Source organism: Salvelinus alpinus, chromosome 24 (assembly GCF_045679555.1).
Source record: "Salvelinus alpinus chromosome 24, SLU_Salpinus.1, whole genome shotgun sequence".
Classification (NCBI taxonomy): Eukaryota; Metazoa; Chordata; class Actinopteri; order Salmoniformes; family Salmonidae; genus Salvelinus; species Salvelinus alpinus.
The window spans coordinates 39,710,103-39,820,732 of record NC_092109.1 but is presented as its reverse complement, the minus strand read 5'-3'; the positions used below and the strand labels follow the sequence as shown (position 1 = coordinate 39,820,732).

Below are 110,630 nucleotides of genomic sequence, written 5' to 3'. Positions count from 1 at the left end.
ATCAAATCAAATCAAATCAAATTTTATTAGTCACATACACATGGTTAGCAGATGTTAATGCGAGTGTAGCGAAATGCTTGTGCTTCTAGTTCCGACAATGCAGTAATAACCAACAAGTAATCTAACCTAACAATTCCACAACTACTACCTTATACACACACAAGTGTAAAGGGATAAAGAATATGTACATAAAGATATATGAATGAGTGGTGGTACAGAACGGCATAGGCAAGATGCAGTAGATGGTATAGAGTACGGTATATACATATGAGATGGGTAATGTAGGGTATGTAAACATAAAGTGGCATAGTTTAAAGTGGCTAGTGGTACATGTATTACATAAAGATGGCAAGATGCAGTAGATGATATAGAGTACAGTATATACATATGAGATGGGTAATGTAGGGTATGTAAACATTATATTAAGTGGCATTGTTTAAAGTGGCTAGTGGTACATTTTTACATCATTTCCATCAATTCCCATTTTTAAAGTGGCTGGAGTTGAGTCAGTATGTTGGCAGCGGCCGCTAAATGTTAGTGGTGGCTGTTTAACAGTCTGATGGCCTTGAGATAGAAGCTGTTTTTCAGTCTCTCGGTCCCTGCTTTGATGCACCTGTACTGACCTCGCCTTCTGGATGATAGCGGGGTGAACAGGCAGTGGCTTGGGTGGTTGTTGTCCTTGATGATCTTTATGGCCTTCCTGTGACATCGGGTGGTGTAGGTGTCCTGGAGGGCAGGTAGTTTGCCCCCGGTGATGCGTTCTGCAGACCTCACTACCCTCTGGAGAGCCTTACGGTTGTGGGCGGAGCAGTTGCCGTACCAGGCGGTGATACAGCCCGACAGGATGCTCTCGATTGTGCATCTATAGAAGTTTGTGAGTGCTTTTGGTGACAAGCCGAATTTCTTCAGCCTCCTGAGGTTGAAGAGGCGCTGCTGCGCCTTCTTCACGACGCTGTCTGTGTGGGTGGACCAATTCAGTTTGTCCGTGATGTGTACGCCGAGGAACTTAAAACTTTCCACCTTCTCCACTACTGACCCGTCGATGTGGATAGGGGGGTGCTCCCTCTGCTGTTTCCTGAAGTCCACAATCATCTCCTTTGTTTTGTTGACGTTGAGTGTGAGGTTATTTTCCTGACACCACACTCCGAGGGCCCTCACCTCCTCCCTGTAGGCCGTCTCGTCGTTGTTGGTAATCAAGCCTACCACTGTAGTGTCATCCGCAAACTTGATGATTGAGTTGGAGGCGTGCATGGCCACGCAGTCGTGGGTGAACAGGGAGTACAGGAGAGGGCTCAGAACGCACCCTTGTGGGGCCCCAGTGTTGAGGATCAGCGGGGTGGAGATGTTGTTACCTACCCTCACCACCTGGGGGCGGCCCGTCAGGAAGTCCAGGACCCAGTTGCACAGGGCGGGGTCGAGACCCAGGGTCTCGAGCTTGATGACGAGTTTGGAGGGTACTATGGTGTTAAATGCTGAGCTGTAATCGATGAACAGCATTCTCACATGGGTATTCCTCTTGTCCAGATGGGTTAGGGCAGTGTGCAGTGTGGTTGCGATTGCGTCGTCTGTGGACCTATTGGGTCGGTAAGCAAATTGGAGTGGGTCTAGGGTGTCCGGTAGGGTGGAGGTGATATGGTCCTTGACTAGTCTCTCAAAGCACTTCATGATGACGGAAGTGAGTGCTACGGGGCGGTAGTCGTTTAGCTCAGTTACCTTAGCTTTCTTGGGAACAGGAACAATGGTGGCCCTCTTGAAGCATGTGGGAACAGCAGACTGGGATAAGGATTGATTGAATATGTCCGTAAACACACCAGCCAGCTGGTCTGCGCATGCTCTGAGGACGCGGCTGGGAATGCCGTCTGGGCCTGCAGCCTTGCGAGGGTTAACACGTTTAAATGTTTTACTCACCTCGGCTGCAGTGAAGGAGAGCCCGCAGGTTTTGGTAGGGGGCCGTGTCAGTGGCACTGTATTGTCCTCAAAGCGGGCAAAAAAGTTGTTTAGCCTGTCTGGGAGCAAGACATCCTGGTCCGCGACGGGGCTGGTTTTCTTTTTGTAATCCGTGATTGACTGTAGACCCTGCCACATACCTCTTGTGTCTGAGCTGTTGAATTGCGACTCGATTTTGTCTCTGTACTGGGACTTAGCCTGTTTGATTGCCTTGCGGAGAGAATAGCTACACTGTTTGTATTCGGTCATGCTTCCGGTCACCTTGCCCTGGTTAAAAGCAGTGGTTCGCGCTTTCAGTTTCACGCGAATGCTGCCGTCAATCCACGGTTTCTGGTTTGGGAATGTTTTAATCGTTGCTGTGGGTACGACATCGTCAATGCACTTCCTAATGAACTCGCTCACCGAATCAGCATATTCGTCAATATTGTTGTTGGACGCAATGCGGAACATATTCCAATCCGCGTGATCGAAGCAGTCTTGAAGCGTGGAATCAGATTGGTCGGACCAGCGTTGAACAGACCTGAGCGCGGGAGCTTGTTGTTTTAGTTTCTGTTTGTAGGCTGGAATCAACAAAATGGAGTCGTGGTCAGCTTTTCCGAAAGGGGGGCGGGGGAGGGCCTTATATGCGTCGCGGAAATTAGTATAACAATGATCTAGGGTTTTTCCAGCCCTGGTAGCACAATCGATATGCTGATAGAATTTAGGGAGTTTTGTTTTCAGATTAGCCTTGTTAAAATCCCCAGCTACGATGAATGCAGCCTCAGGGTGTGTGGTTTCCAGTTTACAAAGAGTCAGATAAAGTTCGTTCAGGGCCATCGATGTGTCTGCTTGGGGGGAATATATACGGCTGTGATTATGATTGAAGAGAATTCCCTTGGTAGATAATGCGGTCGACATTTTATTGTGAGGAGTTCTAGATCAGGTGAACAGAATGACTTGAGTTCCTGTGTGTTGTTATGATGATCACACCACGTCTCGTTAATCATAAGGCATACCCCCCCGCCCCTCTTCTTACCAGAAAGATGTTTGTTTCTGTCGGCGCGATGCATGAAGAAACCAGCTGGCTGCACCGACTCCGTTAGCGTCTCTTGAGTTAGCCATGTTTCCGTGAAGCAGAGCACGTTGCAATCCCTGATGTCTCTCTGGAATGCTACCCGTGCTCGGATTTCATCAACCTTATTGTCAAGAGACTGGACATTGGCGAGTAGTATGCTAGGGAGTGGAGCGCGATGTGCCCGTCTCCGAAGCCTGGCCAGGAGACCGCCTTGTTTGCCCCTTTTACGGCGTCGCACAGGGTCGCCGGCTGGGATCAGATCCATTGTATTGGGTGGAAGGCAAAACACTGGATCCGTTTCGGGAAAGTCATATTCCTGGTAGGAACGATGATGAGTTGACGTTAATCGTATATTCAGTAGTTCCTCCCGACTGTATGTAATGAAACCTAAGATTACCTGGGGTACCGATGTAAGAAATAACACATAAAAAAACAAAATACTGCATATTTTCCAAGGAACGTGAAGCGAGGCGGCCATCTCGTTTCGGCGCCGGATGTTCACATACCCTACATTACTCACCTCATGTATATACTGTACTCTATACCATCTACTGCATCTTGCCTATGGCGTTCGGCCATCGCTCATCCATATATTTATATGTACATATTCTTAATCGTTCCCTTACACTTGTGTGCATAAGGTAGCTGGTGTGAAAATGTAAGATTACTTGTTAGATATTACTGCACGGTCGGAACTAGAAGCAAGCATTTCGCTACACTCGCATTAACATCTGCTAAACATGTGTATGTGACCAATAAAATTTGATATGATTTGAAAAACAGCCCCAGACTCCTCCTCCACCAAACTTTACAGTTGGCACTATGCATTGGGGCAGGTAGCGTTCTTCTGGCATCCACCAAACCCAGATTCGTCCATCGGACTACCAGATGGTGAAGCTTGATTCATAACTCCAGAAAACGTGTTTCACTGCTCTAGAGTCGATTGGCAGCAAGCTTTACACCACTCCAGCCGATGCTTGGGAATGCGGATGGTGATCTTAGGCTTGTGTGCGGCTGCCCAGGCATTACAACCTATTTCATGAAGCTCCCGACAAACAGTTCTTGTGCTGATGTTGCTTCCAGAGGCAGTTTGGAACTCGGTAGTGAGTGTTGCAACCAAGGACAGACTATTTTTACGCACTTCAGCACCCGGCAGTCCCCTTCTGTGAGCTTGTGTGGCCACTTTGTGGCTGAGCCGTTGTTGCTCCTAGATGTTTCCACTACACAATAACAGCACTTACAGTTCAGCAGCTCGAGTAGGGCAGACAGTTGACGAACTGACTTGTTGGAAAGGTTGCATCCTATGACGGTGCCATGTTGAAAGTCACTGAGCTCTTCAGTAAGACCATTCTACTGTTTGTCTGTGGAGATTGCTTGGCTGTGCTCGATTTTATACTCCTGTCAGCAACGGGTGTGGCTGAAATAGCCGAATCCACTAACTTGAAAGGGTGTCCACACACTTTTGCACACAAAAAAGATAGAGAGAACTTGCATAGCACTAGAGAGGGGTGGCCAGTGATGAAAACATTCTGTAATCGACATCATGAGTAATGTGACAATGATGACATCACCAGGGTGGAGGTCTCTGATTGGCTGTTGGCTGTCTTGTCAGAGGGCATGTTGGGTATAAAGTTGGGAGGTACAGAGCGGCTAACGCCACACACCTCTGGGGCCACTGGTTGGGAAGGAGGTAAGGATGGACAGAGAGCGAGAGAGAGAGAGAGAGGGATAGAGAGAGAGAGAGAAAGCAAGAGGGAGGGAGAGAGAGAGATATTCCAGGATCTTCAACATCTCTCTCTTTTATGTAACTCTCGCTAACTTTCTCTCTATTACTCTCTCCATCTTAGGAGTCAAGGAAGGAGAGAGAGAGTTCATCCAGGGTCTTCAACATCTCTCTCTTTTATGTAACTCTCGCTAACTATCTCTCTATTACTCTCTCCATCTTAGGTGGAGGTAATGATGGAGAGATGGAGGGTCACCAGATTCTCTCTCTTTTATGTATATTTATCTCTCTCTCTCTCTTACTCCATCTTAGGTGGAGGTAAGGACCGAGAATGTAGGGTCTCCAGGATTTCTCTCTTTATATGTCACTCACTTTCTCTCTCTAACCTGGGAGGTAAGGATGAAGAGGGATCCTCCAGGGTCTTCAGCATCTCTCTCTCTCTCTCTTTGTGTAGCTCTCTCTCTTTCACTCATTATCTCTCTCTTTCACTCATTATCTCTCTCTTTCACTCATTATCTCTCTCTCTAACTTGGGTGGTAAGGATTGTAAAAGGCTTTATCTCTCCTCCTCCATCCCCCCCACCTTCCCATGCCAGTATGTTTGAGGTGAATGAGAACTACACGCGTGTGTCAGAGTTTGTGATCGTGGGCTTCCCGGGGCTCCATCCATCCTTCAACCAGCTGGTGGCCTGGTTCTTCTTCTTCATCTATGTGATCACGGTGGTGGGGAACATCCTGCTGGTGGTGCTGTTTGCCCTGGAGCGCAGCCTGCAGAAACCCATGTACATCATCATGCTCAGCCTGGCTCTGTCAGATATAGGTAAGATACTCAGCCTGGCACTGTCAGATATAGGTAAGATACTCAGCCTGGCTCTGTCAGATATAGGTAAGATACTCAGCCTGGCACTGTCAGATATAGGTAAGATACTCAGCCTGGCTCTGTCAGATATAGGTAAGATACTCAGCCTGGCTCTGTCAGATATAGGTAAGATACTCAGCCTGGCTCTGTCAGATATAGGTAAGATACTCAGCCTGGCTCTGTCAGATATAGGTACGATACTCAGCCTGGCTCTGTCAGATATAGGTACGATACTCAGCCTGGCTCTGTCAGATATAGGTAAGATACTCAGCCTGGCACTGTCAGATATAGGTAAGATACTCAGCCTGGCTCTGTCAGATATAGGTAAGATACTCAGCCTGGCTCTGTCAGATATAGGTAAGATACTCAGCCTGGCTCTGTCAGATATAGGTAAGATACTCAGCCTGGCTCTGTCAGATATAGGTAAGATACTCAGCCTGGCTCTGTCAGATATAGGTAAGATACTCAGCCTGGCTCTGTCAGATATAGGTAAGATACTCAGCCTGGCACTGTCAGATATAGGGAAGATACTCAGCCTGGATCTGTCAGATATAGGGAAGAGACAGAAGTCATCATGACAGAAAGGTTATCCTGTTAAAATGTGTGTCTGTAAGGACATGTTACCAAAACGTCCTGTTCATTTGTGTGCCTGTTCTCCAATCTGCATAGCACCAAAAAAATCACTAATCAATTGATTTATGTTTCTTTAAAAATGTTGATATGTTGTGGTACTTGTTCATATCCCAGGCTTCTGCACGGTGGCCCTTCCCAAAGTGATAGCTCGGTACTGGTGGGACGACGCTGGCATCTCTTTCTATCTGTGTCTGATACAGAAACAATTCATCCACTACTTTGGAACACTCACCTCTCTCATCATGATGACCATGGCTATGGACAAATACCTGGCTATCTGCTTCCCTCTCAGGTAACATAGATCTACTTAACCCTAACCCCAACCTTTACCCTAACTCTCTCATCATGTTGACCATGGCTATGGACCGATACCTGGCTATCTGCTTCCCTCTCAGGTAACATAGATCTACCTAAACCTAAACCTAACCCCAACCTTTACCCTAACTCTCTCATCATGTTGACCATGGCTATGGACCGATACCTGGCTATCTGCTACCCTCTCAGGTAACATAGATCTACTTAACCCTAACCCCAACCTTTACCCTAACTCTCTCATCATGATGACCATGGCTATGGACCGATACCTGGCTATCTGCTACCCTCTCAGGTAACATAGATCTACTTAACCCTAACCTTAACTCATAAGAATATACGCACTGTCTAAGATATATCGAATTGTTTTCAGAAGGTCATACCAAGGATCATTATACTCTTTGATTTTTAATTTTAAGACCCCTTGACACATCGTAATATTTTTTTTTTATGTGATGAAAAAATAGTTTTGGCCTTACTGTTATTAGCCCATACAAACACATTGAATAACAGATTCACTGATTGGAACAACAGAAAGTCCTTACAGTTATTAGCCCATACAAACACTTTGAATAACAGATTCACTAGATGGAACAACAAAGAGTCCCCCCCACAAAAAGTGTCATAGAGATTTAAGAAAGATCCGGCAACATTTTTATATATATTTCTTTACATGTATTTAACCCCTTATTTTTGTCACTAAAACGTTTCCATATATAATTCCATACATTTAATTTGACTGGTACCAGGGGGCCTTCAGACAAGTCTTGTGAGGCCTGTGGGTGTCCTCGAGATAACAACTGACATGTACATGTTCCTGAGAGTCTCACCTTTACACAGAGTAGTGTGTAGCCCAAACTGTTCACCCCCTAAAGACAGAAGTTGGCAGATCGGCTGTACCGACTTCAAGACTAGTCCCAAGACGGAGAACACCATCTTGTTCATGAGAGTCTCATCATTCAAATCAAATCAAATTTTATTTGTCACATGCGCCGAATACAACAGGTTTCACCTTACAGTGAAATTATTACTTACAAGCACTTAATCAACAATGCAGTTAGAAAAATAATAATTGAACCTCAAAAATATAAGAACAAGAAATAAAAGTAACAAATAATTAAAGAGCAGCAGTAAATAACAATAGCAAAGGTATATACAGGGGGTACCAGTTCAGAGTCAATGTGCGGTGGTACCGGTTAGTCGAGATAATTGAGGTAATATGTACATGTACGTTGAGTTATTAAAGTGACTATGCATAGATAATAACAGAGAGTAGCAGCAGTGTAAAAGGTGGGGGAGGCAGTCCAAATAGTCTGGGTAGCCATTTGATTTGATGTTCAGGAGTCTTATGGCTTGGGGGTTGAAGCTGTTTTGAAGCCTCTTGGACCTAGAGTGTCTGGAGTCTTTGACAATATTTAGGGCCTTGCTCTGACACCGCCTGGTATAGAGGTCCTGGATGGCAGGAAGCTTGGCTCCAGTGATGTACTGGGCCGTACACACTACCCTCTCTAGCACCTTACCGCGGATGCCGAGCAGTTGCCATACCAGGAGGTGAAGCAACCAGTCAGGATGCTGTCGATGGTGCAGCTGTAGAACTTTTTGAGGATCTGGGGACCCATGCCAAATCTTTTCAGTCTCCTGAAGGGGCGTTCCCTCTTCACGACTGTCTTGGTGTGTTTGGACCATAATAATTTGTTGGTTATGTGGACACCTAGGAACTTGAAACTCTCGACCCGCTCTACTACAGCCCCGTCGATGTTAATGGGGGCCTGTTCGGCCCTCCTTTTCCTGTAGCCCACGATCAGCTCCTTTGTCTTGCTCACATTGAGGGAGAGGTTGTTGTCTTGGCACGACACGACCAGGGCTCTGACCTCTTCCAAATAGGCTGTCTCATCGTTGTCGGTGATCCGACCTACCACTGTTAGACCTACCAATGTGGATCTGTTGGGGCAGTACGCGAATTGGAGTGGGTCTAGGGTTTCTTTGATGATGGTGTTTATGTGAGTCATAACCAGCCTTTCAAAGCACTTCATTGCTATCGACGTGAGTGCTACGGGGTGGTAGTCATTTAGGCTTGTTACATTTGCTTTCTTGATCACAGGGACTACAGTGGTCTGCTTGAAACATGTAGGTATTGCAGACTCGGTCAGGGAGAGGTTGAAAATGTCAGTGAAGACACTCGCCAGTTGGTCCACGCATGCTCTGAGTACACGTCCTGGTAATCCGTCTGGCCTTATAAATGTTGACCTATTTAAAGGTCTTGCTCACTGTCACGACTTCCGCCGAAGTCGGCCCCTCTCCTTGTTCGAGCGGTGTTCGGCGGTCGACGTCACCGATCTTCTAGCCATCACTGATCCATTTTTCATTATCCATTGGTTTTGTCTTCCATCACACCTGGTTCCAATCCCATCAATTACATGTTGTGTATTTAAACCTCTGTTTCCCCTCATGTCCTTGTCGGTGATTGTTTGATTGTATGTTTGTGCAAGTTATGTGTTGGTGCGCGATGGATTTTGTACCCACTTTGATTATTTTATATATTTTGGTTTTTGGAGTTTTGTTAACTTTTATTAAACGACTCCGTTTATACCAAGTTCGTTCTCCTGCGCCTGACTTCCCTGCCACCAACACGCACCCATTACACTCACATCGGCTATGTAGAGCGTGCACAAAAAGCTTATTTCTCTCAGATTGTGTGCACAAATTTGTTTATATCCCGATTGGTGAGCATTTCTTCTTTGCCAAGATAATCCATCCACCTGACAGGTGTGGCATATCAGGAAGCAGATTGATTGATTAACACATTTTTAAACAGCATGATCATTACACAGGTGCACATTGTGCTGGGGACAATATAAGGCCACTCTATGATGTGCAGCTTTGTCACACAGCACAATGCCACAGATGTCTCAAGTTTTGAAGGAGTGTGCAATTGGCATGCTTACTGCAGGAATTTCCACCAGAGCTGTTGCCAGAGAATTGATTGTTCATTTCTCTACCACAAGGCACCTCCAAAGTTGTTTTTAGAGAATTTGGCCACGCCAACCCAGGACCTCCACATCCAGCTTCTTCACTTGCGGGATTGTCTGAGACCAGACACTCAGACAACTGATGAAATTGAGTATTTCTGTCTGTAATAAACATATTCTGATTGATTGGGCCTGCCTCCCCTGTGGGTTGACCTGGCTCCCATGTGGGTGGGCCTATGCCCTCCTATGCCCACCCGTGGCTGCGCCCCTGCCCAGTCGCGTGAAAAGCATTGATTAGGGCCAAATTAATTTATTTCAATTGACTCATTTCCTTCTATGAACTGTAACATTTTTTAACTTCTTATGGCTGCAGGGCGGTGCCGGTACACTTATGACAACAGCCCGTCCAAGTGCAGGGCGCGAAATTCAAAATATATATTTTTGAAATATTTAACTTTCACACATTAACAAGTCCAATACAGCAAATGAAAGATACACATCTTGTGAATCCAGCCAACATGTCCGATTTTTTAAATGTTTTACAGCGAAAACACCACGTATATTTATGTTAGCTCACCACCAAATACAAAAAAGCACAGACATTTTTCACAGCACAGGTAGCTTGCACAAAACCAACCTAACTAACCAAGAACCAACCAAACTAACCAAGAAACAACTTCATCAGATGACAGTCTTATAACAAGTTATACAATAAATCTATGTTTTGTTCGAAAAATTTGCATATTTGAGGTATAAATCATAGTTTTACATTGCAGCTACAATCGGAAATAGCACCGAAGCAGCTAGAACAATTACAGAGACCAAATTGAAATACCTAAATACTCATCATAAAACATTTATGAAAAATACATGGTGTACAGCAAATTAAAGACAAACATCTTGTGAATCCAGCCAATATTTCCGATTCTTTAAGTGTTTTACAGCGAAAACACAATTTAGCATTATATTAGCTTACTACAATAGCCAACCACACAACCGCATTGATTCAAGCCAACAGTAGCGATAACGAATAAACCAGCAAAAGATATTCATTTTTTCACTAACCTTCTCAAACTTCATCAGATGACAGTCCTATAACATCATATTACACAATACATATATGGTTTGTTCGAAAATGTGCATATTTAGCGGCACAAATCGTGGTTATACATTGGGAAAACTTAGCATCTTTTTCCCAGAATGTCCGGATATATTTCTGACACTCACCTATTCTAATCAAATAACTATTCATAGACTTTACTAAAAAATACATGTTGGACAGCAAATTAAAGATAGCTTAGTTCTTAATGCAATCGCCGTGTTAGAATTCTAAAAATAACTTAATTACGACATGCAGCTTACGTTATGGCGAGAGAGCGCCCAAAATCTGGGCGCAAACTAATAGTACACATGTTCGACAGATATATGAAATAACATCATAAATGGGTCCTACTTTTGATGATCTTCCATCAGAATGTTGTACAAGGGGTCCTTTGTCGGGAACAATCGTTGTTTGGTTTTAGAATGGCATTTTTCCCTCTTGAATTAGCAAGCACACTAGCCAAGTGGCGCGAAGCTCTCCTTCCTGAACAAACGCAGAGAACGCAACACGCCTAACCTCCCGAAAAAATTTCAATAATATGATAAAACTATATTGAAAAAACATACTTTACGATGATATTGTCACATTTATCAAATAAAATCAAAGCCGGAGATAGTAGCCGTCTATAACGACAGCTTTTCAGAAGGCAATCCCCGGTTCCTTCTCGCGCCTTCCAGAAAACAGGAAATTGGTGTCACGTCATGCCAAGAGCTCTTATTCGACCTCAGATCAAGCTATACACTCCATTTCTTCTCTCACTGCCTGTTGACATCTAGTGGAAGGCGTATGAAGTGCATGTATACTAATACATATCAAGCAAATTAATAGGGATGCCCTGGAACAGAGCATCGATTTCAGATTTTCCACTTCCTGTCAGGAAGTTTGCTGCAAAATGAGTTCTGTTTTACTCACAGATATAATTCAAACGGTTTTAGAAACTAAAGAGTGTTTTCTATCCAATAGTAATAATAATATGCATATTGTACGAGCAAGAATTGAGTACGAGGCCGTTTGAAATGGGCACCTTTCATCCAAGCTACTCAATACTGCCCCTGCAGCCCAAAGAAGTTAAATTGTTGCATTTTGCATTTAAATTCTTGATCAGTATACTGTAGATATATCTACCTGTAACTACCGGTATTTCCCTCTCACGTGTTCAAAGAGAACAACCAACCTTTTACAGAAGGCAACTCAAACATAACTCTCTGTCTCTTTCTCTCTTTCTCACCCCCTATCCCACCCATCTCTCCCCCTTCTCCCCCCTCTTCCACCCCTCTCTCCCCCCTCACACCTTTCCCCTTCCCCTCCCTCCATCCCTCTCTCCCTCCCTCTCTACCAGGTACACTGAGCTGATGACCAACAGGACCATGTCTCTCCTAACAGCACTGTCCTGGGTGTCAGCCATGATATCCCCAGCCATCACCACCATCCAGTCATCCCAGATGCCTTTCTGTGGGCCCAACCGCATCATCCACTGCTACTGCGACACCTCATCTCTCAACCAGTCAATGCTCACATCCCAATTTGCTCCCTATTCACTTTAAAATGCACTAGTTTTGACTCCTAGTGACTTTACTGTTATACTTGATGTATATACACTATATGTATTTTTTTAAATGATCAAATCAATTCAGTCAATCAACCAAACAACCTCTCACTCACTCAACAGGCTGTCGTGTGCTGACATCTCGTCCCAGAGCAGAGTATCCTTCTCACTAGCCATGTTCGTCCTCCTCCTCCCCTTCAGCTTCATCATCTTCTCCTATGTCAACATCATCGTCACCGTGATGCGCATGGCTAACACACAGGTCAGAACTCCGGGGGTGTGAGAGGAGGGGTGGGTGATGCAGGGGGGCTGGGTGGGAGGAGGGGTGGGGGTGCAGGGTGCAGTGTGGGAGTAGGGGTGGGGAGTGCAGGAGGTGCTGGGTGGGAGGAGGTGTGCAGGGGGTCTGGGTGGGTGGGAGGAGGGGGGCTGGGTGGGTGCAGAGGGGCTGGGTGGGAGGACGGGTGGGGAGTGCAGAGGGGCTGGGTGGGAGGAGGGGTGGGGGGTGCAGGGGGGCTGGGTGGGAGGAGGGGTAAGGGGTGGTGGGTGTGTGACCCCACCACTAAATGTTTATGAGCATGGCCTTATTTCTATTACGACCTCAACGTAACATCAATAGGTTTAGGCTACTACACATGATACTCTAATTTTTCCTATACCCAACATGAGGTTGCTACAACATGGCCTATGAATGAAAGTTTACACAGGTCGAGAGAAAAATTGGAGTAATCAAGCTGACAGTGACATTCAATACTACCTTGAACACTCTTGCCTGCGTCTAGTTGATCTAGGGTGTAATCATTAGTCCAACAGTTGTAAACGAGAGTTTCTAATGGACAAATTCAGGTATGTTTATCCCCATTTCATTCCGTTTGCTTCCGTTTAATAAATGTTTTTCAACAGAATCGATGTAATGAGTCATCCCTGATCACACGCAAACACAGTTCACTTTCATAGCAGCCACATACAAACAGCATGATCACTTTGCTCGTCTGCTACACACCTACACATCATTGTCACCATATTAGCTAATGTCATAGTCAACATAGCTACTAGATTTCACACATTGGTAACCCACTACAATCATGCACTACAGTGTACAGTCAGCAAGCAGTTTAGCAGTTACATCGATGGGCCCCGGTGGCAATAAATGAATAAAACAAAAAGGTTACAATGACTTGGAATAGTTCCAGTGTTTGATTGCCATAGCCGGCTAGCTAACATAGCATCTCTCTTTGTTTGAGCCGGGTGTTTGAGTAGGTTAAACTAGCTAGCTGCATTCGCTAGCAAAGTAAGTGAACCCAATGAGAACATTTTTCCGTCTCTCCCCTCTCTAACCCAGGGCAGGCTGAAGACCTTCTCTACCTGTGTTACTCAGGGCTGTATCATCAGTATTTACTACATCCCCCGCTTCGTAGTGTACGCTACACCCTACATCCCCAACATGACCATGACCCCTGACCTCCGCATCGGCCTCACCATTCTTTACAGGTAGGTAGACCACAGGTTAGAGAGGTGGGCTGGGAACCCAAAGGTTGCTAGTTCAAGTCATGGGCCGGGCGATAAAAAAGTGTGGAATGATCTGGCTAATTTTGTCATTACCACCACTGCTGTTGTGCCCTTGAGAAATGCACTTATCCCAAAAACAGCTATCCATCTAGGGGCTCCCCGGTCTGAACTAAACCACTCCTGTCGATCTCTCCCCCTCCCCTCCTGTCTGTTTCTCCCCCTTCCCTTCATTCCTGTCCCCCTCTCCCTCCCCTCCCCGTCTCCCCTCCCATCCTGTCCCTTTCTCGCCCTCTCCCTTCTCCCCCCTGCCATCCAGAGTCGGTGGAAGACCTTCTCCACCTGTAGTTCCCAGCTGTGTATCATCTCTCTGTACTACGTCCCCCGGTGCTGTGTCTATACCAGCAGCATCCTCAACTTCTCCATCAGCCAGGATTTTTTTTTTTGCCTAACCCTTCTCTAAATTGCAGGTAGCTTACAGATTAGAGAAGCGAGCCAGCAACCAGAAGGTTGTCAGTTTGAATCCCATGTTTGACAGGGAAAAATGTGGTTGGGAGTGGTGGGTTGCTGGCATCTGTGTCCTAGATGCCATCACCTGCTGTTGTGCCCTTGAGCAAGGAGATTAAACCCCTCACTGGGCACTACACTAGTAGCTGCCCATTGCTCCAGCCTCTCCGTGTGTGTGTCTGTGTGTGTGTTAATAATGTATTCTTCTTATTCTACAGTCTGCTGCCGCCCCTCCTCAACCCCTTCATCTACTGCCTCCGTACCAAGGAGATCAAGGCTTCCCTGGCCAAGTGGGCCTACAGAGGGCAGTCCAACGCACATCACAAACCCTCCATCCACCCCATAGCCTGCTGACAGGCACTCAGGCAGCCTGCCGCTAATAAAATCACACAGGAGGCGTTATGACTGCACTCTCACCTGTTCTCTCACCTATGAAGGAAGCCATTGGCTGAAACGTCCTCTGGTGATGCAGGTGTTGAGCCCCAGACCTGATATGTTTTTTACATTTCCTTATTCAATATGGTAAACAATAAACTTTCACACTTGTTTTTGCTGTCTGGTAGTTTGTTTTTGTTCCAGGAGTGACAAGTATAATTTTAGTTTTTATCTGTTGTCTAGTACTGTTGTAACGCTCGTTGTTGGAAGGATTGGACCAAGGTGCAGCGTGGAAGGCGTTCATCATGTTTATTAATGTGAACCAGCAACAAAACAGTAAAGAGTAACAAACGAAACGTACAGCTTTGTAGTGCAAAAAGGCTACAATACAAAAACAAGATCCCACACACAACAGGTGGAAAAAAGGCTGCCTAAATATGATCCCCAATCAGAGACAATGATAGACTGCTGCCTCTGATTGGGAACCATACCAGGCCAACATAGAAATACAAAGAGTACCCACCCTAGTCACACCCTGACCTAACCAAAATAGAGAATAAAAAGGCTCTCTAAGGTCAATCATGATTAAGGGGCAGGTTAAATGTGTGACTTGTTTTGCTAAGACTGTTCCGCCGAGTTGTTCTGGAGAGTATCTTATCTAGTTATTTTCTGATTATCAAATTTTTGCTCCTATTTGTAGCTCTGGCAACTATGTGCGTGTTTTCTATACCTGTTGGCTCCTCTCCCTGTTGGCTTTACAGACGTGCCCCACCCCCTGGCTGCAACCCTTCTAATTTAGTGTACCCTGCACACACAACCCATGTGAAATTCTGGGTCTCTGGTAACGTTTGGAACTGCCGATCTGCAGTCAAGAACGCTGAGTTCAACTCAGCCTATGCTGCCCTTCAGTCCCTTGACTTTTTGGCCCTGAGGGAGACATGGATCACCCCAGACAACACTGCTACTCCAGCTGCTCTCATCATCTGACTAGGTTTTCTCTCATAATCAGAGAGCATCTGGTCGACACAGTGGTGGCACAGGGCTACTCATTATTCAAATCTGGAGATTTTCTGTATCCTCCGTCCCTCACCTGTCCATTTCCTCATTTCAATTCCATGCTGTCACTGTCACTTGTCCGCTCAAGCTTATTATTGTTGTCATCTATCGCCCACTAGGTGCCCTTGGAGAGTTCCTCAATGAGCTGAAGGGTTATATTAGGAAAATTTTGTACTTTGTAATCTGAAGATTTTCCTTGGTGCCCCGACTTCCTAGTTAATTAAATGTACATGATTAGTTTAATCACGTAATAATAACAAGCTACGGGAAGCGCCTCCGGTCATGTGTCGATAGCGTCAGAGCAATGAGTTATAAAATCCAGATTTAGTCCGTTAGGCCAAACGGTACTATTTCTGTCGGTCAATCTTAATTTCTAGAGCAAGGGCATAGAGCCAGTCTTAAATAATATCCAAATTGATTGATTTTCCACAATGAGACAATTTAAACCTTCCACATTAACCTAGATGAGGCAACGCTCTCAGGTTAATTTAAAGTTTAATTCCCAAATGGCTATACAGGTTTGATTTATCATTACAATGGATCAAACAGTAAAATCTGCTTTTTCAAAGCACATTCAGTAAAACCCTCTCCAAAATCAACCATCGGGCTCAGGCTTCTGAAAGGTTCTCTCCCGTCCAGCCCTGATGTCTTGCCATCCGAGATTGGCATTGGTCCAATACTGCAGTACACAGCTGAAGCATGAGCAGGTAACGGTAGACATAAACTGACAGAAGGCGAGAACCGGGAAACAAATGACAAATGCAGAAAAGGGAAAAATTCTGCTAGCTATGGAGCTGCGTTTGAAAACAGAACAATTAAATGTAATTGCAAAAACTTATGTCGATGAACGAGCACAAACTCTTCAACAAAATCGTCTTCTCAGGAACAAAATCACTTCTACAGGAACAACAACATTTAGCCAAACATAATTTGATGACGTCCACGCCAAACTAGATAAATCTGACGAGTTATCTACAAACAGGAGCGCTCAACTTGATAACATGCATGCAGCTTTGTTGAACGTTACTCAAAGTAACAAGGTTCTACTGAAAATGCTGCAGACCAAAGACGATCAGTTAATGAACACAATGACTAAGTTGGATGACAGATCAGCAGAACTCATTGAAGTCACTGATCAAATGAATGATGCGAGAACTCAGGTGATGAAGATGGAAATATTGATTTCTAAGCAAGTGGAGGAAATCTCATCACAGAATCTCTCTCTCCGTACTCAAGACCTCTATCTGCAAGCCATGACAGATAAGTTTGAGACCGAAAGGAGCAAGTGCGACACTCACGTGTCCCAAATCAGTACTCTAAGGGCTCAAGTGGACTCTGCAATGCGGCAGAATACCACCCTTAGGTACCATCTGGAAGAAGTCCAGAATGGTCATGCTCTACAATGTGACTATCCATCCAAGCAACCGGAGCCCGGTACTCAAAAGAGTAAAGACGATAGGTTTCAGACTTTGCCTCCCTCATGTGTCCCTCAGTCTTCTCCTCTTGGCCATTCGGCACTGTGTGATATGGTGCCTCTTCGGCCCCAATTTCCCGACAGGATAAAGCCAACCCTCTCCGTCCGTTTGGCGCGGAATACCTTGAAAAACTCGTCAAGAATTTCCCCACCGTTGACCCTGTTCCAGGACAGCCAAACGATACTGAGACGTTCCTAGCTGACATAGAGGACGCATTGGATGGCTACCGGAATGCTATGGGATCTGACAGGGTTTACCTGTTGAAGCGAATGTCTTATAGACACGTGACGAGGTTCATTCATCTACAACAACAACACGTGCTAGATGACTACGCTAAACTTGCCACAGCTTTGAAATTAGAATTCAGTGGTTCTGCGACTCGCAAACACGATAGCTCACTGGCTAACACTGTCAAACAAGCTCGGAACAAACACCCACAAGCTTACTATCATAGGCTTAGTTCAGCTTACTTTGGCTTACTCACTGAAACAGGAATGGAAGAGCTGTTACCATACAAACATATGTTTCTGTCGAACATGTATCCCACCTTCATTACCTACTTGGGCCCTACAGCCCACGTTGGCTTGAGCAATCTTACAACTCAGAGAGCTTGCAAGCACAGCTTTTGAGGCATCAGAAGTTCACAACGCTAAGAGCCCTGACCACTCGGTTTTGAAGTTTGATCAGGAGCACTCACTCCAGTTAGAGGGTGCATTATCAGGTATTGGAGCGTTGAGCGATGACGCACAACAACGGTTTCTACCACAAAACCACGATTCCAATAACCTCCGCAGTCAAAATAACTGTAAAGTACGTTGCCATCGAAACGACTACCACTACAATCAACCTGTTCTCTACGTTCCTGCATCCAACCCATACAAAGTGTCAGATCACAAGGTTAACAAAGGGTTAAAGGCGATCAAAACGTGGACAAATGTTCTCCAGAAGTTCCACTAGGTGAAGAACTAAAGGACTAGATGGGGAAGGACTAGACGAGGAATTACCGGACACCAGGTCCGCAGGAATTAATACCCATAGCAAGGACGTTAAAATTCAAATTTCTCCCGCTCTCACTCGAGACTCTATCCAGGGCCCACTTGATCAAGAAACAAGCCCACAGGCTTTGTCTATAGACTCAGACACAAAGGTTGCGAAGAAAAAGGTCAAAAGCTTCAGTAAAGCCAAGCCCACTCAAAATACGATTATTCTATCAACTTCCCCCTTGAACAGAAATGGCATATCATGTGGTTGCGAACAAACACTCCACTTTGTGGGGAACATGTCCACTAAACACGAATCTAAACGCCCATACCTGGAAACAGTCCTGCTTAACTTGTCATGCGCTAATTGATTCGGGCGCTAATTGATTGTTCATCTCTCAAACATTGTTCGATGATCTCAAAAGGGCTTTGAAGCCAACTAAACGTTGGTTAAAACCTTTACTTAATATCCATCCCGGGTCCGGGATCCTCCTCATCAAAAAAGCTGACTAGCATAGCCTAGCCTAACGGGACAGGGATATCATATAATATAATTTTCATGAAATCACAAGTCCAATACAGCAAATGAAAGACAAACATCTTGTGAATCCAGCCATCATTTCTGATTTTTAAAATGTTTTACAGCGAAAACACAATATGTATTTATATTAGCTAACCACAATAGCCAAACACACAACCGCATATTTTCACCATGTTTCCACCGCATAGGTAGCTTTCACAAAACCGACAAAATAGAGATATAATTAGTCACTAACCAAGAAACAACTTCATCAGATGACAGTCTTATAACATGTTATACAATACATTTATGTTTTGTTCGAAAAATGTGCATATTTGAGGTATAAATCATAGTTTTACATTGCAGCTACCATCACAAATAGCACCGAAGCAGCCAGAATAATTACAGAGAGCAACGTGAAATACATAAATACTCATCATAAAACATTTATGAAAAATACATGGTGTACAGCAGATGAAAGATAAACATCTTGTGAATCCAGCCAATATTTCCGATTCTTTAAGTGTTTTACAGCGAAAACACAATGTAGAATTATATCAGCTTACCACAATAGCCAAACACACAAACGCATTTATTCACCGCAAAGGTAGCTTTCGCAAAAACCAGCAAAAGATATAAAATTAATCACTAACCTTTGGACAACTTCATCAGATGACAGTCTTATAACATCATGTTATACAATACACTTATGTTTTGTTCGAAAATGTGCATATTTAGCGCTGCAATCGTGGTTATACATTGTGAATATGTAGCAACATTTTCCCAGAATGTCCGGAGATATTTTGGACACTCACCTAATCTGACCAAAGAACTCATCATAAACTTTACATAAAAATACTTGTGGTATGGCAAATGAAAGATACACTGGTTCTTAATGCAACCGCTGTGTTAGATTTTTAAAAATAACTTTACCATAACATACAGCTTGCGTTATTGCGAGACAGTGCTCACCAAAACGGCGGAGAATAGGACTCAACATTTTACACAGAAATACGAAATAACATCATACATTTTTTCTTACTTTTGCTCAGCTTCCATCAGAATGTTGTACAAGGAGTCCTTGGTCCAGAATAAATCGTTGTTTGGTTTTAGAATGTCCATTTCTTCTGTCGAATTCGCGCCACAATCCTAGCCAAGGTTGATAACATTCCCATCCTCTCTTGGCGCAAAGAACGGAAAACTCCAAAAGTCCCAATAAACGTTGAATAAACTGATAAAACTCGGTTGAAAAAACCTACTTTATGATCTTTTTCTAATATGTATCAAATAAAATCAGAGCCGGAGATATTCGCAGTGTATACGATCGCTTATCAGACGACAATGTCGAGGTCCTTCGCGCGCCTTGGAAAACTGACAAAATGGCTGACCTGCCACTCCAAAGCTCTTGTTCGACCTCAGATCAAGCTAGACACCCCATTCCACCTTCCACTGCCTGTTGACATCTAGTGGAAGACGTATGAAGTGCATGTATATGGATAAATATAAACCAGTGGAATAGGCAGGCCCTGACACAGAGCCCCATTTTCAGAATTTTCACTTCCTGTCTGGAAGTTTGCTGCCAAATGAGTTCTGTTTTACTCACAGATATAATTCAAACAGTTTTAGATACTTGAGAGTGTTTTCTATCCAATAATAATAATAATATGCATATTGTATGATCTAGAATAGAGTACGAGGCCATTTAAATTGGGCACGATTTTTTCCAAAGTGAAAACAGCGCCCCCCTATTGACAAGAAGTTTTAAAAGTGGAACGATACGATACTACGCTTCGAGGGGTCACTCAGACTACCTCAGCTCTCATATTGAGAGTCATGCTGAAACTACACTTCCAGGACGTATCGCTCGTTCACCCTGGGTATGTTACCAGCCTCGAATCTGTACCCCTTCTACTCGGAGCAGACTTGATGGATCGGCTACATCCACTGATGGATTGGAAAACCAACCATGTATGATGACAGGCCACAGTGCCTTCTCCACTGACCACACTGTCTTCCCCTAACGTTACCGGCAATGCAGTCATTCACAAGGGGTATCTGTCGAAGCACACCTTCGAAAAAGACGTTTCGAAACCTCTTGGTGCAGAATCCGATCCAAGGAGATATTACGATATCTCGACACATTCCTTCAGCATATCTGATTGACCATTCTTTTCATGATTTCGAGCCAGCCGTATGTGAATGAGCAACTTCCCTCCTCCTTGCAGTCGTGCAATACGGTAGTTGAGATGAACTTCTCTTGCCCTGTGGACACTTCCGCAAGAACTGTGGCCATCTCAGCAAGAAAACCATTGACGTACAGAGTGTACGCTGCTTCCGATGATACACCTTCCGCTTTGTGGGGGACTGTCACCCCTTACAATGACACTAATGGCGTCAGTCCTGCAACTGACCGGATGACTCCCACTGGTGAAACACTGCAATATCACAGACAGATATCCTCATCTTAGTTTGCAGGTACTGAAGAGATTGCCACACGCAGATGCAGTGGTGACTGACAGGCCTCGACAGCCACTGAGCTTTTTGAAGCACAAACACCAGGAGATTTGGTTGAAAGGTTACAGCCATTCTCATAACAACGCGGCCGCTGACAACTCTTACATAGGGTTTGACCTTTTCGTTTGTGCCTCGGATACCAACACCACCCGCTGATGGGGGGTTCCCGTAACACAAAGGGGGGGAATAGTAGCCCAGACCCATTATGAGCCTCATCGAGGCCGGTGGGGGGGTCGAGACTACGTGCAACACCGTACGAGGCTGCCAGAGCATAAAACAAATCTAGTTGTAAACTCCCCTATGAGAACAGTGAGGAGCAGACAGGCCCCTAGACGGGGATAATCTTAGAACACATCTAAGTTATTACTGAGGTGTACAACACTGGTTGTAGAAGAAGTCCAGTGGACTTCCATCTCAAACAAATGGCAAAAATAGGCATGCCTTGCCATGTGTAGGTTCAACTATAATACAACTATCGTAATTTCTGGACTATTAAGCGCACCTGAATATAAGCCGCACCCACTGAATTAAAAAAAAATATGTATTTTGTACATAAATAGGCCGCAGGTGCCTACCGGTACATTGAAACAAATGAACTTTACACAGCCTTTAAATGAAACACGACTTGTAACAAAAATAAATAGGCTTCAACGAAACACGGCTTGTAACAACAATAAATAGGCTTTAACGAAACACGGCTTGTAACAAAAATAAAAAGGCTTTTAAACGAAACACGGCTTGTAACAAAAATAAATAGGCTTTTAAACTAAACACGGCTTGTAACAAAAATAAATAGGCTTTAACGAAACACGGCTTGTAACAAAAATAAAAAAAATAGCAGTAAACAGTAGCCTACCAAGAAAGTCATTGGTCACTATCTTCCTCCTCCTGTGCACTGAAACCACTGAAGTCATCTCCTTCGGTGTCGGAGTTGAATAGCCTCAGAATTGCTTCATCCGATGTTGGATCGTCTCATAAATCTTAGGCACCACGATGGTCCACCTCTAAAATCCTCAAACTTCATTGCGGTGGCGATTGTTTTGGCTTTCAGTCGGATCTGCACAGTTGAAACAACTCGGGCGTCTGCTCTCTGTGTGTTGACCCAGTCTTCAAGCTCATTTTCTAGTTCGGGCCATCTGCTTTTCTTCCCTCTGAAAGCATTTGTTGTCTTTTTGCACTGAGTCAGTTCCTCACGCTGCTGTTTCCAACGTCTTATCATCGACTCATTAAGGCCAAGCTCCCGTGCAGCAGCTCTATTTCCTTTTCCAACAGCCAGATCGATCGCCTTCAACTTGAAAGCTGTGTCGTGTCTTTGCTATCGTTAAATTGAAGACTTATAGTTTTTATCAAAGATTCCTGTAATTAGGGATTACGCGATCAATTGAGTAATAACGTAACTAATTAACTATGAATTCGAGGGCACCAGGGAAAGTTATTAGATTACAAAGTTATAATTTCCCAATATAACCTTTCAGATATTTTCATATCTGATCAATAGTCTTCTGATTAATGATTTATTTATCAAAGGATCCATTTTCCATTTTCAGTTTGACTTATATCTTAACCCAAACAATTCAACAAGGCTGACCTGACTCCGTTCCAGTTAGTCTCATTCCAAACGTCGTAGATTGTTGATTATCTGCACGAACCCAGTCTTCACTATGAGTCATCCATACATCAATTGTCTTAAATCATTTATTTATTACTAACTAATTAATTCACAGAAATGCATAAACAAACAAACAAACTTAAAAATAGTTACATGAAATGATGGGAGAAATATGCCCTAGTGGGCTGAACCGGCATTGCGGCTTGTTAGACAAAGAGAAAGTTGCGTTCGACTAAGAATTCACTACAGTGTCCATAATTATAACAACTGACATGCTAATCCTTACACATGAACGCTCACTCATTCGGGAACAATTGCAATCAATATATATATAGTTACGCTCGGTGTGTGTCGTCTTGATCGTTGGAGAGAAGTTCGTTTTGGTTGGAGTTCCTTCTGTCTCGGTTATTGTGGATAGTTCAGAGTGACATTCGTTATAGAATGGATGTTTCGGCGGTTGTCTTTCTTCGCGTTCAATGATACCGAATTCCTAGCTGCAGACTAGTAGTCAATATCAAAACTTGTTCTTATTCGTATAAGAGTTTAACCACTTGGTATGGTTAAAGATTCAGCAATGTTACCTTAACCTTCGTTCTCCCCATGGAGAGAAAACATGGTCTAATGGTAATTTCTTAGAGTTGCTTTTATTCAGATAGCAGGAAGGGGCTGTCCTTGGATGTCTGACCCAACTGGCTCAGGGGCGGGTCCTCGGGTTTAGTTCAAATCAAAAAGGGATTTGTATTTTTCTTAATTAAACAGTCCAAAATCATATTACACAATTATACAAACAGTATCATACTCACTCATTCATTTTATACAACAAACAGATGTAAACCTCATATCTGAGGTTATTATATAAACAGCGGTATGGTAATGTAGTCCCACAGTCTCTCATGAGTTTCTCCCGTGGTGACCAATGGTCATGTTAATAGCTGGACTCTCCACCGATCTTTTATACTTTTGCAGGAACATGACATATGTTCGTACCTCAAGTTCTGTGAGGTGGGAGAAAATTCCTTTGTCCTGAAAGTTTACCCTCTGTCTAATACTGTTGGGCCATGAGGAGATTCTCAGGAATTTACGACCTCTCTGTGACCACAGCATGGGTTGAAGGGGCAGGGAAAGGCAGGGAGGGGGGGATGGGGTTTGCAATACCCAAGCAGGCGACGTCATGACAGCTGCATCATATGCATTTCTCCGTGTCTTTGCCATGATGAGGGTGACAAAATGACTACCGTAATCAGAATGATGGGAAGTTTGAGTGCGCTCGATTTACGTCACATTATGTGACGGTGCTCAGTTTTTTGGCGGCATGAATCTTGTGAAAGCGGGAAAAATCCATAAATTAGCCGCGTCATTGTATAAGCCGCGAGGTTCAAAGCGTGGGAAAAAGTAGCGGCTTATAGTCCGGAAATTACGGTAGTAAAATGTTCTAATCATGTGTTCCGGCAGGATAATAGTTCAGAATAAATTGGTAGGATAGCTGGTCCCGTTGAGTACCAGTACCAATGCCATTAACAGTCAGTCCAGCTACAATCAGTAAGAAGGTTAGAGACCTAACTAATCAAATTAACCTTGACAACAGCGACAGAGTATTCAGGAGTCACTCAGAGTGCAACACGGGGAAGGGAATCTCAAGAGCACTCTTCCAATGGTCAACACACATGCCACCAATAAATAGAACCCTCAATTCAGGAGGAAAGTTATTAGAAGTCATGAACCATGATGACACCGCATAAGACTGATATAGTGCTTATAAATCAAATCAAATCAAAGTGTATTTGTCACGTGCGCCGAATACAACAGGTGTAGACCTTACAGTGAAATGCTTACTTACAGGCTCTAACCAATAATGCAAAAAAGGTATTAGATGGACAATAGGTAGGTAAAGAAAAAAACACCAGTAAAAAGACAGGCTATATGCACAGGTTGGTCGGCCCAATTGAGGTAGTATGTACATGAATGTATAGCTAAAGTGACTATGCATATTTGATAATCAGAGAGTAGCAGCAGTGTAAAAAGAGGGGTTGGGGGGGTTGCAGATAGAGTACTTCCATTGTGAGGTTAGCTCCTCTGTGGATAACATAGTTTTGAAATAGACTTCTTCAAAATTATCGCCACATACCTATCGCCACTAAAATAGTGGAAGACGCAGTGACTTGTAGTAAAACCACTACAGACTCCCTCGACACCAATTCTGACTGACCTCAAGGCATTGACCTGAAAATTACCTGATTACATCAGACTCATTCTGAACAAGTTGTAGTCTGCCAGGAAGGATACTTGGTTTTCTTCCCTTGACATGCGCTCTTGTGTAAGCATAAACGCACATGTACAATGGAACATCCAATTAGGATTTATATTAGGATCACTTAAGGGTCAGAGCAAAATACCAGCCTTAGTAAAGTTGAACATTTACTTTGAGGCCATTGACGCTACAGCTACACCAGTTTTCTTCCCAGAAGTCCATAGGTCATCCCTGTAGACTACCCAAAACTAGTGCCTTACAGCTGTGGACTTATCATATAGTTATCAACTTAGTGCCTAAGCAACAAACACCAAGTAGGAAAACCCGAGACATGACATCTAAGACAATGCCATGATAGTCATTTTGCCAGGACCTTGGTTGTATATAGAATTCAGTCCAATTAGATGATTTTGGTGTGAGAACTATATTTTGTATATCTTTTGTTTATGCTTTCATTCCTTTTCAGTTCAGTTCCTTTGACACTTAGGAAGTGATAGAGCCATAAACAAAGTCCACATACAACCATCACTTAGTGCCACAACGCCACTTCATTGGGGAATGAATGTAATTATATATATTTCGTGAGTGTGCGTGCGTTGTTAACATCTGCCTAAGTTAATGCCCAGATCTTCCAGTCTGGACATCCAGGCGACGGGTCCGGAAAACCGATCCCAAACCTGGACACTGCCCATCCTTGTGGCGGCCTGCCCCGCTGTCAGAGAACGTACCAAGGTAAACATCAGAGGGGGAGACCGCAACGGCGATCACCAACCAGGACATCCCCTGGCCATTCCTGTGGTACTTTGCAGCTTCCAGGAAACCTACCAAGGTAAACCATAGAGGGGGACCGCAACGGCGATCACCAACTGGACATCCTCTGCCCATCCTTGTGGTGGACCGCTCCGCTTTCAGAGAGCCTACCAAGTTCAACCACCAGTGGGGGACTTCAACGATGATCTAGAAACAGAACATCACGTAGTCATTATTGTTATGTTGATTTGTAACTTGCAGGATAACCACAAGATCCAAACCACCAGGGGGGGACTGTCCCTTCCTGGGTATAGATCATGGCGTCCTTTCTCACTCGCTCCTTGTCAACACAACCAAATATCAACAATTGAAGGAAATGCATATTTTGTGCCACTGATTTAGTCTGGTTTTAATTCCTGTATGTCGACAAATTAATCATTTATATGTTGGATTCACATGTCCATCTCAACTAAGAATCAAAGTTAAAGAATAGGACAAAATAAAATCTAACTTAATCAAATCAAATTAATAATTCAAATTCAAATTTCTACTAACAGATCACTATAGAGCTCATGAGTTATTGGAAAAAAAGAACAACATGTGATCTGTTTCTTAAATTATAAGTTGATCTGGGCTTTGGCGTTCAGGTGGCCATGGAAAAGGTGTCACTGATCAATAAAACAAGCTTCAAAAGGATGATGCAAGACCTGATGGAGGTGCTCTTCACCAGGGAGGAGATGGCGGTGTCCTCCGTGTCGGGCAGGAAGTCAAAACATCGTTCAAGATGTAGAGCTCCCTAATAACATTGCTTTCATAGATTAGGAATGTAAGAGTGTGACTGTGAATTATTCAAATGATATGTCATGATTAATGTTTCTTTTATTTTACTTTCAGATAATGTTCAGAGATGTTTTGAGGGGGTAGACAAGGCCTCATTAAGGGCTACCATGGCCTACAAGCTAAAGGACGTCGTCACCCAAATGGACGTCGTCACCCAAATGTATTAATAAAGATGTTTTGTTGGTCAAAATTAAGTCATTATTATGCTAGATTATCTTTTCTAATCTAATGTCAATGTTAAATAAATCCCATGAAGTATCCACAGAAAATTAAATGAACAACCCATTAACATCCAATGGGAATATGAGATAATCCTATGAAACCCAATGGTATTCTTGTCAATTTCCAATGGGGAACCATAGGATTGTTGCCACAAAGTTGGAAGCACAGAATCATCTAGAATGTCATTGTATGCTGTAGCATTAAGATTTCCCTTCACTGGAACTAAAGGGCCTAGTCCAAACCACGAAAAACAGCCCCAGACCATTATTCGTCCTCCACCAAACTTTACAGTTGGCACTATGCATTGGGGCAGGTAGCGTTCTTCTGGCATCCACCAAACCCAGATTCGTCCATCGGACTACCAGATGGTGAAGCTTGATTCATAACTCCAGAAAACGTGTTTCACTGCTCTAGAGTCGATTGGCAGCAAGCTTTACACCACTCCAGCCGATGCTTGGGAATGCGGATGGTGATCTTAGGCTTGTGTGCGGCTGCCCAGGCATTACAACCTATTTCATGAAGCTCCCGACAAACAGTTCTTGTGCTGACGTTGCTTCCAGAGGCAGTTTGGAACTCGGTAGTGAGTATTGCAACCAAGGTCTATTTTAACGCACTTCAGCACCCGGCGGTCCCCTTCTGTGAGTTTGTATGGCCTACCACTTCGTGCCTGAGCTGTTGTTGCTCCTAGATTTTTCCACTTCACAATAACAGCACTTACAGGTCACGGGGGCAGCTCGAGTAGGGCAGACAGTTGACGAACTGACTTGTTGGAAAGGTAGCATCCTATGACGGTGTCAGGTTGAAAGTCACTGAGCTCTTCAGTAAGGCCATTATACTGTTTGTCTGTGGAGATTGCTTGGCTGTGCTCGATTTTATACTCCTGTCAGCAACGGGTGTGGCTGAAATAGCCGAATCCACTAACTTGAAAGGGTGTCCACACACTTTTGCACACAAAAAAGATAGAGAGAACTTGCATAGCACTAGAGAGGGGTGGCCAGTGATGAAAACATTCTGTAATCGACATCATGAGTAATGTGACAATGATGACATCACCAGGGTGGAGGTCTCTGATTGGCTGTTGGCTGTCTTGTCAGAGGGCATGTTGGGTATAAAGTTGGGAGGTACAGAGCGGCTAACGCCACACACATCTGGGGCCACTGGTTGGGAAGGAGGTAAGGATGGACAGAGAGCGAGAGAGAGAGAGGGAGAGAGCGAGAAAGCAAGAGGGAGGGAGAGAGCGAGATATTCCAGGATCTTCAACATCTCTCTCTTTTATGTAACTCTCGCTAACTTTCTCTCTATTACTCTCTCCATTTTAGGAGTTAAGGAAGGAGAGAGCGAGTTCATCCAGGGTCTTCAACATCTCTTTCTTTTATGTAACTCTCTCTAACTTTCTCTCTATTACTCTCTCCATCTTAGGTGGAGGTAATGATGGAGAGATGGAGGGTCACCAGATTCTCTCTCTTATCTGTACATTTCTCTCTCTCTCTCTTACTCCATCTTAAGTGGAGGTAAGGACCGAGGATGTAGGGTCTCCAGGATTTCTCTCTTTATATGTCACTCACTTTCTCTCTCTAACCTGGGAGGTAAGGATGAAGAGGGATCCTCCAGGGTCTTCAGCATCTCTCTCCCTCTCTCTTTGTGTAGCTCTCTCTCTCTCTCTCATTATCTCTCTCTCTAACTTGGGAGGTAAGGACGGTAAAAGGCTTTATCTCTCCTCCTCCATCCCCCCACCTTCCCAGGACAGTATGTTTGAGGTGAATGAGAACTACACACGTGTGTCAGAGTTTGTGATCGTGGGCTTCCCGGGGCTCCATCCATCCTTAAACCAGCTGGTGGCCTGGTTCTTCTTCTTCATCTATGTGACCACGGTGGTGGGGAACATCCTGCTGGTGGTGCTGTTTGCCCTGGAGCGCAGCCTGCAGAAACCCATGTACATCATCATGCTCAGCCTGGCACTGTCAGATATAGGTAAGATACTCAGCCTGGCACTGTCAGATATAGGTAAGATACTCAGCCGGGCTCTGTCAGATATAGGTAAGATACTCAGCCTGGCTCTGTCAGATATAGGTAAGACACTCAGCCTGGCTCTGTCAGATATAGGTAAGATACTCAGCCTGGCTCTGTCAGATATAGGTAAGATACTCAGCCTGGCTCTGTCAGATATAGGTAAGATACTCAGCCTGGCTCTGTCAGATATAGGTAAGATACTCAGCCTGGCACTGTCAGATATAGGTAAGATACTCAGCCTGGCACTGTCAGATATAGGTAAGATACTCAGCCTGGCTCTGTCAGATATAGGTAAGATACTCAGCCTGGCACTGTCAGATATAGGTAAGATACTCAGCCTGGCTCTGTCAGATATAGGTAAAATACTCAGCCTGGCTCTGTCAGATATAGGTAAGATACTCAGCCTGGCACTGTCAGATATAGGTAAGATACTCAGGCTGGCTCTGTCAGATATAGGTAAGATACTCAGCCTGTCACTGTCAGATATAGGTAAGATACTCAGCCTGGCACTGTCAGATATAGGTAAGACACAGCCTGGCTCTGTCAGATATAGGTAAGATACTCAGCCTGGCTCTGTCAGATATAGGTAAGATACTCAGCCTGGCACTGTCAGATATAGGTAAGACACAGCCTGGTTCTGTCAGATATAGGTAAGATACTCAGCCTGGCTCTGTCAGATATAGGTAAGATACTCAGCCTGGCTCTGTCAGATATAGGTAAAATACTCAGCCTGGCTCTGTCAGATATAGGTAAGATACTCAGCCTGGCACTGTCAGATATAGGTAAGATACTCAGCTTGGCTCTGTCAGATATAGGTAAGACACAGCCTGGCTCTGTCAGATATAGGTAAGAGACAGAAGTCATCATGACAGAAAGGTTATCCAGTTAAAATGTGTGTCTGTAATGACATGTTACCATGAACTTCCTGTTCAAATGTGTGGCCTGTTCTCCAATCTGCATAGCACCAAAAAATTCACTAATCAATTGATTTATGTTTCTTTAAAAATGTTAATATGTTGTGGTACTTGTTCATGTCCCAGGCGTATGCACGGTGTCCCTTCCCAAAGTGATAGCTCGGTACTGGTGGGACGACGCTGGCATCTCTTTCTATACGTGTCTGATACAGAAACAATTCATCCACTACTTTGGAACACTCACCTCTCTCATCATGATGACCATGGCTATGGACCGATACCTGGCTATCTGCTTCCCTCTCAGGTAACATAGATCTACTTAACCCTAACCTTAACTCATAAGAGTCTAAGCCCTGTCTAAGATATATCTAATTGTTTTCTGAAGGTCATACCAAGGATCAATTTACTATTTGATTTTGAATTTTGAAACATTGTACTACTATATATAATTTTTATGTGATGAAAAAATAGTTTGGGCCTTACTGTTATTAGCCCATACAAACGCATTGAATAACAGATTCACTGCATGGAACAACAGATAGTCCTTACTGTTATTAGCCCATACAAACACATTGAATAACAGATTCACTGCATGGGACAACAGATAGTCCTTACTGTTATTAGCCCATACAAACGCATTGAATAACAGATTCACTGCATGGGACAACAGCTAGTCCTTACTGTTAATTGTCTATACTTTGACCATTTTCAGGACCTTCCTCTGACACCGCCTGGTATAGAGGTCCTGGATGGCAGGAAGCTTGGCCCCAGTGATGTACTGGGCTGTACGCACTACCTTCTCTAGCACCTTATTGTCGGATCCCGAGCAGTTAACATACCAGGCAGTGATGCAACCGGTCAGGATGCTCTCGATCGTGCAGCTGTAGAACTTCTTGAGGATCTGGAGACCCATGCCAAATCTTTTCAGTCTCCTGAGGGGGAAAAGGTGTTGTCATGCCCTCTTCAAGACTGTCTTGGTGTGTTTGGACCATGATCGTTTGTTGGTGATATTAATGGGGGCCTGTTCGGCCCTCCTTTTACTACAGTCTATGATTAGCTCATTTGTCTTGCTCACATTGAGGGAGAGGTTGTTGTCTTGGCACGACACTGCCAGGTCTCTGACCTTCTCCCTGTAGGCTGTCTCATTGTTGTCGGGGTTCAGACCTACCACTGTTGTGTTGTCAGCAAACTTAATGATGGTGTTGGAGTCGTGCTTGGCCACGCAGTCATGGGTGAACAGGGAGTACAGGAGGGGACTGAGCATGCACCCCTGAGGGGCTCCTGAGGGACCCCAGTTTTGAGGATCAGCATAGCAGATCTGTTGTTGCTTACAATGACCACCTGGGTGCGGCCCATCAGGAAGTCCAGGATCCAGTTTCAGAGTGTTGTATTTAGTCCCAGGGTCCTTAGCTTAGTAATGAGCTTTGTGGGCACTATGATGTTGAACGCTTAGCTGTAGTCAATCAACAACATGCTCACAAAATGTCAGTGTTCCTTTTGTCCAGGTGGGAAAGGGCAGTGTGGAGTGCGAATGAGCTTGCGTAATCTGTGGATCTGTTGGGTGGTATGCGAATTGGAGTGGGTCTATGGTTTCTTTGATGATGGTGTTGATGTGAGTCATGACCAGCCTTTCAAAGCACTTCATGTCTACCAACGTGTGTTCTATGAGGCGGTAGTCATTTAGGCTTGTTACCTTCGCTATCTTGGGCACAGGGTTTATGGTGGTCTGCTTGAAACATGTAGGTATTACAGACTCGGTCAGAGAGAGGTTGAAAATGTCAGTGAAGACACTTGCCAGTTGGTCCGTGCATTGTCTGAGTACACGTCCTGGTAATCCATCTGGCCCCGCAGCCTTATGAATGTTGACCTGTTTAAAGGTCTTGCTCACATCGGCTATGTAGAGCGTGCACAAAAAGCTTATTTCTCTCATATTTTGGGCACAAATGTGTTTATATCCCTTTTGGTGAGCATTTCTTCTTTGCCAAGATAATCCATTCCTCTGACAGGTGTGGCATATCAGGAAGCTGATTAAACAGCATGATCATTACACAGGTGCACATTGTGCTGGGGACAATATAAGGCCACTCTATGATGTGCAGCTTTGTCACATAGCACAATGCCACAGATGTCTCAAGTTTTGAAGGAGTGTGCCACTGGCATGCTTACTGCAGGAATTTCCACCAGAGCTGTTGCCAGAGAATTGATTGTTAATTTCTCTACCATAAGGCATCTCCAAAGTTGTTTTAGAGAATTTGGCAATACGTCTAACCGTCCTCACAACCCCAGACCACGTGTATCCACGCCAGCCCAGGACCTCCACATTCGGCTTCTTCACTTGCGGGATCGTCTGAGACCAGACACCCAGACAACTGATGAAACTGAGGACTATTTCTGTCTGTAATAAAGCCCTTTCGTGGGGAAAAACATATTCTGATTGGCTGGGCCTGTCTCCCCTGTGGGTTGACCTGGCTCCCAAGTGGGTGGGCCTATGCCCTCCTATGCCCACCCGTGGCTGCACCCCTGCCCAGTCGCGTGAAAAGCATAGATTAGGGCTAAATTAATTTATTTCAATTGACTCATTTCCTTATATGAACTGTAACATTTTTAAAATTGTTTAATTTTGCATTTAAATTCTTGATCGGTATACTGTAGATATATCTACCTGTAACTACCGGTATTTCCCTCTCACGTGTTAATACGATAACGACCAACCTTTTACAGCAGGCAACTCAGATAACTCTCTGTCTCTTTCTCTCTTTCTCACTCCCTATTCCACCCCTCTCTCCCTCCCTCTCTACCAGGTACACTGAGCTGATGACCAACAGGACCATGTCTATCCTAACAGCCCTGTCCTGGGTGTCAGCCATGATAGTTCCAGGCGTCACCACCATCCAGACATCCCAGATGCCTTTCTGTGGGCCCAACCGCATCATCCACTGCTACTGCAACACCTTGTCAATGAACCAGTGAGTGCCCGCATCCCAAATTGCTCCCTATTTTCTTTAAAGTGCACTACTTTTGACTCCTAGTGACTTTACTGTGTTATACTTGATGTATATACACTATATGTATTTTTTTAAATGATCAAATAAATTCAGTCAATCAACCAAACAACCTCTCACTCACTCAACAGGCTGTCGTGTGCTGACATCTCGTCCCAGAGCAGAGTATCCGTCTCACTATCCATGTTCGTCCTCTTCCTCCCCTTCAGCTTCATCGTCTTCTCCTATGTCAACATCATTGTCAGCGTGATGCGCATGGCTAAAGCACAGGTCAGAATTCCTGGGGTGTGGGGTGTGGGGGTGCAGGGGGAATGGGTGGGAGAAGGGGTGGGGAGTGCAGGGGGACTGGGTGGGAGGAGGGGTGGGGAGTGCAGGGGGTGCTGGGTGGGAGGAGGTGTGCAGGGGGGGCTGGGTGGGAGGAGGGGTGGGGGATGCAGGGGTGCTGGGTGGGAGGAGGGGTGCAGGGGGCCTGGGTGGGAGGAGGGGTGGGGGGTGCAGGGGGGCTGGGTGGGAGGAGGGGTAAGGGGTGGTGGGTGTGTGACCCCACCACTAAATGTTTATGAGCATGGCCTTATTTCTATTACGACCTCAACGTAACATCAATAGGTTTAGGCTACTACACATGATACTCTAATTTTCCCTATACCCAACATGAGGTTGCTACAACATAGCCTATGAATGAAAGTTTACACAGGTCGAGAGAAAAATTGAAGTAATCAAGCTGACAGTAACATTCAATACTACCTCGCACACTCTTGCCTGCGTCTAGTTGATCTACGGTGTAACCATTAGTCCAACAGTTGTAAACGAGAGTTTCTATTGGACAAATTCAGGTATGTTTATCCCCATTTTGTTCCGTTTACTTCCGTTTAATAAATGTTTTTCAACAGAATCGGCAGAATGAACACATCCCCGATCACACGCAAACACAGATCACTTTCATAGCAGCCACATACAAACGGCATGATCACTTTCCTCGTTGTATAATTCCTTCTCGCATCTACGTGCTCTCCTCCTCTCACCTTTTCCCTTCACTTGCACAACACATCAGCTGTCTGTGACCAGGCGGAAAAAAACTTTCCAAGCCACCCTTCATTTCATAACCATTAATAAGACCAAAAGGTGACCTTGACTTGGAAGAGTTCCAGTGTTTGATCGCCAGCTAGCTAACATAGCATCTCTCTTTGTTTGAGCCGGGTGTTCGCTAGCTTCATTTGCTAGCTAAGTAAATGGAAGTGAAAAAAATACAATGAAATATAGCTAGCTCTCTCTCTCTCTTGCTTCTCCTTCATTTGTTCAAAACTGCTCAAGTATTGTCTTTCTTTCTCTTTGAGTCAACTACTCACCACATTTTATGCACTGCAGCGCTCGCTAGCTGTAGCTTATGCTTTCAGTACTAGATTCATTCTCTGATCCTTTGATTTGGTGGACAATGTCAGTTCATGCTGCAAGAGGATGTCCTCCAGGATGTCCTAGTCATAATTACTCTGTAACTCTATGGAAGGAGGTGAGAACCATGAGCCTCCTAGATTTTGTACTGAAGTCAATGTACCCGAAGGAGGACGGAAACTAGCCGTCCTCCGGCTACACCTGGTGCTACCCTACAAAGTGTTGTTGAGGTTACTGTAGACCTTCATTACAAAACAGTGTGATTTAATCAAATCTTTTCTGACGTGTATATATTTACTACAGTTTTATCTAAAAATTATAACTTTTTTATGTTTCACAATTTTTTTTGTTTATGAAATTAACTGAGGCGTATGTTGCTCCCCATCCTCATCTGAGGAGCCTTCTCTGCTCTAAACCTGGACTGCCAGGTTCACCATTTCAACTTTACATAACACATTGCTTGTCCTGTGCTGTCTCTGTCCTTAATTTTAACTACTCTCTCCTAACCCTAACCCACTGAGAACATTTCTCCATCTCTCCCCTCTCTAACCCTGGGCAGGCTGAAGACCTTCTCAACCTGGGCTGTATCATTCTTATCTAAACTAAACCTTTCCTCTAACCCACTACTCTCCCCTCTCTAACCCAGGGCAGGCTGAAGACCTTCTCAACCTGGGCTGTATCATTCTAAACTAAACCTTTCCTCTAACCCACTACTCTCCCCTCTCTAACCCAGGGCAGGCTGAAGACCTTCTCTACCTGTGCTACTCAGGGCTGTATCATCCTTATTTACTACATCCCCCGCTTCGTAGTGAACGCTACACCCATCGACCCCAACCTGACCATGACCCCTGACCTCCGCATCGGCCTCACCCTTGTACACAGGTAGGTAGACCACAGGTTAGAGAGTTGGGCTGGGAACCCAAAGGATGCTTGTTCAAGTCCCGGGCCGGGCGATGCAAAAGTGTGGAATGATCTGGCTATTTTGTCAGATCATTACCACCACTGCCGTTGTGCACTTATCCCAAAAACAGATATCCATCCAGGGGCTCCCCCGTCTGAACTAAACCCCTCCTGTCCCTGTCTGCCTTCTTCTCCCCTTCTGTCCCTCACTCCCCCTCCCCTCCTGTCTGTTTCTCCCCCTCCCCTTCATTCCTGTCCCCCTCTCCCTCCCCTCCTGTCCCTGTCTCCCCTCCCATCCCGTCCTGTCCTTTTCTTGCCCTTGTAGTTCCCAGCTGTGTATCATCTCTCTGTACTACGTCCCCCGGTGCTGTGTCTACACCAGCAGCATCCTCAACTTCTCCATCAGCCAGGACTTTGTTATCGGCCAAACCCTGCTCTACAGGCAGGTAGCTTAGAGGTTAGAGAAGTGGGCCAGCAAGCAGAAGTTTGTCAGTTTGACTCCCATGTTTGACAGGGAAAAATGTGGTTGGGAGTGGTGGGTTGCTGGCATCTGTGTCCTAGATGCCATCACCTGCTGTTGTGCCCTTGAGCAAGGAGATTAAACCCCTCACTGGGCACTACACTAGTAGCTGCCCATTGCTCCAGCCTCTCCGTGTGTGTGTGTGTGTGTCTGTGTGTGTGTTAATAATGTATTCTTCTTATTCTACAGTCTGCTGCCGCCCCTCCTCAACCCCTTCATCTACTGCCTCCGTACCAAGGAGATCAAGGCTTCCCTGGCCAAGTGGGCCTACAGAGGGCAGTCCAACGCACATCACAAACCCTCCATCCACCCCATAGCCTGCTGACAGGCACTCAGGCAGCCTGCCGCTAATAAAATCACACAGGAGGCGTTATGACTGCACTCTCACCTGTTCTCTCACCTATGAAGGAAGCCATTGGCCGAAACGTCCTCTGGTCATGCAGATGTTGAGCCCCAGACCTGATATGTTTTTACATTTCCTTATTCAACATGGTAAACAATAAACATTTACACTTGTTTTTGCTGTCTGGTAGTTTTGTTCCCATATACTGAATGTGCTGCGAAAGAAGAGGCTACACCACATTCAGACAGCAACAATCATATCTTCATTTGAAATGTCACATCACTCAAATAAGACTGATGTCATCAAATCACATTTGATACGTTTTCATATCTGCAGTATAACCCTTAAAGGGGCAATCCACAATTAGTACATTCTTTTTTTTTCTTTAAAATGAATCATATATTAGCCATTGATTCTTGAAGAATATAATTTATAAATGGCTCTTGAGCTTAGTTCAACGGCCGTGCCCCATCAGAACTGCCGTACCCCATTAGAATCCAAAATATAAACTTGTTTACTCCACATGTGTAAACAAGGTCAATGTAAATGTACACTGTATAGTTTCAAAACATGGTTACAACTAGACTTTTGATCTCATGGATGCACTGTAAAGGGGTTGCTGTGAATTTGACAGTAACTTACAAGCAGCTCATTGGCAAGTAAGTTACTGTTTATCATATTGCAGTAAACCTACTGCCATCTAAATGCTGTATCATAACAAGTACTGTGTAATGACCAGTGTTGGAGGTAACCTTTAATGTGTTACTGTAATGAACACGATGGGATACAGGAAGCTGGTTTCAAGCGCAGTGCGCAGCAGGTGTTTATTGTAAAGGACCACAGGAGGAGGCAGGTAGCTGGGTCCAGGGGCATGCAGAAGGTCCTACACAGGGGGTCCAAAAAGGCAACAGAACAGGCAGGGAAAAGCCTAGTAACGTCATCTGGAAGATCAGGCAATAGGTTGATAATAGGAAATCCGACAGGGTAAGGTACAGGCAGGGAATAGGCAAAAGGCGTCGTTAGTTTGGCAGGCCAAAACTATCATACACGGGAGGAATAGACTACAGAAAAAACAGAGCTCTGAATAGAAGTGTGTCACAAAGCAAAGAATACCTCACAATGATGGGGTGCAAAGAACTGAACTAAATAGTGTGTGATAATGACATGCAGGTGTGTGAACAGTGAGCTGCGCTCAGGGGATCTACGTGTTTCAGAGTGTGAGTTGGAAGCAGATGTTACAATACCCCCCCCCCCCCCCCACCTCTACGGACTGCTCTTGACGGCCTAGGAAGCTGAGTAGGGGGCCTCCCCCAGGGACGTGGAGCTGGGCGGTCAGGACGGTTACGGTGGAAAGCCAGGATCATGGCTGAGTCGAGGATGTCCTGGGCAGGGACCCAGGACCAGTCTTTGGGTCCGTACCCCTCCCAATCAACCAGGTAGTGGATGCGACCACCCAGGCACTTGGAGTCAAGGAGGGCTTGGATGGAATAAGCCGTTGCACCGCCGATGTCAAACGGAGGGGGTGTGCCGAAGTGCACCACTGGAGGATGGAGAGGGCTGTACCTCACAGGTTTGAGAAGGGACACATGGAAGGATGAGGAGATCCGGTAATGGCGGGGCAACTGGGTGACAGGATTGATGCAGTGTGTTATTTTGAAGGGACCAATGAACTGGGAACTGAACTTTTTGCAGGGGTCATGAAGCCAGATGTCCCGGGTAGAGAGCCACACACGTTGCCCAGGTTGGAAGAGTGGAGTGGGTCGGCGATGCCGGTCAGCGAACCGCTTCTGGGAGAGGGAAGCTTGATGTAGGTGTCGATGTGCGGTCTCCCGAACCTGCTCAGTCTGTCGAAACCACTCATCAACGGCAAGCACAGTTCTGTCTCCCATGGGAACACGGGGGGTTGGTATCCGAGGACACACTGAAAAGGAGTGAGATGGAGTGAGGAATGCACCAGGGAGTTCTGTGAGTATTTGGCCCAGGCTAGATAGCGACTCCACTCGTGTGGTTGGCAGGTGCAGTGTTGGAGAAGGTACTTCCCTATTTCCTTATTCAGGTGTTCCATCTGCCCGTTGGTTTGGGGATGGTATCTGAAGGATAGGCTGATGGAGACCCCAAGTCGGTTGCAAAAGGCTCACCACACTCTGGAGACGAACTGGGGTCCCCAATCCGAAATGATGTCTTCCGCAATGCCATACAGACTAAACATCTGTTGGAACTCGGCCATTTCCATGGCATCAGGTAGATGTGGAAGGGGGATGAGTCAGCACATCTTGGAGAACCGGTCCACTACAACTAAAATAGTAGTGAAGCTCAAAGAGTCTGGCAGATCAGTGAGGAAATCCATGGCGATGTGGGACCATGGTCTGTGTGGTGTAGGTAAAGGCTCGGGACAGGACAGGAAAGGACGTCTGCTGTTAGGGATGACCACCAGAACTTGCGTGTCAGTAGCTCCATGGTCCGGGTGATCCCGGGTTGGCCAGAACTCAGCGAGGTATGGCATCACTGCATTAGTTGGAGTCTGACGGAAGCCGGAACGTAGGTCTTGCCTGCGGTGTCGGGAGGTGCTGGATCGTGGCGTAGGGCCTCTTGGACCGCTAATTGGCTTTCCCACTGTTTGGGTCCCACGACACAAGACAGAGGCAGGGTGGGCTCGGGAGCTGGGTTAGAGGAAGGGGAGTGAATTGACGGGTTAAGGAATCAGCCTTCACATTTTTCTTGCAAGACAGATATGTGACGAAGTTGCTATGAGGTGGCACGACAGGGTAGACCCAAAGTTGAAGCGGGTGAAGAAGAGTGCCCAGCGAGCATGTCTGGGGTTGAGCCTCTTAGCACTTCTTAAGTACTCCAAATTGTGGTGGTCGGTAAGGACAAGGAATGGGTGATGAGTTCCCTCTAATCAGTGGCACCACTCTTCAATAGCCAGCTTAATGGCGAGGAGCTCTCGGTTCCCGACATCACAGTTCCTCTCAGCGGGTGACAGTTTCTTGGAAAGGAGCCACAGGGGTGTAATTTGGGAGGTGTCCCTACCCGCTGGGAGAGAACCGCTCCTACGCCGACCTCGGATGCATCAACCTCCAGAACCAAAGGAAGGGTAGGATCTGGCTGCCTAAGGATGGGTGCTGAGGTGAAGAGGCGTTTCAAGGTCTCAAATCCTGTAAGGACGGTGTCGGTCCATTGGAGGGTATGAGTGTTTTGACTGGTGAGAGCTGAGAGAGGAGTGGTTGTGCTGCTGCAGTTTCAGATGAACTCGCAGTAGTAGTTGTAAAATCCTAGGAAACATTGTAATTAATTTACAGTGGTAGGTTTGGGCCAGTTAAGCACGGCCGTGACTTCGCCTTTGTCCATGTTGACCCCTCCTGGTGTCAACACGAAACGTAGGAATGTTACCGTAGTTAAGTGAAAGGCGCTCTTCTCAGCCTTGACATAAAGATGGTGGTCCTGTAGCCATTGGAGGACCTGTTGCACATGCTGTATGTGTTCTGCAATGGAGTGAGAGTAGATCAAGATATCGTCAATGTACACGATGAAGAACTGGTTGATTATGTCCTGGAAAACTTCATTCGTGAAGGACTGGAAGACTGCAGGAGCATTGGTGAGACCGTAGGGCATAACCAGGCATTCATTGTGACCCCTAGTGGTAATGAACGCCGTATTCCACTCATCCCCACTTCGGATACGGACCAGGTTGTAAGCACTATGTAGGTCAGGTTGGAGCAGATGGTAGCCTATCCAACTTGTTCTAGTGTGACCGGAATCAGAGGAAGAGGAAAGCGATTCTTGGCGGTAAGGTCATTGAGAGGTCGGTAATCTATTCAGGGACGGAGACTACCATCCTTTATTTCACAAAATAGAAGCTGGATGCAGCCGGAGCCGTGGATGGATGGATGAATCCCATGTCGAGGGCCTCTTCTATATAGGTGTCCATATACTCATTCTCTGGGATGGACAAGGGGTAGATCCGACCCTTAGGGGGCGATGCCCCAGGAATGAGGTCGATCGCACTGTCCTCCGGGTGATGAGGGGGCAGAATGGATGCCTTTTTCTTGCTGAAGACACTCTGGAACTGGGCATATACAGGTGGGATGTGGGTTGGAATGGCAGACTCGGATCCTTCTATAGAGGTGGCTTGACAGTGTAGATTGAAGCAGTTCTCAAAACAGGCGGGAGACCATGACAGCAGTTCCCCTTGCCGCCAGGAGATGGCAGGGCCATGAAGGCTTAGCCAGGGGTGACCAAGGATGAGGTGTTCTTTAGGCAAAGATAACACCATTAACTGAATGACCTCAGAGTGAAGGAGGCCAATTTGAAGGGTGATACTTTCAGTCATGCGAGTCACAAGACCAGTTCCGAGAGGTTGTCCGTCTAGCTCAATAATCCTAGGATTAACAGGGATTAGTTTGACTCTTAACTGTTGTGCCAATTGTTCATCAATGAAATTACCTGTGGCCCCCGAGTCCACTAGTCCCTCCACAAACTGAGTGACCCCAGTAGCAGAAAGAAGAGCCAGGATACCAAACTGCCTTTTGGTAATATTCAAAAACGTAGAGGTGCTTACCCGGGCAGAAGTTGAGCGGTTGTAGTCACCACTTCGTGGGGGGCGAATCAGACAGCTATTGAGCAGGTGGTTACTCTCTCCACAATAGAGGCACAGTTTTTCATGTAACCTCCGATGTCTCTCGACAGGCATGAGAGGGGCGTGGCCAAGTTGCGTGGGTTCGGGGCTATTAGACCGCGGTGGACGAGAGAAGTGCGTGGAAAACTCGCAGGCCATGGGCGACTGTATAGGTCTGCGGTCCACCAGTAAGTTGCCAAAGGATATGGACATCAGGATGTATTGGTTTAGGTCCGTTAAATCTCCTCTGCAGGCCAGTTCGGTCTGTAACTCTGCTATTTTCTATACTTTAGAACCGGAACCCCCAACAGAAGCTAACCAGCTAGTAGTCAGTTACTAACTAGTAGTCAGTTAGCGACTGCTAGCGGTCATCAGCTAACCTCAGCCCAGACAACTCCTGCCAGTCTGCAGAGCGTAATTCAACCCAGAATATATCGGACTGCTTTTTCTCTACCACATCTACCACATCTCCACATCTCCGGATTCCTACCGCAAGCTCTGAACCTTTTCACCTGGATCATCGCAGCTAGCTAAATGCTATCCGAGTGGCTACTCCTGGATAACATCTCTGTCCCGAAGAAAAACTAGTTAGCCTGGAGCTAGCCTTGTGCTAGGCCCATCTTCCGGCTAGCTGAAGAGGTCCATCAGACACTTATTGGGCTACAATACCTATTTTGCCAATTGGCCTGGACCCTTTTACTGCTGACACGGAGCCCAGCCGTTCCATCAGGACTGGTCTACCGACGTAATCCACCCGAGGGGGTTTCAACAGGCTCCTCCGTTGCGACGTCCCCTGAAGGCCCATCTGCTAGCCTGCTAGCCGCGGCCCGCTAGCTATCTAGAGCATATCGGACTGTTTTTTTCTCTCTAACATATCTCCACATCTCCGGATTCCTACCGCAAGCTCTGAACCTGTACACCAGATCATTGCAGCTAGCTAGCTGCTATCCGAGTGGCTACTTCTGGCTAACATTTCTGTCCCTAAGCAAGCACCAGTTAGCGTGGAGCTAGCCCCAAGCCAGGCCCACCTCACGGCTAGCTCAAGAGGTCCATCAGAAAATGTCTTGGCCTACAATACCTATTTTGCCAATTGGCCTGGACCCTTTACTGCCTACACGGAGCCCTGCCGATCCATCACGACTAGCCTGCTGCTAGCCTGCTAGCTCCGGCCCGCTACGACTAGCCTGCTGCTAGCCTGCTAGCTCCGGCCCACTAGCTGTCTGAATCGCCGTGTCTCCAGCTTGCCTAGCTACTCACTGGACCCTATGATCACTCGGTTACGCATGCCTCTCCCTAATGTCAATATGCCTTGTCCATTGCTGTTTTGGTTCTTGATTATTGTCTTATTTCACTGTAGAGCCTCCAGCCCTGTTGAAAATGCCTCAGCAAGCCCTTTTGTTCCACCTCTCATACATGCGGTGACCTCACCTTGTTTAAATGGTGTCTCTAGAGACAAAACCTCGCTTATCGTCACTCAATGCCTAGGTTTACCTCCACTGTATTCACATCCTACCATACCCTTGTTTGTACATTATGCCTTGAATCTATTCTTCCGCGCCCAGAAACCTGCTCCGTTTACTCTGTTCCGAACGCACTAGAAGACCAGTCCTTATAGCCTTTAGCCGTACCCTTATCCTACTCCTCCTCTGTTCCTCTGGTGATGTGGAGGTTAATCCAGGCCGTGCAGTGCCTAGCTCCACTCCCATTCACCAGGCGCTCTCATTTGTTGACTTCTGTAACCGTAAAATTCTTGGTTTCATGCATGTTAACATTAGAAGCCTCCTCCCTAAGTTTGTTTTATTCACTGCCTTAGCACACTCTGCCAACCAGATGTCCTAGCCGTGTCTGAATCCTGGCTTAGGAAGGCCACCAAAAATCCTGACATTTCCATCCCTAACTATAACATTTTCCGTCAAGATAGAACTGCCAAAGGGGGCGGAGTTGCAATCTATTGCAGAGATAGCCTGCAGAGTTCTGACGTACTATCCAGGTCTGTGCCCAAACAATTCGAGCTTCTACTTTTAAAAATCCACCTTTCCAGAAACAAGTCTCTCACCGTTGCCGTTGTTATAGACCCCCTTCAGCCCCAGCTGTGCCCTGGACACCATATGTGAGTTGATTGCCCCCCATCTATCTTTAGAGTTCGTACTGTTATGTATCCTTATATTGGGACATGCTTAACACCCTGGCCATCCTACAATCTAAGCTAGATGCCCTCAATCTCACACAAATTATCAATGAACCTACCAGGTACAATCCCAAATCTGTAAACACGGGCACCCTCATATCAATCAATCAATCAAGTTTATTTTATATAGCCCTTCGTACATCAGCTAATATCTCGAAGTGCTGTACAGAAACCCAGCCTAAAACCCCAAACAGCAAGCAATGCAGGTGTAGAAGCACGGTGGCTAGGAAAAACTCCCTAGAAAGGCCAAAACCTAGGAAGAAACCTAGAGAGGAACCAGGCTATGAGGGGTGGCCAGTCCTCTTCTGGCTGTGCCGGGTGGAGATTATAACAGAACATGGCCAAGATGTTCAAGATGTTCATAAATGACAAGCATGATCAAATAATAATCAGGAATAACTGTCAGTTGGCTTTTCATAGCCGATAATTAAGATTTGAAAATAGCAGGTCTGGTACAGGTAGGGGTTCCATAACCGCAGGCAGAACAGTTGAAACTGGGACAGCAACAAGGCCAGGTGGACTGGGGACAGCAAGGAGTCATCATGCCCGGTAGTCCTGACGTATGGTCCTAGGGCTCAGTTCCTCCGAGAGAGAGATAGAAAGAGAGAAGGAGAGAATTAGAGAGAGCCAAGATGTTCAAAATGTTCATAAATGACATAGATATCATAGATATCATCCTGACCAACCTACCCTCTAAATACACCTCTGCTGTCTTCAAACAGGATCTCAGTGATCACTGCCTCATTGCCTACGTCCGTAATGGGTCTGCGGTCAAACGACCACCCCTCATCACTGTCAAACGCTCCCTAAAACATTTCAGCGAGCAGGCCTTTCTAATCGACCTGGCCCGGGAATCCTGGAAGGATATTGACATCATTCCGTCAGTAGAAGATGCCTGGTTATTCTTTAAAAGTGCTTTCCTCACCATCTTAAATAAGCATGTCCTGTTTAAAAAATGTTGAACCAGGAACAGATATAGCACTTGGTTCACTCCAGACTTGACTGCCCTTGACCAGCACAAAAACATCCTGTGGCGTACAGGCAGTTAGGAAAGTAAAGGCTAGCTTTTCAAACAAAATTTGCATCCTGTAGCACAAACTCCAAAAAGTTCTGGAACACTGTAAAGTCGATGGAAAATAAGAGCACCTCCTCCCAGCTGCCCACTGCACTGAGGCTAGGAAACACTGTCACCACCGATAAATACACGATAACTGAGAATTTCAATAAGCATTTATCAACGGCTGGCCATGCTTTCCACCTGGCTACCCCTACCCAGGTCAACAGCTCTGCACCCCCCACAGCAACTTGCCCAAGCCTTCACCATTTCTCCAGATAGCTGATGTTCTGAAAGAGCTGCAAAATCTGGACCCCTACAAATCAGCTGGGCTAGACAATCTGGACCCTCTCTTTCTAAAATGATCTGCCGCAATTGTTGCAACCCCTATTACTAGCCTGTTCAACCTCTCTTTCGTATTGTCTGAGACCCCCAATGATTGGAAAGCTGCCGCGGTCATCCCCCTCTTCAAAGGGGGAGACATTCTAGACCCAAACTGTTACAAACCGTAACAGTTTGGGGGGGTTGACTTAACCGACATCCACATCATCAGCACCCGGTTGTTGTTGTTGGGGGTTAACTGCCTTGCTCAAGGGCAGACTGGCACATTTTTCTACCTTGCCGCGCGTTTGGGCATTCAAACCAGCAAGCTTTTAGTTACTGGCCCAATGCTGTTAACCTCTAGGCGACCTACCGCCCTGTTACAGTTACCTCAGAATGTGGCCATGGATGCATTGCTCATTTTAAGGTTGAATAAATACTGTTACATTAGTTTGTAAAAATAGCCTAGACTTCAGATTATTTATTGTATAAAAAAAGTAATATTGAATAGTGTTTTGGTTGAACATATCAACATTTGAACTATATCTAATGCTTGGATAGTTTCATCTGAGCCACTAACTTAATCATATTCTTTGCTTTTATTTTTGGTTTAGTTGGAGACTTGAATCCAATATATCATTTGTTAACTTGTTGACACATTAATAGGCTATTTACTGTATTGCAAAAGTGATATTGAGTTGTGTTTGGTTGTCAACACAACCAAATATCAACAATTGAAGGAAATGTATATTTTGTGCCACTGATTTAGTCTGGTTTTAATTCCTGTATGTCGACAAATTAATCCTTTATATGTTGGATTCACATATCCATCTCAACTAAGAATCAAAGTTAAAGATAAAGTTTAAAATAAAATCTAACTTAATCAAATCAAATTAATAATTGAAGTTCAAATTTCTACTAACAGATCACTATAGAGCTCATGAGTTATTGGAAAACAATAACAACATGTGATCTGTTTCTTAAATTATAAGTTGATCTGGGCTTTGGCGTTCAGGTGGCCATGGAAAAGGTGTCACTGATCAATAAAACAAGCTTCAAAAGGATGATGCAAGACCTGATGGAGGTGCTCTTCACCAGGGAGGAGATGGCGGTGTCCTCCGTGTCGGGCAGGAAATCAAAACATCGTTCAAGATTCTGTGGCAAAGCCAGCTTTGTCAAGCAAAAGAGTGCTCGCTCTTTTTGGTATGATTATAATTAGCTATGTCTTAAAATCAATACATCATTTTTTATTCCAGTTTTGATGTAGACCTCTCTCATAACATTGCTTTCATAGATTATGAATTTAAGAGTGTGAATGTAAATAATTCAAATGATATGTCATGATTAATGTTTCTTTAATTTACTTTCAGCTAATGTTCAGAGATGTTTTGAGGGGGTAGACAAGGCCTCATTAAGGGCTGCTATGGCCTACAAGCTAAAGGACGTCGTCACCCAAATGAAGCCAAAAGCAGAATAAAATGTATTTAAATAATTTATTCATATAAAGACGTTTTGTGGTTCAAATTAAGTATTTTTTATGCTAGATTATCTTTTCTAATCCAATGTCAATGTTAAATAAATCCCATGAAATACCCACAGAAATGTAATGAATAACCCATATGAATGGTTTTCTTGTTAACAGCTGAACAGTTAACAGTTGGCACTATGCATTGGGCCAGGTAGCGTTCTTCTGGCATCTGCCAAACCCAGATTCGTCCGTCGGACTGTCAGTTGGTGAAGCGTGATTCATAACTCCAGAAAACGAGTTTCCACTGCTCCAGAGTCCAATGGTGGCGAGCTTTACACCACTCCAGCTGTTGATGCTCCTAGATGTTTCCACTTCACAATAACAGCACTTACAGTTCACAAGGGCAGCTCGAGGAGGGCAGACAGTTGGCGAAGTGATGGTGCCATGTTGAAAGTCACTGAGCTCTTCAGTAAGGCCATTCTACTAACAATGTTTGTCTGTGGAGATTGCATGGCTGTGTGCTCGATTTTATACTCCTGTCAGCAACGGCTGTGGCTGAAAAATCCCAATTCACTAACTTGAAGGGGTGTCCACTTACTTTTCTACAAAAAAAGATAGAGAGAACTTGAGAGATGGCCAGGGATGAAAACTTTCTGTGATTGACATCATGATTGAGGCGAGAATGATGACATCACCAAGGTGGAGGTCTCTGATTGGCTGCTGGCTGTCTTGTCAGAGGGCATGTTGGGTATAAAGTTGGGAGGTAGAGAACGGCTAGCGCCACACACCACTGGGGCCACTGGTTGGGAAGGAGGTAAGGATGGAGAGAGGGAGAGAGGGAGGGAGAGAGGGAGAGAGAGATCATCAAGGGTCTTCAACATCTCTCTCTTTTATGTAACTATTTCTCTATTACTCTCTCCATTTTAGGAGTCAAGGAAGGAGAGAGAGTGATCTTCCAGGGTCTTCAACATATCTCTCTTTTATGTAACTCTCTATAACTATCTCTCTATTACTCTCTCCATCTTAGGAGTCAAGGGTGGAGAGAGAGAGATCATCCAGGGTCTTCAACATCTCTATGCATAAGGATTTGCTGGGAATATAACAAAACATAGACATAGAATGAATAGATTATATGTCCATGGAATTAAACATGGCTTGTTTGTCTTGTCTGTCTCTGTTCTCTTTTATGTAACTATCTCTCTATTACTCTCTCCATCTTAGGAGGTAATGATGGAGGATGTAAGGTCTCCAGGATCTCTCTTTTGTATGTAAATGTTCCTATCTCTCTCTTACTCCCTCCATTTTAGGTGGTTGTAAGGATGGAGAGATGGATCTCTCTCTTTATATATATGTCACTTTATATGTCACTCAGTCTCTCTCTCTCTAACCTGGGAGGTAAGGATGAAGAGGGATCCTCCAGGGTCTTCAGCATCTCTCTCTCTCTCTTTGTGTAGCTCTCTCTCTTTCACTCATTATCTCTCTCTCTCTCTCTCTCACTCGTTATCTCTCTCTCTAACTTGGGAGGTAAGGATTGTAAAAGGTTTTATCTTTCCTCCTCCATCCCCCCACCTTCCCAGGACAGCATGTTTGAGGTGAATGAGAACTACACGCGTGTGTCAGAGTTTGTGATCGTGGGCTTCCCAGGGCTCCATCCATCCTTCTACCAGCTGGTGGCCTGGTTCTTCTTCTTCATCTATGTGACCACGGTGGTGGGGAACATCCTGCTGGTGGTGCTGTTTGCCCTGGAGCGCAGCCTGCAGAAACCCATGTACATCATCATGCTCAGCCTGGCACTGTCAGATATAGGTAAGATACTCAGCCTGGCACTGTCAGATATAGGTAAGATACTCAGCCTGGCTCTGTCAGATATAGGTAATATACTCAGCCTGGCTCTGTCAGATATAGGTAAAATACTCAGCCTGGCACTGTCAGATATAGGTAATATACTCAGCCTGGCTCTGTCAGATATAGGTAATATACTCAGCCTGGCTCTGTCAGATATAGGTAAAATACTCAGCCTGGCACTGTCAGATATAGGTAAGATACTCAGGCTGGCTCTGTCAGATATAGGTAAGATACTCAGCCTGGTTCTGTCAGATATAGGTAAGATACTCAGCCTGGCTCTGTCGGATATAGGTAAGATACTCAGCTTGGCTCTGTCAGATATAGGTAAGATACTCAGCCTGGCTCTGTCAGATATAGGTAAGATACTCAGCCTGGCTCTGTCAGATATAGGTAAAATACTCAGCCTGGCTCTGTCAGATATAGGTAAGATACTCAGCCTGGACCTGTCAGATATAGGTAAGATACTCAGCCTGGCTCTGTCAGATATAGGTAAGATACTCAGCCTGGTTCTGTCAGATATAGGTAAGATACTCAGCCTGGCTCTGTCAGATATAGGGAAGATACTCAGCCTGGCTCTGTCAGATATAGGTAAAATACTCAGCCTGGCTCTGTCAGATATAGGTAAGATACTCAGCCTGGCTCTGTCAGATATAGGTAAAATACTCAGCCTGGCTCTGTCAGATATAGGTAAGATACTCAGCCTGGACCTGTCAGATATAGGTAAGATACTCAGCCTGGCTCTGTCAGATATAGGTAAGATACTCAGCCTGGCTCTGTCAGATATAGGTAAGATACTCAGCCTGGTTCTGTCAGATATAGGTAAGATACTCAGCCTGGCTCTGTCAGATATAGGTAAGATACTCAGCCTGGCTCTGTCAGATATAGGTAAGGGGTCGTGGTAGAATATTCAAATGTGTACACTATCTCTTTCTTTCTCTCCTTCCCCAATGTGACTGCCGATGGAGTTTAAATGTGTCTTGCTGGTGCTCAGGCATTAATGAGAGAGGAGAGGTCATGAGAGAAAGAGTGTCCTGTTAAAATGTGTCTCATATGTGTCCCTCCTTCTTTAATCATGTGGAGAGTCCCTCTCTGACATCAGACAGTAATGTACAGATCTGTAATCAATCAGTGATTACTTACAAAAAAAGGATGAGAATTTAACAGGGCTGCTGTGTTCCGTTTCCCTCTCAGAGACAGAAGCTAGAACAAGGGGCCCAGAATGCTTCCACAATGGCCGTGCTCTAGGTGATAGCCTGGTGCTGGTGGGACAACAGGAGCATTTCATTCCATGCCTGTCTTTTTCAATAGTCTAACATGGTCTCCACTCTTCTCCTTTCTCCTCCCATCTCCCATCTTCTTCTCTCATCCCCGCTCTCCTCTCCCTTCCCTTCCCTTCCCTCCCTTATCCCCTCTCTCCTCCTCTCTCAACTCTTCTCCTCTCTCTGCTCCTCTTTGTTCCGCTCTCCTCCCCCCCCCCCCTCTCCTCTCTCCTCTCTCTGCTCCTCTTTGTTCCGCTCTTCCCCTCCCTCTCCTCTCTCTGCTCCTCTTTGTTCCGCTCTCCTCTCCCTTCCCCCCCTCCCCTCCCTCATCCCCTCTCTCCTCCTCTCTCTTCTCTCTGCTCTTCTTTTCTCCTCTCTCCTCTCCGTTCCCTTCCCCTCCCCTCCTCTCCAGGTTTTGCCACAGTGGCCCTTCCCAAAGTGATAGCTCGGTGGTGGTGGGACGACGGGAGGATCTCCTTCCATACCTGTCTGTTCCAGGAACAAATGATCCACTACTTTGGAACGCTCAACTCTCTCATCATGTTGACCATGGCTATGGACCGATACCTGGCTATCTGTCACCCTCTCAGGTAACAACGACAGCAGCACATATTATGATTTTATTGATGCAAAATAAATAAAGTGTGTTAGTGGGGAAAGTATTTCATCATTTTTGGGGGTCCTCTCCCACTCTCCCAATCCCTCTCTCTCTATCTCCCTCTACCCCCCACCCCCCCACTCTCTCTCTTTCCATCACCCTCTCTAGATACCCTATGTTGATGACCAACCAGATAATGAGTGGTCTAACAGTCTTCTCCTGGATGGCAGCCACAGTCTCACCTGCCATCGGCACCCTAGACTTCACCAGGGTACTGGATTGATAAAATAATGTATAATGAGTGTTACCACAGCCATTAGAGGGCCTAACAGGCCGAGAATGTTTGCAGCAAAGAGTTCACCAAGGAAACACATCACAAACAATGTTCCAGGGCACTACTGTTAAATAAAAAAAGTCTAGGTAAATCAAATTGGCATATCTTTTTCACAATTGACCCAGCATCGTCCGGGTTTGGCCGTGGTAGGCCGTGGTAGGCCGTCATTGGAAATAAAAATGTGTTCTTAACTGGCTTGCCTAGTTAAATAAAGGTTAAATATACATATTTTTTAAGTACCCCCTCCACAAAAAAATGTAATAATAATAATAAATAAACAAACGAACGTAGGCATTTTTTTTGCCGGAGTACAAACGTTTAGTATTTTATTATTTTCTCTATACCCAATCACAGGAGTACACACTCACACACACTCCAACAGACACATAACATGCACACATACATAGTACACACACACGTACACACACTCACAATCAAATCAAGTCCACGGCTGCTACTATGTTTATGATATATCCTGATGCCACCTCACCTCTATACATATCTAACCCCTCCAGGATCCCTGCACATTGCAAACATGGGATTGGAATGCATATACAGCTTATTATATTCTTCTCTTATTTCTTGTGTTTATTTCTCCTGTGTTTTTGTTCTACCTTGTTAGTTTTAGTGCTACATTGATATTGATGACTGCATTGTTGGGTTTTTGTACTGTAGTTCGCAAGAAAGGCCTTTCACTGTACTTGTGTGCACGTGACATTTAAACTTGAAACTTTGACAATAAAACATGTGCTGCAGCCAGAAGAGAATGGGCCTATGGTCCTTTGACCATTGTCCTCCTTTTAGGGAGTTTTTCCTTGCCATTCTGATTCAGTTTTCTCTTTGTAGTCTAGGTTACTGTTTAAAGGACATTGCTGATGTAAAAAGGACCCTTTATAAATAAATGGTATTGATTGAAAATTACACAGCATCTCCTCTAAACGTGTCCTTGCTTCACCTCCCAGAAAGTAGCGTTTAGTGGGCCCAACCTGCTCCTTCACATTAACTGTGACGCTCTTTGGGGTCTAGGCCGGGTTATGTACTGCTAATGTAAAAAGGGCTTTCTGAATACATTTGACAAATTGACAATTACTTTTTTGTGTGTGTTTTATCTCCCAGAAAGTAGCATTCTGTGGTCCCAACCGAATTCTCCATGTCTACTGTGACGCTGTGTCCCTGACTAAACTGTCCTGCTCCGACATGGCGGCGATCCAGGGCAGCTCCATTGGCGCAGCCTATTTTGTGCTCCTCGTCCCCTTCTGCATCATCATCTTCTCCTATGTCAACATCATCGTCACCGTGATGCGCATGGCTAACACACAGGTCAGAATTCAGGGGATGGGGGTGCAGGGGGTCTGGGTGGGAGGAGTGGCAGAGTGTGTGTGTGTGTTTCCTGTCCTGTCCTGTTTATCTACTCTCTCCTAACCCTAACCCACTGAGAACATTTCTCCATCTCTCCCCTCTCTAACCCTGGGCAGGCTGAAGACCTTCTCAACCTGGGCTGTATCATTCTTATCTAAACTAAACCTCTCCTCTAACCCACTACTCTCCCCTCTCTAACCCTGGGCAGGCTGAAGACCTTCTCAACCTGGGCTGTATCATTCTTATCTAAACTAAACATTTCTTCTAACCCACTACTCTCCCCTCTCTAACCCTGGGCAGGCTGAAGACCTTCTCAACCTGGGCTGTATCATTCTTATCTAAACTAAACATTTCTTCTAACCCACTACTCTCCCCTCTCTAACCCAGGGCAGGCTGAAGACCTTCTCAACCTGGGCTGTATCATTCTTATCTAAACTAAACCTCTCCTCTAACCCACTACTCTCCCCTCTCTAACCCAGGGCAGGCTGAAGACCTTCTCAACCTGGGCTGTATCATTCTTATCTAAACTAAACCTTTCCTCTAACCCACTACTCTCCCCTCTCTAACCCAGGGCAGGCTGAAGACCTTCTCTACCTGTGCTACTCAGGGCTGTATCATCCTTATTTACTACATCCCCCGCTTCACAGTGTACGCTGCACCCTACATCCCCAACCTGACCATGACCCCTGATCTCCGCATCGGCCTCACCATTTTCTACAGGTGGGTAAACCACAGATTAGAGAGGTGGACCAGGATCCCAAAGGTTGCTAGTTCAAGTCCCGGGCCGGCGATGAAAAAGTGTGGAATGAACCACTACTTGTTGTGCCCTTGATTAAGTCACTGACCTATTAAGGATCGGACCCTTTTTTTAAATTTTTGCCTAAAATGACATACCCAAATCTAACTGCCTGTAGCTCAGGACCTGAAGCATGGATATGCATATTCTTGATACCATTTGAAAGGAAACACTGAAGTTTGTGGAAATGTGAAATTAATGTAGGAGAATATAACACATTAGATCTGGTAAAATATGTGTTTTTTTGTTCCATTGTCAGAGAAAGGCCATAATGTACTATTCCAGGTTAGGCGCAATTTAGATTTTGGTCGCTAGATGGCAGCAGTGTATGTGCAAAGTTTTAGACTGATTCAATGAACCACTGCATTTCTGTTCAAAATGTTGCATCAAGACTGCACAAATGTGACTAATTGGTTTATTAATACATTTTCAAATTCATAACTGTGCACTCTCCTCAAACAATAGCATGGTATTATTTTGCTGTAATAGCTACTGCAAATTGGACAGTGCAGTTAGATAAACACGAATTTAAGTCTATGTCCTGGGAAATGTTCTTGTTACTTACAACCTCATGCTATTCACATTAGCCTACGTTAGCTCAACCGTCCCGTGGGGGGGGGGGGGGGGCACTGATCCTGTAGAGATTTTAAAGGGAAAATATTATTGTGTTTCTGTGACAACCGACAAAGTAAAGTAGTCTTCTTCTAAAGTAGCTATTCTATTCTACAGCCTGTTCCCGCCGTTGGCCAACCCGTTCATCTATAGCTTCAGGACCAAGGAGATCAGAGCCATCCTGGGGCGCTGGAGACAGGGCTGGAGGAACAGCCAGACAGAACCGAGTAAACCCAACACTGTGTCTGTTATCACTAAATGAAGGGTTAGGTTATAACATGTTAATTCGTGGTTATAACATGTTAATTCAGGGCTATAACATGTTAATTCAAGGTTATAACATGTTAAAATCAGGGTTATAACATGTTAAAATCAGGGTTATAACATGTTAAAATCAGGGTTATAACATGTTAAAATCAGGGTTATAACATGTTAAAATCAGGGTTATAACATGTTAATTCAGGGTTATAATATGTTAATTCAGGGTTATAATATGTTAATTCAGGGCTATAACATGTTCATTCAGGGCTATAACATGTTCATTCAGGGCTATAACATGTTCATTCAGGGCTATAACATGTTCATTCAGGGCTATAACATGTTCATTCAGGGCTATAACATGTTAATTCAGGGCTATAACATGTTAATTCAGGGCTATAACATGTTCATTCAGGGCTATAACATGTTCATTCAGGGCTATAACATGTTCATTCAGGGCTATAACATGTTCATTCAGGGCTATAACATGTTAATTCAGGGCTATAGCATGTTAATTCAGGGTTATAACATGTTAATACAGGGCTATAACATGTTCATTCAGGGCTATAACATGTTCATTCAGGGTTATAACATGTTAATACAGGGCTATAACATGTTCATTCAGGGCTATAACATGTTCATTCAGGGTTATAACATGTTAATACAGGGCTATAACATGTTCATTCAGGGCTATAACATGTTCATTCGGGGCTATAACATGTTAAAATCAGGGTTATAACATGTTAAAATCAGGGTTATAACATGTTAAAATCAGGGTTATAACATGTTAAAATCAGGGTTATAATATGTTAATTCAGGGCTATTATATGTTAATTCAGGGCTATAACATGTTCATTCAGGGCTATAACATGTTCATTCAGGGCTATAACATGTTCATTCAGGGCTATAACATGTTCATTCAGGGCTATAACATGTTAATTCAGGGCTATAACATGTTCATTCAGGGCTATAACATGTTCATTCAGGGCTATAACATGTTAATTCAGGGCTATAACATGTTCATTCAGGGCTATAACATGTTCATTCAGGGCTATAACATGTTCATTCAGGGCTATAACATGTTCATTCAGGGCTATAACATGTTCATTCAGGGCTATAACATGTTCATTCAGGGCTATAACATGTTAATTCAGGGTTATAACATGTTAATACAGGGCTATAACATGTTCATTCAGGGCTATAACATGTTCATTCAGGGTTATAACATGTTAATACAGGGCTATAACATGTTCATTCGGGGCTATAACATGTTCATTCAGGGCTATAACATGTTCATTCAGGGCTATAACATGTTCATTCAGGGCTATAACATGTTCATTCAGGGTTATAACATGTTAATACAGGGCTATAACATGTTCATTCGGGGCTATAACATGTTCATTCGGGGCTATAACATGTTCATTCAGGGTTATAACATGTTCATTCAGGGCTATAGCAGTTTAATTCAGGGCTATAACATGTTATAACACACTAAGCCCAACACTGTTATCACTCAATGACACACACACAGTGTAAAATATCTGTTTCCCCTTAAAAATATGACTTGTATAGGCTACCGAGTCGTCTTATCGCTCTGGCTTTGTTAGTCACTACTACTCTCCAAGAATATAATGAGATGAAACTAGACATTCAAATAGCATCTTTATAAATCTCATTTTCAAAAAGCCCTCTGCTTGTGTTGTCTGTCTCAACCAGTATTGATTATCATTTTGACATGTTTTATTTTTTTATATTGATAATGTCTAATGAACAGGGGCTATCTCTATAAAACTCATCACAAAAAGCCCTCTGCTGGTCTTTTATTTAATTCTCACTCAGCGTCATACCATGTTCTAGCCAGAAGATGGCGCCAGATACTAATGCATACATTACCTGCCAGTATGAATCCTGTGATCACTGCTGATGAAGACAGAGCACATTAGCTGGAGTTTGGTGCTACCACCTACCAATAACATTACATTGTATGTGGGCTTAAAGTATGTCTGGAATTCAGTGGGATGCCCTCTCTAAAAGGTAATATCAGACAGATGCAGCATTTATTGTGAATGGGGTCCACGCTAACTCGGAACGTTGCTTTTAAAAGCTGCGCTGAGGCTGAATCCTGGCCTGAGTATTAACCACTGGAACATGAAAGTGGTTCAGATGGCCTCATAGAGTCAATTCAAGTCAAATGGATGAATCACTTCTGGTGCAATCAGGTAGTGTATGTCAGGTTACAAATACCAGTCAATAGCCCTATGTGTTCACTGCTTTGGATATAAACACCTACACAATGATTACATTATTATCAGCAGCACAATGGAGGTTTGTTCACAGGAGGGAGTGTCACTAGTTGACCTTAAAAAACACTATGGTGTCAACACCCCCCCCCCCCCCACACACACACACACAATGAAGCAGAGACACACACACACACACAAGGAAGCAGAGACACACACACACACACACACACACACAATGAAGCAGAGACACACACACACACACACACACACAATGAAGCAGAGACACACACACACACACCGTGAAGCAGAGACACACACACACACACACGCACACACACACAATGAAGCAGAGACACACACACACACACACACAATGAAGCAGAGACACACACACACACACAATGAAGCAGAGACACACACACACACACCGTGAAGCAGAGACACACACACACACACACAATGAAGCAGAGACACACACACACACACACCATGAAGCAGAGACACACACACACACACACACACACACACACACACACACACACACACACACACACAATGAAGCAGAGACACACACACACACACACAATGAAGCAGAGACACACACACACACACACCGTGAAGCAGAGACACACACACACACACACACAATGAAGCAGAGACACACACACACACACACACACACACCGTGAAGCAGACACACACACACACCATGTGAGATTTACTGTCCGTGATCACATTGTCACAGTAATCCATGTCAGCACCGCCATAAATAAGTACAATGTGATAATAACTTCATGGACCACACACCCAGTCCCAGTCACCTAATGCCAGCTTCTCCACACGATTAGTGACGCTTAAATGAAATCACAGCGGCATAGTGAAACAACTGGTTACAAAACAACAAGATCACTCGCACAGCGTGAGGTACGTTATGACAGGGAGGACAACAGACTAATAGTGTGAGGTACGTTATGACAGGGAGGACAACAGACTAACAGTGTGAGGTACGTTATGACAGGGAGGACAACAGACTAACAGTGTGAGGTACGTTATGACAGGGAGGACAACAGACTAACAGCGTGAGGTACGTTATGACAGGGAGGACAACAGACTAACAGCGTGAGGTACGTTATGACAGGGAGGACAACAGACTAACAGTGTGAGGTACGTTATGACAGGGAGGACAACAGACTAATAGTGTGAGGTACGTTATGACAGGGAGGACAACAGACTAACAGCGTGAGGTACGTTATGACAGGGAGGACAACAGACTAACAGTGTGAGGTACGTTATGACAGGAAGGACAACAGACTACTAACAGTGTGAGGTACGTTATGACAGGGAGGACAACAGACTACTAACAGTGTGAGGTACGTTATGACAGGGAGGACAACAGACTAACAGCGTGAGGTACGTTATGACAGGGAGGACAACAGACTAACAGTGTGAGGTACGTTATGACAGGAAGGACAACAGACTACTAACAGTGTGAGGTACGTTATGACAGGGAGGACAACAGACTACTAACAGTGTGAGGTACGTTATGACAGGGAGGACAACAGACTAACAGTGTGAGGTACGTTATGACAGGGAGGACAACAGACTAACAGTGTGAGGTACGTTATGACAGGGAGGACAACAGACTAACAGTGTGAGGTACGTTATGACAGGGAGGACAACAGACTACTAACAGTGTGAGGTACGTTATGACAACGAGGACAACAGACTACTAATAGTGTGAGGTACGTTATGACAGGGAGGACAACAGACTAACAGTGTGAGGTACGTTATGACAGGGAGGACAACAGACTAACAGTGTGAGGTACGTTATGACAGGGAGGACAACAGACTACTAACAGTGTGAGGTACGTTATGACAACGAGGACAACAGACTACTAACAGTGTGAGGTACGTTATGACAGGGAGGACAACAGACTAACAGTGTGAGGTACGTTATGACAGGGAGGACAACAGACTAACAGTGTGAGGTACGTTATGACAGGGAGGACAACAGACTAACAGTGTGAGGTACGTTATGAAAGGGAGGCCAACAGACTAACAGTGTGAGGTACGTTATGACAGGGAGGACAACAGACTAACAGTGTGAGGTACGTTATGACAGGGAGGACAACAGACTAACAGTGTGAGGTACGTTATGACAGGGAGGACAACAGACTAACAGTGTGAGGTACGTTATGACAGGGAGGACAACAGACTAACAGTGTGAGGTACGTTATGACAACACCATCATACCGGTACCACCTGTAAAAATATATATATATATATATATTTCTGTACATATCTATTGTTAATAACCTAATACCTATTTTTTACTTAAAATTTGCACTGTTGGTTAGGGCTTGTAAGTAAGCATTTCACTGCTTTACACCTGTTGTAGTCGGCGCACATGACAAACTTTGATTTTATTTGTTAAAGATCCCAAGCACTGGCCTAGTGTAGTCTGTTATACAATCCAAATACTGGCCTAGTGTAGTCTGTTATACAATCCAAACACTGGCCTACTCTAGTCTGTTATAGAACCCAAATACTACTCTACTGTACTCTATTTTAGAATTGTCATACGTCCCGGACACACTAAACAAAGGACATAGCCATATTCAAGGGACAACTCAGGGCCTCCTGAACCACAGGGGCATTTCGACAGTGCAGTGCGCTTGGCGACATCACGCCTTTGATTTAATCCCGGCACAAATTGGTCTCTGCTCGGTTTGGCCCTCTGTGGATAATGTCAGCCACCCCTGGTGTAGGGACAACTACTATTCAAAGAGAAACATTGAGCTAGTAGAGTAGGCCTGGAGAGAGTTTTCAGTGTCCCAAATGGCACCCTATTCCCTTTGTAGGGAATAGGGTGCCACTACTTTAGACCAGGGCACTATAATCCCATTATAGTGCCCTGGTCTAAAGTAGTGGCACGCTATTCCCTACAAAGGGAATAGGGTGCCATTTGGGACACTGAAAACAGATTACTAACAGTGTGAGGTACGTTATGACAGGGAGGACAACAGACTATTGCAGACTCTCTCCAAAATACTTGCGCCCCAAATGGCACCCTCTTCCCTATCTAGTGCACTACTTCTGACCAGATCCCTATGGGCCCCTGGTCAAAAGTAGGGCACTATAATCCCATTATAGTGCACTACTTTAGTGGCACCCTATTCCCTACAAAGGGAAGATCCCTATGGGCCCCTGGTCAAAAGTAGGGCACTATAATCCCATTATAGTGCACTACTTTTGACCAGGGGCCCATAGGGATCTGGTCAGAAGTAGTGCACTAGATAGGGAAGAGGGTGCCATTTGGGGCGCAAGTATTTTGGAGAGAGTCTGCAATAGTCTGTTGTCCTCCCTGTCATAACGTACCTCACACTGTTAGTAATCTGTTGTCCTCATTGTCATAACGTACCTCACACTGTTAGTAGTCTGTTGTCCTCGTTGTCATAACGTACCTCACACTGTTAGTAGTCTGTTGTCCTCCCTGTCATAACGTACCTCACACTGTTAGTCTGTTGTCCTCCCTGTCATAACGTACCTCACACTGTTAGTAGTCTGTTGTCCTCCCTGTCATAACGTACCTCACACTGTTAGTAGTCTGTTGTCCTCCCTGTCATAACGTACCTCACACTGTTAGTAGTCTGTTGTCCTCCCTGTCATAACGTACCTCACACTGTTAGTAGTCTGTTGTCCTCGTTGTCATAACGGACCTCACACTGTTAGTAGTCTGTTGTCCTCCCTGTCATAACATACCTCACACTGTTAGTAGTCTGTTGTCCTCGTTGTCATAACGTACCTCACACTGTTAGTAGTCTGTTGTCCTCCCTGTGATAACGTACCTCACACTGTTAGTAGTCTGTTGTCCTCCCTGTCATAACGTACCTCACACTGTTAGTAGTCTGTTGTCCTTCCTGTCATAACGTACCTCACACTGTTAGTAGTCTGTTGTCCTTCCTGTCATAACGTACCTCACACTGTTAGTCTGTTGTCCTCGTTGTCATAACGTACCTCACACTGTTAGTAGTCTGTTGTCCTCGTTGTCATAGCGTACCTCACACTGTTAGTAGTCTGTTGTCATAACGTACCTCACACTGTTAGTAGTCTGTTGTCATAACGTACCTCACACTGTTAGTAGTCTGTTGTCATAACGTACCTCACACTAGTCTGTTGTCCTCGCTGTCATAACGTACCTCACACTGTTAGTCTGTTGTCCTCCCTGTCATAACGTACCTCCCTGTCATAACGTACCTCAGGGTGCCACCCCCTTGGCATTTTTCCTATTTTGTTGCCTTTCAACCTGGAATTAAAATAGATTTTGGGGGGGATTGTATCATTTGATTTACACATGCCTACCCCTTTGAAGATGATAAATCTTTTTTTATTGTGAACCAAACAAAAAATAAGACAAAAAAACAGAAAACTTGAGCGTGCACAACTACTCACCTCCCCCCAAAGTCAATACTTTGTAGAGCCACCTTTTGCAGCAATTACAGTCTCTTTGGGTATGTCTCTATAAGCTTGGCACATCTAGCCACTGGGATTTTTGCCCATTCTTCAAGGCAAAACTGCTCCAGCTCCTTCAAGTTGGATGGGTTCCGCTGGTGTACAGCAATCTTTAAGTCATACCACAGATTCTCAATTTGATTGGGGTCTGGACTTTGACTAGGCCATTCCAAGACATTTAAATGTTTCCCCTTAAACCACTGGAATGTTGCTTTAGCAGTATGCTTAGGGTCATTGTCCTGCTGGAAGGTGAACCTCTATCACAGTCTCAAATCTCTGGAAGACTGAAACAGGTTTCCCTCAAGAATTTCCATGGATTTAGCGCCATCCATCATTCCTTAAATTCTGACCAGTTTCCCAGTCCCTGCCGATGAAAAACATCCCCACAGCATGATGCTGCCACCACCATTCTTCACTGTGGGGATGGTGTTCTGAGGGTGATGAGAGGTGTTGGGTTTGCACCAGACATAGCGTTTTCCTTGATGGCCTAAAAGCTGACTCCCACATGCCTTTTGGCAAACACCAAACGTGATTGCTTATTTTTTTCTTTAAGCAATGGATTTTTCTGGCCACTCTTCCGTAAAGCCCAGCTCTGTGGAGTGTACGGCTTAAAGTGGTCCTATGGACAGATACTCCAATCTCCGCTGTGGAGCTTTGCAGCTCCTTCAGAGTTATCTTTGGTCTCTTTGTTTCCCCTCTGATTAATGTCCTCCTTGCCTGGTCTGTGAGTTTTTGTGGGCGGCCCTCTATTGGCAGGTTTGTTGTGGTGCCATATTCTTTCCATTTTTTAATAATTGATTTTAATGGTGCTCCGTGGGATGTTCAAAGTTTGAAATATTTTTTTATAGCCCAACCCTGATCTGTACTTCTCCACAACTTTGTCCCTGACCTGTTTGGAGAGCTCCTCGGTCTCCATGGTGCCGCTTGCTTAGTGGTGCCCCTTGTTAGTGGTGTTGCGGACTCTGGGGCCTTTCAGAACAGGTATACTGAGATCATGTGACAGATCATGCGACACTTAAATTGCACACAGGTGGACTTTATTCAACTAATTATGTGACTTCTGAAGGTTGCACCAGATCTTATTTAGGGGCTTCATAGCAAAGGGGGTGAATACAAATGCAAGCACCACTTTTCCGTTTTTTATTTTGTATAATCTTTTTAAGCAAGTTGTTTTTTTTCATTTCACTTCACCAATTTGGACTATTTTGTGTATGTCCATTACATGAAATCCAAGAAAAATGCCAAGGGGTGAATACTTTTGCAAGGCACTGTACGTAGTCACTGTGGGGACGACGTCCTCGATGCACTTATTGATAAAGCCAGTGACTAATGTGGTGTACTCCTCAGTGCCATTGGAAGAAAACAGACTACAGTAGGCCAGTATTTGGGTTCTAGAACAGACTACAGTAGGCCAGTATTTGGGTTCTAGAACAGACTACAGTAGGCCAGTATTTGGGTTCTAGAACAGACTACAGTAGGCCAGTATGTGGGTTCTATAACAGACTACAGTAGGCCAGTATTTTGGTTCTAGAACAGACTACAGTAGGCCAGTATTTGGGTTCTATAACAGACTACAGTAGGCCAGTATTTGGGTTCTATAACAGACTACAGTATGCCAGTATTTGGGTTCTAGAACAGACTACAGTAGGCCTGTATTTGGGTTCTAGAACAGACTACAGTAGGCCAGTATTTGGGTTCTAGAACAGACTACAGTAGGCCAGTATTTGGGTTCTAGAACAGACTACAGTAGGCCAGTATTTGGGCTGAGTGAGTCAGTGAGTGGTGTAATATCACTAACAGTCCTGTGTTGTGCTTGGTGTAATGAAACACACTGGTGTGTTGAGTGGAGGTACTGTTACTGTAAGAGATTACGCCTTTCTCTCTCTCCGTCTGTCTGTCTGCTCCCCGAGTGGCACTACAGAGGACAAAGGGCAGTCTGTGTCTGTGTGTGTGTGTGTGTGTGATGGCTACTACAAGAAGACAGGGACAAGTAACAAGGCGCAGCATAATGATTGTTTAATGAGAGTAATGATCACATAAGTCAATGGCTGCACTTCAATAATCTATATTTAGTTAATAGATGGATCAAGTCATAAATCAATGGCTGCACTTCAATAATCTTTATTTAGTTGACAGATGGATTTATTCCATTTGAAGTTTGGAAGAGGGGTATAGGGGATAAGCATTAGATTAGTGCTATTTACAATCATTTAGAAAATGCTTTTCAATATTATCACTGTACAGCTTGAAACCCTGATCACTGAGCAAGATAAAGTATAATATTTGGCTACATCCCAACTGGCCTCCTATCTCCTTTCATAGTGAACTACCTTGGACCAGAGCCTTATGGGTCCTGGTCAAAAGTAGTACAACATATAGGGAATAGGGTGCCATTTGGGACAGAGCCTTTAAGACCTAGTGCTGTTTACAAAGCAAAATAAAACACAGAGAAAACAAAACAAAAAACAAGGATTATATTAAACTATGAACAGTTGAGAAAAAAAATACAAACAAAAAAATTACAAAAACAAAAAAAAATAAAACCAAATAGTTCTGTATGTCAATGATTAGGAGGATGGTTCTGTTTTGCTGCTTAAAGGACAACAAGTTGACTATGCCCTAAATGGCACACTATATAGGGCACTACTTTGGACCAGGGCCCTATTCCCTATATAGTGCACTACTTTGGACCAGGGCCCTATTCCCTATATAGTGCACTACTTTGGACCAGGGCCCTATTCCCTTTATAGTGCACTACTTTGGACCAGGGCCCTATTCCCTATATAGTGCACTACTTTGGACCAGGGCCCTTTCCCTATATAGTGCACTACTTTGGACCAGGGCCCTTTCCCTATATAGTGCACTACTTTGGACCAGGGCCCTTTCCCTATATAGTGCACTACTTTGGACCAGGGCCCTTTCCCTATATAGTGCACTACTTTGGACCAGGGCCCTACATAAGTAAGTAGCCTTGTCTGAGCCAGAAAAGCCCATAAGGCAGGAGCCCATCTCCTGTTTCTTTAGCTTAAGGCAGCTTGATGTGCAAGTACACCTCCCGCACTAGTCTTTCGCAGGTCCTATAGGCCTTGGTCAAAAGTATCACACTAGATCTGAAATAGGGTGTCATTTGGGACGTACTGTAGCGTCATCAGCAAGGTGACAGTTTGAACTTCTGTCTAGGAAGCTAGCTAGTCAATGATGGTGCACACAGCAACACTAAAAACATCAATATACTGGCATCAACAGGATCTAGAGGCATCATCATGTTCTAGAGAATATTTATATTCAATATATTCTACACATATGTTACCTTCGTTTTTTTAATATATATATATTATTCCCATTGGAAAAATACTAAGTAAAATAAGAAACTTTTTACAGGTCGTTCGGTGGTGGTGGGGGGGCTGGGGGGGGGCACATGCGTTCATTGTTGTGCAAAGAATCTATGCCTATATCTTTCTTTAAGTGAAGAAGAAAGAGATTTGGAAGAAAATAACACTTCAGATTGGTTCTTTACCTTGGCTTGGATTGGCAAGCAGACCCGACCCATCACAACACTAGAGGTATTCAACAGATCTGTCAGGCTTTTCATTCTTTCAGGGAAAAATGTGGGATGAGGGAGGTGTATTCCGTCTGTCTTTCTGGTGAGGAGGGACGGGGAATAAGAGAGATCTGTCTGTCTTTCTGGTGAGGAGGAAAGGGGAAGATCTGTCTGTCTTTCTGGTGAGGAGGAAAGGGGAAGATCTGTCTGTCTTTCTGGTGACGAGGAAAGGGGAAGATCTGTCTGTCTTTCTGGTGAGGAGGAACGGGAAATAAGAGAGATCTGTCTGTCTTTCTGGTGACGAGGGACGGGGAAGAAGGGAGATCTGTCTGTCTTTCTGGTGACGAGGGACGGGGAAGAAGGGAGATCTGTCTGTCTTTCTGGTGAGGAGGGACGGGGAATAAAGAAGATCTGTCTGTCTTTCTGGTGAGCAGGAAAGGGGAAGAAGGGAGATCTGTCTGTCTTTCTGGTGAGGAGGAAAGGGGAAGGGAGATCTGTCTGTCTTTCTGGTGAGGAGGGACGGGGAAGAAGGGAGATCTGTCTGTCTTTCTGGTGAGGAGGAAAGGGGAAGGGAGATCTGTCTGTCTTTCTGGTGAGGAGGAAAGGGGAAGAAGGGAGATCTGTCTGTCTTTCTGGTGAGGAGGAAAGGGGAAGGGAGATCTGTCTGTCTTTCTGGTGAGGAGGAAAGGGGAAGAAGGGAGATCTGTCTGTCTTTCTGGTGAGGAGGAAAGGGGAAGGGAGATCTGTCTGTCTTTCTGGTGAGGAGGAAAGGGGAAGGGAGATCTGTCTGTCTTTCTGGTGAGGAGGAAAGGGGAAGGGAGATCTGTCTGTCTTTCTGGTGAGGAGGAAAGGGGAAGGGAGATCTGTCTGTCTTTCTGGTGACGAGGGACGGGGAAGAAGGGAGATCTGTCTGTCTTTCTGGTGAGGAGGAAAGGGGAAGGGAGATCTGTCTGTCTTTCTGGTGAGCAGGAAAGGGGAAGAAGGGAGATCTGTCTGTCTTTCTGGTGAGGAGGAAAGGGGAAGGGAGATCTGTCTGTCTTTCTGGTGAGGAGGAAAGGGGAAGAAGGGAGATCTGTCTGTCTTTCTGGTGAGGAGGAAAGGGGAAGGGAGATCTGTCTGTCTTTCTTCCCCTTGTTCAGTTTCTTTCTCCTCGTTCAGGGGAAAAGGGGGATGAGGGTTCTGACGGAGGAATGATCTAAAACACTGACCGGTCAGAAAGGTGGAGAGGACCGACTGTCAAAACACAGTCAACAACATGATATTATGGCCAAATAACAACACTGTTGGTTTGTGTGTTTGTTAGTAATTGGCTAGAGCCATCATGAGTGAATAAAAGACTGGATCGGTCTGTCAATGCACTAGTGTAAGATTTAAGTGATAGAGGGGGAGGTAAAAAGGACACAGGCATGTGTGTGTGTGTGTGTTCTGATCAGGCACGTCAATGCTTTGCTGCACTATGGGAGATACACAGCACATCTGGATAAGTGGGTGGTCAAAGGGTGTGTGTGTGTTGGGGGGGGGGGGCAGGTGGGAGCATGGGTTTATTTAGTGGTTAAGTCTGAGTGAGAGACCGGCCCACACACACACACAGTTTATGAGCAAGTGCACTGTATTGCTATGAGGAACACAGAATGTTTTGTGTGTGTGTGTGTGTGTGTGTGTGTGTGTGTGTGTGTGTGTGTGTGTGTGTGTGTGTGTGTGTGTGTGTGTGTGTGTGTGTGTGTGTGTGTGTGTGTGTGTGTGTGTGTGTGTGTGTGTGTGTGTGTGTGTGTGTGTGTGTGTGTGCGCGCGCGCAGCAGCAGAATTCTAGAGAGACTGCAGGACAGGACAGTGTGTTGGTTGGATCCAAGATAGGGGTGGTGGGGATTGGGGGATGGAGGTGGGTGAGGGAGGGAGGTGTGGGAGGGAGGGAGGGAGGTGTGGGAGGGATGGATGGATGGAGGTGGTATTTACAGGATGACACAGCAGTTACTCTCTCCAGTTTTCTCTCTGTTCCTCTGACCTGAGAAGGAACACAACACACAGTCAAACACAGTTAGAACACGGTCAGAAAGTCACGCTGTCAGGATGCGGTCAGGACACAGTCAGGATGCGGTCAGGACACAGTCAGGACACAGTCAGGAGACTGTCTGGACACAGTCAGGATGCGGTCAGGACACAGTCAGGATGCGGTCAGGACACAGTCAGGATGCGGTCAGGACACAGTCAGGACACGGTAAGGAGACTGTCTGGACACAGTCAGGACACAGTCAGGATGCGGTCAGGACACAGTCAGGATGCGGTCAGGACACAGTCAGGACACAGTCAGGACACAGTCAGGACACAGTCAGGATGCGGTCAGGACACAGTCAGGATGCGGTCAGGACACAGTCAGGATGCGGTCAGGACACAGTCAGGATGCGGTCAGGACACAGTCAGGACACAGTCAGGATGCGGTCAGGACACAGTCAGGATGCGGTCAGGACACAGTCAGGATGCGGTCAGGACACAGTCAGGATGCGGTCAGGACACAGTCAGGATGCGGTCAGGACACAGTCAGGACACAGTCAGGACACAGTCAGGACACAGTCAGGATGCGGTCAGGACACAGTCAGGATGCGGTCAGGACACAGTCAGGATGCGGTCAGGACACAGTCAGGATGCGGTCAGGACACAGTCAGGATGCGGTCAGGACACAGTCAGGAGGCGGTCAGGACACAGTCAGGATGCGGTCAGGACACAGTCAGGATGCGGTCAGGACACAGTCAGGATGCGGTCAGGACACAGTCAGGATGCGGTCAGGATGCGGTCAGGACACAGTCAGGAGGCGGTCAGGACACAGTCAGGATGCGGTCAGGACACAGTCAGGATGCGGTCAGGACACAGTCAGGATGCGGTCAGGACACAGTCAGGAGGCGGTCAGGACACAGTCAGGAGGCGGTCAGGACACAGTCAGGAGGCGGTCAGGACACAGTCAGGATGCGGTCAGGACACAGTCAGGAGGCGGTCAGGACACAGTCAGGAGGCGGTCAGGACACAGTCAGGAGGCGGTCTGGACGCGGTCAGGACACAGTCAGGACACAGTCAGGAGACTGTCTGGACACAGTCAGGACACAGTCAGGTCACAGTCAGGAGGCGGTCAGGACACAGTCAGGATGCGGTCAGGACACAGTCAGGAGGCGGTCAGGACGCTGTCTGGACACTGTCATGACGAGGTCAGGACACAGTCAGGACACTGTTTAACTACATAGTAGCAATATTGTTGAGAAATCTACCTTTTTTCTAAAAAGAGTGTCAGCTCAAATGTAGCATTGCAACAAAAACAACCATCTGTCATTATTTAAATAGTTTAGCATACGCTTACTGAAACACACGTCTTACTGCACTGTATAGTACTGGTAATAGGTTAGAAATATTCATCATGGATCATTAGCTGTTCCTAAACAAACAGAAATAACTGGCCTACCATCATCTACAGTAAAGGCATAATCTATTACTGTGTTTCAGTGTGAGGGGGAGGAACAAGGGATGAATTAAAAGTCTGGAAGGTGGGATAAATGAAAAGCGGGTTACCTTGGGAGTTTGGCTCAGGCAACGTCTCTCTGGCAACTAAATGCATCACTGTGGTTTTCCCCAGAGGCAGTTTGAGAGCTGAGAGAAGGGGAGGAGGAGAGGGAGGGAGGGAGGGAGGGAGGGAGGGAGGGAGGGAGGGAGGGAGGGAGGGAGGGAGGGAGGGAGGGAGGGAGGGAGGGAGGGAGGGAGGGAGGGAGGGAGGGAGGGAGGGAGGGAGGGAGTAGAACAGAAAAAGAGGGAAATAAAAAGTGGTTAGTTAACGGACAAAGACGTGTTACAAAGACAATATATCATCATAACTATCATCATCTGACTGATCTAACATAGAATACACAACCAAGAGAGAGGAGAGACAGGAGCCAGACAGAGAAACAGACAGAGAGAGACCTGAGAAGAGAGAAGAGGGAGAAAGAAAGAGAGAGAGACCTGAGAGACCCAGAGAGAGAGAGAGACAGAGAGAGACAGAGAGAGAGAGAGAGAGAGAGAGAGAGAGAGAGAGAGAGAGAGAGAGAGAGAGAGAGAGAGAGAGAGAGAGAGAGAGAGAGAGAGAGAGAGAGAGAGAGAGAGAGAGAGAGAGAGAGAGAGAGAGAGAGAGGAGACAGAGGCAGAGAGAGAGGAGACAGAGGCAGAGAGAGAGAGAGAGAGACAGAGAGAGACAGAGAGAGACAGAGAGACAGAGAGAGAGAGAGAGAGAGAGAGAGAGAGAGAGAGAGAGAGAGAGAGAGAGAGAGAGAGAGGAGGAGAGGAGAGAGAACGTGGACAAAAGCAAGAGAAAGAGATCCTCAAAAGGTTCTACAGCTGCACCATCGAGAGCATCCTGACCGGGCAACTGCTCGGCATCTGACCGTAAGGCGCTACAGAGGGTAGTGCGTACGGCCCAGTACATCGCTGGAGCCAAGCTTCCTGCCATCCAGGACATATATACTAGGCGGTGTCAGAGGAAGGCCCAAAAAATTGTCAAAGACTCCAGTCACCCAAGTCATAAGACTGCTGAACAATTAATCAATTGGCCACCCGGACGATCAGCTGTCCATCCTGTCTCCCTGTAGCGCTGTATTAGGCATCTCACAGTACGGACATTGCAATTTATTGCCCTGGCCACATTTGCAGTCCTCATGCCTCCTTGCAGCATGCCTAAGGCACGTTCACGCAGATGAGCAGGGACCCTGGGCATCTTCTTTTGGTGTTTTTCAGAGTCAGTAGAAAGGCCTCTTTAGTGTCCTAAGTTTTCATAACTGTGACCTTAATTGCCTACTGTCTGTAAGCTGTTAGTGTCTTAATGACCGTTCCACAGGTGCATGTTCATTAATTGTTTATGGTTCATTGAACAAGCATGGGAAACCGGGTTTAAACCCTTTACAATGAAGATCTGTGAAGTTATTTGGATTTTTACACATTATCTTTGAAAGACAGGGTCCTGAAAAGGGGACGTTTCTTTTTTTGCTGAGTTTATGAACTGTAACTCAGTAAAATCGTTGAAATTGTTGCATGTTGAGTTCATCATTTTTTCAGTATATAAAAACAAGGGTTCATAGCTTGGTCAGTCTATGTCATGGAAAGAGCAGGTGGTCTTAATGTTTTGTAAACTCAATTTAATCACACATCATATATAGAAGAGGAGTGTACATAAAAGCTATGGTGATGTGATGTTAAACATTGATGAACCAGATCCCTGTTACTCTATCCGTCTTAACTCCTGTTCCAATCCCTCTTCATATCCCAGGCTAGGTTAGTATTCTGTGGATTCCCAACATGGTCTCAGAGCATTTTGTATTATTCTGTACGTAAATCCGAGACGCTCCATTTAGTATGATATGTTACATTTCGTATGGTATGTATTAATTTGTGAATGTCCATTACCCATGTTGTATTATATGGTATGAATTACAATTCGTATTATATGTTACGAATTTGCAAAATGTTATGTTACAAATTCTATCTAGGTGGCTAACGTTAGCTGGGCTAGGCGTTAAGGTTAGGGTTAAGTTTAAGAGTTAGGTTAAAGGGTTAAAGGTTAGGGGTATGGGAAGGGTTAGCTGAAAGAGTTAAGGTTAGGGTTAGGCTTAGCTAACATGCTAAGTAGATGCAAAGTAGCTAAAAAGTAGTAAGTATTTGAACATTTGCTAATTAGCTAACATGCTGAAGTCGTCTGTGATGAGATTCGAACTTGGAGCCTTTGGGTTGCTAGAAGCATATAACGTTTGTGTTATACCCCCACCCAAATACCCTACTTTCATTTCATCTTTGCCCTTAACTAACTATCTGGCTTACATAACCATACCAAATGTAACATACGTAACATATAGATTTACATTTACTATGTTACGTCTAGTCTATGAGACCGGGCTGGGATTCCAACAACCGCAAATCCCAGAACACCGAAATCTCTAATCCTCAGCCTCTCTGAACTAAGAACGTTTATGTCAGGAATTTTGGGGCATTATCCTTTCGATGGGAATATTGGCCTAAGTGTAAAAGGATTCAAAATGTCTATGTTTGCGTCCCAAATTCCACCCTATTTCCTACATAGTGCACTACTTTGACCAGAACCCTATGGTACAATAGTGCACTATTAGTGTATAGGGTAACGTTTGGTGCCTTTTGTGTACAGTGGCTAAAGGTTTATGAGCGAGATAATGGTGAAAATGAGATACCTGTAAACAGCTTGTGACTACAGCTATCCCCATTACCCAAACACAACACTAAAGCACTGTCAACTGTACTGAACAAAAATATAAAACGCAACATGTAAAGTGTAGTTCCCATTTTTCATGAGCTGAAATAAAAGATCCCAGAAATGTTCCATACCCACAAAAAGATTCTCTCTCTCAAATTCTGTGCACAAATTTGTTTACATCCCAGTTAGTGAGCATTTCTCCTTTGCCAAGATAATCCATCCACCTGACAGTTGTGGCATATCAAGAAGCTGATTAAACAGCGTGAGCATTACATAGGTGCACCTCGTGCTAGGTGCACCTTGTGCTGGGGACAATAAAAGGCCACTCTAAAATGTACAATTTTGTCACACAACACAATACCACAGATGTCTCAAGTTTTTTGCAACTGGCATGCTGACTGCAGGAATGTCCACCAGAGCTGTTGCCAGAGAATTTAATGTTAATTGCTCTACCATAAGCTGCCTCCAATGTTGTTTAGAGAATTCGGCGGTACGTCCAACCGGCCTCACAACCGCAGACCACGTGTAAGGACCTCCACATCTGGCTTCTTCACCGGACATGTGGGTTTCATGCTCCTCATCCGCCGCCATCACCTCATGTTTCAGCATGATAATGCATGGATCCATGTCACAAGGATCTGTACGCCAATATCCAGCAACTTCTCACAGCCATTGAAGAGGAGTGGAACAACAACCAACAGTCTGTGTCGTGAGCCAAATGGTGGTCACACCAGGTGTGGGAGTGCTTTTCTGATCGAGAAAAGGTATCTGTGACCAACATTTACACATCTGTATTCCCAGTCATGTGAAATCCATTGATTTCACATGTGTGTGTGTGTGTGTGTGTGTGTGTGTGTGTGTGTGTGTGTGTGTGTGTGTGTGTGTGTGTGTGTGTGTGTGTGTGTGTGTGTGTGTGTGTGTGTGTGTGTGTGTGTGTGTGTGTGTGTGTGTGTGTGTGTGTGTGTGTGTGTGTGTGTGTGTGTGTGTGTGTGTGTGTGTGTGTGTGTGTGTGTGTGTGTGTGTGTGTGTGTGTTCTCACCTCCTAGCGTGACGTTTCCATGTAGAAAGCGACCCTGGTAGATGAGCCTCAGGATAATAGGACTGCTGACCTGTTCCTCCTCCCAGTCTGTAGAGAGATGAAGACCACTATCACCACCATCATCAACAACAACATTATCATCGCCATCACCAGAAGGAGACACAGATAGAGAGAAGGAAGACAGAGAAATGGGTCTGGAGGACAGCATATGTCCAAACACACCCACACCTAACAGACCATGCAAGTTAGCATTTTTAGTTTAGTTTGTGTGTGACATTAGGGTGTAACATGTCCCCATCATTCCCACCAGAGTTCCTCCATCTTCCCTGTATTACTTCTTATACTGCATGAAGTATCATACAGTGCATTCAGGAAGCATTCAGACCCTTTGATTTTTTCCACATTTTGTCACGTTACAGCCTTATTCTAAAGTGGATTCAATAGTTTTTTCCCCCCTCAACAACCTACACACAATAACCCATAATGACAAAGCAACAACAGGTTTTTATAAAGTTTATTATTAAAAATAAAAATGTCACATTTACAAAAGTATTCAGACCCTTTACTCAGTACTTTGTTGAAGCACCTTTGGCAGCGATTATATCCTTGAGTCGTCGTGGGTATGACGCTACAACCTCGGCACACCTGTATTTGGGGAGTTTCTCCCATTCCTCTCTGCAGATCCTCTCAAGTTCTGTCAGGTTGGATGGAGAGCATCGCTGCACAGCTATTTTCAGGTCTCTCCAGAGATTTGTGATCGGGTTCAAGTCCGGGCTCTGGCTGGGCCACCCATGGACATTCAGAGACTTGTCCCGAAGGCATCCTGCTTTGTCTTGGCTGTGTGCTTAGGGTTGTTGTCCTGTTTGAAGGTGAACATTCACCTCAGTCTGAGGTCCTGAGCAGGTTTCATCAAGGATCTCTCTGTACTTTGCATTGTTCATATTTCGTCCGATTCTGACAGTCTCCCAGTCCCTGCCACTGAAAAACAACCACAGCATGATGCTGCCACCACCATGCTTAACCGTAGGGATGGTTTCCTCCAGATGTGACGCTTGGCATTCAGGTAAAAGTGTTCAATCTTGGTTTCATCGGACTAGAGAATCTTGTTTCTCATGGTTTGAGAGTCTTTAGGTGCCTTTTGACAAAATCCAAACGGGCTGTCATGTGCCTTTTACTGAAGAGTGGCTTCCGTCTGGCCATTCTACCGTAAAGGCCTGATTGGTGAAGTGCTGCAGAGATGGGAGAAGCTTCCAGAAGGACAACTATTTCCACAGAGGAACTCTGGAGCTCTGTCAGTGACCATCAGGTTCTCGATCACCTTCCTGACCAAGGCCCTTTTCCCCCGATTGCTCAGTTTGGCCGGGCAGCCAGCTCTTGGAAGAGTCTTGGTGCTTCCAAACTTCTTCCATTTAAGAATGATAGAGGCCACTGTGTTCTTGGGGACCTTCAATGCTGCAGAAGTGTTTTGGTATCCTTCCCCAGATCTGTGCCTCGACACAATCCTGTCTCTGAGCTCTACGGACAATTCCTTCGACCTCATGGCTTGGTTTTTGCTCTGACATGCACTGTCAACTGTGGGACCTTATATAGACAGGTGTGTGCCCTTCCAAATCATATCCAATCAATTGAATTTACCACAGGTGGACTCCAATAAAGTTCTAGAAACATCTCAAGGATGATTAATGGAAACAGGATGCACCTGAGCCAATTTCGAGTATCATAGCAATGGGTTTGAATACTTATGTAAATAAGGTATTTTGGTTTTTTATTTTTTATAAATTTGCTAAACTTTCTTCAAACCTGTTTTCACTTTGTCATTATGGGGTATTGTGCGTAGATTGATAAGGATTTTTTTTATTGAATACATTTGATAATAATGATGTAAAGTAACAAAATGTGGAAAAAGTCAAGGGGTCTGAATACTTTCCAAATGCACCAGTAGTGGCCGGTGTCACTTTAAATCGCATGACAGGCTCATTGTAATGGCTGGAATTGAATAATATCATCCTCCACCAGCCTCCACTGATATGTATGCAGTTGGTGTCACTCACCCATTGGCCAGTTGTAATGTGTGTCTGTGAGGTGTCACTCACCCATTGGCCAGTTATCGTAGACGTGTTTTGCGATGTCTGCGGCCGAGTCATTGGGAGAAAACAGGAACTCTTTCGTCTTCCCACTGACCAGGATGAGACGCAGGTTAATCTGAAACACACAAGGGGAGAGGAGGAGATTAGAAGCTGATAGACACATAACAAAAAACAAGACACAGTGTCAGAAGTGGGATGGCGCTCGTGAGACCATCTGAGAGGCCATGGGAAAAAGCTCTCCCAAAGGAAGGGGATAGTGTAGCGACCTTAACCCAACACCTAGCAACCGCGTCAAAAGGTTTGCATATAGTTAGGGTAAAAGAGAAGAGGGGTAAGGATGATCGCTGGAAAAAAATTCTTAAGAGCATATTTTGTTCAAAGCCTTCCCTTTAACGTGTGTATGAACTCATCACACACACACACACACACACACACACACACACACACACACACACACACACACACACACACACACACACACACACACACTAGTGATGCAGGGGTGGTTATATCCGTGGGGCAGGCGGGTTTAGGGTCATGAAATATTGTGTGGATGAATGTCAGGAAGCAGGCTGGTTGAACAAAGAGAAAACTACGCATAAAAAATCCATACGTGTATAATTCTCCTGCAATTCAGTCAAACTGGTGGTCGTTGTTCCCAGCCACCGTGCTTCTACATCTGCATTACTTACTCTTTGGGGTTTTAGGCCGGGTTTCTGTATAAGCACTTTGTGACCATCTGCTGATGTAAAAAGGGCTTCATAAATACATTTGATTGATTGAGTTGTGAAAAAAAAGAGGCTATTTTCCATCTACCTAAAAACTCATGGACAATATGGACAGAGATATAAAACAATTTCCATTGAACATTTTATTTAAAAAAAAAACATTTACTTGAAGAACAGTGCAGATGCAAAGTTTGGTAAGAGAATGACGGAGCCAGCAGCACAAACACAAGTAAATGTGTTATTGTAAAGAAATGTCCCTCTTTCACTTTCTGTCTTAAGTGCACCTTAAATTACAGTGATATTCCTACACCCCAAATGATATTGGCGACCAGTTGCAGTGGTTGGTGCCTTAATGGTGCAGATGATGCTTGGTTTCAGTAGATAACATGTGTCCTCCCTGTTTGGCCAAAAATATGACCTTGCTGGATAACTTGGATGCACGAATATCCCCTTTATGTCCATGTTGTCTTCATCCACAGCATCTGCAATTCTAATCCAGTACTCATCATCATAGCAGCAAAGTAGAAAAATCAAAGGCTCGCACAATCACCATTGTATGCTCATCCATAGGTTTCCCCAGGACCAAGTCAAACTTAATGGCATAATGTGGGTAGTACCCAACTTCAACTGTGGCCAATTAACATGTTGATTGGTACATTCTGAATCTAAACCATATTGGTGACTTTGTATTGGATATGCATCAGGCAACCTCTAACTGCATGATAGAGTGAGCCAGTATAGCAGAAACAGCACCATCAAGTGGTCAGAACGTGGTAAAGTCAAGCTTATGCCCCATCGCATAACCTAACAACTTCAATGACTATTTCTCTGAACGGGGGGGGGGATATCAGGTAGGAGATAATAGTTAAATGGATATCAGGTTGGAGATAATAGTTAAATGGATATCAGGTAGGAGATAATAGTTAAATGGATATCAGGTAGGAGATAATAGTTAAATGGATATCAGGTAGGAGATAATAGCTAAATGGATATCAGGTAGGAGATAATAGTTAAATGGATATCAGGTAGGAGATAATAGTTAAATGGATATCAGGTAGGAGATAATAGTTAAATGGATAGCAGGTAGGAGATAATAGTTAAATGGATATCAGGTAGGAGATAATAGCTAAATGGATATCAGGTAGGAGATAATAGTTAAATGGATATCAGGTAGGAGATAATAGTTAAATGGATATCAGGTAGGAGATAATAGTTAAATGGATATCAGGTAGGAGATAATAGTTAAATGGATATCAGGTAGGAGATAACAGTTAAATGGATATCAGGTAGGAGATAACAGTTAAATGGATATCAGGTAGGAGATAATAGATACATGAAGACAGACCTTGGCCTACCTTATCATGAACTTAGTATCTTAATATGGTACAGCTAGGTTGTTTAACTTTGGTGTTGTTGTGACCCAGTTAGAGGAGCTGAACATCATACTAACTCTTAAAAACAACACTGAAGCTGTTAGAAGGAAAAGAGGGCAGGCTGGCAGACATATGATTTAGCCAGCATAATAATAATCGTCTGTGTGTCGGTAGGGTTGCAATAAATCCCAGTTGAAGAATTCGCTGGCAGTTTATTCCCTTTTGACTCCAGATATTCACCAACCAGGATTTCTGAAAAGTTTCTGGAATTTCCCAACCCTGTGATTCACACCATTAAGTCAGAAATACAGAGACCGGACACCAACCAAAGGGGAAAGGGAAATTAGGGAACATCTTCTCATCTTTCATCTTTCCTTCTTTAATCCACTCATCCATCCATCTGTCCATTCTCTCACACCTCACACAGGAAAGTCATTCCTCATCATCATTCTCTCTCGTCTCTGACAGAAAGCAGTAATTCCTTCTTCATCCTCATCCTCTGATAGCCCTCTCTCAGACACAGGCTAGTTGAGATTAACCCCGACTGACTGGGACACAAACAGGAATATCATACATCCTACTGCACTGGGACACAAACAGCTCTACAGCAAGCAGTCAAATGTCAAACACACACGTGGATTGCACTGCACACACAGAAATGAACACACACACCCTCAGGCCTGTATTGATTGCGTAGCATTAGGGCTAAAACTCATGAGGAAATGGTGTGGTTACTAGCCTGATGGACTTACACTAAACACTCCTGCTGCTCTGTTGTTCGCTACATACTTTAAATCTGAGAATGACATCATTGAAGTCGTTTGTGGTGACGAGCGGCAAAAAGGGGTGTTGTTCAAAACTAAGTCATCAACGATTGGATGATATTTAACCAATCGATCAGAGTACAAAAGCCAATAAAATAATATTCAAACCGCTGCTTTACTCATGTGTTCTGGCTCTGGCCAACCCTAGCGGTTTCTGGACCAATCAGACAGCCCCGAATGCATTCCCATCCAAACTCATTGCGGAGAAGAAACTAACATGCGTGGCGTAGCATTTGGCCGGAGAAAGGAATGATTAGGTGGCCATTGTGGTATGAGGGACATATTGGACATTTAGCCAGGACATCGGGGGAAACACCCCTATTCTTACGATAAGTGCCATGGGATCTTTAGTGACCACAGAGAGACAGGACACCTGTTTAATGTCCCATCCGAAAGACAGCACCCTACACAGGGCAATGTCCCCAATCACTGCCCTGGGGCATTGGAATATACATATCTTAGACCAGAGGAAATATTGCCTCCTACTAGCCCTCCAACACCACTTCCAGCAGCATCTGGTCTCCCATCCAGGGACCGACCAGGACCAACCCTGCTTAGCTTCAGAAGCAAGCCAGCAGTGGTATGCAGGGTGGTATGCTTCTGGCTGACTTAGAATTACCATTCTACACATTTTTTTTATTTTATTTCATCTTTATTTAACCAGGTAGGCCAGTTGAGAACAAGTTCTCATTTACAACTGCAACCTGGCCAAGATAAAGCAAAGCAGTGCGACAAAAACAACAACACAGAGTTACACATAAACAAACGTACAGTAAATAACACATAATAAAAAATCTATGTACAGTGTGTGCAAATGTAGAAGAGTAGCAATAAATAGGCCATAGAGGCAAAATAAGTACAACTTAGCACTAACCTTAATTTAACTAGGCAAGTTAAGAACTAAATCTTATTTACAATGACGGCCTACACCGGCCAAACCCAGACAACGCTGGGCCAATTGTGCTCCGCCCCTATGGGACTCCCAATCACAGCCAGAAGTCTTGCAGCCTGGATTCGAACCAGGGACTGCAGTGACGCCTCTTGCACTGAGATGTAGTATCTTAGACCGCTGTGCCACTCAGGAGTCCTTATGTATAGTATGTATAGTGTAGTGTGTATAGTGTTTAGTGTATGTATAGTATGTAGTGTAGTGTATAGTATAGTATGTATAGTGTATAGTGTTTAGTATAGTGTATAGTATGTATAGTGCCGTGTATAGTGTTTAGTATAGTGTACAGTGTAGTGTACAGTGTAGTGTATAGTATGCATAGTACAGTGTATATTATTTATAGTGTAGTGTTTAGTGTAATGTATGTATATAGTGTAGTATGTGTAGTGTATAGTGTTTAGTAGAGTATAGTGTATAGTGTATAGTATGTATAGTGTAGTGTATAGCGTATAGTATCGTGTGTAGTATGTATAGTGTGGTGTGTAGTGTACAGTATAATGTGTAGTATAGTGTATAGTATGTATAGTATAGTGTATAGTATAGTGTATAATATGTATAGTGTATAGTACAGTGTATAGTATAGTGTATAGTATAGTGTATAGTATGTATAGTGTATTGTATAGTGTGTAGTACAGTGTATAGTATAGTGTATAGTATAGTGTATAGTATGTATAGTGTATTGTATAGTGTATAGTATAGTGTATAGTATAGTGTATAGTATGCATTGTGTAGGGTATAGTATGTATAGTATAGTGTACAGTATGTATAGTGTAGTGTATAGTATGTATAGTGTGGTGTATAGTATGTATAGTGTAGTGTATAGTGTAGTGTATAGTATAGTATGTATAGTGTATAGTATGTATAGTGTAGTGTATGGTGCATAGTGTATAGTATAGTATGTATAGTGTATAGTACAGTGTATAGTATAGTGTATAGTTTGCATAGTGTAGTGTATAGCGTTTAGTACTGTGTATAGTACAGTGTATAGTGTAGTGTATACAGTATGTCATGTATAGTGAATAGTATAGTGTAGTGTATAGTATATTGTATAGTATAGCGTACAGTGTGGTGTATAGTATAGTAAGGTATACTGTATAGTATAGAGTATAGTTTAGAGTATAGTATGTATAGTGTATAGTGTGCAGGATGGTGTATAGTATAGTGTATGTTATGTATAGTACAGTGTATAGTATGTATAGTGTATAGTATATACAGTATGTTATGAATATGGTATAGTATAGTGTAGTGTATAGTATAGTATGTTGTATAGTAAAGCGTATAGAGCATAGTATAGTGCAGTGTATACCACAAAGTATAGTATAGAGTATAGCATAGTGAGAGTATAGTATAGTGTACGGTATAGTATAGTGTATAGTGTGGTGTATAGTATTGTAAGGTGTAATGTGTAGTATAGAGCATAGTATAGTATGGTGTATAGTATGTATAGTGTTGTGTTTAGTGTTTAGTATGGTGTATTGTGTAGTGTATAGTACATATTAGTGTAGTGTATAGTACAGTGTATAGTATAGTATATAGTGTATAGTATAGTGTATGGTGTATAGTGTAGTATATCGTATATATTGTATATTATAGTATGTAGTATATAGTATAGTGTATAGTATAGAATAGTGTATAGTATGTAGTATATAGTATATATTGTATAGTTTGTAGTATATAGCATTGTGTATAGTATATAGTGTATAGTATGGTGTATAGCATAGAATAGTGTATAGCATGTAGTATATAGTATATAGTGTAGTATATAGTGTATAGTATATAGTATAGTGTACTGTGTGAGATGTATTTTTCTGACACAGGAAGGAGCGTTAATGTCATTACGAGACATGAGAGCTGCCTCATAGATGACACTTTACTAATGATCTGGGGAAATTAGATTAGAGTGTGTGTGTGTGTGTGTGTGTGTGTGTGTGTGTGTGTGTGTGTGTGTGTGTGTGTGTGTGTGTGTGTGTGTGTGTGTGTGTGTGTGTGTGTGTGTGTGTGTGTGTGTGTGTGTGTGTGTGTGTGTGTGTGTGTGAGAGGAAGAGAAAAGAGGTTGACAGGAAGAAGTGAAGATAAAAAGCAACGTGGAAGAAGAAGAAGATGAAGAAGAAGATCGAGACGCTGATATTTCCGTAGTGTGTCGCCTCAGAGGCCTGTAACAGAATCATCTGTAAGAGGTTATCTACCCAGAACATCTGGTCCAGCCCAGCTCAACAGAGAAAGGATGAATTCAATTCACATCACATAAAACAGACGGGTGGAGAAGAAAAGAGAGAGGAGGGTGACGGGAGGGAGCAGAGCCACTGGAAACCATTTACACCAGTACTTTTCAATCTGATGTGGCGCCGGAAAAGAAAGCAGACATTTCTTATCGGACAAGATGACATCGTACCGCCCCCAATTTCAGCATGTTTGCCTCTGTTTTGTCTAGTGAATACAACCCTGTCCATGGGATTTTACGCGGTAACCCCCAAGCTCTCTGCGACATTTAAATTCACTTGTCAGTCACAGTGCTCTCCTAGCTACATCCCACAGAGCCTTATCAACCACACCTCTCAAAAACTACAGTACCAATCAAAAGTTGACACACCTACTCATTCAAGGGTTTTTCTTTATTTTTGCTATTTTCTACATTGTAGAATAATAGTGAAGACATCAACACTATGAAATAACACATATGGAATCATGTAGTAACCAAAAAAAGTGTTAATCAAAATATATTTTATATTTGAGATTCTTCAAAGTAGCCCCCCTTTGACTTGATGACAGCTTTGCAGATCAGTCTGTTATATCTGGAACGTTTGTCCTGTCTTGTCCGGTGTCCTATGTGAATTTAAGTATGCTCTTCTTTTATTCTCTCTCTCTCTTTCTTTCTCTTTCTCTCGGTGGACCTGAGCCCTAGGACCATGCCTCAGGAGTACCTGGCCTGATGACTCCTTGCTGTCCCCAGTCCACCTGGTCGTGCTGCTGCTCCAGTTTCAACTGTTCTGCCTGCAGCTATGGAATCCTGACCTATTCACCGGACGTGCTACCTTGTCCCAGACCTGCTGTTTTCAACTCTCTAGAGACAGCAAGAGCGGTAGAGATACTCTGAATGATCAGCTATGAGAAACCAACAGACATTTACTCCTGAGGTGCTGACCGGTTGCACCTTCGACAACCACTGTGATTATTATTATTTGACCCTGCTGGTCATCTATGAACATTTGAACTAGAGGTCGACCGATTATGATTTTTCAACGCCGATACCGATACTGATTATTGGAGGACCAAAAAAAGCCGCTACAGATTAATCGGCCGATTTCTATATATTTGTAATAATGACAATTACAGCAATACTGAATGAACAATGAACACTTTTATTTTAACTTAATATAATACATCAATAAAATCAATTTAGTCTCAAATAAATAATGAAACATGTTAAATTTGGTTGAAATAACGCAAAAACAAAGTGTTCGAGAAGAAAGTAAAAGTGCAATATGTGCCATGTAAGAAAGCTAATGTTTAAGTTCCTTGCTCAGAACATGAAAACATATGAAAGCTGGTGGTTCCTTTTAACATGAGTCTTCAATATTCCCAGGTAAGAAGTTTTAGATTGTAGTTATTATAGGACTATTTCTCTCTATACCATTTGTATTTCATATACCTTTGACTATTGGATGTTCTAATAGGCACTTTAGTATTGCCAGCCTAATCTCGGGAGTTGATAGGCTTGAAGTCATAAACAGCGCAATGCTTGAAGCACAGCGAAGAGCTGCTGGCAAACGCAGGAAAGTGCTGTTTGAATGAATGTTTACGAGCCTGCTGCTGCCTACCATCGCTCAGTCAGACTGCTCTATCAAATCATAGACTTAATTATAATATAATAACACACAGAAATACGAGCCTTTGGTCATTAATATGGTCAAATCCGGAAACTATCATTTCGAAAACAAAACGTTTATTCTTTCAGTGAAATACGGAACCGTTCCATATTTTATCTAACGGGTGGCATCCATAAGTCTAAATATTGCTGTTACATTGCACAACCTTTAATGTTATGTCATAATTACGTACAATTCTGGCAAATTAGTTTGCAACAAGCCAGGTGGCCCAAACTGTTGCATATACCCTGACTCTGCGTACAATGAACGCAAGAGAAGTGACACAATTTCCCTAGTTTAATATTGCCTGCTAACATGAATTTCTTTTAACTAAATATGCAGGTTTAAAAATATATACTTCTGTGTATTGATTTTAAGAAAGGCATTGATGTTTATGGTTAGGTACATTCATGCAACGATTGTGCATTTTTCGCAAATGCGCTTTTGTTAAATCATCCCCCGTTTGGCGAAGTTGGCTGTCTTTGTTAGGAAGAAATAGTCTTCACACAGTTCGCAACGAGCCAGGCGGCCCAAACTGCTGCATATACCCTGACTCTGTTGCACAGAACGCAAGAGAAGTGACACAATTTCCCTAGTTAAAAGAAATTCATGTTAGCAGGCAATATTAACTAAATATGCAGGTTTAAAAATATATACTTGTGTATTGATTTTAAGAAAGGGGTTTATGGTTAGGTACACATTGGTGCAACGACAGTGCTTTCTTCGCGAATGCACTTGTTAAATCACCCGTTTGGCGAAGTAGGCTGTGATTAAATGATAAATTAACAGGCACCGCATCGATTATATGCAACGCAGGACAAGCTAGATAAACTAGATTATTTTTTATAAGATATGTTTAATGCTAGCTAGCAACTTACCTTGGGTCCTTCCTGCACTCGCATAACAGGTAGTCAGCCATGATCGGTGTCCAAAAATGCCGATTACCGATTGTTATGAAAACTTGAAATCGGACCTAATTAATAGGCCATTCCGATTAATCGGTCGACCTCTAATTGTAACATCTTGGCCATGTTCTTTTATAATCTCCACCCGGCACAGCCCGAAGAGGACGGGCCACCCCTCATAGCCTGGTTCCTCTCTAGGTTTCTTCCTAGGTTTTGGCCTTTCTAGGGAGTTTTTCCTAGCCACCGTGCTTCTACACCTGCATTGCTTGCTGTTTGGGGTTTTAGGCTGGGTTTCTGCACAGCACTTTGTGACATCAGCTGATGTAAGGGCTTAATAACTACTTTTGATTGATTGAATTTGATTGTATCTGTAATACTACTACTGTCATTAATACAATAATATATATGTAATACTGTTAACAATACACTATTGTATTAATGACAGTAGCAGTATCTGTAATACTAATACTGTCATTAATACAATAGTGTTATCTGTAATACTGCTACTGTCATTAATACAATAGTGTATCTGTAATACTGCTAACAATACTGCTACTGCCACAGATTTTCCACAGCTGGAAAATGTCCTCTACAAGAATCAAGTCACTGACACACAATCAACCTCTAAATACCTGTAAGATCATACAGACAGAGACAGACACACATAGACAGAGACACACAGACACGTTGTGGGCATGGGGTATGTAAGGAGACCACACAGCGAGTTGATTACAGGGCTTAACCTTGCCCCCGACCACCTCATCCCCCTGTCCCCTCCTCCCTAACCCCCGACCACCTCATCCCCCTGTCCCCTCCTCCCTAACCCCCGACCACCTCATCCCCCTGTCCCCTCCTCCCTAACCCCCGACCACCTCATCCCCCTGTCCCCTCCTCCCTAACCCCCGACCACCTCATCCCCCTGTACCCTCCTCCCTTTTTATTTATTTTTTATTTTACCGTTATTTTACCAGGTAAGTTGACTGAGAACACGTTCTCATTTGCAGCAACGACCTGGGGAATAGTTACAGGGGAGAGGAGGGGGATGAATGAGCCAATTGTAAACTGGGGATTATTAGGTGACCGTGATGGTTGAGGGCCAGATTGGGAATTTAGCCAGGACACCGGGGTTAACACCCCTACTCTTACGATAAGTGCCATGGGATCTTTAATGGGATCTCCCTAACCCCCGACAACGTCATCCCCCGTCCCCTCCTCCCTAACCCCCGACCACCTCATCCCCCTGTCCCCTCCTCCCTAACCCCCGACCACCTCATCCCCCTGTCCCCTCCTCCCTAACCCCCGACCACCTCATCCCCCTGTCCCCTCCTCCCTAACCCCCGACCACCTCATCCCCCTGTCCCCTCCTCCCTAACCCCCGACCACCTCATCCCCCTGTCCCCTCCTCCCTAACCCCCGACCACCTCATCCCCCTGTACCCTCCTCCCTAACCCCCGACAACGTCATCCCCCGTCCCCTCCTCCCTAACCCCCGACCACCTCATCCCCCTGTCCCCTCCTCCCTAACCCCCGACCACCTCATCCGCCTGTCCCCTCCTCCCTAACCCCCGACCACGTCATCCCCCTGTCCCCTCCTCCCTAACCCCCGACCACCTCATCCCCCTGTCCCCTCCTCCCTAACCCCCGACCACCTCATCCCCCTGTCCCCTCCTCCCTAACCCCCGACAACGTCATCCCCCTGTCCCCTCCTCCCTAACCCCCGACCACCTCATCCCCCTGTCCCCTCCTCCCTAACCCCCGACCACGTCATCCCCCTGTCCCCTCCTGTCCCCTCCTCCCTAACCCCCGACCACCTCCTCTCCCTCACCTCCTCCCTAACCCCCGGCCACCTCCTCTCCCTCACCTCCTCCCTAACCCCCGACCACCTCCTCTCCCTCACCTCCTCCCTAACCCCCAACCACCTCCTCTTCCTCACCTCCTCCCTAACCCCCGACCACCACCTCTCCCTCACCTCCTCCCTAACCCCCGACCACCTCCTCTCCCTCACCTCCTCCCTAACCCCCGACCACCTCCTCTCCCTCACCTCCTCCCTAACCCCCGGCCACCTCCTCTCCCTCACCTCCTCCCTAACCCCCGCCCACCACCTCTCCCTCACCTCCTCCCTAACCCCCGACCACCTCCTCTCCCTCACCTCCTCCCTAACCCCCGACCACCTCATCCCTCCCTCACCTCCTCCCTAACCCCCGACCACCTCCTCTCCCTCACCTCCTCCCTAACCCCCGACCACCACCTCCTCCCTAACCCCCGACCACCTCCTCTCCCTCACCTCCTCCCTAACCCCCGACCACCACCTCTCCCTCACCTCCTCCCTAACCCCCGACCACCTCCTCTCCCTCACCTCCTCCCTAACCCCCGACCACCACCTCTCCCTCACCTCCTCCCTAACCCCCGACCCTTCCTCTCCCTCCCCTCCCTAACCCCCGACCACCTCCACTCCCTCACCTCCTCCCTAACCCCCGACCACCTCCTCTCCCTCACCTCCTCCCTAACCCCCGACCACCTCCTCTCCCTCACCTCCTCCCTAACCCCCGACCAACCCTCTCCCTCACCTCCTCCCTAACCCCCGACCATCTCCTCTCCCTCACCTCCTCCCTAACCCCCGACCACCTCCTCTCCCTCACCTCCTCCCTAACCCCCGACCACCTCCTCTCCCTCACCTCCTCCCTAACCCCCGACCACCTCCTCTCCCTCACCTCCTCCCTAACCCCCGACCACCCCTCTCCCTCACCTCCTCCCTAACCCCCGACTACCACCTCCTCCCTAACCCCCGACCCTTCCTCAACCTCTCTTCAATTTCAGTTTTTTCCTCCTCCTCTCTCCACGCTCTGTAGATAGCGCTCTGTAGATAGCGTGAGAGGAATGAGGTTTCAGATGAGACTGAAGGAATAAGGGCAGAAGCTAAGAAGAGACTCTCTCTAATGTATTGCCCTGCAGTCAGAGCCTGCGTGCGTGCGAGGACCAGAGATCTGAAATGCTCTCTGTCCTGGATTTACCAGATGGCATTGGAAACATCCATTGGCATCTCTTCACGTACGCACACGAACACGACATAATGCAGTCTCTGTGCCAGACAATGTTGTCCACTATCAGACAGTGTAGTAGATGATTAAATAAACATGCTATAAATAACTTAATTTGCTGGATTTGTCCTGTGACTGTCACACCCTCTACCCCAGGGCAGATTAGCAAAACGAACACACAGACATCTGGCCCTCACACACACACACACACACACACACACACACACACACACACACACACACACACACACACACACACACACACACACACACACACACACACACACACACACACACACACACACACACACACACACACACACACACACACACACACACACACACACTGATGTGACCCTGCCTCAGTCTGTCCCTAACACACAACACACACACACACACAAGCTGTCACACGTTGTTACGTCCATACAAATGTGTCTCTGCCCTGCTCTGTCCTGCCCTGTCAGTTGTCTGTCTGCAAATGTGTGTGTGTGTTAGCAGATCTAAAGAAACTGGCTACACAGCGGAAGCCGTACAGAAATAGGTGAAGCCATCATATTGCTTACAATCATCTTCAGCTCTGCACACACAGGAAAAATGTTATTGGTTGTCTATTAGACCAGGCTGTGGTCTACAGGACGGAATGTCTAGACACCGTGACCAGGATATTACTATTTGACCATGAGGAAGGACAGACAGGATATCACTATTTGACCATGAGGAGACATGCAGGATATCACTATTTGACCATGAGGAGACAGGCAGGATATTACTATTTGACCATGAGGAGACAGGCAGACAGGCAGGATATCACTATTTGACCATGAGGACAGACAGGATATCACTATTTGACCATGAGGAAGGACAGACAGGATATCACTATTTGACCATGAGGAAGGACAGACAGGATATCACTGTTTGACCATGAGGAGACAGGCAGGATATTACTATTTGACCATGAGGAAGGACAGACAGGATATCACTATTTGACCATGAGGACAGGCAGGATATCACTATTTGACCATGAGGACAGACAAAGAAAGGATATCACTATTTGGCCATGAGGACAGACAAAGAAAGGATATCACTATTTGACCATGAGGACAGACAAAGAAAGGATATCACTATTTGGCCATGAGGAAGGACAGACAGACAGGATATCACTATTTGACCATGAGGACAGACAGGATATCACTATTTGACCATGAAGACAGACAGGATATCACTATTTGGCCATGAGGACAGACAGGATATCACTATTTGACCATGAGGACAGACAGGATATCACTATTTGACCATGAAGACAGACAGGATATCACTATTTGGCCATGAGGACAGACAGGATATCACTATTTGACCATGAGGACAGACAGGATATCACTATTTGACCATGAAGACAGGCAGGATATCACTATTTGGCCATGAGGAAGGACAGACAGGCAGGATATCACTATTTGACCATGAGGACAGACAGGATATCACTATTTGACCATGAAGACAGACAGGATATCACTATTTGACCATGAAGACAGACAGGATATCACTATTTGACCAGGAGGACAGACAGGATATCACTATTTGACCATGAAGACAGACAGGATATCACTATTTGACCATGATGACAGACAGGATATCACTATTTAACCATGAGGACAGACAGGATATCACTATTTGACCATGAAGACAGACAGGATATCACTATTTGACCATGAAGACAGACAGGATATCACTATTTGACCATGAGGACAGACAGGATATCACTATTTGACCATGAGGACAGACAGGATATCGCTATTTGACCATGAAGACAGACAGGATATCGCTATTTGACCATGAAGACAGACAGGATATCGCTATTTGACCATGAAGACAGACAGGATATCACTATTTGACCATGAAGACAGACAGGATATCACTATTTGACCATGAAGACAGACAGGATATCACTATTTGACCATGAAGACAGACAGGATATCACTATTTGACCATGAGGACAGACAGGATATCACTATTTGACCATGAAGACAGACAGGATATCACTATTTGACCATGAAGACAGACAGGATATCACTATTTGACCTTGAAGACAGACAGGATATCAATATTTGACCATGAGGACAGACAGGATATCGCTATTTGACCATGAAGACAGACAGGATATCACTATTTGACCATGAAGACAGACAGGATATCACTATTTGACCTTGAAGACAGACAGGATATCACTATTTGACCATGAGGACAGACAGGATATCCAATATTTGACCATGAGGACAGACAGGATATGACTATTTGACCATGAAGACAGACAGGATATCAATATTTAACCATGCTAGAAAGGACTGATATAAATAAGATTGTAACCACAAACCCCAGTGCTCTGATCCTATACGTCGAGAAGCGCTATAGAAATCCAATCAATCAATCAGGTAATCCTTAATCTTGCTGTGATCTACATTAAGAACATGTGCCTAGTATAGTCTGCTCTGCTGCAGTCTAGTCAGATACACTACTGGCTGAAGAAACAGTCACACACACACACATCCACAGAGTGTGTGTTTTCTGTTTGTGTTTCCTGTTTTGCAACACTCCATGTATTAATGATGAGCTGGATTAAAAACCCTCAGTCATTTTGGTCCAGAATGAGGAAGTGTTCACACACACACACACACGTGCACGCACACACATACATATATGGACACATCCTGAGAATTAGTCCAAGTCTTCTCTGGTCATACAGATACACATTATTCCCAGTTGGAGGAAGGTTGTGTAGACTTCTGCACGCGACGATGACAAATGTGTGCAAGAATGCATGAAGGCTCTCTCTCCCTGCTCCATCGGCCTCTCTCACTCTACCCTCTCTCTCTGCTCTTTCTACCCGCTCCATCGGCCTCTCCCTCTACCCTCTCCCCTCTACTCTCTCCCCTCTCCATCGGCCTCTCCCTCTACCCTCTCCCCTCTACTCTCTCCCCTCTCCATCGGCCTCTCCCTCTCCCCTCTCCCTCTACCCTCTCCATCGGCCTCTCCCTCTACCCTCTCCATCGGCCTCTCCCTCTCCCCTCTCCCTCTCCCTTCTCCATTGGCCTCTCCCTCTCCATCGGCCTCTCTCTCTGTCCTCTCCATCGGCCTCTCTCTCTGTCCTCTCCATCTGCCCTCTCCATCGGCCTCTCTCTCTGTCCTCTCCATCGGCCTCTCCATCGGCCTCTCTCTCTCTGTATCTCTACCTCTGCATCCCCCTCTCTACCGCCAACCCTGTTTCTCTTCCATTCTGTTTCTTGGTTTCTCTCTCTCATCATATCCCTACCTCTCGCTCTCATTCTCTGCCTCGGTTCTGACATCTGTCCTCCAACCTCTCTGTCTCCTTCCTGCTCTTTCTATATCTGTCTATCTTCTGACATCTCTGTCTATCTTCTGACATCTCTGTCTATCTTCTGACATCTCTGTCTTCCACCCTCTCTCTATATATATATATCTGCCTATCTTCTGACATCTGTCTTCCACCCTCTCTCTATATATACAGTGGGGAGAACAAGTATTTGATACACTGCCGATTTTGCAGGTTTTCCTACTTACAAAGCATGTAGAGGTCTGTAATATTTATCATAGGTACACTTCAACTGTGAGAGACGGAATTTAAAACAAAAATCCAGAAAATCACATTGTATGATTTTTAAGTAATTAATTTGCATTTTATTGCATGACATAAGTATTTGATACATCAGAAAAGCAGAACTTAATATTTGGTACAGAAACCTTTGTTTGCAATTACAGAGATCATACGTTTCCTGGAGTTCTTGACCAGGTTTGCACACACTGCAGCAGGGATTTTGTCCCACTCCTCCATAGACCTTCTCCAGATCCTTCAGGTTTCGGGGCTGTCGCTGGGCAATACGGACTTTCAGCGCCCTCCAAAGATTTTCTATTGGGTTCAGGTCTGGAGACTGGCTAGGCCACTCCAGGACCTTGAGATGCTTCTTACGGAGCCACTCCTTAGTTTCCCTGGCTGTGTGTTTCGGGTCGTTGTCATGCTGGAAGACCCAGCCACGACCCATCTTCAATGCTCTTACTGAGGGAAGGAGGTTGTTGGCCAAGATCTCGCGATACATGGCCCCATCCATCCTCCCCTCAATACGCTCAATACGGTGCAGTCATCCTGTCCCCTTTGCAGAAAAGCATCCCCAAAGAATGATGTTTCCACCTCCATGCTTCACGGTTGGGATGGTGTTCTTGGGGTTGTACTCATCCTTCTTCTTCCTCCAAACACGTCGAGTGGAGTTTAGACCAAAAACCTCAATTTTTGTCTCATCAGACCACATGACCTTCTCCCATTCTTCCTCTGGATCATCCAGATGGTCATTGGCAAACTTCAGACGGGCCTGGACATGCCCTGGCTTGAGCAGGGGGACCTTGCGTGCGCTGCAGTATTTTAATCCATGACGGCATAGTGTGTTACTAATGGTTTTCTTTGAGACTGTGGTCCCAGCTCTCTTCAGGTCATTGACCAGGTCCTGCCGTGTAGTTCTGGGCTGATCCCTCACCTTCCTCATGATCATTGATGCCCCACGAGGTGAGATCTTGCATGGAGCCCCAGACCGAGGATGATTGACCGTCATCTTGAACTTCTTCCATTTTCTAATAATTGCGCCAACAGTTGTTGCCTTCTCACCAAGCTGCTTGCTTATTGTCCTGTAGCCCATCCCAGCCTTGTGCAGGTCTACAATTTTATCCCTGATGTCCTTACACAGCTCTCTGGTCTTGGCCATTGTGGAGAGGTTGGAGTCTGTTTGATTGAGTGTGTGGACAGGTGTCTTTTATACAGGTAACGAGTTCAAACAGGTGCAGTTAATACAGGTAATGAGTGGAGAACAGGAGGGCTTCTTAAAGAAAAACTAACAGGTCTGTGAGAGCCGGAATTCTTACTGGTTGGAAGGTGATCAAATACTTATGTCTTGCAATAAAATGCAAATTAATTACTTAAAAATCATACAATGTGATTTTCTAGATTTTTGTTTTAGATTCCGTCTCTCACAGTTGAAGTGTACCTATGATAAAAATTACAGACCTCTACATGCTTTGTAAGTAGGAAAACCTGCAAAATCGGCAGTGTATCAAATACTTGTTCTCCCCACTGTATATATCTGCCTATCTTCTGACATCTCTGTCTTCCTGGTCTCTCCATATCTTTCTCCTCTCCTTCCTTGTTTTCTTGATTCCCTCATGTCATTACAGCTCCATCTTACCTTCCCATGTTCTGTTTCCCTGTATTTTCTATCAAAATCTTCAGTGTACCTATAAGTAACGTTCATTTACATTGACATTTTAGTCATTTAGCAGACACTCCTATCCAGAGCGACTTACAGTAGTGAGTGGATACATTTTCACATAACCAAGCCGCAATGCTACCTGAAGGTATGACTGCCTGTTAAGGGATAGAGGCCATGGGTTAGGTATAGTGGTTGGAAGTTAGGATTAAGGTTACAGCTCAGGGGTTAGAGGTTGGGGTTGTATCAGTCTTGATCCTGTTTAGGAGGTTAAAGATGTCTGGCGTGAACCTCGGCTGACTGCTCTACTGTTTAACCCAACTGTCTGTACCAACCTCAAGGTCTTCTGTTGATCAGTGAACTCCAATGACTGACCTCGTTAAAACATGAGAATGCCATGTACTGTCCTTTTTAAATGGTACAGTTTATTTAATCTATACAGGACATTGTGTAACAATGTAATCCAATAAGCATCATATCGTTGTTGGTGTCTGTGTTCCAAAAGCCATGTGTATGTCTGTCTCTGTGTCTACACTAGACGTACTGTCTTTCATACAGACAGGCAGGCTTTCATACAGCACAGACACACAGGCAGGCAGGCTTGTCTGTCTGTCTGAAAGCCTGTGTGTCTGCTGCTAATCTAATTTCCCCTTCTCTAGATCAATATCGTATTCATTTCAGAATATGATTAAATTCAATGTCATCTACTGGATTACAACATTACTGGTCTGGTCTCTAAAGCCATAGTGATGCATTTCCCTCTGCCTCCGTCTGTCCCTCTGCCTCCCTCCGTCTGTCCCTCTGCCTCCCTCCGTCTGTCCCTCTGCCTCCCTCCGTCTGTCCCTCTGCCTCCCTCTCCCTCCCTCCCTGCCTCCCTCCGTCTGTCCCTCTGCCTCCCTCCGTCTGTCCCTCTGCCTCCCTCCGTCTGTCCCTCTGCCTCCCTCTCCCTCCGTCTGTCCCTCTGCCTCCCTCCGTCTGTCCCTCTGCCTCCCTCCGTCTGTCCCTCTGCCTCCCTCTCCCTCCGTCTGTCCCTCTGCCTCCCTCCGTCTGTCCCTCTGCCTCCCTCCGTCTGTCCCTCTGCCTCCCTCTCCCTCCGTCTGTTCCTCTGCCTCCCTCCATCTGTCCCTCTGCCTCCCTCCGTCTGTCCCTCTGCCTCCCTCTCCCTCCGTCTGTTCCTCTGCCTCCCTCCGTCTGTCCCTCTGCCTCCCTCCGTCTGTCCCTCTGCCTCCCTCTCCCTCCGTCTGTCCCTCTGCCTCCCTCTCCCTCCGTCTGTTCCTCTGCCTCCCTCTCCCTCCGTCTGTTCCTCTGCCTCCCTCTCCCTCCGTCTGTTCCTCTGCCTCCCTCTCCCTCCGTCTGTCCCTCTGCCTCCCTCTCCCTCCCTCCGTCTGTCCCTCTCCCCCCTCTCTTCGTTATTCACTGTGTATTTATTCCTTATGTCATTAATTATATTTTTTATTGTATTCTTTATCTTATCTTTAACTCTATTAACTCTTGAAAAGGCCGTAAGTCAGCATTTCACTGTTAGTCTACGAAGCATGTGAAAAAAAAAAAAATTTGATTAGATTTTGTGGTGAATGTAATTCTCTCCCCCTCGCTCCCTCCCCCCCTCTTTTTCAGCTGTAGTGAATGTATTCTCTCTCTCTCTTCAGTAGCTGTAGTGGTGATGTAACCGGGCTCCTCTCTCTCAGGACAGAGCTGTTGGATGGAAACTGTTCCCAGCTGAAAGGTTTATTTCTTAAACCAATCCATCACTTCCTTTCTCTTTAACCCCTACTATGCCAATCCATCACTTCCTTTCTCTTTAACCCCTACTATGCCAATCCATCACTTCCTTTCTCTTTAACCCCTACTATGCCAATCCATCACTTCCTCTCTCTTTAACCCCTACTATGCCAATCCATCACTTCCTCTCTCTTTAACCCCTACTATGCCAATCCATCACTTCCTTTCTCTTTAACCCCTACTATGCCAATCCATCACTTCCTCTCTCTTTAACCCCTACTATGCCAATCCATCACTTCCTTTCTCTTTAACCCCTACTATGCCAATCCATCACTTCCTCTCTCTTTAACCCCTACTATGCCAATCCATCACTTCCTTTCTCTTTAACCCCTACTATGCCAATCCATCACTTCCTTTCTCTTTAACCCCTACTATGCCAATCCATCACTTCCTCTCTCTTTAACCCCTACTATGCCAATCCATCACTTCCTTTCTCTTTAACCCCTACTATGCCAATCCATCACTTCCTTTCTCTTTAACCCCTACTATGCCAATCCATCACTTCCTTTCTCTTTAACCCCTACTATGCCAATCCATCACTTCCTTTCTCTTTAACCCCTACTATGCCAATCCATCACTTCCTTTCTCTTTAACCCCTACTATGCCAATCCATCACTTCCTTTCTCTTTAACCCATACTATGCCAATCCCCACTTCCTCTCTCTTTAACCCATATTATGCCAATCCCTCTCTTTGACCCATACTATGCCAATCCCTCACTTCCTCTCTCTTTAACCCATACTATGCCAATCCCTCTCTTTAAACCATACTATGCCAATCCCTCACTTCCTCTCTCTTTAACCCCTACTATGCCAATCCATCACTTCCTTTCTCTTTAACCCCTACTATGCCAATCCATCACTTCCTTTCTCTTTAACCCCTACTATGCCAATCCATCACTTCCTTTCTCTTTAACCCCTACTATGCCAATCCATCACTTCCTTTCTCTTTAACCCCTACTATGCCAATCCATCACTTCCTTTCTCTTTAACCCATACTATGCCAATCCCCACTTCCTCTCTCTTTAACCCATATTATGCCAAACCCTCTCTTTGACCCATACTATGCCAATCCCTCACTTCCTCTCTCTTTAACCCATACTATGCCAATCCCTCTCTTTAAACCATACTATGCCAATCCCTCACTTCCTCTCTCTTTAACCCCTACTATGCCAACCCCTCACTTCCTCTCTCTTTAACCCCTACTATGCCAACCCCTCACTGCCTCACTCTTTAACCCATACTATGCCAATCCCTCTCTTTAACCCATACTATGCCAATCCCTCTCTTTAAACCCTACTATGCCAATCCCTAACTTCCTCTCTCTTTAACCCCTACTATGCCAATCCCTACACTGCCTCTGTCCCCTACACTGCCTCTGTCCCCTCTTCTCAAATACACTGTGATTTTACTGTGGTCTGAGAGAGGTGTTAGTGGGCTGACTGTGAAGGCTCTGAGAGGAACTGGGTTGAGGTCGGTGATAAATTAGTCTCTCGCTCGCTCTCTCTCTTCACCCACACATAAAAGTGCATTCGGGAAGTATTCCGAACCCGTGACTTTTTCCACATTTTGTTACGTTATAGCCTTATTATCAAATTGATTAAATCGTTTTTTTCCCTTCATTAATCTTCACAAAATACCCCATAATGACAAAGGAAAAGACAGGTTTTTAGAAATTGCATCAAATTTATTTAAAATTTTAAAACTAAAATATCACATTTACATAAGTATTCAGACCATTTACTCAGTACTTTGTTGAACAACATTTGGCAGCGATTACAGCCTCGAGTCTTCTTGGGTATGACACTACAAGCTGGGCACACCTGTATTTTGGGGAGTTTCTCCCATGTATCTCTGCAGATCCTCTCAAGCTCTGTCAGGTTGGATGGACAGCTATTTTAAAGTCTCTCCAGAGATGTTTGATCAGGGTCAAGAAGTCCGAGCTCTGGCTGGGCCACTCAAGGACATTGAGACTTGTCCCGAAGCCAGTCGGAGGTCCTGCGTGCTCTGAAGCAGGTTTTCATCAAGGATCTCTCTGTACGTTGCTCTGTTCATCTTTCCTTCGATCCTGACTAGTCTCCCAGTCCCTGCCGCTTAACAACATTCCCACAGCATGATGCTGCGACCACCATGCTTCACAGTAAGGATGGTGCCAGGTTTCCTCCAGCTGTGACCCTTGGAATTCAGGCCAAAGAGTTCAATCTTGGTTTCATCAGACCAAAGAATCTTGTTTCTCATGTTCTGAGAGTCCTTTAGGTGCCTTTTGGCAAACTCCAAGCGTGCTGTCGTGTGCCTTTTACAGAGGAGTGGCTTCTGTCTGGCCACTCTACCATAAAGGCTTGATTGGTGATGTGCTGCAGAGATGGTTGTTCTTCTGGAAGCTTCTCCCATCTCCACAGAGGAACTCTGGAGCTCTGTCAGAGTGACCATTGGGTTCTTGGTCACCTCCCTGACCAAGGCCCTTCACCTCGATTGCTCAGTTTGGCCGGGCGGCCAGCTCTAGGAAGAGTCTTGGTGGTTACAAACTTCTTCCATTTAATAATGATGGAGGATGTGTTCTTGGGGAACTTCAATGCTGCAGAATTTTTATACTTTTCCCCAGATCTGTGCCTCGACAATCTATACAGATAATTCCTTCGATCTCATGGCTTGGTTGTTGCTCTGACATTTATTGACAGGTGTGTGCAATTCAAAATCATGTCCAATCAATTGAGTTTAAACACAGGTGGACTCCAATGAAGTTGTAGAAACATCTCAAGGATGATCAACGGAAACAGGGTGCACCTGAACTCAATTTTCAGTCTCATTGCAAAAGGTCTGAATACTTATGTAAATAAGGTATTTGATTTTCATTTTTAATCCATTTGTAGAAATGTTTAAAAACCTGTTTTCAATTTGTCATTATGGAGTTTTGTGTGAAGATCGATGAGGGAAAAAAAGTAGTTTAATCTATTGTAGAATAAGGCTGTAATGCAACAAAATGTGGGAAAAGTCAAGGGGTCTGAATACCTTCCTAATGCACTATGTATATGTATGTTGTGTTAGCTAATCCAAGTTCATTATTTTAAAAGGCTAATTGATTATTAGAAAATCCTTTTGCAATTATGTTAGCACTGCTGAAAACTGTTGTTCTAATTAAAGAAGCAATAAAACTGCCCTTCTTTAGACTAGTTGAGTATCTGGAGCGTCAGCATTTGTGGGTTTGATTACAGGCTCAAAATGGTCAAAAACAAATAACTTTCTTCTGAAACTCGTCAGTCTATTCTTGTTCTGAGAAATGAAGGCTATTCCATGCGAGAAATTGCCAAGAAACTGAAGATCACATACCACGCTGTGTACTACTCCCTTCACAGAACAGCACAAACTGGCTCTAACCAGAACAGAGAGAGGAGTGGAAGGCCCCGGTGCACAACTGAGCAAGAGGACAAATGCATTAGAGTGTCTAGTTTGAGAAACAGACGCCTCATAAGGCCTCAACTGGCAACTTCATTAAATAGTACCTGCAAAACACCAGTCTCAACGTCAACAATGAAGAGGCGATAACGGGATGCTGGCCTACACCATTCCCTCTTTCCATTTCCTTGTCTATTCTCTGGAGTTAGTCCTCCCAGAGATATACCAGAGCCTTGTTCCTTTGTGAGCCTTGTCCCTTTGAGCCTTGTCCCTTTGTGTATACCAGAGCCTTGCCCCTTTGAGCCTTGTCCCTTTGTGTATACCAGAGCCTTGTCCCTTTCCTTCCTCACGGTGCTGGGTCAGAGCTCCACTTCCTGGTTTGTCTCACAGTGACAGCATTCTGAACAGGTCAGACAGGTTACAGCTGGTTTCATAATACATACACCTATTTAACACCTACCTGTCTCTCTTCTTGTCTTCCTAACACATACACCTGTCTGTAAGGTTAAGCTGAACAAACATGGCCAAAAGGGTCTTATAACGAACTGGGTTTATTAGTAATAAAAAAATATATATACATAAAAAATATATATACATACACATACAGTTAAAGTCGAGAGTTTACATACACCTTAGCCAAATACATTTAAACTCAGTTTTTCACAATTCCTGACATTTAACCATAGTAAAAATTCCCTGTCTTAGGTCAGTTAGGATCACCACTTAATTTTAAGAATGTGAAATGTCAGAATAATAGTAGAGAGAATGATTTATTCCAGCTTTTATTTCTTTCATCACATTCCCAGTGGGTCAGAAGTTTACATACACTCAATTAGAATTTGGTAGCATTGCCTCTAAATTGTTTAACTTGGGTCAAACATTTCAGGTAGCCTTCCACAAGCTTCCCACTAAAAGTTGGGTGAATTTTGGCCCATTCCTCCTGACAGAGCTGGTGTAACTGAGTCAGGTTTGTAGGCCTCCTTTCTCGCACAAACTTTTAAAGTTCTGTCCACAAATCTTCCATAGGATTGAGGTCAGGGCTTTGTGTTGGCCACTCCAATACCTTGACTTTGATGTCCTTAAGCCATTTTGCAACACCTTTGGAAGTATGCTTGGGATCATTGTCCATTTGGAAAACCCATTTGCGACCAAGCTTTACCTTCCTGATTGATGTCTTGAGATGTTGCTTCAATATAGCCACATCATTTCCCTGCCTCATGATGCTATCTATTTTGTGAAGTGCACCAGTCCCTCTTGGAGCAAATCACCCGCACAACATGATGCTGCCACCCCCGTGCTTCACGGTTGGGATGGTGTTCTTCGGCTTGCAAGCGTCCCCCTTTTTCCTCCAAACCTAACGATGGTCATTATGGCCAAACAGTACTATTTTTGTTTCATCAGACCAGAGGACATTTCTCCAAAAAGTACGATCTTTGTCCCCATGTGCAGTTGCAAACCGTAGTCTGGCTTTTTTATGGCGGTTTTGGAGTAGTGGCTTTTTCCTTGCCGAGTGGCCTTTCAGGTTATGTCAATATTGGACTCGTTTTACAGTGGATATAGATACTTTTGTACCTGTTTCCTCCAGCATCTTCAAAAGGTCCTTTGCTGTTGTTCTGGGATTGATTTGCACTTTTCGCACCAAAGTACGTTCATCTCTAGGAGACAGAACACGTCTCCTTCCTGAGCGGTATGACGGCTGCGTGGTCCCATGGTGTTTATACTTGCGTACTACTGTTTGTACAGATGAACGTGGTACCTGCAGGCATTTGGAAATGGCTCCCAAGGATGAACCAGAGTTGTGAAGGTCCACAATCTTTTTTTCCTGAGGTCTTGGCTGATTTCTTTTGATTTTCCCATGATGTCAAGCAAAGAGGCACTGAGTTTGAAAGTAGGCCTTGAAATACATCCACAGGTACTCCTCCAATTGACTCAAATTATGTCAATTAGCCTTTCAGAAGCTTCTAAAGCCATGACATAATTTTCTGGAATTTTCCAAGCTGTTTAAAGGCACAGTCAGCTTAGTGTATGATAACTTCTGACCCACTGGAATTGTGATACAGTGAATTATAAGTGAAATAATCTGTCTGTAAACAATTGTTGGAAAAATTACTTGTCATGCACAGAGTAGATGTCCTAACCAACTTGCCAAAACTATAGTTTGTTAACAAGTAATTTATGGAGTTGTTGAAAAACAAGTTTTAATGACTCCAACCTAAGTGTATGTAAACTTCCGACTTCACATATATATATATATATACACATGTAACGGATGTGAAATGGCTAGCTAGTTAGCGGGTACGCGCTACTAGCGTTTCAATCAGTTACGTCACTTGCTCTGAAACCTAGAAGTAGTGTTGCCCCTTGCTCTGCAAGGGCCGCGGCTTTTGTGGAGCGATGGGTAACGACGCTTCGTGGGCGACTGTTGTTGATGTGTGCAGAAGGTCCCTGGTTCGCGCCCGTGTCGGGGCGAGGGGACGGTCTAAAGTTATACTGTTACATTGATGCTGTTGACCCGGATCACTGGTTGCTGCGGAAAAGGAGGAGGTCGAAAGGGGGGTGAGTGTAACGGATGTGAAATGGCTAGCCAGTTAGCGGTGGTGCGCGCTACTAGCATTTCAATCAGTTACGTAACTTGCTCTGAGACTTAAGTAGGGTTGCCCCTTGCTCTGCAAGGGCCGCGGCCTTTGTGGAGCGATGGGTAACGACGCTTCGTGGGTGACTGTTGTTGATGTGTGCAGAGGGTCCCTGGTTCGCGCCCGAGGTCGGGGCGAGGGGACGGTCTAAAGTTATACTGTTACATTGATGCTGTTGACCCGGATCACTGGTTGCTGCGGAAAAGGAGGAGGTTGAAAGGGGGGTGAGTGTAACGGATGTGAAATGGCTAGCTAGTTAGCGGGTACGCGCTACTAGCGTTTCAATCAGTTACGTCACTTGCTCTGAAACCTAGAAGTAGTGTTGCACCTTGCTCTGCAAGGGCCGTGGCCTTTGTGGAGCGATGGGTAACGATGCTTCGTGGGCGACCGTTGTTGATGTGTGCAGAAGGTCCCTGGTTCGCGCCCGTTTCGGGGCGAGGGGACGGTTTAAAGTTATACTGTTACACACACACACGAGTAAAGTGTTGTCAGAACTATTCACACTCCAGCCACGTACATACACACCAGTGGTGGTCTATTCCGTAACTGTTACATAAGTGATTGATTGATTATATGTTTGTACCAATGAGCTTTATCTGGACATCTATATCTCTTAATGAACTAGCCTATTCCCCCGTAGTCCATACAGCCATGTCTACACGTGACACGACATCATCAAACTGACGCAGTACATCCTTTATCCTGGGAATGACATTGTCAACCTACATGACGTTTTGTAGTCATCATTTAGTCAGAGCAGCACTAGTTCTGAGACAGCTAAGGAATGACTGCAAGGCTCTTTCCCCTCCTTCTGTGTGTGTGTGTGTGTGTGTGTGTGTGTGTGTGTGTGTGTGTGTGTGTGTGTGTGTGTGTGTGTGTGTGTGTGTGTGTGTGTGTGTGTGTGTGTGTGTGTGTGTCAATTCCACGCTAACTGAATTACGCTTTGACTCAGATTTCTCACTTTAAAATGTATGTCAAAAACCATTGATTTCAAAGTTTAACAAACCATACATCTCCATGCACAAAGACTGATTTGAACAATTTACACAGAATATTTCCCAAAAACACATTTACTGGAGAGTTTGGTAACAGAATTACGGTAAACAGAATTACGGTAAAATCTCCCTCAGGTTTTAATGCGACCTCGTTTTCCTGTAACTCAGTTAAACATCTGCTCATGAATGAAGATTCAAAAGATGTCTGCAGAAAGACTGGGGTGTCAGCTATGACTTTACACCTTGACTTTGAAAACATACATTTTGATTATTGAACTACAGTAAGTGAAGTGGATTTACATCCGGTAACAGAATGATGATAACAGAATTACATCCTGGGTCCCTGATCTGTACTATACAGAAATGCATAATTATGGATAGAAATGTCATTCTCTTCATGGTGATGTACCCTGAATAGGTTCACAAAGGTGGAAATATGCAATATTCTTCTTTTGTATATTTGGGTATTATTCAACACACTGGCTATTAATTGTAACAAGCCCCGCCACCAAACAAGACCACATTTTGGTTGGTCAGGAACAGACCAAATCTGAACCAATCACAGACGCCTATGTTTCACAAGTTTGGACATCACAGTACCGCACAGTACATTAGAGTAGAGTACAGTAGACGTTTTGAGTACAGTAAAGCACAGCACCCTTCTCTACAGCACCGTTCTCTACAGCACCCTTCTCTACAGTACTGTCCGAAGCATAGAAGCATAGAAGCACTTGTGAAGCATAGACGTCTATGATTGGTTCAGATTTGGTCCAGCCAGGGCGGACTGACCAAAATTACCAAACTACTTTTCAACGTCCATGGACGTCCGGTGTCAGTCGGTGCTTGTTACAGTAAATGCAAAGACGGTAGGTGTCATGTTAGGTGTCTGTCGGACGCGGGCGAGGTGACATTAAATGGAGACAGAGATGAGAGAGAGAGAGCGACTGAGAGGAAAGTGAGGGGGAGGGAGGGGTTGTCCAGACCGTTTTCATAGTCTTGCTTTGACCACCATGTGACAGAAAGAGAATTTTAAAAATGAGCTGAACATTAACAGTATACCAGTGGAAGAGAGGACAGTAGTACTGAACATTAACAGTATGTCAGTGGAAGGGAGGACAGTAACACTGAACATTAACAGTATGTTAGTGGGAGGACAGTAACACTGAACATTAACAGTATGTTAGTGGGAGGACAGTAACACTGAACATTAACAGTATGTTAGTGGGAGGACAGTAGTACTGAACATTAACAGTATGTTAGTGGAAGAGAGGACAGTAACACTGAACATTAACAGTATGTTAGTGGGAGGACAGTAACACTGAACATTAACAGTATGTTAGTGGGAGGACAGTAACACTGAACATTAACAGTATGTTAGTGGGAGGACAGTAGTACTGAACATTAACAGTATACCAGTGGAAGAGAGGACAGTAACACTGAACATTAACAGTATACCAGTGTAAGAGAGGACAGTAGTACTGAACATTAACAGTATACCAGTGGAAGGAGGACAGTAGTACTGAACATTAACAGTATGTCAGTGGAAGAGAGGACAGTAGTACTGAACATTAACAGTATGTCAGTGGAAGAGAGGACAGTAACACTGAACATTAACAGTATGTTAGTGGGAGGACAGTAGTACTGAACATTAACAGTATGTTAGTGGGAGGACAGTAGTACTGAACATTAACAGTATACCAGTGGAAGAGAGGACAGTAACACTGAACATTAACAGTATGTTAGTGGGAGGACAGTAGTACTGAACATTAACAGTATGTCAGTGGAAGAGAGGACAGTAGTACTGAACATTAACAGTATGTCAGTGGAAGGAGGATGGTAGTACTGAACATTAACAGTATGCCAGTGGAAGAGAGGACAGTAATACTGAACATTAACAGTATGCCAGTGGAAGAGAGGACAGTAGTACTGAACATTAACAGTATGCCAGTGGAAGGAGGACAGCAGTACTGAACATTAACAGTATGTCAGTGGAAGGGAGGACAGTAGTACTGAACATTAACAGTATGCCAGTGGAAGGGAGGACAGTAGTACTGAACATTAACAGTATGTCAGTGGAAGAGAGGACTGTAGTACTGAACATTAACAGTATGTCAGTGGAAGGAGGACAGTAGTACTGAACATTAACAGTATGTCAGTGGAAGGAGGACAGTAGTACTGAACATTAACAGTATGTCAGTGGAAGGAGGACAGTAGTACTGAACATTAACAGTATGTCAGTGGAAGGAGGACAGTAGTACTGAACATTAACAGTATGCCAGTGGAAGGGAGGACAGTAGTACTGAACATTAACAGTATGTCAGTGGAAGGAGGACAGTAGTACTGAACATTAACAGTATGTCAGTGGAAGGGAGGACAGTAGTACTGAACATTAACAGTATGCCAGTGGAAGAGAGGACAGTAGTACTGAACATTAACAGTATGTCAGTGGAAGGAGGACAGTAGTACTGAACATTAACAGTATGTCAGTGGAAGGAGGACAGTAGTACTGAACATTAACAGTATGTCAGTGGAAGGGAGGACTGTAGTACTGAACATTAACAGTATGTCAGTGGAAGGAGGACAGTAGTACTGAACATTAACAGTATGTCAGTGGAAGAGAGGACAGTAGTACTGAACATTAACAGTATGCCAGTGGAAGAGAGGACAGTAGTACTGAACATTAACAGTATGTCAGTGGAAGAGAGGACAGTAGTACTGAACATTAACAGTATGCCAGTGGAAGAAAGGACTGTAGTACTGAACATTAACAGTATGTCAGTTAAAGGACAGTAATACTGAACATTAACAGTATGCCAGTGGAAGAGAGGACAGTAGTACTGAACATTAACAGTATGCCAGTGGAAGAGAGGACAGTAGTACTGAACATTAACAGTATGTCAGTGGAAGAGAGGACAGTAGTACTGAACATTAACAGTATGCCAGTGGAAGAGAGGACAGTAGTACTGAACATTAACAGTATGTCAGTGGAAGGGAGGACAGTAGTACTGAACATTAACAGTATGTCAGTGAAGAGAGGACAGTAGCAGGTGGCCCAACTGTGGTTTGTGACTACTATGATTTTCCCATTGTAGCCAATTCAAAATATCAATAATTCCATTACTGATTTTGGTAACAGAATGAGTTTTAATCACTTAATAATTCATAAACAAAGTTGATAGAACTTTAAAAATACTATAATTAATTGATAGGTCTACCTTAACTTGTTCCTTCTGTGAACTTTCATTATCCTCTCTCCTCATGGGGGAGAGAAATTAGAAAAATGTCTTCAAGATATGTGGTAACAGAATTACAAGGCACAAGGCAATGTTTTTTAAACTTACAGAAGGCAAATCATTTCAGCAAAACTAAATATAAGTGTTGATATTAGTGTACAGGGGTCTTCAACATTACTGTGTGTTGATGTATTTTTAATACTGTTTAAGACTTGTTCTGGTAGATGTTTTCTCAGACCCCCTTTTCCATCTGTTTTGACTAGAAATCAAAGCTTATTCCAGAAATGTTTGTATGTAAAATTGTTGAAAGATGTCTTCATTTCAAAACAATATATAGACTTTTAGCTTTCATTTGATATGCGCCTATAAAAGTTCACATGTTGGTGCTCATGGGTCCTTTTAGATGGAAGTGCCCGGAACATGTGTGTGTGACTAATAGTGAGACAGGCTAGTGAGAGGTGATACAGGATGAGCTTTTCAACCACAAGGAACCCACTCCATCCCTCCTTCCTCCCTCTCTTTCACCCCCAGCCCACACACACCTATCACCTTTAACCCCTGCTATATCTAACTGTGTGTGGTAGCTAGAACAGAAGGCTATTCAACCTTTTGTGGAGTACGGAATGACCCAGTCCATTGTGACCATTCTAATTGATTCTACTTAATAACCTCACAATGGGCTCCTAAACTCAGTCCTTCTAGAACCTTAGAACACTGGAACAGAACACTGAGACACACACACACACACACACCCATTGTTATGACGTTCCTGCCCCACACCTCCACACTGCACAGGTGAGGACCACACAGTGATGAGACACCTTCTTGATTCCTCTGTGTGTTATCCACGCTCTCTCTTTATTTCCCCTCCTCTGTTCCTCCCTCCCTCCCCTTCCTCTCTTTTAACCAAACATCTCATTCTCTCTGGTTAAAAAAGTAGATGTTTTCATAGGCTTTATTCTAGTCTTCACCTCCAACTCTGACCCGCTCTCTCTCATCCAGCTGAACACTTATCGCTGCCACACACACACACACACACACACACACACACACACACACACACACACACACACACACACACACACACACACACACACACACACACACACACACACACACACTTGCCTATCAGACCTTTTCTTTACTATGACTGAATTACCGTACTTTATCAGGGAGACAGAGTGAGAGAGAGATTGTGAGAGTTCCTGGGGTAGTCAGCGTATTATAATTACTAGCCTATGGCAGACCTCCAAACCCTGGGCCTTCATACCTCGTCTATGTTTGGACAGGCCATAGCAGTCCTCATGTGGTATGAGGAAGAACGACACAAACACACACAGCCCCTCAGAGTTAGGCCACAGTCAGACACAATCCCAACTGAACTCATTATCCCAACATTATTACAACGTTAGCCTACCATGGCCTACGTGGAATAGTCCAGGAATCTAATGGACCAGCAGCGTTGCCTATCCAACATGACAGAGCTTGAGATGATCTGCAGAAAAGAATGGGAGAAACTCCCCAAATACAGGTGTGCCAAACTTGTAGCGTCATACCCAAGAAGACTCAAGGCTGTAATCGCTGCCAAAGGGTCTGAATAGTTTGGTAAATGTGTTTTGTCATTATGGGGTATTGGAATGAATGGAATTCTACAGTAATTCAATTCAATGTTTCAAGGATTAAAAAAAATTGTTGTAGTTGGGACACTAACATTAGTAAAAATTTAAAAATATACACTACCAGTCAAAAGTTTTACAACACCTACACATTCAAGGGTTTTCTTTATTTTTACTATTTTCGACATTGTAGAATAATAGTGAAGGCATCAAAACTATGAAATAACACATATGGAGTCATGTAGTAACCAAAAAATGTGTTAAACAATTCTAACTATATTTTAGATTTGAGATTCTTCAAAATAGCCACCCTTTGTCTTGATGACATCACTAACCCCACCCCCCTTCTAACTCTGACTCTATTGATAGCTACTTCATTGGGGAAAAATGTACTTTCCATGTCTGTGATTTATGGTTGTCCCACCTAGCGATCTTAAGATGAATGCACTAACTGTAAGTGGCTCTGGATAAGAGCGTCTGCTAAATGACTCACTAACTATACGTGTCTCTGGATAAGAGCGTCTGCTAAATGACTCACTAACTATACGTGTCTCTGGATAAGAGCGTCTGCTAAATGACTCACTAACTATAAGTGTCTCTGGATAAGAGCGTCTGCTAAATGACTCACTAACTATAAGTGTCTCTGGATAAGAGCGTCTGCTAAATGACTCACTAACTATACGTGTCTCTGGATAAGAGCGTCTGCTAAATGACTCACTAACTATACGTGTCTCTGGATAAGAGCGTCTGCTAAATGACTCACTAACTATAAGTGTCTCTGGATAAGAGCGTCTGCTAAATGACTCACTAACTATACGTGTCTCTGGATAAGAGCCTCTGCTAAATGACTCACTAACTATAAGTGTCTCTGGATAAGAGCGTCTGCTAAATGACTCACTAACTATACGTGTCTCTGGATAAGAGCGACTGCTAAATGACTCACTAACTATAAGTGTCTCTGGATAAGAGCGTCTGCTAAATGACTCACTAACTATACGTGTCTCTGGATAAGAGCGTCTGCTAAATGACTCACTAACTATAAGTGTCTCTGGATAAGAGCGTCTGCTAAATGACTCACTAACTATACGTGTCTCTGGATAAGAGCGTCTGCTAAATGACTCACTAACTATACGTGTCTCTGGATAAGAGCGTCTGCTAAATGACTCACTAACTGTAAGTGTCTCTGGATAAGAGCGTCTGCTAAATGACTCACTAACTATACGTGTCTCTGGATAAGAGCGTCTGCTAAATGACTCACTAACTATAAGTGTCTCTGGATAAGAGCGTCTGCTAAATGACTCACTAACTATACGTGTCTCTGGATAAGAGCGTCTGCTAAATGACTCGCTAACTATACGTGTCTCTGGATAAGAGCGTCTGCTAAATGACTCACTAACTATAAGTGTCTCTGGATAAGAGCGTCTGCTAAATGACTCACTAACTATACGTGTCTCTGGATAAGAGCGTCTGCTAAATGACTCACTAACTATACGTGTCTCTGGATAAGAGCGTCTGCTAAATGACTCACTAACTATAAGTGTCTCTGGATAAGAGCGTCTGCTAAATGACTCACTAACTATAAGTGTCTCTGGATAAGAGCGTCTGCTAAATGACTCACTAACTATACGTGTCTCTGGATAAGAGCCTCTGCTAAATGACTCACTAACTATAAGTGTCTCTGGATAAGAGCGTCTGCTAAATGACTCACTAACTATACGTGTCTCTGGATAAGAGCGTCTGCTAAATGACTCACATGTCAATGTCATATTATCGTGGCAGGGATCAAAGACAGGCAATAGAAAGAGTGAGATTGTACCGCCCATGTTGAGGCGAGGCAAGGAGAGGAGGAACTGGTCAATATGTGAGAATTTGTGTTATAAGACACTATCAGTTCAACTCCTCATCTTTGCTGACTGTAGCCCAGGTGCTCGAAGAAGACAGTTGTTGCCATCATTGTGATTTAATTTGGCAGGGGTCAGAGACAGTCAGTAGAGAGGAGGGTTGTGAACGAAGTTGGAATCTTTAACATTCAGAAAAATCCCTAACCGAAACACTTTGTTTGTTCTTTGTTTTTTCACCACTTAATTAAAATCACAGTGCAGTTATCACAAAACACAGCCTTTTCGGTGTTATAGTCGATAGGCTATAAAAGGCCTGGGAAAGTTGTGTAATTCAAATAAAACCAGAGAGGAAGAGGTGAACTTCAGACTACTTTGGTGAATTTGCAATGCATGCAAAACAAGACATTGCGAGATGCAGATTACCAAAACATGGCCTGCCTGCTCTGTCTCTTGGCTAATGATGCAAGTGTGTGTTCAGTCTCCGGTCTGTTGCGTGTAGAATATCCTAGCCTACTCATGGCACTGATGTCGCCAGGATACAGAGGTATCTTCGGGCCAGTCTTGCGAGCACGGGGTAGCCTACGCTTCATTTTAGCCTCATAATATGAAATTACAGTAGGCTACCAGTAGCCTTTATCCATGATCCTTTTCAGACATAATGGAATGGGGCCCCTTGATTGCACCTCGGCCTCGGCGTGTTTGTTTTTCTGTTTGTTAGGGTAGGCTTTTACACAAGACATTTTTAAATGCCAACACGAAACCTTCTCTGGAGATATGAATGGGCATTTTACTTGTCTGTAAAGGAATGAGGCTTCTGAAGCAGGACTAAAGTCCATCACTAGGCAACCAGAACTGTCAATCAAATGATCTTGATCTGCTGTGTGGCAGCCAGGACCATCTCTCCTTAAAAAAGTACTTTAAAGTTTGTTAAATACCGTGATTTTACCTAAACATTTAGTAGAAATAAAACATCTAGCTACCATACCATAAAAACACAGCATAAAAAACAACAGCAGTACATCAAATCAGCGACATTTATTGTTTTTAGGGAAAAATACAGAACATTTTATGCTGGAGCAGAATTCTACAGTCACTTTTTTTTATTGTCTGAAAAAGTTACTAATTTTTGCAATCAACATGTTACTGTAGCTGTGTTCTGTCTGTGAAGGGTTCTCTGTCTGTGATGGGTTCTCTGTCTGTGATGGGTTCTCTGTCTGTAAAGGGTTCTGTCTGTGATGGGTTCTGTCTGTGATGGGTTCTCTGTCTGTGAAGGGTTCTCTGTCTGTGAAGGGTTCTCTGTCTGTGAAGGGTTCTCTGTCTGTGAAGGGTTCTCTGTCTGTGATGGGTTCTCTGTCTGTGAAGGGTTCTCTGTCTGTGAAGGGTTCTCTGTCTGTGAAGGGTTCTCTGTCTGTGAAGGGTTCTCTGTCTGTGAAGGGTTCTCTGTCTGTGAAGGGTTCTCTGTCTGTAAAGAGTTCTATGTCTGTGAAGGGTTCTCTGTCTGTGAAGGGTTCTCTGTCTGTGAAGGGTTCTCTGTCTGTGAAGGGTTCTCTGTCTGTAAAGGGTTCTCTGTCTGTAAAGGGTTCTCTGTCTGTGAAGGGTTCTCTGTCTGTGATGGGTTCTCTGTCTGTGAAGGGTTCTCTGTCTGTGATGGGTTCTCTGTCTGTGAAGGGTTCTCTGTCTGTGAAGGGTTCACTGTCTGTGAAGGGTTCTCTGTCTGTGAAGGGTTCTCTGTCTGTGAAGGGTTCTCTGTCTGTGAAGGGTTCACTGTCTGTGAAGGGTTCACTGTCTGTAAATGGTTCTGTCTGTGAAGGGTTGCGGTAGATTGCCCGGCACTAGTGGTCATACATCATAATAGGACCATTATTCTGCATTGTAAATTGGTGTGAAATTGTATGATTTTTCTGATCAGTTTAACAGAAAAACTTTTTGCAAAATGGACACTTTCTCACATCCTTAGTAGAGAGAGTACTGCCCGTGTGGGGGCAGGGAGAGGACGAACAGATCATCAGGTGAGAATTTGGATGTGTTTTCCCTTCAAAATTCACCAGAAACAACCATTTCACAGCTATTTTTTATTTTATTATTCTCCTGGGGGGGGGGCGGAACAACGGAACCCATTAACCCTGACACCCCCCCCCACATACAACCCAAAGTTATGCCTTTGCCTATATGACTGAGGACTGCAAGGGCACCCCACACAGACAGCAGCTAAATGTAAACAGTAGCCCCACTGTGCCAAATGTTATAGCTACTGCTGCTATCTGTGCTTCTCGTCCTTTTCCTTATTTAATATCAAATATCGCTTAATCATTAACATTTAATTTAATTAAAAAATAAATGATAGCCATCTGACCAGCCAAAATAACATTATTTGATTGATTAATGTCGTTATCGAGTCATCTTCAAGTTGGTCTATTCTTCAGCCTGTAGACAGAGTTTAATCACACTAATAAGATAATGTATTATAGACCTATTCACAATATGAATATTCACAATATGAATTTGACGTTGGAGGTCACCGAACTGGTTACATTTTTCTTCTGAAACATTTGGCACAATTTCTCACCATGTCTGCCGGGGTAGAGCCCGTCATCTTTGGAATCCGCTCACCGTAGGGCTTCAACGAAGGAAATAATAGTATTTCCCCTATCGTCGTCTTTAAAATCTCGTAGACGGCAAATGATGAGTCTTTGATAATCAATTAAACGTCCAAAACACCAATTAAATCCCGCTAGTATCGATAGTCATCCTTTCAGAGTCACGAACGAATGTTGGAATGTATTTTTCTTCTATTTCACACAAAATAGACATTTACTCCCGTGTATTTTTTCGGTTAAAAAACAGGTTTTTAAAAACAGACTAGATGTGCTTATAGATTCGACCGGAGGCGACCCTCCGACCCCCCAAATATGTAAAAAGATCTGCCTTTATAAAAAGGTGCCTACGCCATAGGAAAATAAAATATATCGCGCTGTAACATCCGGACACGCCGATTTCGCTGTAAATCTGAACGGCTCTTCTGTTTCAAATGTAAAAAACGGAAAACTTCCACCGTTCTAAACGTTCAGTGGCGTTAAAATATCTCGCTCATACTCCGAAAAGCTGAGTTAAACCGTCGTTTTAGTCACAGACTGTGTCCCTGTCTCTCTTCCTCCCGTCTGACTGTCATACTGGCTCAGAAGAACATGGCGGCAGTTCACTTCACAGTAGGGAAAAAAAGCGCTGAACTGAAAAGAGAGAGAGAGAGAGGAGGGGGAGACTACTGTTGCGAGTTGGAAAGATAAAACGGTGTCGTTTGGTGGGGGAAAGCTTGCTTGCATAGGCCTCCGTGTCGAGAAAGGGGCGGAAAGTGGGGGGGGTTCTTTTCACGTGAATGAACACAGACACTCACACTCACACTCCCAGGGGGTTCGAGTCAAAATGACCCTAGACACACCAAGGTGACCAGTCTATAAAAAGACTAAAGATATCTACATGATTAAACAGAAGGTCATTCTTCACTGTGGCACTAAACTATGATTCATGCTTTACTAATAGGTTTACTCTAATTTGAATTAGATGAATCATGATGTTTAGGCAGCACCCATATTTTCTAACCTATTATATGAGTCATAAGGGTTAATTGTAATTAAATCACTGTAGTTGCCTGTATTCTTGCCTGGTACATTATAAATAATATAGTATTAATAATTGATATATTCATAAACGTATGTTTTTTGTTTGGAACATTGAAAAAAGTAAATTCATTATGATGAATAATATTCTAGCCCTATAACGCATGTCTGACGCTTAGGTCAGTGAGAGGTATAGAATATCTAAAAGATGTATCATTCCAGGCACAGTACGGTGGTTTTCCACCGATGGTTGAGGTCCTGGCTGGGGGAGAGCAGATCTGGGCCCGTATCTCTGGTTCTGAGAGCAGCCGGTAACTGGGAGGGTAAGAGAGGGGAGTGCCTGGGTTTAGGGGTTCATCTTGGAACAACGGTGAAAATTGTAAGTCAAGTAGGTAAAACCTTCAGACAGGGCCTGCCTGTGTGTGTGTGTCTGTGTGTGTCTGTGTGAGTGTGAGAGGGGCCCTCTGAACTCTTCAGCCTGTAAGCCAAGATTCTCAATACGTCAACAGATCAATTCAATTCAAAGGGGCTGAGATATGATGGGTGTGTGTGTGTGTGTGTGTGTGTGTGTGTGTGTGTGTGTGTGTGTGTGTGTGTGTGTGTGTGTGTGTGTGTGTGTGTGTGTGTGTGTGTGTGTGTGTGTGTGTGTGTGTGTGTGTGTGTGTGTGTGTGTGTGTGTGTGTGTGTGTGTGTGTGTGTGTGTGTGTGTGTTTGTGTTTTGTCTTGTTACCCAGCAAGTGTGTGTCCGTTGTCTTGCTACCCAGAGCCAAAGTCCAAGACACTCTAAGAATATTAATTTGGAGGTCTTTGATACACACAGACACACACACACACACACACACACACACACACACACACACACACACACACACACACACACACACACACACACACACACACACAAACACTGACACAAACAAACACACACACAAACAGGTCGTTGATGCACACGCACGCACAAAAACACATATACAGACACACACAAAGAGGGTGTGTCCAACTGGCAAGTGTCTTCACTGACATTTTCAACCTCTCCCTGTCCGAGTCTGTAATACCAACATGTTTTAAGAAGACCACCATAGTCCCTCTACCCAAGAACACTAAGGTAACCTGCCTAAATGACTACCGACCCGTAGCACTCACGTCTGTAGCCATGAAGTGCTTTGAAAGGCTGGTCATGGCTCACATCAACACCATTATCCCAGAAACCCTAGACCCACTCCAATTTGCATACTGCCCTAAGAGATCCACAGATGATGCAATCTCTATTGCACTCCACACTGCCCTTTGCCACCTGGACAAAAGGAACACCTATGTGAGAATGCTATTCATTGACTACAGCTCAGTGTTCAACACCATAGTGCCCTCAAAGCTCATCAATAAGCTAAGGACCCTTGGACTAAACACCTCCCTCTGCAACTGGTTCCTGGACTTCCTGACGGGCCGCCCCAGGTGGTAAGGGTAGGTAACAACACATCTATAACGCTGATCCTCAACACAAGGGCCCTTCAGGGGTGTGTGCTCAGTCCTCTCCTGTACTCCCTGTTCACTCATGACTGCACGGCCAGGCACGACTCCAACAACATCATTAAGTTTGCCGAAGACACAACAGTGGTAGGCCTGATCACCGACAACAACGAGACAGCCTATAGGGAGGAGGTCAGAGACCTGGCCATGTGGTGCCAGGACAACAACCTCTCCCTTAACGTGATCAAGACAAAGGAGATGATTGTGGACTACAGGAAAAGGAGGACCGAGCACGCCACCAAACTCATCAAAGGGGCTGTAGTGGAGCAGGTTGAGAGCTTCAAGTTCCTTGGTGTCCACATCACCAACAAACTAACATGGTCCAAGCACACCAAGACAGTCGTGAAGAGGACACGAAAAAACCTATTCCCCCTCAGGAGACTGAAAAGATTTGGCATGGGTCCTCAGATCCTCAAAAGGTTCTACAGCTGCACCATCGAGAGCATCCTGACTGGTTGCATCACCGCCTGGTATGGCAACCGCTCGGCCTGTTCCTTTTATTTCTTATTCTTATTCATATTTTTTAAACTGCATTGTTGGTTAGGGGCTTGTAAGTAAGCATTTCACTGTAAGGTCTACACCTGTTGTATCCGGCGCATGTGACTAATAACATTTGATTTCATTTGATATGAGCAGGACTAGTGTTTAAGAGTGATTGTGATTGGGTGATTGAGTCTGTTTAGCTCATAGACTGTAAGGTTTAGCTAGCTAGCCGGCTTGAGAAGTGTGGGTCAGTGCAAACCTTAAACCCTACCCTTAACCTAACCGTTACCTTAACCGTTACCTTAACCATTTGACATCCAAACTTCAATGGGGTAGGGATGTCCCAAAGATTTCAGCGAGAGAGAGAGAGAGAGAGAGAGAGACAGAGAGAGA

General features: G+C 44.6%; 4 protein-coding genes across 5 annotated transcripts; 3 read left to right on the top strand and 1 right to left on the bottom strand.

Moving 5' to 3' along the window:
- Positions 1–5,320: 5,320 nt before the first annotated feature.
- LOC139551898 (olfactory receptor 1E16-like) lies at positions 5,321–14,508 on the top strand. Its single transcript, XM_071363236.1, has 6 exons — positions 5,321–5,543; positions 6,330–6,507; positions 11,938–12,102; positions 12,268–12,406; positions 13,484–13,632; positions 14,373–14,508. The coding sequence occupies exons 1-6, from the start codon at positions 5,321–5,323 to the stop codon at positions 14,506–14,508; spliced, it is 990 nt and encodes a 329-aa protein (XP_071219337.1).
- Positions 14,509–27,886: 13,378 nt separating this feature from the next.
- On the top strand, positions 27,887–35,995 carry LOC139551969 (olfactory receptor 10A4-like). Of its 2 annotated transcripts, XM_071363294.1 has the most exons (7): positions 27,887–27,915; positions 28,486–28,714; positions 29,794–29,971; positions 32,469–32,633; positions 32,801–32,939; positions 34,792–34,940; positions 35,668–35,994. In XM_071363294.1, the coding sequence occupies exons 2-7, from the start codon at positions 28,492–28,494 to the stop codon at positions 35,801–35,803; spliced, it is 990 nt and encodes a 329-aa protein (XP_071219395.1). In that variant the 5' UTR covers positions 27,887–27,915; positions 28,486–28,491; the 3' UTR covers positions 35,804–35,994. The 2 variants fall into 2 exon arrangements, with proteins under 2 accessions (XP_071219395.1, XP_071219396.1); XM_071363295.1 differs by lacking the exon at positions 27,887–27,915 and having other exon boundaries at positions 28,063–28,714; positions 35,668–35,995.
- An 11,053-nt stretch (positions 35,996–47,048) lies between these two features.
- On the top strand, positions 47,049–52,750 carry LOC139551968 (olfactory receptor 1E16-like). Its single transcript, XM_071363293.1, has 6 exons — positions 47,049–47,273; positions 48,984–49,161; positions 49,338–49,440; positions 50,620–50,823; positions 51,434–51,582; positions 52,388–52,750. Exons 1-6 carry the CDS (start codon positions 47,051–47,053, stop codon positions 52,530–52,532), a joined length of 1,002 nt encoding a protein of 333 aa, XP_071219394.1. The 5' UTR covers positions 47,049–47,050; the 3' UTR covers positions 52,533–52,750.
- An 8,534-nt stretch (positions 52,751–61,284) lies between these two features.
- ubl3a (ubiquitin-like 3a) lies at positions 61,285–107,881 on the bottom strand. The gene is made up of 5 exons (XM_071364875.1): positions 107,180–107,881; positions 72,186–72,294; positions 70,093–70,179; positions 66,377–66,454; positions 61,285–64,826 (listed from the first exon to the last, which is right to left on the bottom strand). Exons 1-5 carry the CDS (start codon positions 107,204–107,206, stop codon positions 64,774–64,776), a joined length of 354 nt encoding a protein of 117 aa, XP_071220976.1. The 5' UTR covers positions 107,207–107,881; the 3' UTR covers positions 61,285–64,773.
- Positions 107,882–110,630: the final 2,749 nt, after the last annotated feature.

Bases quoted from the DNA above. Each gene is read 5' to 3' on its own strand.
- LOC139551969 (XM_071363295.1), top strand. From the start codon at position 28,336: ATGAAGAGGGATCCTCCAGGGTCTTCAGCATCTCTCTCCCTCTCTCTT. The intron at 32,634-32,800 runs GTGAGTGCCCGC...CTCACTCAACAG, and splicing joins AACACCTTGTCAATGAACCA to GCTGTCGTGTGCTGACATCT. The intron at 32,940-34,791 runs GTCAGAATTCCT...TCTCTAACCCAG, and splicing joins TGCGCATGGCTAAAGCACAG to GGCAGGCTGAAGACCTTCTC.
- LOC139551968 (XM_071363293.1), top strand. From the start codon at position 47,051: ATGTTTGAGGTGAATGAGAACTACACGCGTGTGTCAGAGTTTGTGATC. The intron at 47,274-48,983 runs GTAAGATACTCA...CCTCCTCTCCAG, and splicing joins CCTGGCACTGTCAGATATAG to GTTTTGCCACAGTGGCCCTT. The intron at 49,441-50,619 runs GTACTGGATTGA...TTTATCTCCCAG, and splicing joins GCACCCTAGACTTCACCAGG to AAAGTAGCATTCTGTGGTCC.
- ubl3a (XM_071364875.1), bottom strand. From the start codon at position 107,206: ATGACGGGCTCTACCCCGGCAGACATG. The intron at 66,455-70,092 runs GTGAGAACACAC...CCCTTCTCTCAG, and splicing joins TGGAAACGTCACGCTAGGAG to CTCTCAAACTGCCTCTGGGG. The intron at 64,827-66,376 runs GTAACCCGCTTT...GTTCCTTCTCAG, and splicing joins GCCTGAGCCAAACTCCCAAG to GTCAGAGGAACAGAGAGAAA.
- LOC139551898 (XM_071363236.1), top strand. From the start codon at position 5,321: ATGTTTGAGGTGAATGAGAACTACACGCGTGTGTCAGAGTTTGTGATC. The intron at 6,508-11,937 runs GTAACATAGATC...CCTCTCTACCAG, and splicing joins GCTATCTGCTTCCCTCTCAG to GTACACTGAGCTGATGACCA. The intron at 12,407-13,483 runs GTCAGAACTCCG...TCTCTAACCCAG, and splicing joins TGCGCATGGCTAACACACAG to GGCAGGCTGAAGACCTTCTC.